Source organism: Sebastes fasciatus, chromosome 8 (genome assembly GCF_043250625.1).
Source record: "Sebastes fasciatus isolate fSebFas1 chromosome 8, fSebFas1.pri, whole genome shotgun sequence".
NCBI lineage: Eukaryota > Metazoa > Chordata > Actinopteri > Perciformes > Sebastidae > Sebastes > Sebastes fasciatus.
This window is the reverse complement of record NC_133802.1, coordinates 6,834,853-6,979,031: the sequence shown is the minus strand read 5'-3', so window position 1 is coordinate 6,979,031 and position 144,179 is coordinate 6,834,853. Positions and strand designations below refer to the sequence as shown.

General features: G+C 40.8%; 7 protein-coding genes and 1 long non-coding RNA gene across 15 annotated transcripts; 5 read left to right on the top strand and 3 right to left on the bottom strand.

Moving 5' to 3' along the window:
- Positions 1–496: 496 nt before the first annotated feature.
- Positions 497–8,815, bottom strand: efhd2 (EF-hand domain family, member D2). The gene is made up of 4 exons (XM_074643010.1): positions 8,257–8,815; positions 6,071–6,218; positions 5,836–5,970; positions 497–3,312 (listed from the first exon to the last, which is right to left on the bottom strand). The coding sequence occupies exons 1-4, from the start codon at positions 8,559–8,561 to the stop codon at positions 3,181–3,183; spliced, it is 720 nt and encodes a 239-aa protein (XP_074499111.1). The 5' UTR covers positions 8,562–8,815; the 3' UTR covers positions 497–3,180.
- A 4,010-nt stretch (positions 8,816–12,825) lies between these two features.
- On the top strand, positions 12,826–15,850 carry LOC141772229 (uncharacterized). The gene is made up of 3 exons (XM_074643003.1): positions 12,826–14,218; positions 14,285–14,729; positions 14,996–15,850. The coding sequence occupies exons 1-3, from the start codon at positions 12,888–12,890 to the stop codon at positions 15,131–15,133; spliced, it is 1,914 nt and encodes a 637-aa protein (XP_074499104.1). The 5' UTR covers positions 12,826–12,887; the 3' UTR covers positions 15,134–15,850.
- A 4,994-nt stretch (positions 15,851–20,844) lies between these two features.
- On the top strand, positions 20,845–23,869 carry LOC141772226 (uncharacterized). The gene is made up of 3 exons (XM_074643000.1): positions 20,845–22,237; positions 22,304–22,748; positions 23,015–23,869. The coding sequence occupies exons 1-3, from the start codon at positions 20,907–20,909 to the stop codon at positions 23,150–23,152; spliced, it is 1,914 nt and encodes a 637-aa protein (XP_074499101.1). The 5' UTR covers positions 20,845–20,906; the 3' UTR covers positions 23,153–23,869.
- LOC141772228 (uncharacterized) lies at positions 23,187–28,716 on the bottom strand. The gene is made up of 2 exons (XR_012594878.1): positions 28,408–28,716; positions 23,187–23,833 (listed from the first exon to the last, which is right to left on the bottom strand). It is a non-coding gene; the product is annotated as an uncharacterized LOC141772228 (long non-coding RNA).
- A 145-nt stretch (positions 28,717–28,861) lies between these two features.
- On the top strand, positions 28,862–31,708 carry LOC141772227 (uncharacterized). Its single transcript, XM_074643002.1, has 3 exons — positions 28,862–30,253; positions 30,320–30,767; positions 31,034–31,708. Exons 1-3 carry the CDS (start codon positions 28,926–28,928, stop codon positions 31,169–31,171), a joined length of 1,914 nt encoding a protein of 637 aa, XP_074499103.1. The 5' UTR covers positions 28,862–28,925; the 3' UTR covers positions 31,172–31,708.
- An 8,593-nt stretch (positions 31,709–40,301) lies between these two features.
- LOC141772225 (uncharacterized) lies at positions 40,302–43,321 on the top strand. The gene is made up of 3 exons (XM_074642999.1): positions 40,302–41,689; positions 41,756–42,200; positions 42,467–43,321. Exons 1-3 carry the CDS (start codon positions 40,359–40,361, stop codon positions 42,602–42,604), a joined length of 1,914 nt encoding a protein of 637 aa, XP_074499100.1. The 5' UTR covers positions 40,302–40,358; the 3' UTR covers positions 42,605–43,321.
- A 23,921-nt stretch (positions 43,322–67,242) lies between these two features.
- Positions 67,243–94,405, top strand: LOC141772224 (carbohydrate sulfotransferase 11-like). Of its 4 annotated transcripts, none has more exons than XR_012594877.1 (5): positions 67,243–67,828; positions 84,917–84,993; positions 86,702–86,863; positions 87,852–91,847; positions 92,073–94,405. XR_012594877.1 is itself a non-coding variant. In XM_074642998.1 (4 exons), the coding sequence occupies exons 1-4, from the start codon at positions 67,735–67,737 to the stop codon at positions 88,533–88,535; spliced, it is 1,017 nt and encodes a 338-aa protein (XP_074499099.1). In that variant the 5' UTR covers positions 67,243–67,734; the 3' UTR covers positions 88,536–94,405. The 4 variants fall into 4 exon arrangements, 2 of the variants coding, with proteins under 2 accessions (XP_074499099.1, XP_074499098.1); XR_012594876.1 differs by having other exon boundaries at positions 67,244–67,828; positions 86,699–86,863; XM_074642998.1 differs by having other exon boundaries at positions 87,852–94,405.
- Positions 94,406–95,612: 1,207 nt separating this feature from the next.
- On the bottom strand, positions 95,613–132,495 carry LOC141772230 (solute carrier family 41 member 1-like). Of its 5 annotated transcripts, none has more exons than XM_074643006.1 (11): positions 132,339–132,495; positions 127,283–127,632; positions 116,472–116,579; positions 114,982–115,053; positions 114,542–114,686; positions 113,259–113,405; positions 111,427–111,571; positions 111,158–111,237; positions 104,633–104,767; positions 102,629–102,777; positions 95,613–100,216 (listed from the first exon to the last, which is right to left on the bottom strand). In XM_074643006.1, exons 2-11 carry the CDS (start codon positions 127,586–127,588, stop codon positions 100,043–100,045), a joined length of 1,461 nt encoding a protein of 486 aa, XP_074499107.1. In that variant the 5' UTR covers positions 127,589–127,632; positions 132,339–132,495; the 3' UTR covers positions 95,613–100,042. The 5 variants fall into 5 exon arrangements, with proteins under 5 accessions (XP_074499107.1, XP_074499105.1, XP_074499106.1 ...); XM_074643004.1 differs by lacking the exon at positions 132,339–132,495 and adding an exon at positions 130,477–130,830; XM_074643005.1 differs by lacking the exon at positions 132,339–132,495 and adding an exon at positions 130,693–130,818.
- Between the last annotated feature and the right edge of the window lie 11,684 nt (positions 132,496–144,179).

Sequence of the window (144,179 nt, the reverse complement as noted above, 5' to 3'; positions counted from 1 at the left end):
GTAAGATGAATAGACCTTTTCAAGCTTGACAACATAAACATTTTAAATGGGCCCCTTTCTATTTCCTGTTTCAATGTTTGTTATGGCAGTAGCTGACAGGAAGTAACTCGGACCAAATCTCTTCCCCTAGCAACAGAATGGCAAAGAAAAGTCTGTCTAAATAACAATGTCAACATTATTTCCATTCACATTTACAGTATGTTGCTTTAGAGTGAAGCTCCACTGGATTGGGCGTAATGACAGTAGTTTAAACATTTGGCGGTATTCCGGTAACAATAAGGACATTAAGGAATGACGTGGGAGAAGAATTCAGTGGAGGGAAAACAAATCACGGAATCCACTATGTGTGCATCGGTAATTAGGCAATGTTTAATGGAGTGAAGTTTAAAATAAATTCAACTTTTGTTTCCCATTAGCCCTCCACTACAATACAGTGTTGGCATAATCCTGGACATAATCAATAGAGAATCAACCAAGGAGACACAAAAATGAAATATTTCTGTATATAATTGGGGCTCATGTTTTTTTTTTTTTATTCTTCCAAAAGGAAAGTAATGGTCTTTCTTTGAATATTTGGAGAAATCAGTACCAAAAAACCCCCACAAAAATCCAGATATTACAACTACCAGTGTCTTGTTTCAGCAGGAAACACAAAGTTTTTGATTGTGTGGGGACAGATCTCTGTGAAAGTCTGTTAAAAAACTTATAATAAATCTGACAAAACCCCACATCACAACTACTCACTGACCATCCTCCACTTTACACAAGAAATGTTTGAACCCTGACCCCTAACCAAACCCTGAAATCCCAAAATTTCCTCACAGCTCACTGCTGAAGTTGCAAAACCCGACAGTGCGTTCAACAATCAACAATGAACTGTGAGGAAATTTCAAAGAAACCCCGGCCTCACCCTAAAGAAAACAGTGTAAAAAAGGATTTTTCATATTGTGATGGAATGTCTGTTCAATTATTCATTAAGAGCGAGAATTTCAGTCACAATGTGCTGTGAAGAGCTGACACGCGTCAACATCCAGAGCTTGCATATTGTTTTACACAGTACAAACCAAAAGTTTCTCCCACAAAATGGCACCAGAGAAAACATTTAGGGATAACAAATCTGTCCAAAAAAAGATTTTTAAATTACGCACAAATTAAAGTCCCTGTTCAGACCTGGTATTAACATGCGTCCTCAGTGATCCGATCACAAGTGGACAGCTCTAAGTACAGGTGTGAACGCACTCCAGACGCATTGAGATCGGATCTTTCAGACCACATTCAGAGGTGGTCTGGGCCACATATGGCCACATTCTTTTAACAGTGTGTACGCGAATGTGCCCTGGGCCACATTAAGGACCGCCTACTCAACTGATGTCCCGCTGGGATCCGCGGGGTCGCCGCGCTCCTCAGGTGAACAGACAGGCGAGCACTCGGCTGCCTCGCAGCAAAGCGGCCTCTGTGCTCTACTGTATCCTGTCGATACATCTGTATTTTTTTTTTTTTTTTTTAAATATGCCTTATCTATAGCCTACATGTTTTCAGACTATCAGACTGGGAACAGGAAGTGCATTATTATCATATTGTCAGAGATTTGTCGGTGTTTTTGTTCCGCTGCTTTGTGCGAAGCGGACACCCGAAAATGTTCCCAAATTCACGATATTACTACAGACATTCCTGTAGTATTACGTCACAGCGTCTGCTGTATCAGCTGCGTGTTTACTGTGTGTTTATTTGCATACAGAGCGGGGAAGTGACATCGGATCACAAGTAGCCACTCGAGACGCATGTGGAGACGCATTCTAATGCCAGGTGTGAACAGACGTACTTGAAGCTGTCCACTTGTGATCCGATCACTGAGGACGCATGTTAATACCAGGTCTGAACAGGGCCAAAGATCTCAGATTGAGACTATTTAAAGTGATAATCCTAAAGATCATATACAAATGTGATATTTGGCTGGTGTGTTTGACAGGTTTTTATATTAGATATATATCTAGCATACAGTTGAATACACTGTGATATCATTCAAAAGAATATTTTTCTGATACATAAGATGACTTACAGTATGACAGGGTATGGCAAAGTGCTTCACTGACTTACAGTATATATATATCACATCAGTAAAAGTCTGTATTAATTCAGGTGCTCGGAATTAGAATTTAGTAAAATATACAACAATATGATCAATTAATTACAATACAATGCCACTCCTGAGTCAACAAACAGTCATGTTCAGTAATTGCCAATTCCAACACCAAAAAGACAGATTAATTGTGGTAAATGTTGAGGCTGTGAGCTGATAGGACAGTAATAATGACTAAAGCTGGAAAAGAAATGTTAAAATAAAAAAAATAAAAAATAATATTTTAAAGCTGCTTCAGAGCAGAGGGCCCGCGCAAAACACGGTGCAGAAAAATGACCACCACAAGCATCCCGAATCAATTAGCAAAATCTACTCACTACCCACCCCAAACCCTATTGTACAAAAATACAGAGCTTACAGTAAAAGTGTAGACCTCAGCTATTCATTTGTTCAACATTGAACACTTTTTGAAAATGTTTGCGTGACTGACGGCTTGCAATGTCTGCAAGGTGTCACTGTGGATTCTGTTCTGGAATGAGTAAAGTCACACACACACAGTAGCTCAAATAAAGCTGACGTACACAGTAGCCAAGACAGCGGGACAAGTGCATTCATCACGTCTACTTAAATACTAAGAGCTGGACCACTGGGTCGTTTTAGTTACAGTTTACAGATTTAAGTTCCAAACATACAACAGGTAATGGTTTTTCAGACTGAAAACCACCCGCACGCTATCATATACGATGTTTGAGAGTGTTCCTGAGCTGCACACCTAAATGAATAACTTCTAGACGGATGAATCGGTGATTCTTTATCTGTTATCCGCATACGAAGTGCTGATTTTCATAACGTACCCAGTGCTGTTTTATCATAGACTAATGACCAGCACGTGTCAGACTTTGAGCCTGCGTTTGACTACCACCGTCTCACATACATGGAACATTGAAACACACACATTGACTATACTGACAGCATTTAGTGTAGCACAGAGAGTGACGGGTCCTGAGAGGAGAGAGAGAGAGAGAGAGAGAGAGAGAGAGAGAGAGAGAGCGAGAGAGAGCGAGAGAGCGAGAGAGAGAGAGAGCGAGAGCGAGAGGCGGTCACTTGAAGGCTGACTGCAGATCTTTGAAAGCACTGCGTCTCTGTTTCTGCTCCTCGCCCTGCTTCTTCTTGACCTCCTGCTCTTGGCGGATTTCTGCCTCGAAACGGTTGGTATCGTTGATGGCCTGAACCTGTCCGACAGCAAAAAAAACACACAGCTGTCAGGTGATGGGAGTGGAGCTCCTGAACACCTGTGGCTACAACATTGTGTGCTGCACCCAGTATCAAAAACTGAAGTAGGCACACAGTGTAGAAGATATTTCCTACTTTAAATCAAGATTTTTTAAAACTGTTTAGGAAGTAAATGTGTTAAAGGTCCCATATCGTGCTCATTTTCAGGTTCATACTTGTATTTTGTGTTTCTACTAGAACATGTTTACATGCTGTAATGTTAAAAAAAAACTTAATTTTCCTCATACTGTCAGCCTAAATATGCCTGATTTACCCGTTGTCTTAAATGCTCCGTTCTAGCGCATTTTGACGGAATTGCAACGGAATTGCAACAGAATTGCGTTGCTAGGCAACAGCTTGGGTCCATGTTTACGTCCTGTCAGCTGATGACATTCACATACACTGCAACCTGGAATAAATTGGGACACGTTTAGAATGTTTACGTTTAAAATTGTGTCAAGGGTCTAAATATTGTATATTTGTGACATCGCAAATGGACAGAAATGCTGACAGTTTGTTTCAAATGCAGAGTTTCTAAATACGGGCTGTGTGTATTTCCATGTGGATTGAGTGTTTCGATACTTTCACAGTATTTATATAGGACTTAAGCCTACTTTATAATAAAAAAACATGAAAATCTCACTTTTTTATAATATGGGACCTTTAAAGTGCATTTTGACAGATAAAAAAAATGGACAATCATGCAATTAATCGCGATTAAATATTTTAATCAATTGACAGCCCTAATATCAAGTCATTCATTTGATTCCAATTTCACTAGCTTTACTAAAGTGAAATTGCATTTTAATCGATTTTACTTTTTTCCTTCACTCATAAATACACCAGGAATCACACTCTGTCACTAGACTGAGGGGTGAAACATAAGATATTAACAACACAACAACATATTAACCCTGAGTCTAAATTGCCCATAGGTGTGAAAATGTGTGTGAATGGTTGTAAGCTGTGATTGGCTCCAGCCCTGCCTGCGACGCTCAAGGATAATCGGCTATATAGCTAATGGATGGATACATATTAACCCTTCGCCAAAAGCCTGGAAAGAGTGAAGACCAGGCAACAACAGTCTAGGGTTCAGAGTCACTCCATGTCTTAATTAGGCAGGTCATATGTTGAGAGGTTTTTTTGCGTGTAGGTCCACAGGTTTTCAACATACAGTAAATCTCTATGGGAATGGACAGAAGAGAGTGTTGACGTCAGTTGTTGCCACATCTTGTCTCATTTTCAAAGAGATTGTAGATGAAATTAAGCCCATACATCTCCCAACAACCTTCACCGGTGTGAAGCGGTTTCTGAAACGATATCCCCGGCGTCAAATTCAGCCTCCGCTTTCCTCATACGCTCCGGATCACATTTGAGGGAGAGGAAGATTATTTTGTGGATCCTGAGCTGGGCAAGTCCCATGTACAGGAGAACATTCTGCCACAACTATGATTATTAACAGGTAATGGCTATTTAAGCCATGGCAATAACCTATTTTAATCTCTCTAATGCCCTAATATGCATGTGATATCTAATAAACTGCCAGTTTATTCTTCTTATTGACAATTCGTCTGGAGTTAACACTTAAATAGACGAAACATTACTTTGTTGATTGAGTATTTGCAAGCTCTGTTTTCATAAAGTGTGGTCCATGTGTAACAGCATCCAATAGGTGGAGCCAAAGACCTGTGTTTGTGTGTGTGTGTTGCAGGCCGTTTTCTAACAGCATGTCCTTATCTGTTCACAACACTTTTTATCGTTATTATAAAAGGGATGCAAATGGCATTACTCTTATCATTACAGTTTCCTATCTGGCCAAACAATATACAATGGAGGCCTTTTATTTGTTATGTGGAACGTCTAACTACGCCAGTTACGTCTTTCTAAAATTTTATTTTGTACATACAAACTACTTGAACTATGTGAACTGGTGGTTTTTCTGTTGTTTTTTTTTTCTTTTGCTATTTCGTTGTTGTCACTTTTTTTTTTTTTTTTTTTCTCCACTCATTATGTTTGTGTCATCCCTGTTTGTATCTGTACCCTGTATGTATGAAAAATTCAATGAAAACACAATGACAAAGAAAAAAAAGAAGGCCCAATTCCCAATGTCCTACTTTAAGGCGTGTTCCCGCCAAGTCCGTGAGGGTTTAGGGCTGTCCCACTGTCAAACCGTCAAGTCAGAGTGTTGTGACGTTAAACACAGGGTTACCACGGTTACCAGGGGAAGCCCAAACCCGGAGGCATAAAAAGAAAAAAGAAAATAAACAAGGAGGACGGCACATGGGTTCAAATAGATAGTAAAAAAGGTGAAAAATAAAAACCCACGATTGCCATCATCATGGTAATGTCGCAGCAAAGTGCTGTCCGATTTCATATTTATACCATTTCAAGCCCTTGCAGCCTTTCACAGAACCATTTACTAGGTGACATCAGTCAAGTCCCTGAGGGGACATAGGGATTGGGCCCGTGTCACTTGTACTTACTTTTGCTTCAAAGAAGCTCTTGGCTCCTTTGACCCCCTCTGTGGAGACATCGATTTCAGAAAGGTTAGCGAGGACACTGAGGCCGCTGCCCTCCGCCAGCTCTCCTGCTGCTGCCTTCCTGAAGATGAGCAGGAACTGAGAAGGACAGGAGAATAGAGAGACACTTGATGTAGACAGAAGGAAAAAATGACAGACATCCTATGACTGATTTCTAATCAGTTTTTTCTTGTTTCACCTCTCTGAAGCTAAGCTTGTTATCCAGGTCCTCGTCCACCTCCTTGATCATGTTCTTCAAAGCGAGGTGCGTCTGCGGTGCTTCGAGCTTCTCCATCATCAGCTTCAGCTCCATCAGGTCGATGTAGTTGTCTTTGCCAGCATCAAACCTTGACAGAATCAAGTAGAAAACTGGTTTGTTACAGCTCGGCTACCGCTCGGCTACAGAGCTGAAAGAAAATTCATCCAAACTATAATATTAGACAAATACAGAGCAGTCAAACACATAATCCAGATTAATAATAACATGGTTGAAGCTGCCAAATGCAGGAAGGACAGCTGGCAAAAGAAAAAATTACAGATGTGTGTGAATGCGTATTAACAGATGTAATTAACAGTCTTATTAATGTAAGGGAATACTCAAAAGTCAGATGGATACGTCCCGATGGGGCAGCGATACTATAAAACCCGTACAGAATATAATGGATGAAAAGATTACACTTCATCACACTCTGCAGTATTGTTACGGCGTGGGTGACTATTTCAGCCTTCTTTCAGCTGCGTCCCCGACTCCCCGCGGGGTCTTTGCACATTAGAATGACTTTAACTCCAGGATAAATGCCCAAACTGCACGTCTGAGCCCTTTTGAAGATGGCTGCACAAAGAGAGTATGTGTAAGCAGTGCATTTAAAATCCACGGACAGGCCTGGACGTGAAAGGAACCTGAAGAATCTGGGCTGAGCATGACACAGAAATAGCCAGAAGTCATGCTGATGCAAAAGCAGAACCTCAGTCAATCTTAGCAACAGTTTCCTGTTTATAAGACTAAAGCTCTTCAACTAAAAAAAGGCCAATGTCAAAAGCAACAGCAGAAGAAACAGAAGACTTTTTGTTGCAGGAAGATTTGTTACAAGATATGAGACTATATCTATAACTTAAAAACTATACCCTCCACACACAGTTTATTAGCTCCCAAACGCAACTCTTCAGTCAGATAGACCTCATCAGGCATTAACTACTTTCCTCTCTCCTTTAGCAGCTGAAACATTACTTTTGGCATTTTTATATGTATCACATATTCATAATAGTTTGCTCATCATCAGACAAAAAAAGCAATAAATAATCACTCTATACTAAAGGCATATAATAATTCCTGCACTTATTTATAGTCTTACTTTCAATATTTCTTTCTACAGCTTCTTACTCTATTCTTTATGTGATCATATTTCACCTAGTTGAATGTCTTTTTGCTGTCGCTATAACCACATTTTCCCACGGGAATGACCATTTAATATCCTGTCATATTGCGTTCTTCATTCATGGTTCTGATGATGTTGCTTTTAATCAAGCAACTTCCCCCTCTGTCATATGAACAAGCTCATAGCTGGATTACAAAACCCAGAGTTACAGAGCAAGGCGATGACCAGCTTTGTAATACCAAAGTGACACCAGGTAACATAAAGAGTACCAGGCCCCTTGTTTAACTAAGATTTCTACATTTCAAATAGCTGTATACATGTCTTTATTCTTTCACCATGTCTGATCTGAAAGGCAAAACTACTATAAGTGCCCATTTGTGTGAAATTACAATTAAAATATGTTACGTCCCAACTCTAGAATGAGGGTTAAAGGTCATCTGGCAAACTTGAAAAGGTCAAGTCACTGCATTTTTTCAGTGAATTGAGAACAATATACAATACTCAATGAGAGCCTGTTGTCAGATTTCCCTTATCACTGACTTGCACAATGTCCCCACCCTGCAATCACCCACGCTGCAGAAACCCATGGGGTGGGCCAACATTAGATTGAACATTAACTACAGCTCCCAAAACTGATTATTTACTTTCTTTCTTTCTTTTTCTTCAGTTCACTTGTCAATCTGTTATCAAATGAAGTGTAACGCCCATCATATCAAAAGCTCCAGCCTTACAGCCTTTATATGGTGTGACCAATATAACAACACTGATTCTCTCTGTTTAGTGTCACTCTGCGATGTAGGTGGAACTATTACTCTACAGTGGGCTAGTAAAAACCTGAAATCACCATGTGACCTAGAACAACCTGCCTACTCAACTTCCTTATATGAGTAATCTTAACGTGACTTCCCTGTTATAAGAAATTGAAAAGAGCAAACACCATTGGGCTGGAGTTTTAAGCTTTAACCTCCAACCTGTCAGAGGTATATATCAGTCTCTCTCACACACTCACGTCTTGAACATCTTCTCCATGTCCTTGATCTGCTGCCGTGAGAACTCCTTGAACTCGGTGTACGGGTTGAAGACCTTCATGCTGGGCTGCCGCTGCTCTCCCTGCCCGTCGTTCAGCTCTCCTCTCCGCAGCAGCTTGGCGCCCAGCTCAGAGTCCGCGTTGGCCGTGCTGGACTTCTCTTCTTCCGCCGACCCATCACCGTCCTCCTGGTGGTCTGGGACGAGGTCCACGGCGACGGGCTCCTCGGCTCCTTCCTCTATCTGGAGCCGACGGCTGAGCTTCGACGACAGCTCGTCTGAGGCCATTTTCACACTGGTGTAGATAACGATATCTAGCTGGAGGAACTACAGTAAGAGGAGGAGGAGGAGGAGCACAGACAACACACCCTCCTCCTCTTATACAGGATGTGGACGGCTATTTATGGCGAGAGCTGAAGCTAATTAGTCTAAACTATACTTCCTTATCTAACATTTTGTTTACATTTCCAGGGCTCGAGCTCCACGTATAGACTAATGCCTTCACTTCAGGATGTTGTAGCGGCTCATTAACTACGTAGCACTCTGGAGGCTTTAGGGATGTGTTGGTCGCGAACGAGTCGGCTCTTTGAGCCGGCTCTTTTAAGTGAACGATAAGAGCCGGCTCTCGTTTTTTTCTTTACTTAATTCCAGTGGTAAATGGTCTTGTATTTATATAGCGCTTTTCTAGTCTTTCGACCACTCAAAGCGCTTTTCACTACATGTCAGCATGCACCCATTCACACACTGATGGCAGAGGCTGCTAAGGTGTGAAAGAGAGAGAGAGGAGTGCGGTGCGCGAATAGCAGACAAGATGTCGGAAACAAAGCAGCATGTAAAATGATGGTATTCTGGAAATTATAAGGTTTAGTATAATTATATTGAATAATTTAAATGATTATATGTGCCCACATACTAATCATATGTCAAACAGCGCTAAATTTGGCTGAATTATAAAAGGCAGAAGTGGTAAAATGAAAAGCCGTTTAGGAGCCGAAAGAGCCGGATCTTCTTGGTGAGTTTAGCCAAATGATCTGGCTCATTAAAAAGAGCCGATATTCCCATCACCATTCTGTAGGCTTGTCTTCTTCTTCTTCAGTTGTATTTGCGGCAGACGCAGCAACGGCTGCCCTCCACCGAGCCTCCCAGGAACAGCACTGAACTTTGAAGCACATTTCCGTAGTGGCCAAACCATGATGGGTGTATAAAGAGAACAGCGTTGTAGGCAGGCTCTCGGTCATTCCTATGACAGTTCATGTGAAAGTTGCTCAGTTGGCGCATGAAACCAAAAATGGCTCGACTGCCGAGATTAAGTACCCGGATGTTCCGGCGATCTTCCGCATCCATTGGGCCCATGGAACATGCGCAGTAGCGTTTCCTTTAACCTCGCCTCTCAGCCCTCGCTCCAGCCGCCCAAAAGAAAAAGAAGATATACTAACAAAGATTGAGATATTACTCTCTTTTAACAATCCCAGTTTTTATTTACTTCTTGGAATACCTTGCTCATGTGGACAGATCTTTAAGAAAAGCACACACCATCACACAATACTTAATGCATACATAGCACTCACACACACTCTTTATGTGTCTGATTGGATGCTTGTATATTAGATTAGACCATGGTGCAGATGAATGTAGGAATATGTATTTGATTTGTATTTTTTGTATTTAATTTGTATATTAGGATTTTGTAAATATTTTTTTAAATGTTTTTTATTTATATTATATTTGTATTTATTTATTTATGTAGGATCATTTTTTATATTATTATTATTTTGCATATATGAGTTTGATTTGTGGACCAAAATGTGACAATGTTCATGTAAAAAATCAATAAAATACTAATAAAAAAAATAAATCCCAGTTTTTTGGCAGATGAAATTGACATAAAATGATATGGAATAAATGAATACCCTCCTTTTATACTTTTAAAGATTTTAAAACATATCTGACTGCGATTGAAAACTTAAAACAAAAAAATTCTAAAATGGCAAAAACCAGATAACAAAATTAGATTATTTAGACATTTCAAATTTATTCCAATTGTTTAACATACCCCAATTTTTTCTTTTCTTTTGTTTTCATACATCTTTTCCTTTCCTTTAATTTTATATTATTTTTATACGGTGAAATATATTTGCTGTTTTTTTTTGTTATAGAAAAATCTGAACATGTTTATGTAACTACTGTATTGAACTTTCGATATAAAGTAAGGGGGAAAAAAAGTCTGATTGCAGCCGCTGATGGGGCGGTCCTGTAGAGAGCACTGCTCTGATTGGTTCGTAGAGGACAGGAACGTCCACTTGTTCTTCTTCTGTAGTTGGCATCCTGTTTGTCCATCTAGTGAGACATCTAGTGGCCATTTTCCACTGAAACTACTTTTCTGCAGATGTATTTCTGTGCACAAGATAAATAAATTATTTAAATACTTTTTTTTTTTTTTTCAAAACTTGACAATTATCGTAATCTTATTTTTTTCATGTTTTATATATATTTATTTATAAAAATCAAGAAATATCGGTGGCTTTCTAATAAAAATGAAATAGAAAAACGCAAGAATGTTTATTTACACTGTACAACTAAGTTGAATGTTTACACGAGACAAAAGTTAATTTAATATTTTTACTTTAATTAGAAATCTTAATTGGTGGGGAACATACATTATACAAACACACAGAGCCTCGACCGTAAAATACATAGAAAGTGTTCAAATCTCACATTTTCCATGATGGAAGTTAGTTGATACTTACTACTACCAACAAACATGATCCAGGACTCATCTCACCCAGGCAACCACCTGTTCACTCTGCTGTCCTCTGGGAGGCGCTATAGGCCTATTAAGACCTTCACCGCCAGACTCCTGAACAGTTCTTATCCATGCACAATAAAAGAACTGAACTCTCAGTAGTAGTTATGCACTATCACTGTGACGTGCAATATTATATCCTGCAGGAATACACTGACTGTGCAATATTGTTTATCTATGCTGCTACCAGTTTATTTATTATATATGTGAGTTATTGGGTCTGTCTATTTTATCCTTTATCTATTTATCTTTTTATCTTGCACTTTATTCTGTTTTGTACCACTGAGAGGAGTTGCTCCAGAGATTCGTTGTAAAGCTGTGCAATGACACTAAAGGCATCCATTCAAAAATGCTCCACAAAATACAGTTTTGAATGCTATTAAGTCTGTAAAGGGTTAAATGAATGAGTTTTACCTGTAAGTGTTATCCTCAAACTGATGTGTTTGTTCACGCCGACTGTTTATATTTAGTATTCATTCCTTTGAGCATCACAGGATTCCATTTTTCGTTTTTGGTTTAAAACGAAAAAACAAGAAAACCACGTGACTCCTGTTCTTCAATTAAAAATGAATAATGATAAAAGGAATTCGCAAAAAACAAAACGGCCCAGATTGGATTTGTTTTTCGTTTTTTGATTCAGAAACCAAAAACGAGAAAACGGCCGTTTTTCAATTTTTGTTTAAAACGAGAAAAAAAAATGTGTTTTTGAATTCTAAAGGAGTTACGGATTATCCGATGATACCCAGACCACTTCACACACCATTATTTTGTATGCTTTGATCTGCATCAAGATAAACAGCCTTAACTCTACACTTGGACTCTGCATCTCTCTGTTTCTACACTCTCACCTGAACACAAAATAGTGTCCTGATCCGACACCCTGAAGTGATTGCCGCCATACCTATTGATCCATAAAAATACACATTCTCTCACACAGTAGGCTACCAAATACCTTCACATTCTACAACATCATCAAGCTAATGTTCAGTTTCATAGCTGTTGTTCATTGTTGACTACATTACGTGGCCGACACAACCTATGGAATTTGTCAGTCCTGTGACATTACATAGTCAACAAATCAATCTGCAAACGTGGTATTGATCAGATCATATTCAGGGTCCGTCAGCTTTTCAATTTAGTTTGGAGGGAGATTCGGTATCAGTGAAGTCAGTGCATTTTATGAGTAGGCCTTCTGTGACTACTGACTGTAGCCTTTATATTCAAAGGTGGGGCCATTACTTTCACTGACACTGGCATCATATGAAACTAGAAGTGCACTCGGGGAGCGCAGACCTTCGCCAAGGCAGGTTTCATGTACGTCGCTGCCTGCTGCTGCTGGAAAATAAAGTTGAGCGGTGAGATTGAACCAGAACACTATAGTTGCAGAGCTTGCTACAGAGTGCTACAGGAATGAGTCCTAAAATTGATGAGATTATAACTTTTATATTATATTTCTGCTGTTACTTTGTGTTGTGCAGCATTATGTGTCCACTCCCATGTTGATAAGAGTATTTAATACTTGACAAATCTCCCTAGTGTAAAGTGTACCTTCTTTGCTATATTTTAGGAATAATCAGAAATCATTACATTCATATTTTCAAACGTAATCAAACTGGTATCCATAGCAACGATAGAATCAAAGGAATGAAGGAATAGGAGTAGAAAGGAATACGGTCAGCCATCGCCCTTGACGCATCATCACTTCTAGAATGTTGGTAATCTACATATACCCCCCAGCACCAGAAGTTTGGATCAGATCGTTATTTGACTGTGGCAGAGTTGTTATCGAGAGGAGAAGAAAAACTGAGACAATGACGCAATACATTGATTTCGACTCCAATGAGTTTGAAACGAAGGATTTCTTCCTCACTACCCTGGAAGAAACATGCAGGGATCAGCTGAATGACAGCGAGGCGAAGATCACCCGCAGTACATCTGAGGGGAGAATCCTCCTGGACGTCCAGCAGGACGGTCTGGGCAATTTCTTCGATTGGCTTCATGATCAGAAGGACATCAATTGGGGCCAAGAGAAGGACCTGTTGCAGAGGGAGATATCTGGCCTGAAAGCCCAGCTCGATAAGGCTCATGCTAAACGTGACCACTCTCCGTCTAGGGATAAGTCCCTGAAATCAAATGCTCAAAAAGACCTGAGCAAGAAGGACCGCATCATCAAGGACCAGGACTTCCAGTTGAAGAAGGTTGGCTCGATGCTGAACGATGCTGAACAACACCTGAGCGAGAAGGACAGCATCATCAAGAACCGGGACTTCCAGTTGGAGAAGGTCTGCTCGATGCTGAACAATGCACAAAAAGACCTGAGCGAGAAGGACGGCATCATTAAGAGCCAGGACTTCCAGCTGAAGAAGGTTGGCTCGATGCCGAACAATGCTAAAAAAGACCGGAGCAAGAAGGACGGCATCATTCAGAACCAGGGCTACCGTTTGAAGCAGGTTGGCTCGATGCTGAACAATGCTCAAAAAGACCTGAGCGAGAAGGACGGCATCATTAAGAGCCAGGACCTCCAGTTGGAGAAGGTCGGCTCGATGCTGAACAGCGCTCAACAAGACCTGAGCGAAAAAGACGGCATCATCAAGAGCCAGGACTTCGAGTTGAAGAAGGTTAGATCGATGCTGAACAGTGCTAAACAATACCTGAGCGAGAAGGACGGCATCATCAAGAGCCAGTACTTACAGTTGGAGAAGTTCTGCTCGATGGTGAACAATGCACAAAAAGACCTGAACGAGAAGGACGGCATCATCAAGAACCAGTACTTCCAGTTGGAGAAGTTCTGCTCGATGCTGAACAATGCTAAAAAATACCTGAGCGAGAAGGACGGCATCATCAAGAACCAGTACTTAAAGTCGAAGAAGATGAAGGGGGAGAACGAGGCACTTCGAAAGGATTTGGAGGAAGAGAAGTCTGTGCTCCTCGCTGAAAGGAAGATGCTCGCTTTGGCTAAAACAAACATGGAGTGGGAGATGGAGTTCTTGCTCGAGACTGAGAGGAAAGAACTACAAGGACAGCTGAGCAAGACAAAGGAGGACCTCCAAAAGACGAAGGATGAGGCGAAGACCCATCAAGCCCAGCTGAACGAGCAGAGAGCAAAGACAGAGAAGCTCACAGCAGATCTGAAAAAGTCAGAAGATCTGCTGAAGTCTGAGAAAAACGTATTTTCGACGAGGATTGTCGCCATCCGGAAGGAGACAGACAAATTCATGTCCAACTGTCTTCCTGAAATGGAAGAACTCCGAGTCGATAAGAGTAAGATCATGGCTGCTCTAAAGTATGCTGAGGAGGAGCTGAAGTCTGCACATCACATGTGGCAGGAGGACAAGTCTTCCCACTTGGCAGAGCTGGAAAAATCCCATGACTCCCATCTTGTCCAGCTGGAGATGCAGGACAAGGTGCACAAGACCATCATGGCTGATCTGAAGACAAAGTTTGAAGATCAGCTAGCGAGTGACCGTCTCCTCTGGCAGCAGGAAAAAACCTCCCTTCTGGAGGAGACTGAGAAAACCAGCTTCTCCTTTGTTGCTCAGCTACACGAGCAAAAACAGAGCAACGACACCCTCGGGGACGCTCTGGAGAAGGCTGCGCAGCAGATACAGAGTCATCGCATCGAGTGCCACGAGTTATCTCTCCTTCAGGCCAAGGTAGGGATGCTAATTTTGAAAAATGTTCTTAACCGATAACCGACCCTCGTTATTAACCGACAAGATTTGTGGCTCGCAACTACGGTGCGCCAGCTTTTAAGGTTGGGCGTTGGGCTGTTAAGGTGGACCAGCTTTTCTCCTTAAACTGACGGGCTGCTCCTCTGAGTTTTTCTCAGCTTTTTCAGTAATTATTAACCGATACCGTTAATCGGTTAAAATGCTTAATGTTGGTTAACAATTAAACTGTTAGTTATTATCATCCCTAGGCCGCCGAAAGCGTCCAGCAGACTCTGCAGGAGGAAGAATATGAGTGGACGACCGACGAAAGCTCCCAGCTGGATGATCTTGAGAATCTGATCGGCAAAACAAAGAAGAGGACCAAGTGGTACCGGAAGCTCTTCTAATGCCACGCTAATGCCATGCTCAGGAGAAAGAAAATGCACATACATTGTTCTTGTATCTTGTAAAGTGAAGTGAGTTCACTTTTCTGGTGTGAAACCAGTCCTCACAAAGATATGATTACTAATGCGCACACATACACATGCATTTGTTCTTGTATACTTGTGAGGATCAATCAGTCTTGACCCCCTAAACAGCACTTGGAAAAGGGTTGTTTTGTGGGTTGACACTTTATTTTACTCTTGGGAAGTGAACTGAGTTCACTTTTCTGGTGTGAAACCAGTCCTCACAAAGATATGATTACTAATGCGCACACATACACATGCATTTGTTCTTGTATACTTGTGAGGATCAATCAGTCTTGACCCCCTAAACAGCACTTGGAAAAGGGTTGTTTTGTGGGTTGACACTTTATTTTACTCTTGGGAAGTGAACTGAGTTCACTTTTCTGGTGTGAAACTGGTCCTCACAAAGATATGATTACCCAGCCGTCTGAGGAGAGGGGATCTCTCTTTGAATTGCCTTTCCCGAGGTTTCTTCCCATGTCCTTTATGCTGTTCTAATGTTCATGGGGAGTTTTTCCTCGTCTTCTTAGAGAGCTGGGGCTGGGCATCTGTAGCTGATCTGGGTCTGTGAGGCCCACCTTCAGCTACCTTCTCCTGTTGTAAATATGTACCATTTATCTCCTGTTGGAAATAAAAATAAAAAAAATGATAATTGTAGACTGTACTCCTCTCATGTGTTGTATGAAATGCTTTGTTTGATGTATAAATCAGGGGACAAGCACTGATGAGTTCTCATTTTCTCCCTATAGCCTGACAATATACAGTAAGTTGGCTCAACTGATTTTATATGTTGATCCAAATATAGTTGTTTTTTGTCTGTGTTGGTCATCCAAAGAAAATGAACAAATGAAAAACACCTGAACTTTACGTTCAGCAACATTTTGCAGGTTTACTACGAGTCTGAAGTGGCTTAAGAACTTAAAGGGACTGTTTTTAACCTTTGAGTTTATTAAATGATTGTAGTCATCACACAGCAGCAGGACCGATAGCTTTATGCGTCTCCACATTGAAAGAGGCGCTGTGCGCATTTTACGCACGTTGGCACAGCATCTGAAACTTCATTAATGAGGCCTCTTTAAATCTCCCGACATGACAACAGGATCAGTGAGGGTCTAACGGTACCTTCAGACATTTCTACATTTCACTCGGTTTTGCTGTTTCACACAGATTTACAGGTTATTTAGTAAAAACATTTGGAACATAGTAGCCGTCCTCAGGATGAGTCCATCTCCATCACAGCTGTCGGGACATTTTTTATTAGAACTAAAAAAACAAACTGCATTTCCTAAAGAGGGTAAAATATTTATTTTTGTTCCATTAAGTTTATTATTACATTGAGTTTTTATGGTTGTTTTTTTCAATGCAAAGTATCATTGTGAGCATGGAAGCGCACCCTCTATATTCACCAAATCAACCTCTTATCACAATGAAGGTCTGTCTTTGACACAGGTTTATTACCTAATAAAGCAGGACTCACATTTAATATGTTTAGTATTATGTTTTAGTGCTGCATATTCATACAAGCAAATCACTTTAATTACCACAAACCACTGGTGGCCATACTGTACTGTATACTGGGAAATACTAAATTCAGGTAGGCCTATACTTCAGAGTTGAGATATACATTATTTTATTAGCTTCATAAAAAGATTAAATTATTATGATTGGTAGGCTAAGGAAGCTATTCAGATTTTTCATGTGCATTTTATACCTTTTTTAATGAATAGATTAATTAATCCCGTACAGGTTTCCCTACAATATATTTATAGATTATTAATAATAATGATAATTGATATCTGCATCAGTATATTTAGTGTAGGCCTACTATGTGACTCATGGGGTGGGGGCAGTGTTCATGGCAGAGTCGGTTAACAATGTATGATGAGGGCTCTGAAAGCACATGGGAGAAGTTTGTCTTAATGGCTTTCTGCCAGAAATCTCCTTAAGTTTAGGTATCAAACCCACTTAGTTATGTTTAGGAAAACTTCATGGTTTGGGTTAAAATAAACCCTTTCTGCCAGAAAGCCCTGAAGGCAAACTGTTTCTGTCCTGTCAAGTTTATTATTACGTTTTTAATGTTATTTCTTCAATGCAACGTATCCCAATGTTTGCAGCATTGCGCATGGAAGCGCACCCTCCATATTCACCATATCAACCTCTTATAATAATGAAGGTCTGTCTTTGACACAGGGTTGTCTTTTTCGGGACAGAGACAGAGCAGGACCGATATGTGAGGATCTAACGGTAAAAGTGAGCCTCAGACATTTCTACATATCACTCGGTTTTGCTGTTTTGCTGCTGCTCAAACTACATTATCATTTTTGTCCTGTCAAGTTTATTATTACATTGAGTTTTTAATGTTGTTTCTTAAATGTAAAGTATCCCAATCTTTGCAAGATCTAGATTATTACATGTAATAACACACACCTCTTTTACCATTAGATATATTGAATGGCATATCTAATGAACTTAACAGCAGACCAACCACAGAGTTGTCAGTACTGTTCTTTTAGACTGAACTTGAACACACTGATGTTGTTCTTCTACAGAGCATGTTTAGAGTGGTTTCATCAGACACAATTGCAATGTTTCCCTTCTCCCTCCCCCCCCCACCCCACCAAGTCTCTATTCTGAGATCTCACTTCTTAGAATATTTTAGTTACATACAGTTTAACTGAACTTCCATCCAGTTTTAGCAGAGTTAAGAATTTAGCAAAGTTATACTGCATTGTGGAGGATCCCTGTCAGTTAGCACAGTTAAAAATTGACTGCAGTTTGGTTTGAAAACCCTGAGTTCGATGTTAAAACAGGGGCCATGTTGCCCAGATCTATTTATGCAGTGCTTCCCATTTAGAACAAATAAGTCTTGTGCTTTAATTTTCTCCCTGAACTTCAGGATGCTGCAACACAGCAGGAGACCATGGCTCAATGGCTCAGCAGAGACCAAAGCACAAGGAGGGACGAGTGCTGGGAGGGAAACAGAGAGTCTATTTATGTACCCCCAAAACCCTCCTTTTATTCTTTTAAAGATTTTAAAACATATCTGACTGCGATTGAAAACTTAAAACAAAAAAATTCTAAAATGGCAAAAACTAGTTAACAAAATTAGATTATTTAGACATTTCAAATTTATTCCAATTCTTTAACAGACCTCAATTTTTTCTTTTCTTTTGTTTTCATTCATCTTTTCCTTTCCTTTAATTTTTATATAATTTTTATACTGTGAAATATATTTGCTGTTTTTTTTTGTTATAGAAAAATCTGAACATGTTTATGTAACTACTGTATTGAACTTTCGATATAAAGTAAGGGGGAAAAAAAGTCTGATTGCAGCCGCTGATGGGGCGGTCCTGTAGAGAGCACTGCTCTGATTGGTTCGTAGAGGACAGGAACGTCCACTTGTTCTTCTTCTGTAGTTGGCATCCTGTTTGTCCATCTAGTGAGACATCTAGTGGCCATTTTCCACTGAAACTACTTTTCTGCAGATGTATTTCTGTGCACAAGATAAATAAATTATTTAAATACTTTTTTGGGGTTTTTCAAAACTTGACAATTATCGTAATCTTATTTTTTTCATGTTTTATATATATTTATTTATAAAAATCAAGAAATATCGGTGGCTTTCTAATAAAAATGAAATAGAAAAACGCAAGAATGTTTATTTACACTGTACAACTAAGTTGAATGTTTACACGAGACAAAAGTTAATTTAATATTTTTACTTTAATTAGAAATCTTAATTGGTGGGGAACATACATTATACAAACACACAGAGCCTCGACCGTAAAATACATAGAAAGTGTTCAAATCTCACATTTTCCATGATGGAAGTTAGTTGATACTTACTACTACCAACAAACATGATCCAGGACTCATCTCACCCAGGCAACCACCTGTTCACTCTGCTGTCCTCTGGGAGGCGCTATAGGCCTATTAAGACCTTCACCCCCAGACTCCTGAACAGTTCTTATCCATGCACAATAAAAGAACTGAACTCTCAGTAGTAGTTATGCACTATCACTGTGACGTGCAATATTATATCCTGCAGGAATACACTGACTGTGCAATATTGTTTATCTATGCTGCTACCAGTTTATTTATTATATATGTGAGTTATTGGGTCTGTCTATTTTATCCTTTATCTATTTATCTTTTTATCTTGCACTTTATTCTGTTTTGTACCACTGAGAGGAGTTGCTCCAGAGATTCGTTGTAAAGCTGTGCAATGACACTAAAGGCATCCATTCAAAAATGCTCCACAAAATACAGTTTTGAATGCTATTAAGTCTGTAAAGGGTTAAATGAATGAGTTTTACCTGTAAGTGTTATCCTCAAACTGATGTGTTTGTTCACGCCGACTGTTTATATTTAGTATTCATTCCTTTGAGCATCACAGGATTCCATTTTTCGTTTTTGGTTTAAAACGAAAAAACAAGAAAACCACGTGACTCCTGTTCTTCAATTAAAAATGAATAATGATAAAAGGAATTCGCAAAAAACAAAACGGCCCAGATTGGATTTGTTTTTCGTTTTTTGATTCAGAAACCAAAAACGAGAAAACGACCGTTTTTCGATTTTTGTTTAAAACGAGAAAAAAAAATGTGTTTTTGAATTCTAAAGGAGTTACGGATTATCCGATGATACCCAGACCACTTCACACACCATTATTTTGTATGCTTTGATCTGCATCAAGATAAACAGCCTTAACTCTACACTTGGACTCTGCATCTCTCTGTTTCTACACTCTCACCTGAACACAAAATAGTGTCCTGATCCGACACCCTGAAGTGATTGCCGCCATACCTATTGATCCATAAAAATACACATTCTCTCACACAGTAGGCTACCAAATACCTTCACATTCTACAACATCATCAAGCTAATGTTCAGTTTCATAGCTGTTGTTCATTGTTGACTACATTACGTGGCCGACACAACCTATGGAATTTGTCAGTCCTGTGACATTACATAGTCAACAAATCAATCTGCAAACGTGGTATTGATCAGATCATATTCAGGGTCCGTCAGCTTTTCAATTTAGTTTGGAGGGAGATTCGGTATCAGTGAAGTCAGTGCATTTTATGAGTAGGCCTTCTGTGACTACTGACTGTAGCCTTTATATTCAAAGGTGGGGCCATTACTTTCACTGACACTGGCATCATATGAAACTAGAAGTGCACTCGGGGAGCGCAGACCTTCGCCAAGGCAGGTTTCATGTACGTCGCTGCCTGCTGCTGCTGGAAAATAAAGTTGAGCGGTGAGATTGAACCAGAACACTATAGTTGCAGAGCTTGCTACAGAGTGCTACAGGAATGAGTCCTAAAATTGATGAGATTATAACTTTTATATTATATTTCTGCTGTTACTTTGTGTTGTGCAGCATTATGTGTCCACTCCCATGTTGATAAGAGTATTTAATACTTGACAAATCTCCCTAGTGTAAAGTGTACCTTCTTTGCTATATTTTAGGAATAATCAGAAATCATTACATTCATATTTTCAAACGTAATCAAACTGGTATCCATAGCAACGATAGAATCAAAGGAATGAAGGAATAGGAGTAGAAAGGAATACGGTCAGCCATCGCCCTTGACGCATCATCACTTCTAGAATGTTGGTAATCTACATATACCCCCCAGCACCAGAAGTTTGGATCAGATCGTTATTTGACTGTGGCAGAGTTGTTATCGAGAGGAGAAGAAAAACTGAGACAATGACGCAATACATTGATTTCGACTCCAATGAGTTTGAAACGAAGGATTTCTTCCTCACTACCCTGGAAGAAACATGCAGGGATCAGCTGAATGACAGCGAGGCGAAGATCACCCGCAGTACATCTGAGGGGAGAATCCTCCTGGACGTCCAGCAGGACGGTCTGGGCAATTTCTTCGATTGGCTTCATGATCAGAAGGACATCAATTGGGGCCAAGAGAAGGACCTGTTGCAGAGGGAGATATCTGGCCTGAAAGCCCAGCTCGATAAGGCTCATGCTAAACGTGACCACTCTCCGTCTAGGGATAAGTCCCTGAAATCAAATGCTCAAAAAGACCTGAGCAAGAAGGACCGCATCATCAAGGACCAGGACTTCCAGTTGAAGAAGGTTGGCTCGATGCTGAACGATGCTGAACAACACCTGAGCGAGAAGGACAGCATCATCAAGAACCGGGACTTCCAGTTGGAGAAGGTCTGCTCGATGCTGAACAATGCACAAAAAGACCTGAGCGAGAAGGACGGCATCATTAAGAGCCAGGACTTCCAGCTGAAGAAGGTTGGCTCGATGCCGAACAATGCTAAAAAAGACCGGAGCAAGAAGGACGGCATCATTCAGAACCAGGACTACCGTTTGAAGCAGGTTGGCTCGATGCTGAACAATGCTCAAAAAGACCTGAGCGAGAAGGACGGCATCATTAAGAGCCAGGACCTCCAGTTGGAGAAGGTCGGCTCGATGCTGAACAGCGCTCAACAAGACCTGAGCGAAAAAGACGGCATCATCAAGAGCCAGGACTTCGAGTTGAAGAAGGTTATATCGATGCTGAACAGTGCTAAACAATACCTGAGCGAGAAGGACGGCATCATCAAGAGCCAGTACTTACAGTTGGAGAAGTTCTGCTCGATGGTGAACAATGCACAAAAAGACCTGAACGAGAAGGACGGCATCATCAAGAACCAGTACTTCCAGTTGGAGAAGTTCTGCTCGATGCTGAACAATGCTAAAAAATACCTGAGCGAGAAGGACGGCATCATCAAGAACCAGTACTTAAAGTCGAAGAAGATGAAGGGGGAGAACGAGGCACTTCGAAAGGATTTGGAGGAAGAGAAGTCTGTGCTCCTCGCTGAAAGGAAGATGCTCGCTTTGGCTAAAACAAACATGGAGTGGGAGATGGAGTTCTTGCTCGAGACTGAGAGGAAAGAACTACAAGGACAGCTGAGCAAGACAAAGGAGGACCTCCAAAAGACGAAGGATGAGGCGAAGACCCATCAAGCCCAGCTGAACGAGCAGAGAGCAAAGACAGAGAAGCTCACAGCAGATCTGAAAAAGTCAGAAGATCTGCTGAAGTCTGAGAAAAACGTATTTTCGACGAGGATTGTCGCCATCCGGAAGGAGACAGACAAATTCATGTCCAACTGTCTTCCTGAAATGGAAGAACTCCGAGTCGATAAGAGTAAGATCATGGCTGCTCTAAAGTATGCTGAGGAGGAGCTGAAGTCTGCACATCACATGTGGCAGGAGGACAAGTCTTCCCACTTGGCAGAGCTGGAAAAATCCCATGACTCCCATCTTGTCCAGCTGGAGATGCAGGACAAGGTGCACAAGACCATCATGGCTGATCTGAAGACAAAGTTTGAAGATCAGCTAGCGAGTGACCGTCTCCTCTGGCAGCAGGAAAAAACCTCCCTTCTGGAGGAGACTGAGAAAACCAGCTTCTCCTTTGTTGCTCAGCTACACGAGCAAAAACAGAGCAACGACACCCTCGGGGACGCTCTGGAGAAGGCTGCGCAGCAGATACAGAGTCATCGCATCGAGTGCCACGAGTTATCTCTCCTTCAGGCCAAGGTAGGGATGCTAATTTTGAAAAATGTTCTTAACCGATAACCGACCCTCGTTATTAACCGACAAGATTTGTGGCTCGCAACTACGGTGCGCCAGCTTTTAAGGTTGGGCGTTGGGCTGTTAAGGTGGACCAGCTTTTCTCCTTAAACTGACGGGCTGCTCCTCTGAGTTTTTCTCAGCTTTTTCAGTAATTATTAACCGATACCGTTAATCGGTTAAAATGCTTAATGTTGGTTAACAATTAAACTGTTAGTTATTATCATCCCTAGGCCGCCGAAAGCGTCCAGCAGACTCTGCAGGAGGAAGAATATGAGTGGACGACCGACGAAAGCTCCCAGCTGGATGATCTTGAGAATCTGATCGGCAAAACAAAGAAGAGGACCAAGTGGTACCGGAAGCTCTTCTAATGCCACGCTAATGCCATGCTCAGGAGAAAGAAAATGCACATACATTGTTCTTGTATCTTGTAAAGTGAAGTGAGTTCACTTTTCTGGTGTGAAACCAGTCCTCACAAAGATATGATTACTAATGCGCACACATACACATGCATTTGTTCTTGTATACTTGTGAGGATCAATCAGTCTTGACCCCCTAAACAGCACTTGGAAAAGGGTTGTTTTGTGGGTTGACACTTTATTTTACTCTTGGGAAGTGAACTGAGTTCACTTTTCTGGTGTGAAACCAGTCCTCACAAAGATATGATTACTAATGCGCACACATACACATGCATTTGTTCTTGTATACTTGTGAGGATCAATCAGTCTTGACCCCCTAAACAGCACTTGGAAAAGGGTTGTTTTGTGGGTTGACACTTTATTTTACTCTTGGGAAGTGAACTGAGTTCACTTTTCTGGTGTGAAACTGGTCCTCACAAAGATATGATTACCCAGCCGTCTGAGGAGAGGGGATCTCTCTTTGAATTGCCTTTCCCGAGGTTTCTTCCCATGTCCTTTATGCTGTTCTAATGTTCATGGGGAGTTTTTCCTCGTCTTCTTAGAGAGCTGGGGCTGGGCATCTGTAGCTGATCTGGGTCTGTGAGGCCCACCTTCAGCTACCTTCTCCTGTTGTAAATATGTACCATTTATCTCCTGTTGGAAATAAAAATAAAAAAAATGATAATTGTAGACTGTACTCCTCTCATGTGTTGTATGAAATGCTTTGTTTGATGTATAAATCAGGGGACAAGCACTGATGAGTTCTCATTTTCTCCCTATAGCCTGACAATATACAGTAAGTTGGCTCAACTGATTTTATATGTTGATCCAAATATAGTTGTTTTTTGTCTGTGTTGGTCATCCAAAGAAAATGAACAAATGAAAAACACCTGAACTTTACGTTCAGCAACATTTTGCAGGTTTACTACGAGTCTGAAGTGGCTTAAGAACTTAAAGGGACTGTTTTTAACCTTTGAGTTTATTAAATGATTGTAGTCATCACACAGCAGCAGGACCGATAGCTTTATGCGTCTCCACATTGAAAGAGGCGCTGTGCGCATTTTACGCACGTTGGCACAGCATCTGAAACTTCATTAATGAGGCCTCTTTAAATCTCCCGACATGACAACAGGATCAGTGAGGGTCTAACGGTACCTTCAGACATTTCTACATTTCACTCGGTTTTGCTGTTTCACACAGATTTACAGGTTATTTAGTAAAAACATTTGGAACATAGTAGCCGTCCTCAGGATGAGTCCATCTCCATCACAGCTGTCGGGACATTTTTTATTAGAACTAAAAAAACAAACTGCATTTCCTAAAGAGGGTAAAATATTTATTTTTGTTCCATTAAGTTTATTATTACATTGAGTTTTTATGGTTGTTTTTTTCAATGCAAAGTATCATTGTGAGCATGGAAGCGCACCCTCTATATTCACCAAATCAACCTCTTATCACAATGAAGGTCTGTCTTTGACACAGGTTTATTACCTAATAAAGCAGGACTCACATTTAATATGTTTAGTATTATGTTTTAGTGCTGCATATTCATACAAGCAAATCACTTTAATTACCACAAACCACTGGTGGCCATACTGTACTGTATACTGGGAAATACTAAATTCAGGTAGGCCTATACTTCAGAGTTGAGATATACATTATTTTATTAGCTTCATAAAAAGATTAAATTATTATGATTGGTAGGCTAAGGAAGCTATTCAGATTTTTCATGTGCATTTTATACCTTTTTTAATGAATAGATTAATTAATCCCGTACAGGTTTCCCTACAATATATTTATAGATTATTAATAATAATGATAATTGATATCTGCATCAGTATATTTAGTGTAGGCCTACTATGTGACTCATGGGGTGGGGGCAGTGTTCATGGCAGAGTCGGTTAACAATGTATGATGAGGGCTCTGAAAGCACATGGGAGAAGTTTGTCTTAATGGCTTTCTGCCAGAAATCTCCTTAAGTTTAGGTATCAAACCCACTTAGTTATGTTTAGGAAAACTTCATGGTTTGGGTTAAAATAAACCCTTTCTGCCAGAAAGCCCTGAAGGCAAACTGTTTCTGTCCTGTCAAGTTTATTATTACGTTTTTAATGTTATTTCTTCAATGCAACGTATCCCAATGTTTGCAGCATTGCGCATGGAAGCGCACCCTCCATATTCACCATATCAACCTCTTATAATAATGAAGGTCTGTCTTTGACACAGGGTTGTCTTTTTCGGGACAGAGACAGAGCAGGACCGATATGTGAGGATCTAACGGTAAAAGTGAGCCTCAGACATTTCTACATATCACTCGGTTTTGCTGTTTTGCTGCTGCTCAAACTACATTATCATTTTTGTCCTGTCAAGTTTATTATTACATTGAGTTTTTAATGTTGTTTCTTAAATGTAAAGTATCCCAATCTTTGCAAGATCTAGATTATTACATGTAATAACACACACCTCTTTTACCATTAGATATATTGAATGGCATATCTAATGAACTTAACAGCAGACCAACCACAGAGTTGTCAGTACTGTTCTTTTAGACTGAACTTGAACACACTGATGTTGTTCTTCTACAGAGCATGTTTAGAGTGGTTTCATCAGACACAATTGCAATGTTTCCCTTCTCCCTCCCCCCCCCACCCCACCAAGTCTCTATTCTGAGATCTCACTTCTTAGAATATTTTAGTTACATACAGTTTAACTGAACTTCCATCCAGTTTTAGCAGAGTTAAGAATTTAGCAAAGTTATACTGCATTGTGGAGGATCCCTGTCAGTTAGCACAGTTAAAAATTGACTGCAGTTTGGTTTGAAAACCCTGAGTTCGATGTTAAAACAGGGGCCATGTTGCCCAGATCTATTTATGCAGTGCTTCCCATTTAGAACAAATAAGTCTTGTGCTTTAATTTTCTCCCTGAACTTCAGGATGCTGCAACACAGCAGGAGACCATGGCTCAATGGCTCAGCAGAGACCAAAGCACAAGGAGGGACGAGTGCTGGGAGGGAAACAGAGAGTCTATTTATGTACCCCCAAAACCCTCCTTTTATTCTTTTAAAGATTTTAAAACATATCTGACTGCGATTGAAAACTTAAAACAAAAAAATTCTAAAATGGCAAAAACTAGTTAACAAAATTAGATTATTTAGACATTTCAAATTTATTCCAATTCTTTAACAGACCTCAATTTTTTCTTTTCTTTTGTTTTCATTCATCTTTTCCTTTCCTTTAATTTTTATATAATTTTTATACTGTGAAATATATTTGCTGTTTTTTTTTGTTATAGAAAAATCTGAACATGTTTATGTAACTACTGTATTGAACTTTCGATATAAAGTAAGGGGGAAAAAAAGTCTGATTGCAGCCGCTGATGGGGCGGTCCTGTAGAGAGCACTGCTCTGATTGGTTCGTAGAGGACAGGAACGTCCACTTGTTCTTCTTCTGTAGTTGGCATCCTGTTTGTCCATCTAGTGAGACATCTAGTGGCCATTTTCCACTGAAACTACTTTTCTGCAGATGTATTTCTGTGCACAAGATAAATAAATTATTTAAATACTTTTTTGGGGTTTTTCAAAACTTGACAATTATCGTAATCTTATTTTTTTCATGTTTTATATATATTTATTTATAAAAATCAAGAAATATCGGTGGCTTTCTAATAAAAATGAAATAGAAAAACGCAAGAATGTTTATTTACACTGTACAACTAAGTTGAATGTTTACACGAGACAAAAGTTAATTTAATATTTTTACTTTAATTAGAAATCTTAATTGGTGGGGAACATACATTATACAAACACACAGAGCCTCGACCGTAAAATACATAGAAAGTGTTCAAATCTCACATTTTCCATGATGGAAGTTAGTTGATACTTACTACTACCAACAAACATGATCCAGGACTCATCTCACCCAGGCAACCACCTGTTCACTCTGCTGTCCTCTGGGAGGCGCTATAGGCCTATTAAGACCTTCACCTCCAGACTCCTGAACAGTTCTTATCCATGCACAATAAAAGAACTGAACTCTCAGTAGTAGTTATGCACTATCACTGTGACGTGCAATATTATATCCTGCAGGAATACACTGACTGTGCAATATTGTTTATCTATGCTGCTACCAGTTTATTTATTATATATGTGAGTTATTGGGTCTGTCTATTTTATCCTTTATCTATTTATCTTTTTATCTTGCACTTTATTCTGTTTTGTACCACTGAGAGGAGTTGCTCCAGAGATTCGTTGTAAAGCTGTGCAATGACACTAAAGGCATCCATTCAAAAATGCTCCACAAAATACAGTTTTGAATGCTATTAAGTCTGTAAAGGGTTAAATGAATGAGTTTTACCTGTAAGTGTTATCCTCAAACTGATGTGTTTGTTCACGCCGACTGTTTATATTTAGTATTCATTCCTTTGAGCATCACAGGATTCCATTTTTCGTTTTTGGTTTAAAACGAAAAAACAAGAAAACCACGTGACTCCTGTTCTTCAATTAAAAATGAATAATGATAAAAGGAATTCGCAAAAAACAAAACGGCCCAGATTGGATTTGTTTTTCGTTTTTTGATTCAGAAACCAAAAACGAGAAAACGACCGTTTTTCGATTTTTGTTTAAAACGAGAAAAAAAAATGTGTTTTTGAATTCTAAAGGAGTTACGGATTATCCGATGATACCCAGACCACTTCACACACCATTATTTTGTATGCTTTGATCTGCATCAAGATAAACAGCCTTAACTCTACACTTGGACTCTGCATCTCTCTGTTTCTACACTCTCACCTGAACACAAAATAGTGTCCTGATCCGACACCCTGAAGTGATTGCCGCCATACCTATTGATCCATAAAAATACACATTCTCTCACACAGTAGGCTACCAAATACCTTCACATTCTACAACATCATCAAGCTAATGTTCAGTTTCATAGCTGTTGTTCATTGTTGACTACATTACGTGGCCGACACAACCTATGGAATTTGTCAGTCCTGTGACATTACATAGTCAACAAATCAATCTGCAAACGTGGTATTGATCAGATCATATTCAGGGTCCGTCAGCTTTTCAATTTAGTCTGGAGGGAGATTCGGTATCAGTGAAGTCAGTGCATTTTATGAGTAGGCCTTCTGTGACTACTGACTGTAGCCTTTATATTCAAAGGTGGGGCCATTACTTTCACTGACACTGGCATCATATGAAACTAGAAGTGCACTCGGGGAGCGCAGACCTTCGCCAAGGCAGGTTTCATGTACGTCGCTGCCTGCTGCTGCTGGAAAATAAAGTTGAGCGGTGAGATTGAACCAGAACACTATAGTTGCAGAGCTTGCTACAGAGTGCTACAGGAATGAGTCCTAACATTTATGAGATTATAACTTTTATATTATATTTCTGCTGTTACTTTGTGTTGTGCAGCATTATGTGTCCACTCCCATGTTGATAAGAGTATTTAATACTTGACAAATCTCCCTAGTGTAAAGTGTACCTTCTTTGCTATATTTTAGGAATAATCAGAAATCATTACATTCATATTTTCAAACGTAATCAAACTGGTATCCATAGCAACGATAGAATCAAAGGAATGAAGGAATAGGAGTAGAAAGGAATACGGTCAGCCATCGCCCTTGACGCATCATCACTTCTAGAATGTTGGTAATCTACATATACCCCCCAGCACCAGAAGTTTGGATCAGATCGTTATTTGACTGTGGCAGAGTTGTTATCGAGAGGAGAAGAAAAACTGAGACAATGACGCAATACATTGATTTCGACTCCAATGAGTTTGAAACGAAGGATTTCTTCCTCACTACCCTGGAAGAAACATGCAGGGATCAGCTGAATGACAGCGAGGCGAAGATCACCCGCAGTACATCTGAGGGGAGAATCCTCCTGGATGTCCAGCAGGACGGTCTGGGCAATTTCTTCGATTGGCTTCATGATCAGAAGGACATCAATTGGGGCCAAGAGAAGGACCTGTTGCAGAGGGAGATATCTGGCCTGAAAGCCCAGCTCGATAAGGCTCATGCTAAACGTGACCACTCTCCGTCTAGGGATAAGTCCCTGAAATCAAATGCTCAAAAAGACCTGAGCAAGAAGGACCGCATCATCAAGGACCAGGACTTCCAGTTGAAGAAGGTTGGCTCGATGCTGAACGATGCTGAACAACACCTGAGCGAGAAGGACAGCATCATCAAGAACCGGGACTTCCAGTTGGAGAAGGTCTGCTCGATGCTGAACAATGCACAAAAAGACCTGAGCGAGAAGGACGGCATCATTAAGAGCCAGGACTTCCAGCTGAAGAAGGTTGGCTCGATGCCGAACAATGCTAAAAAAGACCGGAGCAAGAAGGACGGCATCATTCAGAACCAGGACTACCATTTGAAGCAGGTTGGCTCGATGCTGAACAATGCTCAAAAAGACCTGAGCGAGAAGGACGGCATCATTAAGAGCCAGGACCTCCAGTTGGAGAAGGTCGGCTCGATGCTGAACAGCGCTCAACAAGACCTGAGCGAAAAAGACGGCATCATCAAGAGCCAGGACTTCGAGTTGAAGAAAGTTAGATCGATGCTGAACAGTGCTAAACAATACCTGAGCGAGAAGGACGGCATCATCAAGAGCCAGTACTTACAGTTGGAGAAGTTCTGCTCGATGGTGAACAATGCACAAAAAGACCTGAACGAGAAGGACGGCATCATCAAGAACCAGTACTTCCAGTTGGAGAAGTTCTGCTCGATGCTGAACAATGCTAAAAAATACCTGAGCGAGAAGGACGGCATCATCAAGAACCAGTACTTAAAGTCGAAGAAGATGAAGGGGGAGAACGAGGCACTTCGAAAGGATTTGGAGGAAGAGAAGTCTGTGCTCCTCGCTGAAAGGAAGATGCTCGCTTTGGCTAAAACAAACATGGAGTGGGAGATGGAGTTCTTGCTCGAGACTGAGAGGAAAGAACTACAAGGACAGCTGAGCAAGACAAAGGAGGACCTCCAAAAGACGAAGGATGAGGCGAAGACCCATCAAGCCCAGCTGAACGAGCAGAGAGCAAAGACAGAGAAGCTCACAGCAGATCTGAAAAAGTCTAAAGATCTGCTGAAGTCTGAGAAAAACGTATTTTCGACGAGGATTGTCGCCATCCGGAAGGAGACAGACAAATTCATGTCCAACTGTCTTCCTGAAATGGAAGAACTCCGAGTCGATAAGAGTAAGATCATGGCTGCTCTAAAGTATGCTGAGGAGGAGCTGAAGTCTGCACATCACATGTGGCAGGAGGACAAGTCTTCCCACTTGGCAGAGCTGGAAAAATCCCATGACTCTCATCTTGTCCAGCTGGAGATGCAGGACAAGGTGCACAAGACCATCATGGCTGATCTGAAGACAAAGTTTGAAGATCAGCTAGCGAGTGACCGTCTCCTCTGGCAGCAGGAAAAAACCTCCCTTCTGGAGGAGACTGAGAAAACCAGCTTCTCCTTTGTTGCTCAGCTACACGAGCAAAAACAGAGCAACGACACCCTCGGGGACGCTCTGGAGAAGGCTGCGCAGCAGATACAGAGTCATCGCATCGAGTGCCACGAGTTATCTCTCCTTCAGGCCAAGGTAGGGATGCTAATTTTGAAAAATGTTCTTAACCGATAACCGACCCTCGTTATTAACCGACAAGATTTGTGGCTCGCAACTACGGTGCGCCAGCTTTTAAGGTTGGGCGTTGGGCTGTTAAGGTGGACCAGCTTTTCTCCTTAAACTGACGGGCTGCTCCTCTGAGTTTTTCTCAGCTTTTTCAGTAATTATTAACCGATACCGTTAATCGGTTAAAATGCTTAATGTTGGTTAACAATTAAACTGTTAGTTATTATCATCCCTAGGCCGCCGAAAGCGTCCAGCAGACTCTGCAGGAGGAAGAATATGAGTGGACGACCGACGAAAGCTCCCAGCTGGATGATCTTGAGAATCTGATCGGCAAAACAAAGAAGAGGACCAAGTGGTACCGGAAGCTCTTCTAATGCCACGCTAATGCCATGCTCAGGAGAAAGAAAATGCACATACATTGTTCTTGTATCTTGTAAAGTGAAGTGAGTTCACTTTTCTGGTGTGAAACCAGTCCTCACAAAGATATGATTACTAATGCGCACACATACACATGCATTTGTTCTTGTATACTTGTGAGGATCAATCAGTCTTGACCCCCTAAACAGCACTTGGAAAAGGGTTGTTTTGTGGGTTGACACTTTATTTTACTCTTGGGAAGTGAACTGAGTTCACTTTTCTGGTGTGAAACTGGTCCTCACAAAGATATGATTACCCAGCCGTCTGAGGAGAGGGGATCTCTCTTTGAATTGCCTTTCCCGAGGTTTCTTCCCATGTCCTTTATGCTGTTCTAATGTTCATGGGGAGTTTTTCCTCGTCTTCTTAGAGAGCTGGGGCTGGGCATCTGTAGCTGATCTGGGTCTGTGAGGCCCACCTTCAGCTACCTTCTCCTGTTGTAAATATCTACCATTTATCTCCTGTTGGAAATAAAAATAAAAAAAATGATAATTGTAGACTGTACTCCTCTCATGTGTTGTATGAAATGCTTTGTTTGATGTATAAATCAGGGGACAAGCACTGATGAGTTCTCATTTTCTCCCTATAGCCTGACAATATACAGTAAGTTGGCTCAACTGATTTTATATGTTGATCCAAATATAGTTGTTTTTTGTCTGTGTTGGTCATCCAAAGAAAATGAACAAATGAAAAACACCTGAACTTTACGTTCAGCAACATTTTGCAGGTTTACTACGAGTCTAAAGTGGCTTAAGAACTTAAAGGGACTGTTTTTAACCTTTGAGTTTATTAAATGATTGTAGTCATCACACAGCAGCAGGACCGATAGCTTTATGCGTCTCCACATTGAAAGAGCCGCTGTGCGCATTTTACGCACGTTGGCACAGCATCTGAAACTTCATTAATGAGGCCTCTTTAAATCTCCCGACATGACAACAGGATCAGTGAGGGTCTAACGGTACCTTCAGACATTTCTACATTTCACTCGGTTTTTGCTGTTTCACACAGATTTACAGGTTATTTAGTAAAAACGTTTGGAACATAGTAGCCGTCCTCAGGATGAGTCCATCTCCATCACAGCTGTCGGGACATTTTTTATTAGAACTAAAAAAACAAACTGCATTTCCTAAAGAGGGTAAAATATTTATTTTTGTTCCATTAAGTTTATTATTACATTGAGTTTTTATGGTTGTTTTTTTCAATGCAAAGTATCATTGTGAGCAAGGAAGCGCACCCTCTATATTCACCAAATCAACCTCTTATCACAATGAAGGTCTGTCTTTGACACAGGTTTATTACCTAATAAAGCAGGACTCACATTTAATATGTTTAGTATTATGTTTTAGTGCTGCATATTCATACAAGCAAATCACTTTAATTACCACAAACCACTGGTGGCCATACTGTACTGTATACTGGGAAATACTAAATTCAGGTAGGCCTATACTTCAGAGTTGAGATATACATTATTTTATTAGCTTTATAAAAAGATTAAATTATTATGATTGGTAGGCTAAGGAAGCTATTCAGATTTTTCATGTGCATTTTATATCTTTTTTAATGAATAGATTAATTAATCCCGTACAGGTTTCCCTACAATATATTTATAGATTATTAATAATAATGATAATTGATATCTGCATCAGTATATTTATTGTAGGCCTACTATGTGACTCATGGGGTGGGGGCAGTGTTCATGGCAGAGTCGGTTAACAATGTATGATGAGGGCTCTGAAAGCACATGGGAGAAGTTTGTCTTAATGGCTTTCTGCCAGAAATCTCCTTAAGTTTAGGTATCAAACCCACTTAGTTATGTTTAAGATAAGATAAGATAAGATAAGATGGACCTTTATTAATCCCCGGAGGGAAATTCAGGTGTCAAAGCAGCAACATCAGCAAACAGAGTGAATCACAGGAGAGGTAAAGGTATACAAAAATTCTAAAGACAATAATAGAGATATAAAAGATACAGAGTGAATGGGTGAACATAGTGTGTACAGTCCGTCAATAAATAAATGTAGTATGTACAATAAATAAATAAATAAATAAATGTAATATGTACATATGTGCAGTCAGCAATACAGTGGTATATAGGATGTATAGTGTAAAGTGAGTGTAAAGTGCGCCAGATAGTGCATGTTTAAATTTCTTAAAAGTCCTAATAGTTGTCATAAGGGGGTCAGCCTTGGTTGTGGAGCCTGATGGCTACCAGCATGAAGGACTGACCCAGGCGCTTTGTGTTGTGCCGAGGAGGGATGAGTCTGTGGCTGAAGGTGCTCCTCATCTTGACTAGCTCATCATGGAGGGGGTGGGAGGGGTTTTCCAGGATAGCGTCCAGCTTCCTCCTCATCCTGCCCTCTGCCACCACCTCCAGACCGTCCAGCTCAGATCCAACCACAGAGCCAGCCTTCCTCACCAGCCTGTTCAGTCTGTTGGCATCCCTTGTGTTCATGTTACCCCCCCAACATACCACAGCAAAAAAGAGAACACTGGCTACTACAGACTGGTAAAACATCTGCAGCAGCCTATTGCATACATTAAAAGACCTGAGCCTCCTCAGGAAGAACAGTTTGCTCTGTCCCTTCCTGTAGAGGGCCTCAGTGTTATCAGTCCAGTCAAGTCTACTGTTCATATGTACTCCCAGGAACTTGTAGGTGTCCACCACCTCCACCTCCTCCCCTCGGATGGTGATGGGAGTTGGGGGCCTCGTGCTCCACCGGAAGTCCACCACCAGCTCCTTGGTCTTTCCAATGTTGAGCTGGAGGTGATTGTTATCACACCACCCTATGAAGTTCTCCACCAGGGCTCTGTACTCCTCCTCGTTGTCATCTGTGATGCAGCTGACGATGGAGGAGTCATCGGAGAACTTCTGTAGGTGGCATGTACCCGAGTGGAAGCGAAAGTCGGAGGTGTAGGTGGTGAACAGGAAGGGAGACAGCACAGTTCCTTGGGGGGCGCCGGTGTTGCTCACCAGCACATCTGACAGGCTGCCCTGCAGTCTGACATACTGTGGTCTGCTGGTGAGGTAGTCCGTAATCCAGGCCACCAGGCCATGATCTACCTGCATCACTGAGAGCTTCTCAGCTAGCCGGAGTGGCAGGATGGTGTTGAAGGCACTGGAGAAGTCAAAGAACAATATTCTTACAGAGCTGTGCGGCCTCTCCAGGTGAGTGTAGGCTCTGTGGAGCATGTAGGTGATGGCATCATCCACACCGATGTTTTCCTGGTATGCAAACTGCAGGGGGTCCCGGAAGTCGCTCACAAGGGGCTTGAGGTGCTGCAGAACCAGTCTCTCAAAGATCTTCATGACGTGTGACGTCAGAGCAACTGGCCTGTAGTCATTGGGGGTGCTGGGGTGTCCCTTCTTGGCCACCGGGACGATGCAGGAGGTCTTCCAGAGCTGGGGAACCTTCTTCAGCCTCAGGGAGAGGCTGAAGAGGTGCTGGAACGCTGCTGCCAGCTCCCCAGCACACGCCTTGAGCACCCTGGGGTTGATGTTGTCTGGTCCCCTGGCCTTGTTCACGCTGATCTTTGAGAGCTGCTTCCTCACCTGGCCCCTTGTGATGATCAGGGTGGATGTTGCAATGTCTCCAGGTGCAAAGGACATGCTGTGGATGTGCTCCTCAGGGTAGGTATGGGGGGGCAAGCTGCTGCTGCCTCCTGGGGATGGATGCTGGGGGGAGGAGGAGAGGTGTGGAAGGGGGTGCTGGGGGGAGGAGGAGAGGTGTGGAAGGGGGGGGAGGAGGGGAAGGAGAGGTGTGGAGGGGGGGCACTGGTGTTGGTGAGTGAGGACCCAGGCTGTCCTGCTGAGCTCATGGGGGTTGGTTGGTCAAACCTGTTGAAAAACAGGTTTAGCTCATTTGCATGTTCCTGGGTCCCCTCAACACCAGGGCTCGGCTGTTTGTAGCCAGTTATCTTCCTGAACCCCCCCCCCCACACCTCCCTGGAGCTGTCGGCCTGTAGTCTCCCCTCCAGTCTGTCTTTGTAGGTGTCCTTGGCCGCCCTCAGCTCCTTCTTCAGCTCCTTCTGGACAACCTTGGCCCCCTCAATGTCCCCGGCCATGAACGCCCTCTTCTTCCTGTTCAACAGGGCTTTAATGTCCCCATTGATCCAGGGCTTGTTGTTAGGAAAGCAGCGTACCTTTTTGGTGGGTACGATGCTCTTCTCACAGAACCTAATGTAGTCTGTGATGCAGTGGGAGAGTCCATCGATGTCCTCACCGTGGACCCTGTCAAACAACTCCCAGTCTGTTGACCTGTAACACTCCCTCAGCTCCTCCTCAACTTCCACTGACCACTGTTGAACAGTCCTGGTGGTGGCGGGCTGCCTCCTGACAACAGGCTTGTATGTTGGCACAAGCCTGATGAGGTTGTGGTCTGAACCGCCAAGGGGGAGGAGAACAGTGGCGCTGTATGCCTCCTTAATGTTGGCATACAGCAGGTCCAGGGTCTTATTGTGTCTGGTGTTACAGGTCACATACTGGGTGAAGTTCGACAGGGCTCTGGAGACCTTCACATGGTTAAAATCACCATTTACAATGATGAATGCGCTGGGGTGCCTCGTCTGTAATCCCGCGACGGTGGAGTGGATGACGTCACTCGCCTGCACCACCACAGCACTCGGTTGAATGTAAACAGTTACTATGATGCAGTGTGAGAACTCTCGAGGCAGATAATATGGCCTCAAACTCATAGCCAGCAGCTCGATGTCTGGGGTACAGATGCGCTCCTTTACGGTGATGTGTTTGGGATTACACCATCTGGAGTTCACAAAGACAGCAAGCCCTCCGCCTTTCTTTTTACCGCTCTGTTTGTCTCTGTCAGCTCGCACCACTGTGAAGCCGTCCGGTTCCACTAAGCAGTCTGGTATAATCCCCTTCAGCCATGTCTCCGTAAAGCACAGCACACTGGACTCTCGGTATTCCCGTTGGTCTTTCACCAGGGCTGCTAGCTCGTCCGTCTTGTTGGCCAGAGATCTCACATTGCCCATGATCACTGAAGGCAGGACGGGTTTAAATCTCCTCCTCTCCTTCTCCCTCCTCCCCCTCACGATCACACCGGCTCTTGATCCCCGTCTGTGTCGCCGTATCTCAGCAGGTAAATCCTTTGGTGGCGCTGCTACTCGGTCCCGAAAGGCGAGGAGCGCTTCAAATGAATACACCGTCCGTTGTCCGATCATGTCCGTTTGTCAGGCTAACTAAATATAATAACTAAATAAGACGGCTGTGAAAAAGGAAACTATTTACATAAAGTGTGCAGTATACTATCACTGACAAAAACTAAGCGCAGTAGAAAGTTAAAAGTAACGAAAAAGTAGCAAAAAAGAAGACAAAGAAAGTAGAAACACGGAGAGCTACTAAGACAGGCTGCCACTCGCGTCGGCGCCTAGCAACCCAATTAAAAAACCCAGTTTAGGAAAACTTCATGGTTTGGGTTAAAATAAACCCTTTCTGCCAGAAAGCCCTGAAGGCAAACTGTTTCTGTCCTGTCAAGTTTATTATTACGTTTTTAATGTTATTTCTTCAATGCAACGTATCCCAATGTTTGCAGCATTGCGCATGGAAGCGCACCCTCCATATTCACCATATCAACCTCTTATAATAATGAAGGTCTGTCTTTGACACAGGGTTGTCTTTTTCGGGACAGAGACAGAGCAGGACCGATATGTGAGGATCTAACGGTAAAAGTGAGCCTCAGACATTTCTACATATCACTCGGTTTTGCTGTTTTGCTGCTGCTCAAACTACATTATCATTTTTGTCCTGTCAAGTTTATTATTACATTGAGTTTTTAATGTTGTTTCTTAAATGTAAAGTATCCCAATCTTTGCAAGATCTAGATTATTACATGTAATAACACACACCTCTTTTACCATTAGATATATTGAATGGCATATCTAATGAACTTAACAGCAGACCAACCACAGAGTTGTCAGTACTGTTCTTTTAGACTGAACTTGAACACACTGATGTTGTTCTTCTACAGAGCATGTTTAGAGTGGTTTCATCAGACACAATTGCAATGTTTCCCTTCTCCCTCCCCCCCACCCCACCAAGTCTCTATTCTGAGATCTCACTTCTTAGAATATTTTAGTTACATACAGTTTAACTGAACTTCCATCCAGTTTTAGCAGAGTTAAGAATTTAGCAAAGTTATATACTGCATTGTGGAGGATCCCTGTCAGTTAGCACAGTTAAAAATTGACTGCAGTTTGGTTTGAAAACCCTGAGTTCGATGTTAAAACAGGGGCCATGTTGCCCAGATCTATTTATGCAGTGCTTCCCATTTAGAACAAATAAGTCTTGTGCTTTAATTTTCTCCCTGAACTTCAGGATGCTGCAACACAGCAGGAGACCATGGCTCAATGGCTCAGCAGAGACCAAAGCACAAGGAGGGACGAGTGCTGGGAGGGAAACAGAGAGTCTATTTATGTACCCCCAAAACCCTCCTTTTATTCTTTTAAAGATTTTAAAACATATCTGACTGCGATTGAAAACTTAAAACAAAAAAATTCTAAAATGGCAAAAACCAGATAACAAAATTAGATTATTTAGACATTTCAAATTTATTCCAATTGTTTAACATACCCCAATTTTTTCTTTTCTTTTGTTTTCATACATCTTTTCCTTTCCTTTAATTTTATATTATTTTTATACGGTGAAATATATTTGCTGTTTTTTTTTGTTATAGAAAAATCTGAACATGTTTATGTAACTACTGTATTGAACTTTCGAAATAAAGTAAGGGGGAAAAAAAGTCTGATTGTAGCCGCGGATGGGGCGGTCCTGTAGAGAGCACTGCTCTGATTGGTTCGTAGAGGACAGGAACGTCCACTTGTTCTTCTTCTGTAGTTGGCATCCTGTTTGTCCATCTAGTGAGACATCTAGTGGCCATTTTCCACTGAAACTACTTTTCTGCAGATGTATTTCTGTGCACAAGATAAATAAATTATTTAAATACTTTTTGTTTTTTTTTCAAAACTTGACAATTATCGTAATCTTATTTTTTTCATGTTTTATATATATTTATTTATAAAAATCAAGAAATATCGGTGGCTTTCTAATAAAAATGAAATAGAAAAACGCAAGAATGTTTATTTACACTGTACAACTAAGTTGAATGTTTACACGAGACAAAAGTTAATTTAATATTTTTACTTTAATTAGAAATCTTAATTGGTGGGGAACATACATTATACAAACACACAGAGCCTCGACCGTAAAATACATAGAAAGTGTTCAAATCTCACATTTTCCATGATGGAAGTTAGTTGATACTTACTACTACCAACAAACATGATCCAGGACTCATCTCACCCAGGCAACCACCTGTTCACTCTGCTGTCCTCTGGGAGGCGCTATAGGCCTATTAAGACCTTCACCTCCAGACTCCTGAACAGTTCTTATCCATGCACAATAAAAGAACTGAACTCTCAGTAGTAGTTATGCACTATCACTGTGACGTGCAATATTATATCCTGCAGGAATACACTGACTGTGCAATATTGTTTATCTATGCTGCTACCAGTTTATTTATTATATATGTGAGTTATTGGGTCTGTCTATTTTATACTTTATCTATTTATCTTTTTATCTTGCACTTTATTCTGTTTTGTACCACTGAGAGGAGTTGCTCCAGAGATTCGTTGTAAAGCTGTGCAATGACACTAAAGGCATCCATTCAAAAATGCTCCACAAAATACAGTTTTGAATGCTATTAAGTCTGTAAAGGGTTAAATGAATGAGTTTTACCTGTAAGTGTTATCCTCAAACTGATGTGTTTGTTCACGCCGACTGTTTATATTTAGTATTCATTCCTTTGAGCATCACAGGATTCCATTTTTCGTTTTTGGTTTAAAACGAAAAAACAAGAAAACCACGTGACTCCTGTTCTTCAATTAAAAATGAATAATGATAAAAGGAATTCGCAAAAAACAAAACGGCCCAGATTGGATTTGTTTTTCGTTTTTTGATTCAGAAACCAAAAACGAGAAAACGACCGTTTTTCGATTTTTGTTTAAAACGAGAAAAAAAAATGTGTTTTTGAATTCTAAAGGAGTTACGGATTATCCGATGATACCCAGACCACTTCACACACCATTATTTTGTATGCTTTGATCTGCATCAAGATAAACAGCCTTAACTCTACACTTGGACTCTGCATCTCTCTGTTTCTACACTCTCACCTGAACACAAAATAGTGTCCTGATCCGACACCCTGAAGTGATTGCCGCCATACCTATTGATCCATAAAAATACACATTCTCTCACACAGTAGGCTACCAAATACCTTCACATTCTACAACATCATCAAGCTAATGTTCAGTTTCATAGCTGTTGTTCATTGTTGACTACATTACGTGGCCGACACAACCTATGGAATTTGTCAGTCCTGTGACATTACATAGTCAACAAATCAATCTGCAAACGTGGTATTGATCAGATCATATTCAGGGTCCGTCAGCTTTTCAATTTAGTTTGGAGGGAGATTCGGTATCAGTGAAGTCAGTGCATTTTATGAGTAGGCCTTCTGTGACTACTGACTGTAGCCTTTATATTCAAAGGTGGGGCCATTACTTTCACTGACACTGGCATCATATGAAACTAGAAGTGCACTCGGGGAGCGCAGACCTTCGCCAAGGCAGGTTTCATGTACGTCGCTGCCTGCTGCTGCTGGAAAATAAAGTTGAGCGGTGAGATTGAACCAGAACACTATAGTTGCAGAGCTTGCTACAGAGTGCTACAGGAATGAGTCCTAAAATTGATGAGATTATAACTTTTATATTATATTTCTGCTGTTACTTTGTGTTGTGCAGCATTATGTGTCCACTCCCATGTTGATAAGAGTATTTAATACTTGACAAATCTCCCTAGTGTAAAGTGTACCTTCTTTGCTATATTTTAGGAATAATCAGAAATCATTACATTCATATTTTCAAACGTAATCAAACTGGTATCCATAGCAACGATAGAATCAAAGGAATGAAGGAATAGGAGTAGAAAGGAATACGGTCAGCCATCGCCCTTGACGCATCATCACTTCTAGAATGTTGGTAATCTACATATACCCCCCAGCACCAGAAGTTTGGATCAGATCGTTATTTGACTGTGGCAGAGTTGTTATCGAGAGGAGAAGAAAAACTGAGACAATGACGCAATACATTGATTTCGACTCCAATGAGTTTGAAACGAAGGATTTCTTCCTCACTACCCTGGAAGAAACATGCAGGGATCAGCTGAATGACAGCGAGGCGAAGATCACCCGCAGTACATCTGAGGGGAGAATCCTCCTGGACGTCCAGCAGGACGGTCTGGGCAATTTCTTCGATTGGTTTCATGATCAGAAGGACATCAATTGGGGCCAAGAGAAGGACCTGTTGCAGAGGGAGATATCTGGCCTGAAAGCCCAGCTCGATAAGGCTCATGCTAAACGTGACCACTCTCCGTCTAGGGATAAGTCCCTGAAATCAAATGCTCAAAAAGACCTGAGCAAGAAGGACCGCATCATCAAGGACCAGGACTTCCAGTTGAAGAAGGTTGGCTCGATGCTGAACGATGCTGAACAACACCTGAGCGAGAAGGACAGCATCATCAAGAACCGGGACTTCCAGTTGGAGAAGGTCTGCTCGATGCTGAACAATGCACAAAAAGACCTGAGCGAGAAGGACGGCATCATTAAGAGCCAGGACTTCCAGCTGAAGAAGGTTGGCTCGATGCCGAACAATGCTAAAAAAGACCGGAGCAAGAAGGACGGCATCATTCAGAACCAGGACTACCGTTTGAAGCAGGTTGGCTCGATGCTGAACAATGCTCAAAAAGACCTGAGCGAGAAGGACGGCATCATTAAGAGCCAGGACCTCCAGTTGGAGAAGGTCGGCTCGATGCTGAACAGCGCTCAACAAGACCTGAGCGAAAAAGACGGCATCATCAAGAGCCAGGACTTCGAGTTGAAGAAGGTTAGATCGATGCTGAACAGTGCTAAACAATACCTGAGCGAGAAGGACGGCATCATCAAGAGCCAGTACTTACAGTTGGAGAAGTTCTGCTCGATGGTGAACAATGCACAAAAAGACCTGAACGAGAAGGACGGCATCATCAAGAACCAGTACTTCCAGTTGGAGAAGTTCTGCTCGATGCTGAACAATGCTAAAAAATACCTGAGCGAGAAGGACGGCATCATCAAGAACCAGTACTTAAAGTCGAAGAAGATGAAGGGGGAGAACGAGGCACTTCGAAAGGATTTGGAGGAAGAGAAGTCTGTGCTCCTCGCTGAAAGGAAGATGCTCGCTTTGGCTAAAACAAACATGGAGTGGGAGATGGAGTTCTTGCTCGAGACTGAGAGGAAAGAACTACAAGGACAGCTGAGCAAGACAAAGGAGGACCTCCAAAAGACGAAGGATGAGGCGAAGACCCATCAAGCCCAGCTGAACGAGCAGAGAGCAAAGACAGAGAAGCTCACAGCAGATCTGAAAAAGTCAGAAGATCTGCTGAAGTCTGAGAAAAACGTATTTTCGACGAGGATTGTCGCCATCCGGAAGGAGACAGACAAATTCATGTCCAACTGTCTTCCTGAAATGGAAGAACTCCGAGTCGATAAGAGTAAGATCATGGCTGCTCTAAAGTATGCTGAGGAGGAGCTGAAGTCTGCACATCACATGTGGCAGGAGGACAAGTCTTCCCACTTGGCAGAGCTGGAAAAATCCCATGACTCCCATCTTGTCCAGCTGGAGATGCAGGACAAGGTGCACAAGACCATCATGGCTGATCTGAAGACAAAGTTTGAAGATCAGCTAGCGAGTGACCGTCTCCTCTGGCAGCAGGAAAAAACCTCCCTTCTGGAGGAGACTGAGAAAACCAGCTTCTCCTTTGTTGCTCAGCTACACGAGCAAAAACAGAGCAACGACACCCTCGGGGACGCTCTGGAGAAGGCTGCGCAGCAGATACAGAGTCATCGCATCGAGTGCCACGAGTTATCTCTCCTTCAGGCCAAGGTAGGGATGCTAATTTTGAAAAATGTTCTTAACCGATAACCGACCCTCGTTATTAACCGACAAGATTTGTGGCTCGCAACTACGGTGCGCCAGCTTTTAAGGTTGGGCGTTGGGCTGTTAAGGTGGACCAGCTTTTCTCCTTAAACTGACGGGCTGCTCCTCTGAGTTTTTCTCAGCTTTTTCAGTAATTATTAACCGATACCGTTAATCGGTTAAAATGCTTAATGTTGGTTAACAATTAAACTGTTAGTTATTATCATCCCTAGGCCGCCGAAAGCGTCCAGCAGACTCTGCAGGAGGAAGAATATGAGTGGACGACCGACGAAAGCTCCCAGCTGGATGATCTTGAGAATCTGATCGGCAAAACAAAGAAGAGGACCAAGTGGTACCGGAAGCTCTTCTAATGCCACGCTAATGCCATGCTCAGGAGAAAGAAAATGCACATACATTGTTCTTGTATCTTGTAAAGTGAAGTGAGTTCACTTTTCTGGTGTGAAACCAGTCCTCACAAAGATATGATTACTAATGCGCACACATACACATGCATTTGTTCTTGTATACTTGTGAGGATCAATCAGTCTTGACCCCCTAAACAGCACTTGGAAAAGGGTTGTTTTGTGGGTTGACACTTTATTTTACTCTTGGGAAGTGAACTGAGTTCACTTTTCTGGTGTGAAACCAGTCCTCACAAAGATATGATTACTAATGCGCACACATACACATGCATTTGTTCTTGTATACTTGTGAGGATCAATCAGTCTTGACCCCCTAAACAGCACTTGGAAAAGGGTTGTTTTGTGGGTTGACACTTTATTTTACTCTTGGGAAGTGAACTGAGTTCACTTTTCTGGTGTGAAACTGGTCCTCACAAAGATATGATTACCCAGCCGTCTGAGGAGAGGGGATCTCTCTTTGAATTGCCTTTCCCGAGGTTTCTTCCCATGTCCTTTATGCTGTTCTAATGTTCATGGGGAGTTTTTCCTCGTCTTCTTAGAGAGCTGGGGCTGGGCATCTGTAGCTGATCTGGGTCTGTGAGGCCCACCTTCAGCTACCTTCTCCTGTTGTAAATATCTACCATTTATCTCCTGTTGGAAATAAAAATAAAAAAAATGATAATTGTAGACTGTACTCCTCTCATGTGTTGTATGAAATGCTTTGTTTGATGTATAAATCAGGGGACAAGCACTGATGAGTTCTCATTTTCTCCCTATAGCCTGACAATATACAGTAAGTTGGCTCAACTGATTTTATATGTTGATCCAAATATAGTTGTTTTTTGTCTGTGTTGGTCATCCAAAGAAAATGAACAAATGAAAAACACCTGAACTTTACGTTCAGCAACATTTTGCAGGTTTACTACGAGTCTGAAGTGGCTTAAGAACTTAAAGGGACTGTTTTTAACCTTTGAGTTTATTAAATGATTGTAGTCATCACACAGCAGCAGGACTGATAGCTTTATGCGTCTCCACATTGAAAGAGCCGCTGTGCGCATTTTACGCACGTTGGCACAGCATCTGAAACTTCATTAATGAGGCCTCTTTAAATCTCCCGACATGACAACAGGATCAGTGAGGGTCTAACGGTACCTTCAGACATTTCTACATTTCACTCGGTTTTGCTGTTTCACACAGATTTACAGGTTATTTAGTAAAAACATTTGGAACATAGTAGCCGTCCTCAGGATGAGTCCATCTCCATCACAGCTGTCGGGACATTTTTTATTAGAACTAAAAAAACAAACTGCATTTCCTAAAGAGGGTAAAATATTTATTTTTGTTCCATTAAGTTTATTATTACATTGAGTTTTTATGGTTGTTTTTTTCAATGCAAAGTATCATTGTGAGCATGGAAGCGCACCCTCTACATTCACCAAATCAACCTCTTATCACAATGAAGGTCTGTCTTTGACACAGGTTTATTACCTAATAAAGCAGGACTCACATTTAATATGTTTAGTATTATGTTTTAGTGCTGCATATTCATACAAGCAAATCACTTTAATTACCACAAACCACTGGTGGCCATACTGTACTGTATACTGGGAAATACTAAATTCAGGTAGGCCTATACTTCAGAGTTGAGATATACATTATTTTATTAGCTTCATAAAAAGATTAAATTATTATGATTGGTAGGCTAAGGAAGCTATTCAGATTTTTCATGTGCATTTTATACCTTTTTTAATGAATAGATTAATTAATCCCGTACAGGTTTCCCTACAATATATTTATAGATTATTAATAATAATGATAATTGATATCTGCATCAGTATATTTAGTGTAGGCCTACTATGTGACTCATGGGGTGGGGGCAGTGTTCATGGCAGAGTCGGTTAACAATGTATGATGAGGGCTCTGAAAGCACATGGGAGAAGTTTGTCTTAATGGCTTTCTGCCAGAAATCTCCTTAAGTTTAGGTATCAAACCCACTTAGTTATGTTTAGGAAAACTTCATGGTTTGGGTTAAAATAAACCCTTTCTGCCAGAAAGCCCTGAAGGCAAACTGTTTCTGTCCTGTCAAGTTTATTATTACGTTTTTAATGTTATTTCTTCAATGCAACGTATCCCAATGTTTGCAGCATTGCGCATGGAAGCGCACCCTCCATATTCACCATATCAACCTCTTATAATAATGAAGGTCTGTCTTTGACACAGGGTTGTCTTTTTCGGGACAGAGACAGAGCAGGACCGATATGTGAGGATCTAACGGTAAAAGTGAGCCTCAGACATTTCTACATATCACTCGGTTTTGCTGTTTTGCTGCTGCTCAAACTACATTATCATTTTTGTCCTGTCAAGTTTATTATTACATTGAGTTTTTAATGTTGTTTCTTAAATGTAAAGTATCCCAATCTTTGCAAGATCTAGATTATTACATGTAATAACACACACCTGTTTTACCATTATGATATATTGAATGGTATATTCAATGAACATAGCATGCAGACCAACCACAGAGTTGTCAGTACTGTTCTTTTAGACTGAACTTGAACATACTGATGTTGTTCTTCTACAGGGGCATTCACACTGAGCATGTTTAGAGTGGTTTCATCAGACACTGCAGACAATTTTCCCCTTTTCCCCCCCAAGTCTCTATTCTGAGACCTCACCTCTTAGAACATTTTAGTTACATACAGTTTAACTGAACTTCCATCCAGTTTTAGCAAAGTAATACTGCAGTGTGGAGGATCCCTGTCAGTTAGCACAGTTAAAAATTCACTGCAGTTTGGTGTGAAAACCCTGAGTTCGATGTTAAAACAGGGGCCATGTTGCCCAGATCTATTTATGCAATGCTTCCTATTTAGAAACAAATAAGTCTTGTGCTTTAATTTCCTCCCTGAACTTCAGGATGCTGCAGCACAGCAGGAGACCATGGCTCAATGGCTCAGCAGAGACCAAAGCACAAGGAGGGACTAGTGTTGGGAGGGAAACAGACAGTCTATTTATGTAACCCCTCAACCCCTTCAAAATAAAAGCCCCATATAGTAACTGTTTCTGAACCGGAAGCTCAGGATGAGACTTTCTTTTCAAAATAAAAGCACCAAACTCTCATTGTATGTTAACAGGAAACTAGGGATGGACCTTGTCTTTCAAAATAAAATCCCCAGAGGGTAACTATCTTAACAGGGAACTCAGGACTAACTATTTATAATGCTTCAGTTGCTTTTTTTCATTGGTATTATTCAACTTTTGACATGACAATGACATTAATATGAATTAAACCCATTCCCACTTTTCCAGGTATTCCGACTATTTCACCTTCTTCCAGATAAAACCCAGCAATACAGTGTAGTGTCAGCTTTTCAACAAACTTTGAAATGTTCCACATCTTTCATACATTATTGGTATTATTTAACTTTTAAAGCCAGCAATGCAGTGTAGTATCAGCTATTAAAAAAAAAGTCCACATCTTTTATACATTATTGGTATTATTCAACTTTTCAATGACATGCAACTATTCGTACTACTTCACCTTCTTCTTACAGATTAAAGCCAGCGAAATAGTATACCGTCAGCTCTTCGACAAACCTTAACATTTTCCACATCTTTTATACATTATTGGTATTATTCAACTTTTAAAGCCAGCAATCCAGTGTAGCATCAGCCCTTCAACATCCATTATTCATACTGCAATTTCTTCAGGAACTGCATTCTCTACTTTTACATACTCCTCTGAGGTAGTTTTTCACTTTATTTTTTCAGTTTGTAATCAGTCCATCCTTTGTGGTCACTTCTTCCCTTTTAAAGAGAAATCAATATTTCTTCTATTCTAAGAGAGCTACCCATGGTGTTTGAAATGCCTCAACCTCAACTCAGATTACTTCGGCCTGAGTGCCACATGAGTGAAGTTGTATACTTTGGGAACTATTCAAGTGGTTTCACTGTGGTTTAGACAACCCATTTTGCAATATATTCACAGCACTTTTACCCACCAGTTGGACTGAAGCCGAAGAAGCTGAAGCTTTGTGGATGAAATGCAGAGGCATTCCACAGCCATGAGCTCCTCCAAACATTTGGAAAGGTAGAGCTCTACAATAATTTGCAGTGTCAGTGTGGATAATGGCCCAGTCACCATGGCACGCCTCGCTGCACAACTGCTACTTCACTCTGGATGCACAGAGACCACATGCAGCAGAAATCACAGACCTTGTCTGCATATTGTAATTTCTCCAAACTTGATTAGATCAATTTAATGACAAGCTCCGTGTCCCGCCATTGATGTGGCATCATAGAAAGTACCCAGGACATGCCGAGGCTTGGGCTCTCATGCTTCATGTGGAAGTACTCAGGTTTCTCCCCTCTCAACACCACCACAGCAATTACTGTAAAAGAGATATTCAAAGCTATGTGGGGTACGCAGGTTTATCTGTGCCCTTTGGTGTGGGTGTGAGGGTGTGTGTTTGTGTGTAAAATACCTAGTTTCATGAGGTCACAAATAGAGATACAGCACACAAGATAGAGACCACAGTAGATAGTGTATTCTCCCCTTTTCCCCTTACCATGGTATCATAAACAGGACTGGGCTATTTTCTTATGTCAAGGTATTTAAACTTCTTAAAGACAACCAACAAAAGCCTTTTAAAGAATAAGAGATGTTCTATTTTTTTTCTCACTGCCAACAAATCCTATTAAAAGACCAAAACCAACAATTAATAATTAATTCCAATCCCACTGTGCCATATAGAGCTCCATTGTTGTCCAAAAACTAAGTAAACCACACCGTTGCACTGGGTAATGTGTTCCTTCATTACTATCAAAAACAACCACTGTAGTACATTTTCAATCAATCCCACATACTATATCTTTCTGTGGCCTTAAATACTCACTAAATCACCAAATGTGTATTAATCCGCATCTGATAATTGTCTCCAACAAATGCGCTATTTACTAGGAAATTCTTTAGTCTATGAAACTGTATAGTTGTGAAAGTTTTTTTTTTTTCTTCAATAATTATAATCAATAATTACATCTTCAGTATGAATGAATGGGGTTGAGGATGAGAGCCACGGACAGGCATTTGTTGACAATAATACAGAAATTGTACAGCCTTATTCTTTAATTTGTAACTTCAGATTTAGACCTTTACTCTGAAAGGTCTGGAATTGTTTTCCCTTCCTTGCATTCTCTATAGCGATACAGACTATTGCAGTATTGGTCTTATTTTTTATTCTACTGGCATTAAAACGTTATTGGTACATACTCTGTCAATTTACAGTATTTCAAAATAAAACACAGATTGTCAGTGGCCTGAAATAATATTCTACTACTTTGGTGTATTACTGTTTCCAATGGTCTTAGTTGCCACCCAGTATCTGCTTTTCACTAGAGGTGTTGCTCCTGTGTCTGCGTTTATTTCATTGTCAGCATGGTGAAGAAGAAGTGTTGACAGTTTAATCTAGCATCATAGCAGTCTGCAGCGGAGACACGAGCCTGTAAAATGTTGAAGTCATATTTGGCAGATGCAAGTTGCCTGGTTTAAGAACTCTGTTAAATGCCAAAGACTTGGCCATTTTCTGTGGTAATATTTGTTGAAGTGAGGTACGACAGAAGCACAGGATCTGTGGAATATTACAGACTTTTGTAGTCATAAAATGAAATCATACTATGCATGATTGCATTAGTTTGTGTCCTTAAAGCCTTCTAAATATCTTACAAATCAGGAATTCTTATATTTAGGAATTACAAGTTTAACCCGACTTTTATGTGCAGCACATATAAAATAATATATTTTTACATCAGCGTTGCCACAGAAAATAAAGATTTTCCGGGCAACCTACAAAAAGCTATCATAGCTCGGAAAGTGTTTAATAATTTCCCTTTTATTAGGCACTGTCAACATTCTCTGATTCACAGGAAGATGAAGTAGTAGAATTTTTGAAGTGTGAATGCAATCGCCAGAAGTAAAAAGCTAACGTTAGGCTATAAACAAACTACACCATGAGCGCGATTATACACAACGAGACTGTACAGGTGGACGCGACGGCGTGATGATGTTTAGTAGTCTCACTTAGCCACATGTTAGGAACCGCCTTTTTTAAGACACATAAAGGCTTACAAATTCACAAGTAGGATATCTATTTATGTATTTATGTTGAAGAACAAAACTTTAAAATCTCTTCAGCTTGTGTTAACCACAGACTTTATTTCAGGCATCTAACTAAAAAGCCATTCAAAAAACCCATTGACTTCCAGACGAGGGAACAGGAAGTGCTTAAATGCTAACTCAATTCTGGGTTTTAGGACTCATTCCTGTAGCACTTTATTGTTGGCCAAGCAATAGTCCTAATGAGAGAGCAAGCCCTGATCCAAAGACATGATGTCCCTAAAATAAGACAGTTCAGAACCATTAGTGGAAATGTTCAAAATGTTGGCACAAACACTTGATTTCTTGCCAAGAGAAGCAATCAATAGCACTCTCATATCTGTCTGTTAAATGTGAAGCTATAGCCCAGGAGATGGTTAGCTTAAGTTAGCATAACATTGAACTAACAGTGATTAAAAAAATGTCAAACCATTTTTCAAAAACCAGATCAAGGAAGTAGCATCTGATACTGGACATATATACTGTAGAAAATGGTACAGCCTAGCTCAGATATGCAAAAGCCAATTATGCTCTTGTAACCTTTTCCAACAAGGTAGAATAGGCTTGTAGTGTTAATCAATTAAAATATTTAATATAATTAATCGCATGGTTGTCCATAGTTAATCATGATTAATCGCAAATTACTCGCACATTTTTTATCCATTCAAAATGTACCTTAAAGGGAGATTTGTCTAGTATTTAATACTCGTATCAACATGGGAGTGGGCAAATATGCTTGCTTTATGCAAATATGTATATATTTATTATTGAAAATCAATTAACAACACAAAAAAATGACAAATATTGTCCAGAAACCCTCACAGGTACTGCGTTTAGCATAAAAAATATGCTCAAATCATAACATGGCAAACTGCAGCCCAACAGGCAACAACAGCTGTCAGTGTATCAGTGTGCTGACTTGACTATGACTTGCCCCAAACTGCATGTGATTATCATAAAGTGGGCATGTCTGTAAAGGGGAGACTCGTGGGTACCCATAGAACCCATTTTCATTCACATATCTTGAGGTCAGAGGTCAAGGGACCCCTCTGAACAAGACCATGCCAGTTTTTCCTCGCCAAACTTTAGCGTAACTTTGTAGCGTTATTTAGCCATGATGCCAGTATATTAAGTTTTATAAATTTATTTAGCTTTAAAACTGAGCCCACTAAAACCTCCAAAAGATGCACTGCGTGAATGTGTTAAAGAAGTTAGTGGCGTTAAAATGTATTTGCGCTAACTTTGAACAGCTCTTGTTTATACATTTGAAACTGCAGTTGTATTGTTCTCTTGGCTTCTTATAAAATTGTTGTAAAAGTCAACAAATCATCTTGCTGTCTTCACCAGAGAACCAGTGCCAAAATCTAATAAATGGCATATGAGGAAATCATTTGGGAAAGCTCACAAAACAAGGGAGGAGTTGGTTTATATTCACCGCTCAATCCCAAGATAGCAATTCTTTACATCGCGGTTGATATTCAGTCTTGACGGCCAAGAATGCTCGTTTTGGCATTTGAACAGGCCAATAAAAACATCTATTGTATTTTCAGGCAAACATTGATTTATATGTAGTGTAACTTCTGCCTTTTGCCGTATTTGCCTTCTTAGTCTGTTTTTTTTTCTCGTGGTTTATCTGTCCAACTTGTTCTGCCCTTACTTAACTTACTATGTGGATCCACGTTCAGATTAATACCTAAATGTAATTTCAAATGGCATATATATTTTTTAAGTCAACACTGAAGGCCATGCAGGCTTTGAGGAGAACAAAGGAGAGCACTGTCTTTCGGATGGACGGATTGATGGTAAATGGTGCACACAGTCTTGGAAGAACCTTGTGCAGAAGAGACCACTGCTGAGAGAGCAGCTGGACAGCTGAAGTTTTTCATTGACATCACTTTAAGTGAATTGATTTGTCCATTTGCTGTTGTTGAATATACTGTGGTCAGCTTTGATTAATGTAGAATTTGTAATGCGAGTTTAATTCCAGACCCACTGTATAGCCAGACCACAAGACGCTGCAGGCTGCTGAAGAGGTTCAGAGGCCCAGCACAGCATACCCAGCCATCAGTCTATACCAGGACACATTGAGCCTCCTGGAAGAGGACGGCGGCTTTGGACACCAGCCCCATACCACATTAAAGGTGTGGCAAACAAAATCATCTTAACAGATGGGAACAACGATATAAATGACTATCATGCTGCCTTTGACGTACACAGCTGCAGAAAAGGTAGTTCAATATCCTCAGGAGTCATATTGGACGACTCCACACCTCAGGATTTACATTCCATGCAGTGTTCAGAGCCAATGCTGTAGTGTGCCCGTTTGTGGTGGAACTGAAAAGTAAGGGTTTGGAGGTTGGGGTGGTCGATGGGCGTGTTAATCCCAACAAAACAACTTCCTCAGATGTGACAAAACTTGACCCACCTATCTTCTGGAGCGTGCCGGGCTCGAGGCAACTAGAAAGGCACATATCAGCGGCCGGAACCCTGAAACACTTACCTCTGACAGACAATAAATCCCCGCACAGGATTACTCCGAAAATATATAAAGCAAGCGAAGAAGATCATCTCTGATCTCTCTCTCATCCTGCTCATCACCTCTTCCAGCTCCTTCCCTCAGGGAGGCGCTACAGGTCACTGTCCACTATGACCGAACACTTCACAAACAGCTTTTTTCCCTTAGCCATCAGGACTCTGAGCCCCTCCCCTCCTCACATACCACTGACATGCATTACCATGATTGTCTGATGTTTCCATTTATGTATTCGTACTGCAAAACAACAGTTTGTTGAATACAAATTCCACCGGCCTTGGTCGTGTGGCAAATTGAATGAAATTTTTCCCCTTTATTTCCTTTATTTGACTGCAGTGGAGCTACAGTAATAAGTCGGATCAGTATAGGGGAATAATTGCTGCAGTTTAGTTCATGTTGCGTATAGCACTGTGTGGGTTACACAATTAGCACGTCCCTCTAATCACGCACAGAATAACCACAGTAAATTGTCGACCTTTTGTCAGGTTGATGTCTTCTCTTCAACGACTTCTAAAGGATTACAAGTTACAAGCTGGATGGGCCCCTTGCCTGCATTTCAGACAGGATGGACCTATTGAACTCATTTCCTTACATCAAAAACTGTCTGTGAAACTCAAGACTGGCTTTCAGTAGCTGCCTCTGCTGCACGCTGCTTTTGCTGTGCTGGACTTCAGCTCACAGAAATCTACCAACTTTGAAAAACAGTTTCCCCTCAAAATAAATAGCAAGTTTTTTGAGAAAAATACTATAAAAAAAACTGAATTGTTAACAAATGTGCAATGCTGATTCTTGTATATGCAATGTACACCGATCAGCCATAACATTATGACCACCTGCCTAATATTGAGTAGGTCCCCCTTTTGCCACCAAAACAGCCCTGACCCGTTGAGGCATGGACTCCACTAGACCTCTGAAGGTCTGCTGTGGTATCTGGCACCAAGCCGTCAGTAGCAGATCCTTTAAGTCCTGTAAGTTGCGAGGTGGGGCCTCCATAGATCGGACTTGTTCGTCCAGCACATCCCACAGACGCCCGATTGGATTGAGATCTGGAGAATTTGGAGGCCGAGTCAACACCACCTTCACATGATATAAAAGAAAACGTGATTCATCAGACCGGGCCACCTTCTTCCATTGCTCCGTGGTCCAGTTCTGATGCTCACGTGCCCAATGTAGGCGCTATTGGGGTGGACACGGGTCAGCACGGGCACCCTGACCGGTCTGCGGCTACGCATCCCCATACGCAACAAACTGCGATGCACTGTGTGTTCTGACACCTTTCTATCAGAACCAGCATTACATTTTTCAGCAGTTTGAGCTACAGTAGCTCTTCTGTTGGATCGGACAACACGGGCCAGCCTTCGCTCTCCACATGCATCAATGAGCCTCGGGTCTGACCCTGTCGCCGGTTCACCGGTTCTCCTTCCTTGGACCACTTTTGGTAGGTCCTGACCACTGCAGACCGGGAACATCCCACAAGAGCTGCAGTTCTGGAGATGCTCTGACCCAGTCGTCTAGCCATCACAATTTGGCCCTTGTCAAAGTCGCTCACATCCTTACGCTTGCCCATTTTTTCTGCTTCCAACACAAAGTTCAAAGTTCAAAATATTCACTTGCTGCCTAATATATCCAACCCACTGCCAGGTGCCATTGTAACGAGATAATCAATGTTATTCACTTCACCTCTCAGTGGTCATAATGTTATGGCTGATCTAAATGTTTAGATTGTTATGTTTGACCCGGTGCCTTGGTTACTGTGACAGGAATGCTGTACCTTTGTGACTACTGTCCTCATAAAAGATGTTAAACCAAAGTTATGACACTTGCGTTGCTAAAGATTGCAGGGCGATTCCTGGTGCTCCTGGCTAAATATCCAATTAGATCTAACTAGAAGGGCAAAGAATCAGCCATCTCTATTAGCAGTCATTAAGAATGCACTGTCATACATTACATTACACATACATGTTGAACTTGTGTTCTTTAAATAAGTTTAAATATATATATATATCTTTTGTCCCTTCTGAATTTCATTGGAAAGAATAAATACAACCTTCTGTTGTAAAAAGTACTGCAGGCCTATGTGAGAAGAAAATGAGTGGTCATGTGGGAACTGTTTCCTCCTGAACATTACAGTATAACAAGCATGGGAAGCTAAAGAATACGGTTTAATTACATCTCATGTTTAATTTTTTTGTGCAATCACAAAAAAGAAAAAAAATAGATATATTGAGATTCTGGCTGTATTTTGAGTTGACAAAAAAATTATAATTCACAATCACAGGAAATATCAAGATCACCACAAATACAAAGAAAGGCTGCTTCTCTGTGATAGGGTAGGGTTAGGGTTGTGTGTAAATGATTTTTTTTAATTCTGTTATGTCAAAGAAACAAGCTTTTCAGCTGGAAAATTTAAAATAAAAAGAACAAGTGGAAATTTAACAAAATGTAATATTCCTGCTGTCCTCCTTTATTGTCTCTAATAAACCTTCATGAGTAACTTCTCGCATTTAATAAGGGACATTCGTCTCTGCCACCTTCATACACAAATGTTCACAATAAATATGTAGTCAGTTGGTCAGACATACTTTACCAAAATGCGACCAAATCATCCGTAAGTGCATATTCTCAGTTCTTCAGAGGACAAGGAAACACAGAGCCAGTCTTTCAATAAGCACCTTCAGTAGTTATTCAAGTCTTGATGGGAGTTGACACCCTGCCCCCTAATCAGCCGGGGCCACAAATGGTCACCAAATGTTTTGATGACCTTGAACACAAAACAAAAAAACATATGGCCCCTCAGATCTCAACCCAGCTGAACACTTCAGGGAGAGTCTGGCGTGTCCAGGGTTTCCGCCAGAAAAGGCCCAGTGGCAAGTAGGCCTAACTTTTGAAGAAGGCTGGTGGTCTGGTGAGGGCCTGCGGTCAACTGACTTTTTTTGACCTGGGGTCCGTGTGGGCCAGAATCAAACTGATTGCAGCATTAAGGGCCCTGGCGGTCAAAGTTAACACGATAACGCTAAATTGTTTTAACGTCTCTAATTTCTTTTAACGCAACTCGCGATTTTTAGGTTGTCGAGGGCTCAGTTTTAAAGCTAGAGGCTGGCAAAATACTGGAGGATACTGGCATCATATGAAACTAGACAACCTAAGGAATCTGTTCCAACCATGTCATACTAGCTTATCACAAGGGAGGCTAAATAACGCTCCAAACTTGCGCTAAATTTCGGCGAGAAAAAACTGGCCTGGCATCTGACCTCAAGATAAGTGAATGAAAACGGGTTCTCTGGGTACCCACGAATCTCCCCTTTACAGACAGTTGGGCTTGAGTTTGCCATGTTATGATTTGAGCATATTTTATATTTGTTATGCTAAATGCAGTGCCTGTGAAGGTTTCTGGACGATATTTGTCATTGATTTGTGTTGTTAATTGTTTTCCAATAATAAATATACATACATTTGCATAAAGCAGCATATTTGCCCACTGTTGATAAGAATATTAAATACTTGTAAAATCTCCCTTTAATTATAATATATTTTGAACAGATAAAAAGCGTGTGATTAATTTGCGATTTATCGCGATATATGGACAATCACGCGATTAATCGCGATTAAATATTTTAATCAACTGGCAGCCCTAGTGATAACAGATGGAATCACGGGATTGAGAATTTTAAAAAGCTCTAACACAGATTCAATATTGATTACTGACAGTTTGACTATAGCTAGCTAAGCTTGCGAGGTGTTGTGATAGTTGAATGAGTGAGGGTAAAGTTTTTTCCTATAGTGTGTTCATGTTTTAACCAACAGATGAGAGCTTTCCAACCATTCTATCTATGTTTCCAATCAAGCCGCCCGATTGTAACTAGTTTAAAAAACATCTTAAAAATAATTCTGAGATGCTCCGGACTGGCGGGGGGTCAACTCAGGCCCGCCAGTCCGCCGAGCTTCCCATGTGAGAGTTGGTATTTTCCACCATCATCAGACATCAGTTGATGTCATGGTCTGTGGAGGGATGGTGTTGCACCTCTCCAACTGAGTTTCAGACACATATTGAAGGTGTTTTGGCATCTGTTGAAAGTACAACACCCTATTAAGACATGTCGCGCTGGTCACTTTTATTTTGGCAATTATCTGTAAGTTATTAACACGCACACGTTTATGAGGCCTTCTCGAGAAAGTCTCCAAGCTTTCTTAGCAACAGCGTCCAGGATGCTTAATTTCTTCTTCTGCTGTGTTTAACATGTACCATTACGCTTAAAAGCTGAAAGGAAATTAGTGTCTGCACACGCTCACACACAGTGATTCATGCTTTCCATGGTGTGTAGTAATGGTTTAATAGAAGTGCTTTTACAGTCCAATAATCTCCTAAACAGCCTCATCAGATGGAACAGAGAGGGGGAGATCAAATGTTGCAGCAGTGTCAGCTAGAGCAAAGTGTTTCTTATAAGATGCTGTATAGCTTTACCTCTTTAGGCCTCTGAATTATACAAATCAAGCCACTGAGAAGTGAATTGGATTGATACTGACCTCATTGTGACCAATTCACGTTAAATACTTAAACATTTTCTGCTCTGCTCTGTTATTTTGCTGAAGTGAGCTAATTTTGATGAGTTGAGCTGCTGCTGTTACTTCCTGTCACTTCCTGCTTGTGCTTACCAATGAATACAACCCTGTCTCCTAGAAAATGACGTTCCCATATAACTAAACTGCATTCGAGGGAAACGTATTCTCTGCTCTCGCAGTTTTAAACAATTTTTAGGAGACAGGGCTGCACCTTAATGTGAAGTCAGTGTCCGGAGCTTTACTGTGTTTACTGTGCAAATGTTACCAAAGCTTCAAAAAAAAAATTCTAAAGCAGCATATATTTTCTGCAGTCATTTGGAGATATCGATTGGAAGAAGAAATATTATATTATATTTTATTTTTAATAAAGCACAATAAAGAAGAGTGACTCTGAAAACAAGGACTGATCTAATCTGACGTCTAGTATCATTAACAACACATTTTTAGCTACTGCAGTAAACCCCCCCCCCCCCCCCCCCCCAACAAAAAAAACCCATAGGGGAGCCAGCCGGTTCTCATTCCCAGGGCGTCAAATACCAATGCTTTGTCAAGACCCTCTGCGTTAGATACTGATGCTTAAGCCACCCTTTAGTGTTGGTATGAGACGCACAATGTAAACCCATCCATGTAAATATTAAACAGTCAGTGAAAGTACGCCGAGAGTGTGTTGACGTAGCTTAAAGAGCAAAAAGAAACACACAGGGCGGGCGAAAGGGGAGCTGGATGGGTCCAACAAACACACGGCTTTCATCCAGGAGACCGCTGTTCGGGTTCCGTGCGTCATATTACAATCAGCTGATTGTTCGTGTCCCGTGTTCAGTGTCACAGTGTTTTTTTACTATAGTGGTTTTGTTGCCTGAACATAAGCAAGTGGTTTTGTTTACGTCACAACATTAAGCATGTGTTTAATGGGACTGAAAAACCCTGGTTTGTAAGGACAAAAAAAAAGAGAAAAGACAGATCTTCCCACGGGTGAATTTGTTCCATAAAGAGCAGGAGAAGCATGTCATCTAGCTGAATGATGACTTTTCCCTCAGCTGCCCTGTTTGCCTGTACTGTGTTACATGTATTAGACAAGTTGAATGCCATAGTGTCTTCCCTAAAGGTCAGAATAAGGTAAAAAATATAACTGAGGTTGATATGTAATGGATAATGTACAGCGAGCCAGTCATTGTTGTGAAAGAAACCCAGACGGAAAGAGGATTCTTTCACAACAATGACCCGCTAGCTGTACATTATCCCGCTTATTACACGGCTACTTACTTAAGAAATCAATATTTTGACACAAAAATGGTCCACCAGAGTCCGACATCTGAACTGCGCCCATAGCAACGGTCTGTAATACAGAAATTACAGACCGCAAAATGCCATGATTGACCAATCAGGATCGAGTATTCAACACAGCCGTGTAATAAATTATAACAATGCAATTTCATAAACTGTCTCGATTAATGTAATTAAAATATGCAGATGCTTGAAAAGAACGTTGGTGTAGTACAAATATCTCCACTTGTATTAAATGCATTATGTGCTACAGTTACAGCCTCATGTTAACTTGCATTAGAATGACCCCAGTGAGTTCCATGCAAGAAGGAAACATTTAAGAGAGATTTTGAATTGTGGTAAAGGAGAGCACTGGTATCACATTGGTACTTAATATTGGTAGATACACAGAGTGCAGGCATGAGGAGAGAAAAAATCAACTCAGTGCATCCCTAGGAAAATTACTCTTCGATTGAACTGATGTATACATTATATAATTTTTTTTCATATTAATGCGTAACAATAAAAATGATTGGGAACCACTGAGCTAGACCAGTCTTAGTACATAAGGCCAGCTCTTTTAACAAAGCACCACGAAAACAGGAGAGTCAGCAGTCAATCCAGCCTAGTCGCACAGCAGTTTGTGAAATAGTCACAAAATTGAATGTATTGATTTTGAACACAAACTGCGATCTTTTCCTAAACCTAACTAAGTAGTTTTTGTCACGAAACATCCGTAATTAAGTTACAGCACTTCCAGAGTTATTTTAACCCAAACCGTGATCTTTTCCTAAACCTAACTAAGTAGTTTTTGTTACGTAACATCCATAATTAAGTTACATAACCCAAAACGTGATCTTTTCCTAAACCTAATTAAGTAGTTTGTTGCCTAAGCCTAAGCCTAACCAAGCCAATCTTTTCCTAAGCCTAACTAAGTAGTTTTATTTTGAAAAGACCAGAGCGGAAATTGACATGTGCGTCACGTGTTGCACGAAAAATACATTGTTGAAAGTTATGCTGAGCGCCATGAAAAAAAGTAATAGCTTAAATTTCGTGACTATTTCACGATCTATACAGTGACACTGTGTTGGTCCATCATGAAGTGAAAGAGTCCTCATTTTAGCAGTGATCATGATGTACCTACAGTTAAAAGCACATAAGCTAGATACAAATACAATGATTTATATGTGAAGCGTAGACCTACTGTATATTGACATGTTTTAGAGGGTTTTGGTAGGATTTTAACCCTTATTAAGACAGATTTAAGTACAGACAGGCAGATGACATACATGAAAGGTTCTGGTTGTGTTTGAACCCAGGTCACCATGATTACATGTGCAGCCCAGCACCCCTACATGTAACATGTTTACATAGGCAGAATCTTTTGGTTGCATTGATGTTGCCTAGATTAGTGGGTTGCATGCATCTAAAAGGCACGTACTCATTACACAGTGAACATTAAAGCACAAGCAAGGTTTTTCATGTCATGCGGTTTTTGTGGGAGATTTTTCTTGTTCTCACTTTGGGTCAGAGTATTAAAGGATTGATTGAAGGAGGGTCATTTTCAGTTACTGTTTTCATATGGGCAGAGACCAAAGATATGATTAAGGGCTATACAAAAACCTGATTTGGACCTGTTCTGTGTGCATCATCAAATGACATCACATGTCGAGAAGCAAGGTCAGCAGACAAATCTCCAGATTAGATTTTGTTTGCTTTTTTACATTAATGTGACCCGATGCAATTTATTCAACAAGGTTGTCTGAAACAAGCTGATATTATATAGTTGGTGTATTATAGGCCGGCCTCACAGGCTTATGATTAAATCTTTTCTAAGACTTAAAAACGGACTCAAGTTCATGTCCAGGAAAACGTCCCTTCGCGTTGTGCAGCATGTTTTAGGGCCCTATTATTGTCTTTCAGTTTTACAGGAGATGTCTCCGCACTAAGCCAGGCGTCCCGGCCCATCCCAGCACCACAAACAGAAAACCATATGAGATCAAAGGATGGTAATGAAGTAAACCGCTAACTGCAGGTCTTGCAGCACATGTTAGAAGGAAAACTGCCAACGTTTACTTCCCTGAAGTTCCATCAGTCACAAATTAAACTTTAAGACTGTGATTCTTTCCAGCTTGGATTCATTTACCTGCAATCGGTGCTCCTGAATGGCAATCGGCTGTGATTTGTTAATTTAAATTTTGGCCTTCCCCCTTTGTTTGATTGGTCATGTGTGTCGTAAAATGTTTTCATTTATCATGGTTTGTTAGATGGAAGTTATCACATTATAATTAATAGGGTGAATTAGAATATGTGGGACATTTTTTTGCATTTTGAACTTCTGGATTATATTGTGATATGAAGCCAATACATTAAATCCACACCCAGTACCACTCCGAAATCCCTAGGATGTGTTCTAATTACAACAAAAAACGAAAATGCAGATATCACACTCATAAAAGAAATGGTAGACATATCAGATGGATAGATAGATAGATAGATAGATAGATAGATAGATAGATAGATAGATAGATAGATAGATAGATAGATAGATAGTAACTTTATTGATCCTGAGGGAAATTCAAGTTTCCAGCATCACAGTTCCATAGTGCAAAACATGTTAGTAAAAAGGCACAAGTTAGTAGTACAAAGTACAAAGTATAAAAAATATACCAGATATAAAAATACCAGGAGATGAAGAAAACTGTTAACAATGAATATAATGCAGGGTAACAACTGAGATATAGGACTATTAAAAAAGTGAATTATTGTCCTTTATTTAACCAGGTTAGACCCATTGAGATCAAAGATCTCTTTTACAAGGGAGACCTGGCCAAGATAGCAGCAAGACAGTTATAGTAAAAGTAACAGACAACACATAAATTAACAACATTAAAACTTGCTCATACAAAACACTTGCACACAGACAACCTGGACCGCAGCGATTTCACCAGAGCCGTAAACTCATTCAAGGTAACTAAGTTTTGAAGTTGAAGATCAGATTGTACATTATTCCAAGCAGTAGGTGCCGAAAACCTAAAAGCTTTCTTTCCCAATTCAGTCCGTACTTTGGGAACAACAAATTGCAAAATGTCCATAGAACGAAGATTATGACTTCCAGTTTTCTTTTTTTTAAAAGAGAAGACAAGTAAGAAGGCACTAAACCCAGAATGCTTTTGTAGATAAACCTATACCAATGACTGAGGCGACGAGCGCATATGGATGACCAAGTCACTAGAGTAGAGTACACAATGGTGAGTAAAAGAACGACAGTTTGTAATGAATCTCAGTGACCCGTGATACACGCTATCAGCATGCAAAGACAATGAGCGGAAGCATTCATATACAACACATCTCCATAGTCAATAACAGGCAAAAAGGTAGATTCCACCAGTTTCTGTTTCACACGAAAAGAGAAGCAAGACGAAAAGAAAAGCAAGCAATAGTGCAATGAATATAGTGCAAAAAGTGATATAGTGCTGGATAATAAAATATAGGAGATATAGAGAACAGGGGACTAAGAAATCTCAAATATGGAATATAATGCGGAATAAGAACTGAGGTAGAGAGTTTTTTTAAAATAGACTAAAGTGCAGAATAAAGCAGTACTTTGTTTGTAGAATACATTAAAATCAGTCTATAAAGGTGCAGAGTAGAGCTGTTTGTGGTGTGCAGAATTAAAAAGTCTATTAAAGTGCACTGTGTGCATTATCCGTCCTGCAGACCGTAATCTTTTGTCCCCCTCCTCCCCAGAGAGGTGTTGCACTGTTTGATGGCTCGGGGCGAAAAAGGATTTCCTGAGTCTGTCTGTGGAGCACTTTGGGAGCAGCACCCTGCCGCTGAACAAGCTCCTCTGTTTGGTGATGACGACGTGCAGAGGATGGCTGGGATTATCCAGTATGGCCAGTTGAGTGTTCTTTCCTCTGCCATCATCACCAGAGAGTCAAGCTTCATGCCGACCACAGAGCCGGCCCGCCTGATCAGCTTGTCCAGTAATTTTAGTGCCAAGTTGTCTCAGACAAATTATTATTTCCTAAAATGGGACAGTCATGTCTGAAATGTGGGACACTGAAAAGTCTGTTAAAAGGCCTAAAAATCACCTTAATTAATGTATGAAACACTCAAGGCTAAATGTGTAATCCCCTGTTCAGCAAAAATCCAAGTGAAAAGAATGATGGGCTTTCTGTTGACAAAATCTTCCCAGAGGAACATATATTAATCACATCAACACTGCACTAAACACGTAGGCTATAATCATTGGTGTTGGTGTACATTTGAACAAGATAATTGCGAGCCAAGAAAACCTTGCTCCTTCACTGGACACTCACTATAGTTTTTTATATGTTCTGCAACATTTATGTTTTGTGGGTTGCTACACCCAAAAGGATCAGTTGCAGAAGGGTTGCTGATTACAGGCACCTTTGGGGACACTAATGGTACAGTATACAGCAGTGGTTCCTGACGTTTTTCTGTCATGTCTTCTGTTGGAAACCAAAAATAGATATTGCTAACCCTATATCTTGTTAGCTTGCCAACATCAACGTCCTCTTGTTTCTTTATCATTCCCAAATGATTCATATTATTGGCTCTTTTTCAAAACCAGCCAGTTCAAGATCCTTGAGAACAGTGGAGAACATTTGATGAACTGTTCAACTTCCACCACACTCAATCTCTTCTGTATCAGTCTGTTGGATTATGTAGCCTAAATGTATATAAAGACCATTGAGTTGATTGGCTTATCTTAGCATAACGATTGGAAGCAAAACAATGACTCACTCCAGAGTTGGACATTTGCCTACCAACACCTCTAAAGCTCAGTAATCACAAAACACATTTTACCTTTGGCAGAAACAAGCTAGCTCTTTCTCCCTTCATGCTAAGCTAAGCAAATCAACTCCCTGCTCTAGCTCAGTGTTGCCAGATCTTGCAAGAGAAACAAGCAACCAGGACTATAGAAACAAGCCCAAAAGAAGCAACTCTCCCCCCATAAAAAGCCCAAAAGAAGCAACTCTCCCCCCATAAAAAGCCCCAAAAAAGCAACCTAACCTACCTACTACAATATAAGAGATAGAGGCGGCCACTTCATCACTTCATTCATTATCTGTAACCGCTTATCCTAAGAAGGCGGGGTTACACCCTGGACAGGTCGCCAGACTATCACAGGGCTGACACATAGAGACAGATTCACGCTCACATTCACACCTACATACGGACAATTTAGAGTGAACAATTAACTTAACCTGTTGGTCTTTGAACTGTGGGAGGACGCTGGAGAATCCGGAGAAAACCCACGCTAACACGGGGAAAACATGCAAACTGGACACCAAGCCGGATTTGAACCTGCGACAGTGCTAACCACTGCACCACGCATCTTTGTATTTCATTTTTAGCTTGTAACTATACAGTAAATTTTTCGCATTTCGTTTCATTTTTGCATTTTGCAAATCAGCATTGGCATGACGTGCTCGTATATCACACACACACACACACACACTAAAACGTCAAACTGCCTTTGAATCGTCTCCCACTTGAGGACGAATCCAATCTTTAAGTCCACTCTCTTTTTCCCGGTCTTTGTTGTACTCTTTGCCATATTTCTCCCACTTAGTACCTGGCATTGTAAGCTAAACTCAATCAACCCCACGGAAATAAACTACACTTTAGAAACAAGCCCAAAAAAAAAAACGCAACCTGCAACTACCAATATTTGTAGGCGACTTTTCAGGAAAACAAGTCGCTTATAATAAGCGGACTTGGCAACTCTGGTCTAGCTCCATAGTTGTGTAAGACATAATATAAAACTAGTCCTTTAATTTGTGCATGAGTTTAGTTCACATCATTCACAACCAAAAGTGCAAACCTGCAGTGGTTTATATTGTCAAAAGACATGTAGCTCAGGTGAAATGAATGTAACATCCCCTGTTCACAAGCAGCAGCCATTGCCCACAGTGGACTGGTGATAATAATACTCCACCTCCTCAGTCTATGAAGAACTTGTCAGCGACAAGTAGGGAGCACACCAAGACCCCGTGGGTGGTCAGTAAACCATCTGCTGGTGAGAGTTGTGTGGTAAAAGCTAACATTGGCCCAAACAACCACATAACCAACCCTAACCAAGCCTCTCTCTCTTTCTCATGTCTGAGATCTCTGTTAAGTGTCTCCAAGAAACCCAGGAGGCATCGCACGCTGTAGGCATAATGATGGGCATGTGGATAATTACAGCATTATTTGGCAGCATGAATGGTCGCTCACACACTGACGTGGTACCTACCTACTCAGTGGCTCGGTTTCTGCCATGTCGTTAGATTTTGATCAGGTTAAATGCTGCCTCAGCAATATGCAATTTGGGCTTTTTTAGAGGGAGGAATCCAGTACTGACATTACAGTAGTCTGTTGGAGCACACTGTCATGACTTTGCTTGTATGAACTGGCACTTCATCATTATGTCATTGATGAAAATAACTCTAAAGGGAAGCTATAGATAAAAATTAAGGCTATCAATCGATTAAAAATATTTAATCGCAAATGAATTTCAATTTTTTTTATCTGTTTCAAAATTAACATTATAGGGAGATTGAAGTATTTAATACTCTTATCAACATGAGAGTGGACAAATATGCCTGTTTTATGCAAATGTATGTATATATTTATTATTGGAAATTAATTAACAACACAAAACAATGACAAATATTGTCCAGAAACCCTCACAGGTACTAAATTTAGCATAAAAAATATGCTCAAATCATAACATGGCAAACTGCAGCCCAACAGACAACAACAGCTGTCAGTGTGTCAGTGTGCTGACTTGACTATGACTTGCCCCAAACTGCATGTGATTATCATAAAGTGGGCATGACTGTAAAGGGGAGACTCGTGGGTACCCATAGAACCCATTTTCATTCACATATCTTGAGGACAGAGGTCAAGGGACCCCTTTGAAAATGTCCGTGCCAGTTTTTCCTCGCCAAAATTTAGCGCAAGTTTGGAGCGTTATTTAGCCTCATTCGCGACGATAATACCAATGTTTGGTACCAGTGGATTCATTAGATTTTCTAGTTTCATATAATACCAGCATCTTCACTCTGGATTTGAAACTTAGCCCGCTGCAACCTAAAAATCGCACGGTGCGTTAATGCGTTAAATAAATTGGTGGTGTTTTAATAAATTTGCGTTATTATCGCGTTAACTTTTACAGCCCAAATAAAAATTCTTCTTCAGCGGCCACAAGGCTGACATTGTTTCAATATCTTTTTAATTTATCATTTCCATCTTCTTTAATTTCCTCTGTGGGTGGATATCTTAGTCTAACTGCCTCTCTTTCCATCATTATACAACAATACCAACTACAGTTGAAATATACATGCATATTAATCAACAGTTGACTAGTTTACATGCTCAACATTTAAGTGTGTGAGAGAGTGACAGCAATCAACTAGAGCAATGTAATGTTTATGTTTATGGCGCTGTTGTTGTCATCAACTTCTACCGGTCCACTATAGAAAGCATCTTAACTGGAAGCATACTGGTATGGTTTGGCAACATTACATCATATGAACACAAACTCCTGATGAGGACAGTGAAAACAGCATCTAAAATTATTGGATCACCGTTACTACAGTTACAGGACATTTACACCACTCGCTGCAGGAAGAAAGTACTTTGTATTACAGCTTGGACCTCTCGCCTCAGAGACAGTTTTTACCCTCAGGCGGTCAGACTACTGAGCAGTAGCGCTAAATGAATGCAGAGCTGTGGATTTTTTTTTTATGGATTTTTTTTTAATGGTTTTAGGTTGTTTTATAATTTTCATTCTCAGGTATTGTCTTATTTATTGTAGTATTTATCGAGTGTACTTAAGGGCTGAGAGAGAGCCAGGGTAAAATGCATTTCATTGCATTTCATTGCATTTCATTGCATTTCATTGCATTTCATTGCATTTCATTGCATTTCACTGTACACTGTTCTTTTAAATGCATATGACAAACACACTTGAAACTTGAACTTAAAACTTGAAACTTGTTGTTTTTCATGTGAAGCATGCTGGGTCTGTCTGTATGTTGAAATATGCTATTTGCAGTAGCCAAATAAAACCTTGACATGATATAATGCTGTGAGCATATGGCATAAAACCTGTTTGGAGAGCATACAGTTGATTTTGTAAGGATAAGCAAACGAGACAATCTTTGATTTCCAACTCTCCGACAGATTTAATGTTATTGGATTCTTTTAGGCCACAACTATGTTTTCAGTCGCCCCGTTAACTTGATATATTTGTCATCATCTTCCATTGGTAATGTGCTACCATTAGTCAAAACGTTCCCTATAGTTAAGGCATGTGATTGAAAGCCTTGCTTGAGTTCAATGCTGCATTAACTTCTCTGAGACATGGAGTGCGTAGGAATGTGCTCTTGTTCAGAAGGGGATTTTGAATCTGGTAAGAAAACGACTGGGGGGGAAAGTGCAATTTATCTACAAAGTCTAGCAGAGTGGAATTTGATCATGTCCAGACGGTGAGGTTTAAGGATTTAATAAAAAAAAAAAAGGTCAAATAGTACTGTTCAGGAAAACACAGTTGTTCAGTCTTGCAGACATATAGATTCTAAAAGTTACACAATTGTAAATGTAACCTACTGTTACTTTATGATTTGTTTTGGAATTATAAATCTTCAGTACAAATTGAAATTGATAGATTGTGCTGTGTGATTGTGAGCATCTCATACGGCATGATGGTGCACAAATCAAGAAGAAACTGGGTCAGTACTGCAGCCATATTAAAGCAGCAGTGGGTATGATTGGAGCAAATATGATTAAAAAAGTAATTATAAAATAGTCAATATATCCTGACAGTAGTGCATGAGACAGGTAATCTGAAAAAAAATCATGTGCCTCTGTGTCCACCGATCACTCGCGAACTCTGATCAAACGGTCAAACTAGGCAGCGCTGATCAAATATGAATCAATATTCTGTTACTGTAATGCCTATTTCTCACCTCAAATGTTTTCAGAAACATATTTTAGTTTACTGTGAAAAAGTTTGGGAGATCAGTTTAGGAAATGCCAAGCACCGCCCACCAGCCGGAGCAAACTTTTTAGACATTTTTACATCTAAACAGTAAACTACAAGATGTTTCTGAAGACATTTTACGCGAGAAATAGGCATTAATGTAACAGAATATTAATACATATTTGATCAGCGCTGCCTAGTTTGACCGTTTGATCAGAGTTTGTGAGTGATTGACAGCTGACTCCGTTGATTGAACAGCCAATAGGAACGCTCTCTCTCTCTCTGAAATTACCTGTGATTGGCCAAAGTATAATAGATTTTTTAAAACCTGAAAACTGAGCCATGAGGTGATGCAGAAGTCTAGTTTTCTCTCAGAACACTTGAATTACAATATGCTGACAATTTTGCATATGCCCAATGATGACAAAAACATTCTGCCTACTCAAGCTTTAAGTTTCTAACAGTGACGCAACAGAAACCTACTGCTGTTCCCTGCAGCTTCTAGGTTTGCAATCAGCAAGTTCAAATGGAATTGAAAATAAAACGTGGACTACAGATATTTGACTAATGTTTCACAGCAGATAGGCTATTCAAATTTGTGTCCATATTGTGTGAGTTTATTTTCTTCATATTTTTTGTTAATGTTCATCAGTCAGGAAGTTTCAAGTGGCTGTATTTCTTTATTTCATAAAAACGTCTTATTGTCTTATTGCAATTAGCTGTCAGTTATTGCATGAGACAGGACATGATGTACTTAGTCAATGTTGAAATCTCTGCTGGGAGAACGACTGTAATGCTGCCTTAAAGTGCTGCTCGTAAAAGCCCATGCTGCTGAGCTCGACTGTAATGGAAATCCAGTGGGCGCATGGTAACTTTTCATCATTAGACCGAAAAAGTTGCCTGTATTTTTTTTTTTTAACCAGAAAGTGATGACACATCTCGTTTGTACTATACATGCTATATACATAACACCGAGCAGCTGAGCATACATCACTTGAAAAACTACACGACTCTCTCAGTCACTACATATAAAAATTTCCAACAGTACGCGAAGGCAGCATGCAGCAATCGTCGAGAGAGAGCACGCTTTGAGAGAGGGGGGCGTGACGTCATGGCATGGTGCCTCGTCCATGTCTGGCGAAGAAGAAAAAGTTTGTGTAGTTTCGACAAACTCAAGAAGACATCACCAACAACTAGAGATAGGAGACGCAAAACTGTCTATTCACACCGGTTTAATATCGCTTTAGGGCTTGTCATTATCAACGTGACATTATTAAATGTTTTATCTAAAGGTGGCTGTGCTTAATTGGTCATCATTTATCAAGTTATAGCCTTGTCTTAACAACCAAAACCGGCTCCGAGCAGAGAGCGCTTGAGCGGTTCTGGATGTTTCTTGCACTCAACGTTAAACATTAATTGCTGGGTCTTTCAATTATCCCGCTAAACGTTATTACTGGATGGGTTGTTGGGTTTTCTTTTTTTTCGTCTCCCGAAATCTTAATGAATAGTCTCGCATCCTCGTCCGCCGCCGGGTGGTCTCGTATGAACCGTCGGGGGCTCCGCCAGCAGAGCCAGCAGCAGAGCGGGGCTTCAGGATGAAGATGCCCAGAGGAGGACGCCTGTTCCTGGCGACGTGCCTCGGCTCGCTCTTCGTTATCGTGCTTTACTACCAGAGCATCACCAAGCCAGGTAAGTGAGGCCACACTCACACTCGGCTTCTTGACAACAACACCAACTGTATTGTCATGTTATTTGGCTGAAATAACGACAGTAATACTGCTCTAGATATAACGTACCATAGTGACTTACCATAGTACCATAAAGAAAGGAACACTATAGAGTTTATATAGCTATACAAGCTGCTCCTGTGTGCACATATAGGCTAGTGTCATGTCTGGTGTTGTGTTTAATAGACATTTAGTATCATGAATGGTGATAATTGCAGTGGAAATGGCACATTGGATTTGGGGTTATCAAAAAATAAGCTTCTATAGGAATAAATAGATAGATAGTAACTTTATTGATCCTGAGGGAAATTCAAGTTTCCTGCATCCCAGTTCCATAATGCAAAACATGTTAGTAAAAAGGCAGTAAAAAAGTTAGTAGTGCGAAGTACATAAAAAATATAATCCAGATATAAAAATACAAGGAGATGAAGAAAACTGTTAAAAGGGTAACAGCTGTGATACACGATTATTAAAACAAGTGAATATAGCACAGTAGGCTATATGAATGTCACAAGTAATATAACTAGTGTGGTGGTCTTTGTATGCACTTTCAATGCAGCATTCAGGCTTTTTAAATATGGCTGTGTTGTCTTCCAATAATTTGACACAATTAGCAACACAGTATGTTACTGTGTCAAATAGAGTGAAATGAAGAATGAATAAGCTGAACAGTGAACAGTGTAATGTTTTGAAAGCCCCCCTCCTACAGACCCCCTGCATTCCTCTGCTTTAACCCTTCTTACCTCTCCTCTCCCTTTGTTTCCTGGGTTGAGCCCATTCTATGCATTGAAAAGGCAAGATTGGCCCCCAGGGGACTGCAGACTCCCAGGGAGAGGAGTCAGAGGGAAAAAGGGGTATGATTGATTTGCGCAAAATGACACATGGTCATAGGAGGAGGAGAGGGTGGAAGAGGAACATAAATGTTTTCCATGTGGATAATAATAGAAGAGATTAGGAGGAGGAGGAGGAGGAGTAGAATGGTGCAGAGAAGAGAAACCAGTGCCCAGTTTTTAGTGACATTGTATGGCAAGAGGAGCTCGATCAATCATTTTTTTTTTTTTGCTGAAACAGAAAAGTATTGAGGTGAACTGGGTGATTTTTCACAGCTTTGGTGAGATACAGTATATGTGAAGGTATTTGTCAAATCATCTGTAGTTGTCATAATGTATCAACACAGTCTCGTGTCAGTTTGTGAAATCGTCACAAGATTTAATCTATTTGATTCGTGTACATTGACACGAATTCTCCTTTTTTTTCGTGACGCTCAGCACGACTTTCAACGACGTATTTTTAGTGCGTTTTCCTACGAATGTCCAGCAACACGTGACGCACGTGTCAATTTCCGCTCCAGTTTTTCAAAATAAAACAACTTAGTTAGGTTTAGGAATAGATCCACTTGGTTAGACTTAGGAAACAAACTACTTATTTAGCTTTAGGAAAAGATCACTGTTTGGGTTTAAATAACACCGGAAGTGCTGCAACGTAAGTACGGATGTTACGTGACAAATAAATCAACTTTGACTGGTTTCGCTCGGGACACCAACACTGGTCTCATGGGCGAAAGTCTTGTATTTTTTGATTCATACCGACCTCCTTCCTACGCGGTGTTCGTCGCTCTTTATACTTCCCGGATCACAATTACGTGGATTAAATACAAACTGATTTCATGCTGACCATCATGAAAAAAATGTGACATTCGTGTCTATGTACATGAATCAATACATTAAATTGACTATTTCACAAACTGCTGTGCCGCTGGGCTGAATATATAAAAGATAATGATTAGAAATAGTAGAACATTAAAAAGCATCATTACAACCATAACTTCACCTGGATTGTCTCCAGCACACACCCCAGTTTACAATCGCAGCAGTAAATCACCTTTTATAGACCACCACACCTGGTCTATATGCATAGATGTCAGTCACAGAAGATGCATGTAGCCAAACCTGCAGTACAAGCAACACACTAGCACTCCCATTGACCCCCTTCCGCCAGCTAGGTGTATATCATCCTTATAGCCTGACCTGTTCAGGCTCGTCTGCTGTACAATCCCACCAGTAGACACGCAGGCCACATGAAAAGCATGTTGGAGCCACACCAGAGAGGACTAATTCACAGGATGTCAACAAAGCACAGGGCTTCCTTAATTACTGTGTATCTTAGTCAGAGACAGTTTGAAAACCAACACCAAATATTTAGTTTAGTTCTGTACTATCCCGTTGATTTCCATTACCTTTCATTTCTCACTTCTACTCGTTTCCATCTGACTGGAGCACAGTGAAGTGAAACAGGACAGGAGGAACCAGCCAGTAGTCCTCAATCTTTGGAAAAAACATCAATTCACCTATGTATTTGTGATTTCATCCCAGCCCTGTTACTAGTGTATCAACTAAGGCTATTCTATCTGGTATAATGACTGTGATGAATGCAGTTTGAGAAGTAATTCTTCCTCATCTACATACAGTATACTTAAGTAACAAAACATTAAAACCCCAGGATGACTTTTGAAAGAGAACTTTTGGACTTGTGACCAGACACCAAAACCTATGATTCACACTTCATGGAAACAATCATGACCATGACATGATGTCACACCCCAAACTGGGTGATGATGTGTCATGAATCTGTTTCCTCTAGCTGTGTAACACTGGTAGTTTTTATGATGCAGTTTCATAATGTATTTATATGCCAACTCTGCATACAGTCGTATGGTGCTGCACAGCTGTGATCAGACAGCCTAATTTGGCATGGTGGAGGATTGATGTTCACAGAACACCAGAAAGAGGATGCGAGTTTCTTTCCAGTAATGTTGCCGGATTGACTGTTGATGGTTGCTTTGTTGAGATCAAACAGAGGAAAACAGTGCTGATGGTAACAAGATTAACTCTGTGGTTGGCGTTATATATTACCGTGGTACTGCAGTAACTGTACCAGTCTTATGAGTTACAAAATAATTATATACACTCTTACCTGTAAATATGATAAAAGCTTATTTTTTTTTCACGAGTCTCCTCTGATCTGTTTTTTGCCAATTTCATTGCTATCATAAAACCCTCATGTAACACCGAGCTCCCCTTCCCCAAAAGGACAATAATACTTGCCACTGGTGCAAAGACAAATAATTTTAAAATACCCTCACGTTTCCAGTTCACTTGTCTTCTAAACCAAATCTCCTAATTAAACGTACTGTTAAATATCGGACAGGAAGCACAGTGCATATTATTGTTGTGCTTCTATTGTCTGACTTCCTGTGCCAACACCCTGGGTATTAGCACTCAGGAAAACATGAGTCCTGTCCAAGGCGCTATTATAAAGTCATTAGTCGTGTCATGGCAGATTTGTTGCTCTATTAACTGTTATTCTTTTTAAGGAATTTTATGTTGGTTAGGTTCAGATATGTCCGCTTATTTTGAGCTTAAGTTGTAGGCGAGAATTTTAAACACTGGTGTTTGGCAGTGGGCAACTAAATAAATGATGTGTAGCATGGTGCTTTTGGCTAAACCAAAGCAAGACTTTAGCACACTGTGGCTCAGTTACAGCCAGGTGTATGTCATTGAGTGCACACGGTTTAGCAATATGGCTGGACAAGCTTTTTGACTTTAAAAGGACCCTTTGTAAGAACCGAAATTGCTTGTTAACAGTGACACTTGTGGCCGTTAAGTCAACAACAGTCAGCTCACACTTGTTCTCACACTGAACTTGATTGACAGGCATCATGTTGATTAACGTTAGCAACGTTAGCCAGCTAAAACCACAATATCACTCTATATTTCACATGCTTGGCAGTGATGTTAGCTTACCAAACAAAGGTCCCCCCATGAATCGAAGGCCCGGCCGAGTGTTAACTTTTCCTACTTCACTTTGCTCCTGAGTTAACCCCCGTCACTTCACTCAGTAGCAGGGAAACAAGACAAAGGAAAACTCTGTTGGTCTTGAAGAGCTGCAGCATTTATTTCTGCACAAACTGCAACTTCCACTGTACATTTCCCTGATATTCTCAAAGCTAAACTAACTCTTCTGCTCCGCCGCTCGCTCGTTTTCTCACACATTCGCCGCCTCTCTCTCTTGCTTCACCACTCACTTCTTACGCGCACACACATTCTTCGCACTGGGTCTGCTTAACTCCCACAACACTAGTTTTTGCCAGGCGTTGGTCACATTCCTGTTTTGCCAGATGGGCTTCACTAGATATAACTTAGTTTTTTTTGTGCTTCCGTGGAGATTGTGTTGGATTCTGAGTTGTCGTGGGGGCTGGTTGTTTGTTGGCGTTGGCAGACTCTTTCTTACCAAACCTTAGCTACGGCAAAGACACTCGCGAGTGCGCATGACGTCACATCCGTTGGATTTTCCCAGAAAAACGGGCCCGCGTTCTTCACATTAAAAGCAGTCTACAGGCTGATAGAGGAAACCCAGGAAGTCGCGGAAGGTCTCATTTTTTAGGGTAGGTTATAACCTGTTCACACATTGGCAATAAAAAGCGATTTATACATGTAAAGAGTTACATACAGTCCCTTTTAATGGACATTTTGTCTGATTTTTGTCTGCACAAAATTACCAACACTTATGCAACTTACGGTGTATGGTGAACGTGAAAGTCCGGGTGTGTGTACCAGAATCATTGGCTAACTACCATACCACATGTAACATTATGTAATGTTATTATTATGTAATTTATTTAAAAAATGTGGTTTGCGTTGTTGAGAGCCACAGACTGCCAAGAGTATAAGCCGATGTCAAAATTTGATAGATAATTTATGTATCCATTTACTGCTGTGTGTTGAAAGCTTCATATTGAATACTAACAATGGCAGCAGCTGTATTTGATTGTCGAATGAAGGAGTTGAAACGATTAGTGGCATTAATTTATGAGTATCTTCAGAAAAATAATCAGCAACTGTTTTTATAACTGATTTATCATTTAAGTAATTTTTTAGGCAAACTTTTTCTGACAACTCAAATGTAAATATTTGATGGTTTTCTTATTCCTCTATGAAACTACAAAATAAGACATTTGAAGACGTCATCTTGAACTTGGAAGAGTTTAGTTTGTTTTGAGTTTTTAGACGGATTCAGGCTGTATCAGTCATATTGGCAAGCATATCACCCAGGAGGATCAGTCCAAAGATCGGTCAGCACCTCAGCAGGATCATGTTCATGCATGGATTTAAAGTCATGAATATAGATCCTAACTGTGCTTTGCGCTGTGGGCTTTTTGACAAAGCCACAGCCGATGGGCAAGGGGAAATCAACCCCGTAATCACTCCCCCCTCTATCCAAACTTGGGCATTGAAACAGAACTTTGGGATCTTTCTTTACTGGAAAAGTGATTCCCTCCCTTTGTCCCTGTTAAGATATTTTACATGTCTTGCTTTCATTAAGCTTTTACAAGAGTTTTCTTTTTTTTTTTATCAACAATAAAATGCAAATATGGTGCATATCCATCAGCTGCATTTTGGCAAATGGGCCTGTTAAGTGATTCCACAAACATGTTCCCATCACTACTTAATTGTTTGACTCCCCACCAAAAAAAAAATCTTCCCTCAAGGCAGTGTAAAGACGCTTTTGACATACTGAGGAAAATCCTCTAACGTGCTATTTCCAGTCAGCCTCTCTTATTAGATACATCATAATTTGAACAGAAATAGAGCTGAACACCCAGTTTCTATTTCCTCTCAGACTCTCTTTTATGTGGCTGCATTGACTCAGCAGTGTCATTCTATGTCGTTTGAGCGTGTGTGTTACGATGCCAAGTATCTTAGCCCAGCATGGAAGGGTGGGGCGCCAGAGTGTGCACTTGTCAAAGGTGGAGTGAGCTTGTCAGCATTTGACGGGAAATCCACACTTGTGCTAATAGTGCTAATTCTAAAGTGTTCAGCCCTGCTGTTTGACACAGAAAACCATTTTCTATCATCACCCCCGAGCACCAAAACCACACTTACTCTTTCCATCAACTTTCACATTTTGATAAAAACTAGAGAGATAGTACCGCTCAATTGAAGGAGTACAACGTGTAATCTACCTGCACTCTCAGCGTATGGTTATACTTGTCATAAAATCACTAGACAGGTTTCTGTGCAACGTCATCACAGAGATGCGCGCGCACCGAGGGGGCAGAAAGCACGGCATGTCTAGCAGAGCCAAGCTCTAAAGCAGAGATGACAAGGAGTTGTTGTGCAGTAAACTGCAGTAAACTGCACAACCGCAGAAAAGATGGATGGAAAATGTTTAATATTCCGGGGGGATCACATTCCTTTGCTAAAAACAGAAGGAGATTATGGATCCAGGCCTGGTGGACAAAAGCATTGTAGTCACACAGCGCTAGCAAAGCAGCGGGTGGTTATGGCGAGCTGTCACGCTCCACAGATCGATAAAAATGAACTGATCAGCAACAGGGTGATCGACCCACACTTTAAGGAAATATTTATATATACATTAAGCGACTATGCCTTAAGGCTTAAAAGTGATGCAAGACTCCGTTACGGCTCTAAAATGCTGTAACGTTACGCGACTACGACGGGGGGAAAGCTCACTGCGGTATCCCGTGGTGTTACATTTGACGCCTGGTAGTCTACCGGGGCAGCCTGCTCTTCCTCCCCCGCGGTCACAACAACAAGCAGCTGTGGAAGCTAACGTTAGCTAACATTCATTTAAATTTGAATTAGAGATATCAGTTATACTGTATTGACTTTTGGCGTTACGTTTCCAACTGAGGGCTAATCGCTAACGTTAGCGATCAAAACCCGTCTATAAGATTTAATGATATCACATGGCTGTATGTCATGTTTTGTTTGCATCATTGCTTGGAAACTGAACTGTTATTCTTGAGCTGGACCAGGACTTTAACTGTATGTCTGAGGTTTACTCTTGGTAGATTCACAATTTCTGAATGAACATATTCTCTGTTCATGGTGCTGTTTGCTCTACATTCACCCTCTCCAACATTTCCACTTCAGTTGCTGGGCATGGCTTCGTGGCTTCACATAGTAGAGGGTGGGAACCCTCTTCTCTCTCTTTCCCAGCTATAGGAGACAATAGTGAATTCGAGCTGATCGAGCTGAAATGCCCACGGGCATCTGAATAACACATTTTTGAAGCAGCGGTTCTCCTTTACGCCATGCCACTGTTTTAGGTTTCGAGTGTTCTGTCACAACTCTTGTCACACTGATCAAATCTGGGCTGAATTAAAAAAATAAACTGCCACAGATGGATGACAGTTGTTTGAAGATTGCTTTTTGCCAGATATCACTGATGCTCTACACTCTAGTTCACAAAAGCAGAAGCCACTCGGCTGGTTCTTCTGACAGTGATGGATTCCACCTCACAACTAGACAGCATCAAGGCATGCTCTGATGTGTCTTAACCACACAGAGTACAAGTCACCTTGTCATTTTTTTACCTAAACCTGCTGCAGACACACACACACACACACACACACACACACGCACACGCACACGCACACTATAAGCTTTGTCATTGAACACATGTATTTACCGACAAACATGCTCGTTCACCCACACACACACACACACCCCCATTCATACACACTATGTGTAATCTTGTAACTGAACAGCGCTACTTTATGCGCATGCATGCATGTTGCCACTTGTCATCTGACTTTGGCATCACTGTCTGCTGCTGTAGCGAAACAAAGAATGTCGTGATGCCTTTAAGGTCCCCCCACAATGCTGACAGCTCTTTAGAGAGCGCCGTACACCACATGCTACACCTGCTGGCTATTTGTTCTGCCATACTCTTGTGTGGTGTATCAAAAGTCTATTTATTGATATCCCTAACCTGTTCTATCTTGTAAATCTTTAAGGCTTCTGGCTGCCTGTTTTTTTAAAACCGTTAACATTAAAGTCTGTGTAAAGTAAAATCAGAGACTTGTTTCTCAACACATTACACATGTTAGAAAATAATTTCTGAAAACATGAAAAGACTCTAAACTACAGTATATACTGTAGTATATACTGTATATATATATATATATATATATATACAGTATATACTGTAGTACTGAATTGTGGAGTTGGAACGTTAAACTGTTTTTCTCCATTTTTGTGTACAGGACTTTTGTGTGGACCTGAAATCATGGCTCGATGGTGCACTGGAGCCATCCCTATCATAACCCCCTCCCCCAACACTATATAAAAAGTAGAGCACATAGCATCAGTGGTTCTCCCGTTCAATCTCGAGTTACAACTAGGGCTGTCTAAGTTAACGCTTGAACGCAAATTTCTTTTAACCCCACTAATTTCTTGAGCGCATTAACACAACCTGCATTTTTAGGTTGTAGCTTTAGTTGTAGTTTTAAAGCTAGAGCTATACTGGCATCATATGAAACTAGAAAACATAAGGAATCCATTGGCACCATGTCATACTAGTTTGTCGTGATGGAAGTTAAATAACGCTCCAAACTTACGCTGGATTTTGGTGAAACTGGCATAGCCATTTTCAAAGAGGTCCCTTGACCTCTGACCTCAAGATATATGAATGAAAATGGGTTCTATGGGTACCCACGAGTCTCCCCTTTAGAGACATGCCCACTTTATGGTAATCACATGCAGTTTGGGGCAAGTCATAGTCAAGTCAGCACACTGACACACTGACAGCTGTTGTAGCCTGTTGGGCTGCAGTTTGCCATGTTATGATTTGAGCATATTTTTTATGCTAAATGCAGTACCTGTGAGGGTTTCTGGACAATATTTGTCATTGTTTTGTGTTGTTAATTGATTTCCAATAATAACTGTACAGATACATTTGCATAAAAGAAGTGCATTTTGTTGTTCTGTTATTCTGTCTTTCTGAGGTTGTAGCGGGCTCAGTTTGTAAGATTGAATGAAGGTAGCTTGTCGGGAAGAATGCAAAATAACGCGGTGTAGTAGCGCTAAATTTTGGCGTTATGGACATTTTCAAAGGGGTCCCTTGACGTCTGACCTCAAGATATGTGAATGAAAATGGGTCCTATGGGTAATCACAAGTCTCCCCTTTACAGAGATATTCACTCGATGTAACTCACATTGTACATACTGTTTTTTTTTCTCTTTTTTGATGAGAAAAGGTTGATTTTAACTGCTTAACACAACTGACCCAAGATACTCCCTCCCAGGCTGTAAACATTTATACTGACATTTATTCTGACATTGAAGATTTTTATTTATTTCTTGTATAATTTGTTTATTTAAATTGATTTTCCTGTCTCTTTCACTTTTCTGGTTCTGAATCTACTACTGTGGAATTTTAAAGCTTAAGGGGATTTTTGAGCTCAACCGAAAAAGTGCCTTGATTTATACTGCTTTAGTATTGGCTGATACAAAAAAAAAAGTATCATAACAAAATGTTTTGCCATATCTCCCAGCTCTAAGTCTAAAAGCATTATGTACTTGGGTCACTTAATCCCCTTTTGGCTTCTGTCATCCTGGCCCCTCACATGCAAATCTGTTGCAGGAATGTTTCTGTTGGCTTTTTTTATTTGAAAGAACTGAGAGTGAACATAAGGAGGGTACGAGTGAGATAAAAATGAACTGCCTGCCCCAGTAGAAAGGATATCACTGATCGTAAAATCACCTCATGTTGTTGCTCTAATTACCTCCATGTGCAGCTCTTGGCGTGTGGATGGTGTAACACCTTTGAATCGAGCTACGCTCAAAACAAACACAGAAAGTCTGACGGCCTGATAACCCCTTCGTCTCTTCCTTTCTTCGGTTGTTTTCATTTGTGACATCCTTTTTCCTCTTTCTGTCACTTTCAGTTGTACGGTAAAACAGACTTTTATATACCTCGATCAAAGCAAAATACATGGTGGTTTTCTTACAGCTCATGGAAACTTCCATTACGTGGCCCTCATAAAGACAAAGCCTTCCTTTCAAGTGCAATTAAGCGTAATGTTACCTCTTTAATGTAAATGTAAACTGAAATCAACTTTTATTGTCACACATTGTACATTACACAGCACACAGTGAAATTTAGCTTTTTGCATTTAACCCATCCTAGTATATTAGGAGCAGTTGGCAGCTACAGCGCCCAGGGAGCAGATTGGGGAGTTGGTGCCTTGCTCAAGGGCACCTCTGCAGTGCCCAGGAGGCGAACTGGCATCTCTCTAGCCACTAGTCCAAACTCCGTACATGGTCCGTGCCGGGACTTGAACCAACGATGGGCCTGCGCGATATGAGGAACATCTGCAATGTGCGATAACATTGTTCAATATTGCGATTACGATATGACTTGCGATAAATAAACAAATATTGAAGTGTGCATATTAGCTATAAACATGTCAGCCTGGTTGTCTTTATATTCAGAACCGGATTAAAATTAAATATTTAAAATATAATAATAGGGCTAAATGTTGTTTCTAGAGCAGCAACAGTTAATGTATGATCTCTATAAAATCTCACGGGACACAATCTAAAATGTTGATAGAATAAATAATATTCCTGAGTGAAGTTTATAAAGAATGAGGAACACAGACATCAGTCAGTATCAGTCCTTCTTCCTCCTGTCCTCTGTCCTCCTCCCTCTGCTGATGTGACTCACTGCCTGCAGGTGACGTTACCGCTGGTAGAGGGAGGAGGGGCTGCTTTGTCTCAGCCAGCAGAGACAGATTCAGTTTACAAGAAAGTTTAGATATGTGGGAAACTAAGCTAAACAGTTACACAACAGAGACAGCTTTTTTTTTTTTTTAGCACATGTAGCTGAGGGTTACGTTGCACCTATATACTTCCATCCATTCATCCATTATCTGTAACCGCTTATCCTATTCAGGATCACGATGAGGGGGGGGCTTGAGCCGATCCCAGCTGACATTGAGCGAAGGCGGGGTACACCCTCAACAGGTCGCCAGACTATCACAGGGCTGACACATAGAGACAGACAACCATTGACGCTCACATTCACACCTACTGGCAATTTACAGTCAACAATTAACCTAACCTGCATGTCTTTGGACTGTGGGAGGAAACCGGAAAACCCGTAGAAAACCCACGCTAACACGGGGAGACATGCAAACTCCACACAGAAGGGGCCCCACCTATACTTTATGAAGGTGATAAAATAATAACACGGAGGCTCCGTAGTCTGCATCAAGACGGCCTCCAACCTTGTCAACAACAGCGCATCACCGCTTCACTCCTTCTGTTCCACCCTTCACAATAAACTCCCCGGACACTTACACTGTTAACACTGTTTACTAGACGGAACTAAAGTCTACAGTAACTCAACAAAATAGCTTACACTGTTTTCAATTAGCCGCTGAGCTAACGCGCTGTGCTTGTGTAAACACAGCGGTGGTGAATGAGAGACTGCGGACAGAGCAGATTAAAGTATTGGTTTTCTACATGTTTACATCATAGCTCTGCTTGTTGAACAGATGTATTAATAAAGTATTGGCTTGCGTAGTATATACTTGAGACCCGTTTAATATCAGGTTCTGAATAAAATAATTTTTCTTAATCATCGCATTTCAGTCTTTTGTGATGTGTTTTTCGTCGCGATGACAATAAAAATGCGATTTATCATCAGTACTAGCCGGCGCCCCTCCGGTTCCCAAACCAAGCCCCTACGGACTGAGCTATTGCCGCCCCCAATATTCATATTATTGATGCCACAGAGTCATACGTGCTATTTAAGTCGAGTCAATTTTATTTATTTACAATCTATACATGATACAACACTTTCTGTCCTTCACTGTACGACCCTCGCATCAGATGAACTTCCTATTATCAAGTTTCCTATTTATCATGATCACAGAGGGGAAGAGGTTTTAAAAAAAGAGAAAGCTAGTCTGCAGAGGGCAGAGATTTCTCTTGATAAAAAAAAAAAAAGATTATATAATATTAACAATGTTGAATGGGCCCCACGCACAGTGAAAGCATTTTATTATACTTCTTAACAAACTTTGTCACTAACTTTATGTGAACTGATTGGTCATAAGTGCAGTTTGTTTATAACGATCCAGACCGGTATACAGGCTTAATGGAACCTTGTTTGTCTGTGAATATAACATCAGTACTGCTTCACACGCCTGTCAGGCTGTTAAACGAGACAGATCCAAGTTCAACATGGGCCTGTTTGTGTGTGTAGTAATGTTGGAGCCTCTTCTGCTCTGTCTGCTTCAACTGCCAGCATAGTATCACTTCCTGTGTCTGAGAGGAAGTGGGTGGTTTTCTGGTACGTACGTGATAGGACGCACTACAGAAAAAAAAAAAAGATGTGGTTTATGAGAGTGAAGTGGGCTCTGAATGTACTTTTTTCCATTGAACAGAGACAACATTGACCGTATGAGTGCGAGTGAAAGCGTTCGTGCATTATAAGAGATAAGAAAAGCATTCCTGAGTTTAACTTCTGATACACAACAAAAGATAGCACTGCTAATGGAAGAGAACATCTTGTTCTGGCTGGCTGGTGTCTTGTGGCGTCAGTAGACACAGGGACCTTTATAGTCTCTTGAGAATGGGTCAGTAGAATGATTATAGATGGATAGTATTGTAACAACAATAAAAAAAAAAAAAACAGAGCAAGACACAAAGTCCTTGTGGAAAAAAACGTTGTGACATGTTCTGGTTAAACCCACCAGTTACTTCATCTTTGTTATGTTTTTTTTTGCAGCCCCACAGGGAATTAAAAAGCCAATAAAATTCACAAATGATGAGTTTTGAAGCATAAGCATGAAGAAAATCAAGTAGCAGTGGTTGCATTCTTCCAACATCATCAGCACTGTTTGCCTCTTCAGTATTGTGCTATGCTAAGTCGTTAAAAAAAAACTTAAATTAAACACGCTACAGAGGAATATCAGTTAATTGTCAAGAGCATAGGCACAAAAGCTTAGACACTTTGTGGCGGTGTAATGATGTGGAGTGACGCAGAGAACTGGCTGATGCTGTGCCACTCTTGTTCTAGTGGCATGTGTCAATTCTGAGTGATATGTCGCTGACGTTCCACTGTCATGTATCACTTTTCACCAGCAGCATCATACCAATTATTATTAACATGCTGCTTATAATGATAAGCAGTGGCAAGCTATGTTATTCCTTTTTTTTTTTAGCTGTTAGCAAATTACCTTTACCCTACCTTTTTAGGGCACATAAAAATAGAAGGTCTAATTTATTAAATGAAGTAAACGACAGTTTTTTCTGACAAGTTATAACAGTATATTCAGGTTTTAGGACTTGAAGCATTTTAGTTGACAAATTATCACTATATATACTTTGCCCTTTTCCTGTCTTCCCCTCGAGATATCAGTATAGATGAATCACTTAAATGTTTCCCCCTTCATCGTGCAGTGTTTATACTTGAAAACCTACAATAAACCATTAATATGAGGAGAGCCTCTAAGTGTCTCTTGACCTACTTTCCAGCTTCCTGAGGAAGCGTCCTGAGTGTGTGTGGAAGGCTTAGTTGCTTAAGATGTGAACTGCAGTGCTGTTGACTTCAGAGCTTAGACACCTCACCCATTATATTCAGTTCTACCTGTCCTGCAACTTACACCGTCTGATTTCTGTGCATGATGAGGTTTTATGTTTAAAACCTCTAAGATGCCAGGTGGAGTTTCTGTGACCTCTCTAAACCATTCCTCTTCCTTTATGCTCAGCAATACATCCTAAAGGTCTTTTCAGACGGTAAGCGATACTGTCCTGAAAACAGTTGTATATTTCAGGGAACTCGCTCGATGATCAGTCTCTTCATCCCTTGATTTGCACTGTGCGAAATATCAAAAACAGGGATCAAGCACTTGTCAGTGCCAACTTGGCAATATCTGAATCTGCAGTGACAGGATGCCTGAATGCAGAAGTGTAGTGGAGTATATACGCAGGCACAGTATATGGGGTATACCCACCACTTTTTCTGGCAGTTCACAGTATACCTATCAGCCAAAAAGCCATTGGAATTAGGAGAGAATACCCACTTCCTCTTCGGTAACCTACTACCCATCTATCTAGTAGTACACCCACCTCAACAACGACCACTAAACCACGGCCTGAGCGCTCTGGGGGGAAGGACTCGCCGTCCAGTCTATTTTTGTTTCGTTCTGCTAATTGACACATTTCGGGTGATGCTATCATACATTCAATGTTTGAAGTGTATCCGCAGATATACCCGACTTCAGCTGAAGAGAGTCGGCATAAAGTTTGACACAAGTCGTCCATTGAGCTCGATTAAAGCAGCAGGGCGCAAAGATTGGAGCAAATATGATTAAAAATAAGTTATTTTTATAAAACGCTCACTATATCCTGACAGTGGTGCATGAGACAGGTAATCTGAAAAAAAAATCATGTGCCTCTATGTCCTCCTAATGGCATCTGCAAGATTTCACAAACCGGAGGAAAATAACCAATCAGAGCCGAGCTGGAGCCTTGCCGTCTCTGAGCAGCTGTCAATCACTCGCAAACTCTGATCAAACGGTCAAACGGCAGCGCTGATCAAATATGAATTTGGCTGGATCAGCATCTCTAAATCTGAGGCCATGGTTTTCAACAGGAAACCGATGGATTGCCTACTCCGGGTAGGGAATGAGTCCTTACCCCAAGTGAAGGCGTTCAAGTACCTCGGGGTCTTGTTCGCGGGTGAGGGGACTATGGAACGTGAGATTGGCCGGAGAATTGGTGCAGCAGGGGCGGTATTGCATTCGCTTTACCGCACCGTTGTGACGAGAAGAGAGCTGAGCCGGAAGGCAAAGGTCTCGATCTACCGGTCAATCTTCGTTCCAACTCTCACCTATGGTCATGAGGGCTGAGTCATGACCCCAAGAACTAGATCGTGGGTACAAGCGGCCGAAATGGGTTTTCTCAGGAGGGTGGCTGGTGTCTCCCTTAGAGATACGGTGAGAAGCTCAGTCATCCGTGAGGGACTCGGAGTAGAGCCGTTACTCCTTTGCGTTGAAAGGAGCCAGCTGAGGTGGTTAGGGCATCTGGTAAGGATTCCCCCTGGGCGCCTCCCTTGGGAGGTGTTCCAGGCACGACCAACTGGAAGGAGACCACGGGGAAGACCCAGGACTAGGTGGAGAGATTATATCTCCACACTGGCCTGGGAACGCCTCGGGATCCCCCAATCAGAGCTGGTCAATGTGGCCCGGGAAAGGGAAGTTTGGGGTCTCCTGCTGGAGCTGTTGCCCCTGCGACCCGACCCCGGATAAGCGGTTGAAGATGAGTGATGCCTGGTTTGACCGTTTGATCGGAGTTTGCATGTGATTGACAGCTGCCTCCGTTGAATGAACAGCCAATAGGAATGCTCTCTTTCTCTGAAATTACTGAAAGTACTTTCAGGGTAACTCGTGCTCTAGAATTTCTGTTCAGCATGTGGCAGTTGTAGATTCACATTAATACACTTTTTTGACAGTTTGGGTTACAGGGCATACCGAAACGTTGTCGCATTCTGAACCGAACATCCTTCACAGAACGGTTAGGGATGAACACGCGTACCCTTCTACTCCTAACATCCAGTAAAGCTTTCAACATGGTCCAGCAAGACTTAGATGTCTATCTCTGTGTGATCAGATGATGTGGCACAGATTTGCCCAGAGGAAGTCGAGGATTTTGGTGATTCATGTGAGCTCAGACAGTAGAGGAGGGACAGGGAGGGGCTGCATCGAGGCAGTCTGTGTCTTATCTATCTCACATCCTCTTATACTAAACTATATTTGCACCAATCACCAGTTCAGCTGCTGTTCTCCTTTTTGTTTGTTTTCTGCTTCCTCAAAATGGCAGGAAGCAGATATGATTTAGAGTTTGATTTTTATCTTGAACTTGCATTTGTAAACAATAGTGGTTTATGTGGTTTTTTATGATACAGGAGACCTTAGCTGACACAGAGACTTGGTACATTCGGGTGCCATTTCAAAACGGTGAAAATTCAGTTTTACTTGCTTAATGTGAACTCGGCAGAAAGAAGAGAAGCAGTGGGAGAGAATAAGGCTCTGTCTCTTTCTGGATTCCATACACAGCATAGCCCTTCAACTTTCCATCTGATGGTGTGGCATTTTACCAATCAATCCACTGGCCTTCTTTCAAGTAGATTCCCTCATGCTAACATACATGAAGCACATTCTCCTCCTCCATCTCATTCCAGCTTTGTGAAAGATGTGAAGCAACCCTATGCACATTGTTGAGCCACATGTGCAAAACAAATTCTCTGTCAGTACCATTACAGCTGCAGACCCAAGCAGGGACTGCCATCAGGACTGGGTGGGAGCAAGAGAGGAGGGGGGATGGGAGTGGGGGATGGAAGGGGGAAGACAGATGTGTTTATAGAGGCTGGAGGAGGGAGGAGAGACGATAACAAGGTCTCCAAGCAGATATGCCAACTTCCTCAACTTAGCAGAGCCTCCAGCAGCTCCATCATTACAAATGCCTGTTATGCAACCAGGCGTTAATAACTGATGCATATTTATCATTGTTAGGTTGTGTAATGTAAAGACTTCTGTAGTGGCTGTTCTCCAAATTTGTTTTGTCTGTCACTGTCTTCTCCAGCTAAGTTTACTCCTGGTTAACAGTCAAATTAAAAAAGTATAGCTTGAGTTAAAGAAGTTACAGCTGGGGCAAAGAGAGACCTACAAGGGAGAGAGATGTAACTTATGTAAGAGTTACACAGAGAGAGAGCTTGGAAGGAACACACTGTTCCTATGGATCTATAAACGAGAGGAGGGAGGAACACGTCATGACAAAAGCAGAAGCAGAGGAGGCCTGGAAAGTTGGCTCTGACTGACCTTCCCCATAACTCAGTGGACATCTTTAAAGTGTAATTTAAACCTCCGTGCTAATGCATGACACGTTGTAAAAAAAAAAAAGTGTTTCTCATTACACTGCATGCACGTTTATAACACAGAGCACCCCTGCAGTGAAAATTCAGCAGACTTGTTCTTTTGTTTGACGTACAACAGAACCATACGTTTCACATTTGCACATAAATCCTGTGAAAAAGTGAGAAATGAATGGGAGCGATGGAAAGATAATAGAAGCAGAACTCAACTATTAAATGGTGATTTTTTTGCTACATAGGCAATCGATAAATGTGGCGAGCAGCCGTCATCACATGGATTTTTGTTTTCTAACTGCAGAACCTGGTGTGAAGACGGACAGCAGACCAGGAAAAAGCAGGAGAAGTCCACTGCAGACCCTCTACAATGGAGACCAGGTAAGAACACACACATATACTACACTAGGTCTGTCAAAATGTGTCGATCGAATATTCGTTTTAAAAAAACACACAGGCTGTATTCAAAACTACCTACTACATACTAATGACGAACGCAGTATGTACTGTATACTGCATACTGCGTTCCTCAGTAGTATGTAGTATGAAACGGTTAAAAGTGATGTATTTGCAGTATGCCAGATGAGGCTTTAGCCTTTAAACCAGCTCTTAAAGCACTGGACAATTTTCTTTTACCACTATTACATTATTACACTGTTTATGTTTTGTTTGTTTACTTTATTAGATACTGCAGGTTTACACTATTTATTCTAACAGCTCATAGTGAGTGAGACAAACAGGCTTATCAACGAGGGGAGACGGGAAATATAAAACATTGCTCGACAACATTTACTTTACTCAAACTGCTTTTTCAGTTACAGAAACAAAACAGTGGACTGATCTCCCTACAGATATTAGAGTCATGTTAAAAAGGGTCATGTTGTCTCAGCAGGTATCTCTCTGCCCACTCAGAGGCTGCTCTTTCCCTCGCCTCTTCCCTCTCCAGTCTGCTGCTCTGTAGCCGATCTGTGAGCGTCACTGGCCGGCTCTCCAGCGAGCTACCCCCGTGGGCGCTTGTGGAGCTTTTCAACTCCAAAAATGCAGATAAACACATGTTCCTGTTAATTTATAATGGACATGTGTGTTGTGATATTTAAACAAACTATCCATCAACAAGGAAATAAAAGCCCCTCGTCTACGAGACCGGTCTCCAGAGAGAGCTCCAGCCAGCTCATAGCGGTCTGTGAGAGTGACTGCCTGGCTGGCGAGGTAGCGACCACTAGCTAGCTGTGACGGTTTGTGGAGCTTCTAAACTTCGACAACGGTGGAGCAAATGTTCGATTCACCATCTAATATCGTAAAACTGTCAATATTCTAAATCTACACAGTTGATTTCTCGCCTCAAAATTTTTCCCAAGTGAATTTAGTGATGAAATAGCTACGAAAAATGTAAAAAACTAGCCTATTTTGGCTGCTGTTGTTGTAACGTAGCCTGTAGCGGTCCAGCGCTTTGCATTGTGGGATACAGTAGGCGAGGTGGACTGGTCTGATGCAAACTGGAGATTTTTTCCGAATCAGTACGACATCCGGATACTTTTGGCATACTGTAGATTTTGCTTTTGTTCGCAAACTGCATACTATTACTATTTTTGCGCATTATGTCCATGACACCATTTCCCAACTGGCCATGAGCAACGCCGCACTGCGCTCAGCAGCGTACTATTCGTGTTCTATGTGAACTACTCGTGACAAAAATAACAGTTTGAAATAATATATTGATGCCCGAATTAATCTCACGAAAAAAGCGCTGCCGGTGTGTAAAGGCCGTAACATACGCCAAGTGGTCAGAAACACGGCTCAAAATGAATGATAATGTAATAACTGCTGTTTTTTTGTAAAGTATTTTTAGATAAAGGAGAAATCTACTTGTCTCAAAATATTAAAACTCCCCTGAATCTGTCTTGTGATAACCAAACTGTTGTTTCACTCTTGTAAAATTACACTGGTTGTATGAGTTGCTCTGGACACACGATTTACTTGCAACAATTCTTAAAAGTTTTTTTCTGTTTCTGCTTCTTCCTCTCTCAATCGTCCATTTGGGTCCTCTTTCATTGGTCCTGCATTGCCCTGATCACATCCCTACAAGCAGCTGGAGCTGTTGGCAGCTCAGAGGTCCCTCCAAGGTCGCAGGGAGCTGTTGGAGCAGGCCTGTCTGAGCCACACAAGGAAGCGCCAAGTGCTTTCGTCTGAGGATCTCAAACACCTCATTGTGGATGACAAACACAGCCTTATTTACTGCTACGTACCCAAGGTTGGTTAAAATGACATTAAGTAGTGCAGTTGAAATTCTAGACCAGAGGTTTTCAAACTGTGAAGTGCGCCTCCTCCAGGGTGAGAGTTTAAGAAGGGACGTGAAGGCCGAGTTTTACGAGTTTGGCCAGCTTATTTGGCTTGCAATTTGCGTCAAAAAAAGCACTCCCTCTGAGTCGTCAAATCTGAACACACAGACATGATGCACATATTTTTAGACTTTACACTTTCTGGGACTAGAAATCATAGAAAAAATAAGCTCCTTATAATTCCTGAATTTACCTGAGAATCATCACGTTTGAAGTTTTATTCAATGTCAAAGTAATCCAGTAATTGTTGTCATGGGACAAATGCAAACAAGAACTGCTAATTTGGCATACTTTTAATGGCGCCAACTTGTCAAAATGTAAAACAAATATAAGCTAAACACAAACAGGGCTCAAGTTATAGCCCACAGCGCAAGTCACTGGATCCCTGGCAACATTATACTACCCGTTGACAAGGAGGGGAGTGGGGGAGCAGTTGGCTTCTATTTTGTCAGACAGTCTCAGACTTTGAAAACTTCTGTTACCCCTAGACTTCAAAACATTCTTCTGCTATAAGTAGTTATTAAAATCTTATTCAGTTGATGTATTTATAGACAACTGTTGAGATGCAAGTTTCTTGCAATGTGTAAAAACACATGTTATGATTTGAGCATATTTCTTATGCTAAATGCAGTACCTGTGAGGGTTTCTGGACAATATTTGCCATTGTTTTGTGTTGTTATTTGATTTCCAATAATAAATATATACATACATTTGCATGAAGCAAGCATTTGCCCACTCCCATATTGATAAGAATATTAAATACTTGACAAATCTCCCTTTTAAGGTACTTTTTTAACAGATAAAAAATGTGCGATTAATTTGCGATTCAATATTTGAATTGATTGACAGCCCTAGTATTATGGCTTGAAAGAGAATCTTGCTCTCTTTTATCACTTCCAGGTAGCCTGCACCAATTGGAAGCGTGTCCTTATGGTCCTCACCAGCGACGGCCGCTACACCGACCCCCTCGCCATCCCTGCAAATGAGGCCCATGTGGCGGGTAACCTCCGCACGCTCTCTGAGTTCTCGGTACCTGAGATCAACCAACGCCTTCGCAGCTACCTCAAGTTCATCTTCGTGCGGGAGCCCTTTGAGCGCCTTGTGTCCGCCTACCGTAACAAGTTCACCCGTAGCTACAACACCGCTTTCCACAAGCGCTACGGAACCAAGATCATCCGCCGGTACCGGCCCGACCCGGAGCACGAAGCGCTGGAGAAAGGGAATGACGTATCTTTCCCCGAGTTTGTCCAGTACCTCGTGGACCCTCGGACCCAACGGGAGGAACCTTTTAACGAGCACTGGGAGCGGGTACACTCCCTCTGCCACCCTTGCCTGATCCACTATGACGTAGTGGGGAAGTACGAGACTCTGGAACCCGATGCTCAGGCTGTGCTCAGGTTGGCTGGAGTGGAGGCGATGCTTCAATTTCCAACGTCTGGTAAAAGCACAAGGACGGACGGCAACATGGCCGCACGCTTCTTTAAGCATATCAGTCCTTTCTACCAGAAGAAACTGTTCAACCTGTATCGAATGGACTTCCTGCTCTTCAACTACTCCACACCAGAGTACCTCAGGACTAGATGAGGGGCAGAGAATAGAGGACTGACATCAGTGCCGTGGACTTTTGGTTAGTGATGATCATTTTGCACTTTCTGGTTGCCACGGAAAATTTTCATCCCTGCGAAGAGTGGTACATCACAAGCATTGACTTGTCAATATGACCCTCCAACCAAAACAGCTGTGGAGAAAGACTTGACTTTCGGTTTCAGTGAACAGAACCAAATTCTTCCTGAGAAGAAGAGACAGACTGACAGCTATATTCTACCGATCATCCGTCTGGTCATATTTGTCGGTATGCTTTCTAGCGTGAAAATGAAGCGGCATATTGTTTTGACGTTTGGCAGAACAGAATGCAGACAGGTTGTTCCCAAAATGTGTTTGAAAATGCAGGTGACACATTAACTGTGTTCACAAACAGGTCCTTTAGGTTAGAATTCATTACAGTGGAAACTGTTTATAGTGATCATGGTGACAGTGATCAACCGCTTATATGGATCAAAAAGCTTGGGACAGAATCATTCCTATACAAATGCTGTTTAAATAATTCACTGAAAGTAATCAAGTAGTCCGCTTACAGTGTTCACTTCCATACATGATAAGATATGGAAAAACAGTTTAAAACGTTAGACTAACGTTGATTGAGTTTTTGATTTATTTTTTAACTTTACTCCCTTGACACTTTGCCTCGCGGACCGTCTGCTTTCCGGCTGGATACCTGAGGCTGATACTACGTGCACATTGATATTGTGACGGGAAAAGGAAAGTAATTTTCTCTGAATGAAAAAGGAATGCACACGGGGGTAAGCACCTGTGGTTGCAGCCGCCCTCATCAAGTGGATTGCTAATGCCTCGTCACGTAACGCCCCGCAAATTGAAACTTTTTCAGATCCTCAACCGGCTCACATGCAGACCGGTGCCCCGTCTCCCTTCATGCCGCTACGTGGCCATAAAACTGCAATGCCTCTCCCTCGATGAGGGAAAAGGCAGAAGAAGGGAGCCAGTAAATAGTGAAGCGGTCCGTTTTGTTACCTTGTATTCATATAATGAATATACTGTATAAGTGTCAATTACATTGTGATTAGGGATGCTAATTTTTAAACATTTTCTTAACCGATAACCGACCCTCATTAACCGATTATTCACCGTTAACCGACAAGATTTGTGCCTCGCATGGGTGCGCCAGCTGCAGTGTATGAGCACAGACGTGATCTCTGTAAGCGGTTTCCACTGTGTTTATTTTTTATTCACTTGATTGCCATGTCTCAACTGGAAATTACTTTGTCAAATTCAACAAACCTTTCTTTGACTTTTAGTTTGTTGAATGATACATGTAGGCATTGAGTAACATGCCGTAACATGCCTTAACAGCATCACTGCGGTGCCCGCTACAGTAAAAGTTCTCCCACGGCTTGTTCTTCTGAGAACTGATGAGCCATAAATTGAAGTCACACTTCCGAGGAGCAGGTTCTCCTCGTGCATGGGTGAGTATGGGTATGGGTGAATGTGCTGACTGTGAAACTGAACACAGCAGATTCATTCAAAGCACCTACAGTAGAATATCTCTGGGCGGCATTTATTTATGTATGTCAGTGCATAAAGTATTTATTGTATGGAAACGTGCGTGTTCGTAAGGATTTGGGCTCATGATTTTGTGAAAATTAATTTTATATGAAAGGGAGGGGTTTCTCTTTTTCAGAGTGATTTCCTTTTTTTTCTTTGCATGGAAAGTTATTTGTCTTGACTTTTGCACATAAACTCATGCCAAATAGAAATATTCTAAACAATTCAAATTCAATTCTTTTTTTCTTTCCACTTCTCTGATCAAACCCGAGCTCAAAAACCATTGCCTGGTCTTGTCTTACAGAACTTGTCACAGCACTATCTTAAATGCATTTCTGAGAGTCATTTCCAGAAAAACTTGCATCTCGCTCCTTAATTCCAGTAAAAGTTTGTTGCCATCCCTCCTCTATCACTGTCTGTATTTAGCTCTGGGCAGGTAGGCTGAACAAACAACCACATAGCTGTGGTCGGGGTTGGGTCCAGCCCAGCGCTACCTCTGGTCAGAGCTCCCCTTGTTAACGTGAATGCAGGCACATGAAGGGGTTAATCCACCTACAGGCATCTCCACTGCAGAGCCTTGTTCAGCAAATGTGACGGAATGTACATTAACACAGAGGTTGATGTTGGAAAAATGTTTATTAATGGCCTGTACTGCGAAAATATCAGTTTTAACAAATGTCTTCATAGAGTCTTTAAAAGGGAATTCCACCCATTTTACACATCAAAGTCTGTTTACAGGTCTTGGAAGTATTACTACTGCATATATCGGGGGGAAAAAAAAGCTTTATTAAGCCTTTTGTTGCTCCACAGGGTAGCTGCACAAAGTCTGATAAACTGTACTTGAGTCAGTGTAGGTTGTGTCTGAAGACTACAAGTTAGAAAGATGTGAGCTTACCAGATCTCTGTAGCCCCCCCAGCTCATCTCTGGTTAAAGCTAATGGCTCGAGGCTACATTATCCGCTACGAGCATAAACACACCTGGATCTTTGTCCAAACTCTTTGCAGTTGAGTTAAATAGAGCGGTGCCGGGATGATGTATTTTTTTGTAGGCCAACCAAGAAGTTAGCATTGCCCTGGGTTCCCTCGTCAAAAAGCCAATGGGATTTTTCCATTGGGTTTTGGGATTATTGAAGAAAATAAACTCTGTGGCAAACACACGTTTATGATACTTACACATTTTGTTCAGCAAGATAATCTTCACAGCTGAACACCACTTCTATGAATTCTGAAGTGTGAATGCAATGGGCAGAAGTAAAAAGCTGACATTAGGCTCTAAACAAACTATACCACGGTCCCATGAGTGTGAGTACAAACAATGAGGATGTTAACAACCGGCAATTTTAAGACACATAAAGGCTTCAAAATTCATGAGTGGGGTATTTATTGATGTATTTTACGTCGTAGAACAAAATGTTAAAATCTCTTCAGCTTGTTTTAACCACAGATCTTATTTCAGGCATCTAATTAAAAACCCACTGACTTCCAGACAAGGGGACCGTATATAGCGCCTTTCTAGTCTTCCGACTACTCAACGCGCTTTACACTACATGTCAGCATTCACCCATTGTTTCACCCATTTATTCATTCACTGATGTCAGAGGCTGCCATGCAAGGTACCACCCTGCCCATCAGGATCTAATCTAAATACTCATTCACACACTGACGACTCAGCCTTCGGAAGTAATTTGGGGTTAAGTGTGTTGCCCAAGGACACTTCGACACGTGACCGGAGGAGCCAGGGATCGAACTGCCGACCTTCCAATAGGTGGACGACCCGCTCTACTCTCTGAGCCGCAGCCGCCCCATTTAAACTGCCCATTGTGAGTCCAACAACATTATAGTAGTGCTAAATCGAGTCCATTATATATTGAAAGTAGGGGTAAAATCATCCATTAGGTTTCGGTTAGGTGAGCGTACAATTCAACTTATAGGAAGAATAAAGTTTGCAATAATACAGTAAATGAATGATGAATGAATATTAACTTGGGTTTAAAAGAACAGTCTACAACTACTGCTTTTGAACTCAACTGACTGAACTCTTACTAAAATAATAGTCTCAGAATTTAGCTTCCATTTTCCCTATGATTAATACTAGGACTGTCACAATATCAGATTTTCACTACACGATAATCATGGCCAAAAGAATTAATATCTATAGGAAATTAGGAAAAACAAATTATAATGCTATCAGTCAAATTCATTTTTAAACTTTGTTTATTGTGCGTTTTGTCTCTTTTTGGCAAATGAATTACACTCAAAATATAGAATCTGTACCCATAACCGTCTATATAAATTATATAAGAGAAGAACATCTAACTGTATAGCAAGGAATATCTGTGTCTGTGGGTATGTCCTTTGCGTATCTCGAGAACCGTTTATCTAATTTAGTTCACACATGGCGGGCTAATTGCCGGGGAATTTGGACACGCAACACGTTCAGTATTAATAAACTTTAAATAAACAAGGAAACAACGCTTATACTGCAGATACCGCTGATACCGCAGTCCCGAACCACGGCGTCGTCGCGGAAACGTAATGGCCATTCTCTGGTTAACACTTTTAGCTCTGTTGGTGATGTTAGCACCGTTGGCTGAGCCAGCGGCTGGCAGCTGTTGCCATGTTGAGATCCACGAGTGGAGGCAATTCCAGCCGAGACTGACTGAATCATAGATATGCTTTTAGCTTATATAATATTAAAGCTATTAACAATTAATAGTTATTCCATTAATACTGCAATACGGCAATGTAAAAGTCCTGCATTCCAATTATTATTTCAAGTGCCGAGTGAAAGAGGCTTTATCAGCAGCACAATGTACTTCCATTTACTCTAGCTAAATACATTTGAATTGTAACTAGTAACATCTCTCGCAGCAGATGTAAAATGAGAAAGTTTGTGACCCGGCAGCCATGTTGACATCTCATCAGAGAATACCAAGCACCGCTCACATGACCGGAGCACAGCCAATAGGAACGCTCTCTCTGAAATGACCTGTGATTGGTCAAAGTCTCCCGTCACGGGCTAGATTTTCTAAAGCCTGAAAACAGAGCCATGAGGAGGTGCAGAAGTCTAATTTTCTCTCAGAACACTTAAATTACAATATGCTGAAAGGTTATTATGGGATTTTTGTCCAATGACGTCAAAAATGAAACTGCCTACTGCCACTTTAAGATGGACCAGCGCTATTGTTATTATGACAAGCCTCTCTTCTGAATCCTCTGAGTCCGCCACCGGTCCTAACAACACTTCAGGTGAAAACCCCGGTCTGCCCCTTTCAAGTGTATTTCACTGAAGTTTCTGACCGCGAGTAGCCGGACTTGTGTGTGTTTTTTCCTGTGAATCAGACTGTATTTCACCAGTGTTTCTGAGTAGCTACGTGTGTGATGCAACTATGTCATGGCAGATGTATTGCTCAGGACCCAAGGAAGAGCAGTGGAAGCGAGCACTGCACTAGTTTCTATTAAAAAAGATATGACCCCCAGTCAGGATATTAGTTCTAGTTTTGCTCAAAAAGTGTACACAATTGAGCTAGTGCATGTCAAGACAAGTTGGCATTGAACTAGCAGGAAACTGTTTATTTTCATCTCTTTGTCTTCCATATTTGTTTTGTAAAATATTTCATCTTGCTGAAGAATATTGTCAGACAGGCCCAGGCAGGCCTACTCTGGAGGCATTGCTTTTTTTGTGCCTGTACTAATGCTTTGAAAAGTGCAATATCTGTGTGTGAGTATCTGTAATGTGCTAAAAGCTGTCTTCATAAGTGACTTCCTCTGTTATTGAAGCCTTACATTTGTGCCTTCATACTTATGCCACATTTATTTTGTTCTGTTTGCTATGAATGCAGCCATGGATTACAGGGTTTTCATTTTAATGCTCCCCTTTGAAGCAGTCCTGTGATTTAAGCCATCATTTTCATGTGACTCGACAACACTCAATCACACCCTTCATGTTTCTTCCTACTGGCTTAATGACATGCTGCACAAAATATGTTTCACCTTTTTTAATTTTTAATTTTTTTTTTCCTAAGTAGCTCGTTCTTTTGAAGGGATAAAACATAGTGTATATCCATCTCAATCAAATGCCAAGACGCTGCTGTGAATAAGCACAGCTAGTCAGAAATCTCCAGCCATTCTTGTAGAAATGCTCCTTTAGACAGACCTGTGACTTGGTGAGTCATTGTGATATAGTGAACAAAGCACAATCTGAAAGAGTCTCTCATGCACCAGTTTACTAGTGTCACAAAACTTTGATTGTGATAACTGAAGCACACTTGCGGGTGTGATGATTCACTGGTTGATTGCCTTGAAGTTTCTACAAATACAATCCCTTAACAGCAGCACTGTGTGTGGTAATTTTTTATTTTTGTTTGTCATCACAAAGTTAAAATCACACTCGGATATTTTCCCAAAGGCAGTTTTTGGCAGGACCGCAGAGGGCCCAAAAGTCTGTCTGTCATTGAGTATGACTTTTTTATGGATTTTTTTATGTCATATATATGTATGACTTGTTTTGACTTACTATACTATGATGTTTATACTATGATTTTTCTTGACATACTATCACTTTTTTCGACGTACTATGCTATATCTTTTAAATTATTTTTTTCGACATACTGTACTACAACTTTTTTTATAACTTTTTCCAACATCCTTTCTATGACTTTTTTCAACATACTATACTTTTTATGACTCCTTTCCGACTTACTATACAATATATATAGATATTTTTTTCAACATACATACTATACTACGACTTTATGACTTTTTTCGACATAATATACAATGACGTTTTTATGAGCTTTTTCAACATACTATACTATGACTTTTTGTTCGACATACTATACTAAGGCTTTTTTTCGACGTACTATATATATTGACTTTTTGACATACCATACTATGACTTTTTCATGACTTTTTCGACATACTATATTATGACATTTTTTTCAACATACTATACCATGACTTTTTGTTCGAAATACTATACTAAGGCTTTTTTTTGACAAACTATACTAAAACTTTTTGTTCCAACATACTATAATATGACTTTTTGATATAACTTTTTGATAACTTTTTTTCGACATACTATACAATGCCTTTTTTCTCGCCATACTAAACTATGACTTTTTTTGACATACTATACTATGACTTTTTTTTCAATGTACTATACTATGACTTTTTTATGACTTTTTCGACATACTATACTATGACTTTTTTTTCAATGTACTATACTATGACTTTTTCGACATACTATACTACAACATCTTTTTTGACATGCTACTGTATACTAGGACTTTTTTCGACATACTATACTATGACATTTCTTTCGACCTAATTTACTGTGACTTTTTTTTCAAAAAAATGGAGATACCCGAGGTGTGTGAGGTGATGATCTTTACGCATTTCCCAGATCTGTGGTTAAAATGTGTGTTAATTTAGATGGACACCTGGCTGGTGTCATTATTGATACTTCCATCTGATGGCACAGAAGTAAGAAATCATCTGATTCTTTGGTTGATTTAGGCGAGGATGCCAAAGTAACTCGTCTTTCATTACACTGTTGGTTTTTATTAAAATATAACTGTTCATAGCCACAAAATCACATAAACACTCACCAAACATTTGTAACATTTTTGATTCCACACTTCATCGTTGCGCACACACATAAGACATAACAGGTGTGGAAGCTCAGGTGAAAGTGAACACAGCAGGATTACAAAATAAAGGCATTTTAAAAGCCCCTAAAGTCATAATGTGGCAGTGTCAACATTGAAGTACGGTACAAAGTTTTGCCAACAGACAGCAAAAGAGAAAAGACTGTTGCAACATTTAAATAAAGCTACTATTTTTGGACACCGATATGGTTGTAGATGAGGATATTTTACACAAGACACAGTTGACATTAACTTTGTTTTCAAGGCAACCTTAGACTACTATTAAAAGAAAAGTGCAAGTTTACAATCAGGTATTTTGCCATCACTCTTTTACATACTTATTAACAGGGCTGGATGATAAACCACATTTTGGTATATATGTTTATTCACTGTCTTGCCAAGAGTTAGATGAGAGGATTCTCAATTAAGTCTTGGAAATAAAGTGAATCAACATATTTCCAAAAACAGTGAACTATTCCTTTAAATTACTTTTTTTATTATTATTATTATTATTATTTATGTTATTCTTTTTTTTATTTAGAATAAAAAAAAAAAAATACAGTTATTATTGCCAACCTAAATTTAGTCATCAAAAATTCATATAAACTTTCCAACTTCAATATATTTACTTTAAGAAAAGCCACAGCAACTAATGACATCTAGCCATACATTAAACCAACCAATAATGCTACAATCTTTCACTTGTCAGACTGCAATTAATTATAATAACAGTAAAATAACAATGAATAACAATAACAGGGAACAGTTATAATCATAAAGATGAACTGATATATCTTCCAGCCCTACTGATTAAGACACACTTATGTGCTGGTACAACACAACTTTAGCTGTGGTCTAATTCTCACAGTATCACAGTTAACACATATTTCAGTAAGCTTGAGTGATTCAAATAGTACATATCTATATTTCATCATTTCCAAGTGTAGAAAGTACTGTGTAACAGTGTCACAATAAAAGCTTTTACCAAAGCACTATTAACACTGAAATACCTCACATAGAATATGAATTGTTGACAAGACAATGCCTCAGATTTCAGTGTTTATGAGGTTTGTCTCTAAAATGAGCTATTAAGAGATAAATTTATCACATGTGACTTCATGAGTGCATTTACACACGTTTGTATTTCTGTTATTTTGAGAAATCTCATTTGAGATTAAGCTCATATACACATTAAGATATGATAGCAAGAGAGATAGCCAGAGTACTTCAGACTATAATCTCTAAATACTGCGTTTTTTTTCAAGTTTTTTTTATCCGTACTAATTGTAATCTATGTGTGTTCACGTCAACTGAAATAATGCGTAACTGGATGAATTGAAGATGCTTAAATCTGACTTTAAATTAAGTGTAACTGTGTGTTCAGACAGAATGTGAATACAATTTTAGATGTGGAATTGAAAATGTCTAACCCTGTCTCTTACAAAAATGGCATTCCCATACAACTAAACTACATTACGGTTGCAGTTTTAAACACGGGGTCAAAATTGTAAACTGAAACAAAACAAAACAAAAATGCAACAACTACTTGGTTAGGATTATTAAAAAAAGCATCACGGTTTGGCTTAAAATTACTATGTTTGTTATGTTATTAAGCTACAGATGTAAATTAATTATTAATTTGACTTTTAGTTTCACACGGGACACGAACAGCGGTCTCCTCTATACGTGGACTTCCGCGGACTATCATGACCTCCGCCAAGGCCGAAGTCATGTTTTCACTGGCGTTGGTTTATTTGTTGGTTTGTTTGTTTGTTTGTCTGTTAGCAGGATTACTCCAAAAGTTCACCGTGAATTTGAATGACATTTTTTGGAGGGCTGGGGTGTGGAACAATGAACAATCCATTCGATTTTGGTGGCGATCCGGATCATGAATTTTTTTAAGAATTCCGATCAGCCTGAGCATTAAGATCACAGGATATAACACATGCACAGTGTAACTGATGACGCGTTGATGATGCATGATCCCACCTCTTTCCTTCTTCGAGCAGAGAGATACGTGTGTGCGGGGGCTGCTGGCCGTCCACGGTGAGAAAGAAAAAAGTGGTAGATGACGGGATGACAGACAACGTAGTGTAACGTTATACAGACATAACAAGGCTACTGAATGAGGGAGGCATCCGTCGATACGTTAACACGGAAACACACCGTGTTAATAATAAGCCGACCACCTCACGGTACCGCCAGCTGTGAGCTGTGATCTGTTTTTAAAGTTGTTGTATGGGAACGTAACTTTTAGAAGACAGGGCTGAAATATGAGCGCATCGCAGGACTTTATGAATTTGCTTTATCAACATGGAAACAAGAAGGAAAAACAGTGAGACTGTGGAGGGAAAATAACAAAGAACTGGAGTTAAAGGTGAGTCACATTCGGGTGAATGGTGCAAAAAATTGGCTTTGCCGTCTGTCTGAACACACCTGAGAGTCACGTGTGCATGTATTATGCATTCACCGCTGTAATGATGAGGTTTTATGGTTCTGTCAACGTCATAATGAACAGTAAGGCTTTGTGGACCTTCCATTAAAGGGACCGTTAGTATCAAGTTGTGAGGGAATACCCAAAATCCTCTGCAGCTACACAATCCATGTCAACACATAAACGTGGGCTGGCGGGTGAAAACAAAAACTTCTAGAAATCTTCTGCATCAGTTCACTGATGTTTGTTGTTTTTACATTGAATGGCGGCACAAAATTCACAATAATACTGATAATAAATAAAATAATGTAAAATGTTTTTTTGAATACTGAGATTGTTTGCACATAGTGAGAGGTGTCGATATGTTTTCAGGGCTTCACAGTGCTTTGGAACATGATTGTTCGGGCCTTTGAACAACTTTTAGTATGATGTAGAATCTGAAATCAATCTCATACATTATTGTATAATGCAGTAACTTCATATTCAGTCAACATTGAGTTAGAATCTGTATGTGAATTTCTGGAATCTGTTTTATTATATAAAAAAATAGTATGCCAGAGAAATGTCTCATTTCAGTGAAAACAGCTTTTTAAATTTGCATTGACGACAAAGCCGGACCTAAAAAGCAAGCCACAACACAGAATCTGCACTTTGGGTTTATAGTTGCTGCATTCTGGATATGTACTACTGCCCAGGCTCCAGTTACTGAACTCTGGTTTGGTTAATCTGTATGCTGTTGAACTCTTCACCGCACTTGCTTCTGTAAGCTATGGACTGCAAATAATAATCAAATTAAAGTTAATTTGCTATAACAAACTACAATTAATTTTTTTTTGGGGGGGGTAAAATAGTCTGTCTAAAAAGTCATAACATTAAAGGTGCAGTATGTAGGATTTGGCTTCATCTAGCGGTGAGGTGCCGTGAGGTGGATCTGCTTTGCACTGTTCTTCATGACTGACACAAACTCCCAACACACCTACTGATAGTATCTTCCTCCTTATCATACTGTTTTCACCTAGCAGCCATGCTATGTACCTTTGGCCATGAAAATACTGATTACTCCATTCTGTCTGTTTGCCTCCGTTACGCTACCTAAAAAATGAATTTGCAGAAAACGTTAAGAAAAGATAGTACATAAAGTACATTATATGGATGATAACGGAGATTTGTTCACGCGATGACGAAACATTCCCCGTATGTTACAGTACAGCTACGTGACCTGATTGCGTAAAAACTAAATCTGTCCCATTTGCCCATACGTCCATTAAAATTCCAGTTAGTGTACTACATATAGTACGTCAACCCCCACAACCTCTAGCATTAATGCATAGTACACAGCCCATCCAAACATGGACTGCTTTAAGTCTGTTTGATCTATCCACATTCAAACAGATGTCCATAAACGGGCCAATTGTTCAGTCTCGCTGCTTAGAAGTCGCTACTTATTCCTCTGATGAAGCCAAAGAGATGAGCTGAGAGACGAGGCGAGCACAGAGCCACCAAAACTCACATTTAGTTCATGCATGAAAACTAAAAGACAGATAAAGAGGAATGATTACACAATAAAGTCAAACATTCTTGCGGACAGAGAACTAAAACTTCTACTATTAAAGTCTTTCGCCCTCAAATAAAATAATTAGATTTGCTGGACGTGTTCCTTCACCCAAATGGATGGGTTATTAATGGACGGGTGTTACCTGTGCCGCCTCTCCATCACTGTAAAGGTTGGAATTTGTGACAAAGACAGATTCCTCGGTATGAACTGGCCCGGTGATAACCATCAGAAAATGCTTTATTGTCCAATCAAAAGCATCTCTGGGTAGATTTAACAACATTGGTGCAACGAGACAGTGGCTGGCTGAGAGTTCAGGGGTTAAAGGGGGGAACATTCAGAGACCCAGGCTCTGAGCCATCGAGACGCCGCGGAAGCAGAGGGCCAGGAAGCCGGTGCCCAGCAGGTCGCCCAGGGCGGTCAGGTAGGGGATGGAGAAGTTGTCGGGATCCAGACTGCGTCTCCACATCACACGGATGATGAGGTCGGCAAAGTAAAGGAGGATGGCCACCTAAAGGGAGAAGAAAACGGAGCTGAAAAAGGCTGCGATTAGAGGGAAAATACATTAAAACAAAACATGGATACATCAGACGGGAAGTATGTCATCCAGAGTAGGCTCTAATGACCACGCCCCCCTTTTGGGGGAAAACAATCCCGTGTCCCTCATAGACGGTAACAGAGTAAACAGAAGAAGTTGAAACATGTCTCCAAACTTCTACTTTAAAGGTCCCCTATTATGCCTATTTTCAGGTCCATACTTGTATTTTACGTTTCTACTAGAACATGTTTGCGTGCTATAATGTAAAAAAAAACAGCTTTATTTTCCTCATAGCGTCTGCCTCAATATGCCTGTATTTACCCTTCGTCTGAAACGCTCCGTTTTAGCACATTTCAGTCGGATTGCAATGGAATTGTAATAGAATTGTAATGGAATTGCGTTGCTAGGCAACAGCTTGGGTCCATGTTTACTTCCTGTCAGCTGATGTCATTCACATACAGTGCAACAGAAAATAAACTGGGACACATTTAGGATGTTTACATTAAAAACAGTGAAATTATCTAAATATTGTACATTTGTGACATCACAAATGTACAGAAATCCCGACAGCTTGTTTCAAAGGCACAGTTTCTGAATACGGCTGTGTGTATTTCTCCATGGATTGATTGAGCGTTTCCATACTTTCACAGTATTTATATATCACCTAGAGCTGCTTTATAATAAAAAGACATGATAATCTCACTTTTTACAACACGGGACCTTTAAACAAACCGCTAATAGTAATAACGCTATGCTGAAGAGTTGCTGTTTAGTTGGTTGCACCAACAATGAATCCAAAAACGCTGATCTCTGATTTGTTCCCCTGCCGTGTCCTAAAAAATATATAATAGAGGAGCTTTATGGCTCCAAGCTATAGACCAGACCAGCATGGCTTCATCGCCGAGGCTGTGCTCCCTTTTGGGGGAAAGAAACTTGCCGTCATAGGAGAGAAAATGCTGAAAAGCTTTTGTGTAGCGGGTTAACTGAGGCTTTCACACTGAGATTTGAGGCACATACGATACGTGAATATTCACTGTCAGTGTGGTAAACGGCTGAATGATGCTGGTGACAGTGACTAGCATGGCTAGCTAACGTTAGCTTGAGTGGGAGGCTGCTGCAGTAATACAGTCATACATTAACGTTATAGCAGCATCAGACTGTCGTTTCCAACTAAATCTCAACCTACAGATCAAACCGTTGGTTATTAACACGTTGGTTATTTACAGACAACACTTAGTCTAATGTGATTCAATCAAATATGTATAGAAGTCTGGATAAGCAATATCCTGCCACTGTGTTGGATGGGGGAAGACTGATGGGACATGGCGGTGATCAAAATCACAATCCAAACATACGTTAAATTGCATTGAAGTCTTTGGGATCTTCTGTTTTCTATCCCCCAAAAGGGGGCGCGACCTTGACTTTTTGCGAAGTACCCGTATGTGCCGGTCTGATGTATATAATGGGGGGAAAATGTGATTAAAGTTACAATCCCCAGCATTCTGACTAACATACACTTTACTAACATAAATAGTGCCGTCAATTCTATGAAAAATGTATTGTAACAATAACCACTTCTGTATATTCAACAATGTTTAATAACATCAGGTTAGTTCCAAAAGAGCATAATTAGAACATGATGGATCGATCAAGGGTACTTCAGTTCATCTGATAGGGCTGTGAGGGTGCGTCCACTGGATTAATGCACCTCAGCTGCTCAAGTGTCTTTCTCTCTGTACCTGCGTACTGCATGTTTTGTGTGTTTTTTTTAATCAGCCAAGCGAGTGATCTCAATTGAAGCTTCCGAGTAGTGAAATCAGCTTTTCTGGACTCTGGCATATACTGTATGAAATCTGAGATTTATTAGAACCTGCAAGAGATCATGGAGATCGCCAGACAATCATTGACTTGGTACCAAGCATTTCATTTCGTACAAATAACACTAACAATACGGACAAACACTGCATGTTTAATGAGTGTCAGGTTTGTACAAACACTGAACAGATGAGGTTGACGTTATGTTGATTCGAGCAGGTCAGTAAGGTGACCGTGGCAGGAGTGCGGTGTACTTTCGGTTCTGTCTTCTTTATCTCACCGAGCTGCTGAAGCACCAACACCTGGCGCGGCTCATTTCACAGTTAGGTAACAGGTGGAAGCAGCCCATTTTTTATCAGACTGTAGGAAGTCTTACTTTTGGTTTGCACAGTCAGTTTGTGTCAGAGTGTCATGTGAAACTTCAGGGCCAACTGAGGGCCAACGAGTTCATACGAAACCTTTCGGTCATAATTGACAGGAATATAAAAAAATGATTCTCTATTTCTTGTAGTAAATAAGGGGACGTGGAGACATCTCACAGAGTGTGTGTATGGAACTGCATCAGTTTACCTGTAGCGTAGCGGCACACAGATAGCAGACGGTGAAGGCTACAGAGATCGGCACCTCGTCTCCCTGCAGCAGAGAGATGGCGTAGAGGAAGACCATGTGACCGGGGATCACCAGCATCAGAAGCACTCGTGCTGACTTGGAATTCACCCCTGAGAGAGACAGAGAAAGTGAGTACTTTATTTTAGTAATATGATCACTTTTGTGTGTGGATTTTCCCTCGCTGTTAACTCAGTCATGTCTGCTGTGTTTTGGTGTTTAAATGAGAAGCTCCTCAGGATGTTCTGCTCTGGTTCAAATCCATTCAGTTCCCTGAAAAAGGACATTTACTCCAGAAAAAGGGTCCCTTTAGTTCAGAAATCCACTGTTCTTTAATCACTAGACTCCCAACAGAGGAATTTATATGCTATCTTCAAGGGATGATTAAACCATGATACTGAAAATGGATATGTGTTCTCCAGACTATCATATAATCAGAGATAATAACAGTATATCTGCATTCTTTTTGTTTTTGGTAACTTGGAGGGCAGCAGAACAAGCTGGAATCACATATGTTTATAGCAAATCTGTTGCCTATTTACACCTCCAGCAGATGTGGACCAACATTAGCATTTATTTGTGTTTTTGTTCCGCCTGACGAATATAAGTTTGTGAGCTTGCTTTTGAAAGTCAAATTTCAACATCTGCGACTCAGGAATTCCAATTTGTTCGACAGTTGCCTCTTATTGTAAGGCACGCTGGGTAAACACTTTGGTTAACCTCTTAACAATCCGACGGCCCGGCCGCTATTCTGTCTTTCAGAGATTGTTGTGGGCTGAGTTTTAAAGCTGGAGTGAAGATGCTGGTATCATATGAAACTAGAAAACTAAATAACGCTACGGAGTTACACTAAATTTTGGCGAGGAAAAACTAGCTTGGCCATTTTCAAAGGGGTCCCTTGACCTCTGACCTCAAGATATGGGAATGAAAATGGGTTCTACGGGTACCCACGAGACTCCCCTTTACAGACATGCCCACTTTATGATAATCACATGCAGTTTGGGGCAAAAACCATGCAGTTGTTTACGTGCCTTAGAAAAGTGTTATTTTCTCCTATTCTAAAATGATGTTTGAATATTTCTGCATACTAGGATCCCCAAACAGTCGCGGAATTACATAAATTGGGTATCGCTGTAAAGCTGAGACTCTTGTGGATCTAATGAGCCCAATTATATTCATGTGTGATGATGTTAGTCCCCATAGTAGCCATTTTATTGTAGTGAGATCATTTTTTGAAACGTGACCTCACTGTATAAAATGACCTGTGGTGACCTCTAGGATAATCACAGCCTCATGAAACTTTACAACCACAAACTAGAGACCTAGAGCATTTGGAGGATGGATGGCTAGATTGACAATAAGGGGTTTTCTAAGCAGTTTCCAAAACAGAAGTGCTCGCCACCCAATTACCGAAAAATGCAGTTCTTGCAGAAATCTTCAAATGTCAAAAGTTTTTGATACCAAATCACAGCATGGCTTTTTCTGTGATGTTCCTCGAGGTCTTGGTGTCTTAATGTGGTATTTTGGAGGGATTATTAATCATTTTTATCAATTCTCGAGTGCTAAAAAAAGGTTCAATTTAGCACCAAATCTGTGTAACAAATGGTATCAACCCATCATCATCATATATCCGACCTCATATACTTACATCATTATGTTCTACGCGCTTATACACTTTCACAACTTATTTTAATTAATGAATTCATTTATTCATATTTTTTATTTCTCATTAATGACTAGAAGAACTTGACACACAACGCTGAGCTGCATCTTTCAATAACCACCTCTTCCAGCTTTCATATGATGTACAACACTTCTATGTGGCATCTACTGCTGAATTTGTATCTACCCATGAACATCCCCTGTCCCTCTAAAAAAAAAGGGCAGAATGGTAGGGACTTAAATAGATTTCAGACAAGATTTTATGTATTCAGACACCCAGGTATGCATTCAGCATGGCGGTGTTACCTGAGGAGAAGAAGGTGATGCAGGGATTGGGCCAGTGCTGCCTCATCTTGTAGGGCAACACCCCCGGGATGCTCCAGAAGTGCAGGTAGGTTGAGATCCTACTGGCCTGGATGGCCACCAAGTTACCACCCACTCCTACACAGGAGAAGGAAAGACAAGAGGGCAGACGGACTGAGCAATGAATATATGAATGAAGAAGCAATCACTTGAATCTATTGGTTTGAACTTTCATTTCATGTCGGACAAAGACTTATTGTTTTCCCACACAGATTCATTTAAAGAGCCGATATTGATTTTTGTATCCTCATAATCAAGTGAAACAGAAAGGTCTCTCCCACAAGGGACGGTAAACAGCTTCAGAATCCGTAACACTTAATCTCTGTTTCATCGTAGCCTTGCACGCATAATTAAGCCAAGAAATGACACAAGCTTGATCCAGCCGGGGTTTATAGAGTCCATCTTAATAAGCCAAGCTACACAGGCCAGAGCACAGCGAAAATCTGGCCAGTGGAGTCACAAACAAAAGCTCCACCCGATATTTCAGAGAGCAGCAACGTGTCCGTGTGGAAAAGAAAATCAACGGCATGCAGCCGTATGGTTCCGACAGTGAAATGTGACTCTGGTTGTACAAAAAAGCACTATGTGCCTTTTCTGAAACTCTGATAGATAACTTGTTTCTGACTGACTTTGTGTCAAGAGGTCTGATCTTGTCTGAACCGGTCCCAGATGTGACGTGCTTCAAAGCAACAACAAAAAAGCTCACCAGTGTTAAACAATGAGAGATCTGAGATAAGATTTTATGAGGGATGTCAAAGTCAACGCGATAATAACACGTCAATGCAAATTTGTTTTAACGCCACTAATTTCTCAAACGTATTAACGCAACTTGTGATTTTAAGGTTGTAGCGGGCTTTTAAAGCTAGAGTGAAGATACTGGTATCATATGAAAACTAAAAAACCTAAGGAATCCATTGGTACCAACCACGTCATAGTAGCTTGTCGCGAAGGAGGTTAAATAACGCTCCAGACTTATGCAAAATTTTGATGAGGAAAAACTGTCATGGCCATTTTCAAAGGGTTCCCTTGACCTCTGACCTCAAGATATGTGAATGAAAATGGGTTCTATGGGTACCCACGAGTCTCTCCTTTACAGACATGCCCACTTTATGATAATCCCATGCAGTTTGGGGCAAGTCATAGTCAAGTCAGCACACTGACACACTGACAGCTGTTGTTGCCTGTTGGGCTGCAGTTTGCCATGTTATGATTTGAGCATATTTTTTTATGATAATGCAGTACCTGTGAGGGTTTCTGGACAATATCTGTCATTGTTTTGTGTTGTTAATTGATTTCCTGTAATAAATATATACATAAATTTGCATAAAGCAAGCATATTTGCCCACTCCCATGTTGATAAAAATATTACATATTTGACAAATAGGTAGGTAGGCATTAATCTCCGAGGGGAAATTTCTGAGTTAGAGTAGCAAAAGATAGATCAAGCACACAACAAGAATAAGAATAGAAAGAGAATAAATAAGATTAAAAATAGGCATTAACAATAAATACTCTTAAAAGCTAGTTAGCAAGTACTAATGTCCAATTCTGATGCATGTCTGACTGCACTGGTGGATGGATGAGTAACAGTGTGTGTGTGTGTGTGTGTGTGTGTGTGTGTGTGTGTGTGTGTGTGTGTGTGTGTGTGTGTGTGTGTGCGTGCGTGCGTGCGTGCGTGCGTGCGTGTGTGTGTGTGTGTGTGTGTATACGTTTTTTTTTTATTCAGTTAGTCTAGAGATGAGTTGTACAGTCTGATGGCAGTGGGTAGGAAGGACCTTCTGTGCCGCTCTGTGGTACACCGAGGTAGGATAAGTCTTTTGCTGAATGTGCTCCTCTGTCTGGCCAAAGTGTGGTGAAGTGGGTGGGTGGTGTTGTCCATAATAGCCAGCAGCTTAGCCAGCACTCTCTTCTCAGCCACCCGGTCCAGGTTGGCTCCAAGGACAGACCCCGCCTTCTTTAACAGCTTGTCTATTCTGCCGGCATCTGGGGCTTTAATGCCGCTGCCCCGGCATACAACAGCAAAGAAGAGGGCACTTCCCACCACTGACTGATGGAACACACTCAGCATTGTCCTGTATACACCAAAGGACCTGAGCCTCCTAAGGAAGTGGAGTCGGCTCTGGCCCTTCTTGTATATTGCCTCAGTATTCACACTCGAGTCCAGCTTGCTGTCCAGGTGCACTCCTAGGTATTTATAGGACTGCACCAGTTCCCCCCCCCCCGGTGTGAGTTGAGCCTTCTAATTCACGTCTTCAAAGCCGTGTTAATGCTCAATGCAAAACAACATTTACAGATCCCACCGGCTGTCAAAGTCCATTTAAATGTTGATGTTCACGAGGGTATCTGTGCCTAAATCAGTTACATCAGACACCTTTCCAAGTATTTACCCGCCAAAAGACGGCGCAGATGTTCTTTTGTAAATTGGAAAAGACTTGAGGGAACTTTTAAAGTAAAACATGATACTGGTTTATATGCAAGCCAGTGAGGGGAAAAATGGGGAAATTCAAACCAGACGAGAAGAATTTAGCAGAGAGCGGTGCAAAGAGAGAGAACGAGAGGGAGATTGAGAAACAGTGGGAAGACCAGCAGAGACAAAATGAGAAACAGTGACAGTGGTTATTAAAGGCCCTGTCAGCTGTGCCAGGACACTCGGGGTAGAGCATTAGTGGTTTATATCGACTTCTCTCCGATACTCGGTGGATCACTGCACGCATCACCTCACAGCCAAACCACTCATTCTGAACGCTGCTTCTTTTTTGCCTCCGCTCCTCCACTATGTCTCAGTGCATTTGTCATCATTCTAAAACAGCATTATGGGGTTTAAAATCTGGTTTTCTATGTGCATGAAGTAACAATAAAGCTTCAGAAGTAGTTTAATTCTCTGCTCTCCGCAGTCGATTGGGTCTCTCTCATGGAGGAAAAGAGCTGGATGCAAATCCAAAAAGTCAAATTAAACTGTTAGGGATTGCTCGTGGGTCAGTTTACAAAATCAATGCACACTGAAAAAAAAAGTTTTTTTCTCTTCTCTTTCTCCTTCCCTCTGCTCCATCTAGCCATCCATTTAGGGTCTTGTTTCTCTGGCATCCTTCTGTCTCGGAAGACAATGGAGTTTGCGCCCAGGCTTAATCTATGAGTTGCAGTGCCTGCTGTGGCCGTGCAATCTGATTCTGGAACGACAGACTCGGTTACAGTTGCTGCAGGTATATTCTACGCTTGGCTCTGTGGGTACTGTTGTTGTTGCCCTCTGCGGAGCCTCCAGCTGTTGCGTTCTGCAGCTGCAGCTTCCCGTCCTGCTGGGTCGATGTTGGCCGCCTTCAGGTCACGTTTGCAGACGTCTTTGTAGCGAAGGACAAGTCTACCTGCAGGTCTGGAGCCGGCGGCGAGGTCGCCGTACAGCATGTCCCTGGGAACTCGGCCGTCCTGCATGCAGGCTCACGTGGCCAAGCCAGCGCAGGCGCCTTTGGGTGAGCGGGGCGAACATGCTTGTTATCCCCGCCTGAGCCAGGACTTTTTTTTGTTTGGGACGCGGTCTTGCCAGTTGATATCCAAAATCCGTCTGAGGCAGCGCAGATGGAAGGCATCGAGTCTGCGCTCTTGGCGGGGGGGTACAGGGTCCATGTTTCGCTGCCATAAAGCATGCAGGCTTGATACACCTTCATCTTGGTGTTGGTGGTCAGCATGGAATTATCCCAGACCCTCTTGGCTAGGCGAGCCATTGCTGTAGATGATTTTCCAATTCAGCATCCAGGGAGAGGTCCTCCACCACCTCAAGGGTGTGCTCACCGATGAAGACGGTAGGGATGCTGCTGATGTCTTGGCCCATGATGTTGGTCTTCTTGAGACTGATGCTAAGGCCAGACGATCTGTCTTCTTTTACTTAATGCACTTAATGTGACTTTTGACACGCATCATTTGACATTCTACGGTGCACCTCAGGCAGAGCACCATGCGTTACCACCACAGTATCATAGCTGCATTTGCACCACTGTGATGGGTAATGAATTTGATGCAATGAATTAAACTGCTTGCTATGCTTCACCACTCAAATTTTTTTTTTAAACAATGGGCCTCATGCAGGAAGCAATATAAGAACACATTTCCAATTATTTTTGTTTGTATCCACAGATCCATTTGTTTCTTGGATTAACCAATGTTTACTTATTGTTGCTCTCCTCTTGGGTAAGAGAACATTTTACGAGTGGTTGAGATTACTCAGGGCCGGCTTAAGGCATAGGCCATATGGGCTGGTCGCCCCCTAAAAAAGAATCAAATTAAAAAAGAAGTTAGCAGGGCCTGCTAACGTTTGCAGCTAACACATCGCTCTTCCTAAAGCCCCACATACACCGCTTACTGTAGGTATGTGGAGAAATCAAAAGCTTGACATATCTGCTGTACAATCACTGTTCAGGGGAAGAGCTTAGCAGTCAATGAAGTCCTTGAACTGGCAAGTATATCAAATTGGCTCTGTTGGTGAGCTGCAAAGGGTGTATTTGCACGTCAAAGCTTCAGTAGGCAGTATATTTTTGGCATCATTGGACAAAAAATCCATAACAACCTTTCAGCATATTATAATTCAAGTGTTCTGAGAGATAACTAGACTTCTGCACCTCCTCATGGCTCTGTTTTCAGGCTTTAGAAAATCTAGCCGGTGACGGGAGACTTTAACCAATCACAGGTCATTTTAGAGAGAGAGCGCTCCTATTGGCTGTTCATTCAACGGAGGCAGCTGTCAATTACTCACGAACTCTGATCAAACTAGGCAGCACTGATCAAATATGAATTAATATCCTGTTACTGTAGTGCCTATTTCTCGCCTCAAATGTTTTCAGAAGCATCTTGTAGTGTACTGTTTAGCTGTAAAATGAGAAAATTTGCTCCGGCTGGTGTGCGGTGCTTGATATTTCCTCAACTGATCTCAACATGGCGGCATTTTACAGCTAAACAGTACACTAAAATACGTTTCTGAAAACATTTTATGCAAGACACAGAAGAACATGATTTTTTTTCAGATTACCTGTCTCATGCACTACTGTCAGGATATAGTGACCGTTTCATAAAAATAACTTTTTTTAAATCATATTTCAATCTGCCTACTGCTGCTTTAATGCAACTCATACATTTGTGAAGAATCTATGTATAACTGTTGTGAAGGTCTTCTGTTGAGACTGTAAAAATGGAACATCAGAGAGATGCATCAAAGCGGTTTGACGCTCCACATGATGGCCTGAATGCACTTTTGACCGCAGTTGGAGCATGTGAAATAGCTGCTGCTTGTGAAGCTGGTGCTCCAGTGGTTTTAAGGCATCATTTACTGGAAACGTTGGCAGTTTCGCATGTTTTAGCCCATTAACTGTAAATCATGTACACTAAAAGCATCCCATTTGCTTTTAGACTGGTCTCCTGGCCTTCCAGACTGGTTTCAGTTCATTTCATCAAAATGGCAATAAAATGAGCTTGAAAGAAATGAAAATTGCTTGACATAGGTAACCATGCATGGTAATTAGTTTTGAGCTAAGACTGTTCTCTTCACTCACTTGTTGGTAAGGATGAATGTATCATACATCCATACTTTTGTGGTACAAACTGAAATGTGTCTTTAGTATCAAGAAAAGCACACATATGTATCTGTTCAAAATGTACCTTAAAGGGAGATCTGTCAAGTATTTATTACTCTTATCAACATGGGAGTGGGCAAATATGCTTGTTTTATGCATATTTATTATTGGAAATCAATTAACAACAGAAAACAATGACAAATATTGTCCAGAAACCCTCACATGTACTGTATTCAGCATAACAAAATATATGCTCAAATCATAACATGGCAAACTCAAGCCCAACGTAGGTACCCATAGAACCCATTTTGTGACATAAATTGATATTTCTGATTTAATTTGCTTCTTTATTTATTTATCTTTGTATTAATTCCCTAATTTATTTACACTTCTGTTTAATATTTGCTTTTATTTATTTTTGTTAATTATTTGTATTCATTTTTAAATTTATTTATTTAGTTTTGCATTTGTTTTTTAAATTTTTTTTATTTTATTTTATTATTTATCAATTTTGTAATATTATTTTTGCTGCATTTAATGACATTTATTCATCGAGTCATTTATCTATTTATTCATTTATATTTGATTTTGGCAGGTTCCATCCTCAATAAGGTTTTAGTTCAATATTATGTCACTATCAATGGGATTGTGTTGGCACCTCACTATATTCATGATGTACCATCAATGATATGTGTTTGTTTGGATTCACCAGTGCTCACTAACAGTAGAAGCTGCACTGCCAAACACCACCGTATAAACATGTGTGCAGTAAATGGTTTAATCTTTATAATGCGTTAATGTTTCTGAATTGTCACTCTGGACAACAATCAATAAACTGCTAAAATGCTAATTTATCTCTCAGTTTGATTTCTCCCTGTGGAATCATTTTCTCTTTGAAGACCTATCAGCTTACCGTTGATGACGGGCGTGAAGACAGCCATGCCCTTAAAGTTGGGATCACTCACTGTCTTGTCCAGTATAAGGCCTCCGAAACTGGGAAACACAAACACAGAGGGGATCAGAGCAGTCACTGCCAGCCAGGGCTTCCCAGCCTGATGTCAGAACAAGAAACCATTCAGAGAAAAGGTAGTTCACTGTACAAAAAAGTTATAAATTGTGCTAAATACAATTATGTATTAATGAACAGTTTAATAAAATAATGAAAAGTGTGTGTGTGTATACCTGCTAATGGACATGGCTACTATAACAGGCTGCCACCCTGAGCGGAGAACCTCCCTGATCTGAGGGCTCTGTCGGGCCACCACCACCCACACTGGGATCAGAGCCAGGAAGACCAGACACACCAGGGGGGACAGGTACCATATATCTGTGGGATAGGAACAGACGCCTTCTCATATCCCACTTCTATTGATGGTCAGCAAGAAATTAAGATAAATAAAAAAATAGCTATACATTCAGAGAAGCCATGAATTATGCAATAATCAGTATCAATAGTTAACATTTACCTACACAGTAAGAGACAAGATGCTGTATATGTGTAGTATGTCAAGTCATCAATATTTATGTCGAGTTAAAAAAAAAAAGGTGATGATCTGGGTTTAGGTCAAGTTCTATCCTACGCCCGAATATAAAGTGTACATACAAGATAAAGATTTATAAATCACCCACATGAAGAAACACTTTCACAAATTAGAGCCTCCTACACATTTACACACACACACCCTGGAACAGATGAGGGAAAGGCCACGTACATAAAGCAGCTTGAAAAAAATTAAACAAAAGGAGGTAATGTGAATACCTACATAGCAACACTGCTATACTTCAGTGTACACACACACTCGCACACACACACACACACACACACACACACACACACACACACACACACACACACACACACACACACACACACACACACACACACACACACACACACACACACACACACACACACACACACACACACACACACACACACACACACACACACACCATGACGAGCAGTCTGAGAAAATAAACCTGACTTTTGCTGCCATCTTGTGTTCTGGTCAACAGCATGACAAACTCAAAAAAGGGACATTGTGCATTGGTCAAAATGTTCCTTCTCATTTGACTTAATACTAGGGCTGTCAATCGATTAAAATATTTAATCGCAATTAATCGCATGATTGTCCAAAGTTAATCGCGATAAATCATTTTTTATCTGTTCAAAATGTACCTTAAAGGGAGATTTGTCAAGTATTTAATACTCTTATCAACATGGGAGTGGGCAAATATGCTTGCTTTATGCAAATGTATCTATATATGTATTATTGGAAATCAATTAACAACACAAAACAATGACAAATATTGATCCAAAAACCCTCACAGGTACTGCATTTAGCATAAAAGATATGCTCAAATCATAACATGGCAAACTGCAGCCCAACAGGCAACAACAGCTGTCAGTGTGTCAGTGTGCTGACTTGACTATGACTTGCCCCAAACTGCATGTGATTATCATAAAGTGGGCATGTCTGTAAAGGGGAGACTCGTGGGTACCCATAGAACCCATTTACATTCACATATCTTGAGGTCAGATGTCAAGGGACCCCTTTCGAAAATGGCCATGCCAGTTTTTCCTCGCCAAAATTTAGTGTAAATGTGGAGCGATATTTAACCTCCTTCGTGACGGTAGTACCAATGGTTGGTACCAATGGATTCCTTCAGCTGTCTTGTTTCATATGATGCCAGTCTCTTCACTCTGGATTTAAAACTGAGCCCGCTACAACCTCCGATTAATACTTATAAAGAAATTAGCGGTGTTAAAATGAATTTGCTTTAACGCGTTATTATCGCTTTAACTTTGACAGCCCTACTTAATATCGATAATAAAGTCACATTCTAATATTTTTTTTATTACTACAAAACAAAGACATTCAATATTTCACTTATTAGGAGAGAATGTATGAATCCAGATGTGAGTGAAGATACCACAGCAGCACTGAGCCATAAATCAGAGCTGAGGTTTATCTCATCTCCCTCATGACTCCATGTTACTGTGTTTTCCTCACCTTTATATTCATAGAGTGTGCTGCTGACCCCGGCCAGCAGGGACAGGGTGATCAGATCACCCAGACTGGCAGCGATGGGGGTGGCCACATTGTCCGGGTTGATCCCCACCTTCCTGGAGCCGATGATCACTCCGATCATCACCAGGCCTACGGGGGGGGGGAGGAGTCGAGAGTGAAGACAGAAAGACAGAAAGAGGAGAGTTAGTACAGGAACAGAAACAGAAAATAGGATGATGGAGAAAAAAGCAAAGTGGTCATCACTTTGAACCGAGGTGAACAAAAAGGCAAAATGTATAAATAAATAAATACATTTAGTGTGCTCTGAGAGAGAGAGTTTTTATTAGTTGTTACAAGATCACTGACGAAAGCTTTCGACTGAAACATCGATACGTTTCCAAAGCGTCGACCAGCCTCACACAGTGACGGCTGGCTGGAAAAGAGAAACAACAATTTAAACGAGCTGCATTTTAGAGCTGAGCAAAATAAGAAATCTAAGGAAACTGAATCATAGAGAAATATTAAAAATTCCCCGCCGAGACATGACTCAAGCAATTACTTTAACACAACTAAGGGAAACTGAGTTCCCTCACTCATCAAGGCTGCTAAACATTAGAGCATTTATGATGAGGAGGATACATTAGGGATTATGCAGTGATCATATGAGGGGAATCACCCTTTCCCCTCATATGATCACTGCATAATGTGAATGCATAATCTGGTATGTGTACCTGCTGCTAGATGAAAAACCTGTTGGGTCTGTATGCTGAACTGGACTGAGCGATGCTGTTTAACATTGTGAGTTAAAAAAAAGCCATACTCTGGTTCAACATTTTGGAAAGTATATATTTGCTTTCTTGCTGAGAGTTAGATGAGAAGATTGATACCACATTTGTCTGTTAAATATGAAGCTGGAGCCGTGTGATTAATATTGTGTGTTTTATATTTTTTTTATGATCCTTGTTTTATGACCTTTTTATCTGTGTAAAGTGTCTTTGAGTTTTTAGAAAAGTGCTATATAAATAAAATGCATTATTATTATTAAGGGACCCCTTTGAAAATGGCCATACCAGTTTTTCCTCGACAAGATTTTTACGTAATTTTGTAGCATTATTTAACCTCCTTTGTGACTAGCTAGTATGACGGGGGTTGGTACCAATGGATTCCTTAGGTTTTTTTAATTTAATATGATGCCAGTATCCTCACTCTAGCTCTACAACTGAGCCTGATATAACCTAAAATACAACTTCAGATGCAGAACGATGAAAGCATCCCAGGTTACTTACCTAAGGAAAGAGCAGCGACAAAGGCGGTGGTGATGCTGCTAGCACAGAGAACGGCTGCCTGGTCCAGTTCAACCCCCCCTCTAGAAAACGACCCTAAACACACGGCTGCCACTGCTGCGAGGAAGCCCACCACCGTCGCCTGAACCTGCACAAAATTAAGAAACGGGATGTTATCATAAGATTCAACAAGAGTACAACAATAATAATAATGTGGCGGTACAGTGCGGTGACATTTACATACAGTAGGGCTGCAACTAACACTTTATTTTCATTACTGATTAATCTGCTGATTATCTGCTTGATTAAACAGTTCATCGTTTGACCACAGAGTACCACACGTATCTAAACAAAGTATCTCAATGGTTATTTGGATTCTTCTCTTTGCCTTAACTATTGAAAACAGTACAGTAGGCTATGTGAGTATACAATAAGTATGTTACCTGTATCAGTGCCAGGTTGCTGCACACCATGGTCCATTGTTTAGCAGGGTCGTCCATTTGGCCTGTGTTGGCCTAAAAACAAGGAGATACCACTGGTCATTTTAATGAGAATGTGGGGGGGAAAAGGCCATTTCAATCATTCAAGTTATATATTTTTATCAAAATTGAGTGTTTGTGTGGAATATTATAGCTCATTGACTCAAAAAGTCATCCAAAGGGGCAGACAAGCAGCCAGTAGATCCAAGTTGGGAGTTAAGAGTTGACTTTTTCAGGGGGTTGGGTAACGCTTCAGATAACAGCCCACAAATTGTAATGCAATTATTTTGTACCAGCCTAGTCGCACAGAAGTTCGTGAAATAGTCACGAAATTTAATGTAGTGATTCGTTTACAAAAATATGAATTTCACATTTTTTTTCGTGATTGTCAGCACGAAATCAATTCATATGTGATCCACGTAATAGTGAACCGGAAAGTATAGAGAGCGGCGAACATAGGGAGGAGGTCCAGGTGGATGGCTGGGTCAAGAAACACAGGACTTTTGCAGTAAACAACTGCAAGATTATGTTCCATCTGCACAGAACCAAGTGCTAAAACAAGACCGCAATATCATTCTGAATAATTTAACATGTTGCATTATCATGGCTAATGGTACTTCAAGAAACCATTTAAGAGTTGAAAGCAGGTTACTCCACTCTACTTGTAGCAATATAACGTACATATACTGTATAACCAATATATCTGGTGGTTCTCAGTCAGAGCTGAAAAACAAGCAAACCCTATTGGTATTAAATTATACATTTCTACCTTATACTGCTGAATCAGCATGATGAATTATATGTCCGCTGGTAAAATTAAGTCTTAGGGAGTAGTTACAGTGTTATCTTAAAGTAGCAGTAGGCAGTATATTTTTTGGCATCATTGGGCAACAATTCCATAATAACCTTTCAGCATATTGTAATTCAAGTGTTCTGAGAGAAAACTAAACTTCTGCACCTCCTCATGGCTCTGTTTTCAGGCTTTAGAAAATCTATGACCAATCACAGGTCATTTCAGAGAGAGCGTTCCTTTTGGCTGTTTATTCTACAGAGGCAGCTGTACTCGCGAACTCTGATCAAACAGTCAAACTAGGCAGCGCTGATCAAATATGAATCAATATTCTGTTACTGTAATGCCTATTCGTCGAGTAAAATGTTTTCAGAAACAGCTTGTAGTGTACTGTTTAGCTGTAAAATGACAGAGTTTGCTCGGGCTGGTGGGCGGTGCTTGGTATTTCCTCAACTGATCTCAACATGGCGGCCGGGTCACCAACTTTCTCATCAGGATATAGCGACCATTTTATAAAAACAACTTTTTTTAATCATATTTGCTCCATTTCTACTCACTGCTGCTTTAAATAATAACACATACTGTATATAAGGCTTGAAGAAAGTTGTCAAGTTATTAATCGAAAGTGAGTTTGTGTGAGGACCTAAAGTACTTAGCGTCTTACAGCGGTGGAGAGGCGAGCAGCCAGGGTCATCTCCAGGTTTCCTTTAAGTCCAACCAGCGCAGGCACCAGGATGAACACCTCTGTTATCACCTTGAACACCTTCCAGTGCTGGAACAAACACACACATCGGAAATTAAATATTGCATAAACACTTACAAAGCATTGCAAACAAATACAAATTCTCTAAAAATAAATAATCTCCACCCCCACGGATGGACCCTCTGAACGTTGTCCGTTACTGATGCGGTTAAACAAGCACATCACATATTCTAGGCTAACCCAGTAGCCTACTTTTTCTGTTTCCACATCTCTGAGCATCGTCTGACGCCATACTGCAGAGGTTCAGTGGGTTTAGAAGATGCACAGTTCACAGAGTCTGCCTCATATTTTCTCACTACAACTCCGGTTGGCAGGTCCAAGACAGTTTAGATCTTTAAATAGATGCACATATAAAAGAACAGCCACAGCTGCCAAGACCAGAGGGATGTGGAGCAGAGGCAGGGAGGGGAGGGGAGGAGAATTAAAGATGAGAGGAGGAACTGACAGAGCAGGCCGGAAATAGAGGAAGGAAAAAGCGAAAAGAAAAGGAAAAAGTGTCAGATAAGAAGTTTTGTTATTAAAACTTTTCTCGGGGGAAAAACATGTCCCAGAATCACAAATATGATCAGTGATTCAGTCAAACTTAAATGGGTATAACGATTAAGTTTAAGGGGGCTAAAGAAGGCCATGATGCAGGACAGAGGGAGGAATAAGAGAATAGTGAACGTTGAGGTGTGCTTTTTGTGTGCTCGTGTGTGTGTGTCTATGTATACACATTGCTCTCAGGTTCTGGCTGCCATGTCGGGAGGCTATCTTGGGACATGGCCTGCTTCTGCCAGAATACTGCTGCTGCTGCTGCTGCTGCTGCTGCTGCTGCTGCTGCTGCTGCTTGTGCGATGGGCAAGAAGCCAAGATAACTAAAAACCACAGTACTCTAGATTTCTCAGGAGAAAAAAAAAATATGTATTTATAATATTTTTGCTGTTATTGTAATTATATTTACTGATATTAAAGGGACTCTATCTAAGTTTTTACATGTATAAATGTGTTTTACTTGTTTTTTTATTGCCAATGTGTGAACAGGTTGTAACCTAACCTAAAAATGAGACCTTCCGCGACTTCCTGGGTTTCCTCTATCAATCTGTAGACTGCTTTTAATGTGAAAAACCCGGGCCCGTTTTTCTGGAAAAAAATCCAACAGCTGTGACATCACGCGCGCTCTCGAGTGCCTTTACTATCTTCAGCTCTGCTTACAGGGCTAACAGTGTGCAACCGCAGCTAACGTTTGGTTAGAAATGGAGTCCGCTAATGCCAACAAACGACCAGCCCCATAACACAACTCAAGACTCCCAACGGGCAAAAATAGTGTTGTGGGAGAATAGCAGAGCCAGTGCGAAGAGTGTGTGTATATGTGGGAGGTGAGTGGTGAAGCAAGAGAGAGAGAGCAGCGGCAAGTGTGTGAGAAAACGAGCGAGTGGCGGAGCAGAAGAGTTAGTTCAGCTTTGAGAATATCAAGGGAATGTACGTGATATTGTGGATTTAACTGGCTAATGTTGCTAACGTTAATCAACATGATGCCTGTCAATCGCATTCAGTCTCCTGCGTGTCGCCTCACTGTTTTGACCGATGCTCGCTCGCATCTAACGTTACATAGTGCGAGCACAAGCAACAGGACGGTAACTGTTGTTGACTTTAACGGCAACAGGTGTCGCTGTTAACAAACAATTTCTGATTCTTACAGAGGCTCCCTTCAATACTTATCATCATGTACACTTAGTTATGTTCAGAACAGTTCAAGCAAAATATGAGGCTTACACTAATGGAAGAAATGTTGGCTTTCTTTGACTGCATTTCTCTGTAATACAGAATACTTTGATTCTAAGATATCAAAGTTTCTACTCCCTCTCTCTCTCTGGCCTCTGTTCTTTCATCCTCCTACCATTTATTAAATTAATTGTCCGCTTTTATCCCGAGGCTCTCCGCTCCCTCCCCACAGCTAAATCTGATTTGGAGAGCTCAGAAAGGTGGACGGTACACAAGGTTCTTGCTGAACAGCGAGCAGCCCCGTCAGTTGGGAAGCAGGACTGTTAAAACTACTGTGCATGCAGAAGCTGCTTCCATCCAGCTGCATCGATCCATCCACTTATCTGTCTGTTTGTAAGGAAACACTGCCCTCCATCTTCCCTCCACCTGTGCATTTATTCCAAAATGATTCCGTCCACCAATTTAATCAACCATTTTTAGGGTCCGAGCGCCGACAACATCGGTCCAAGGAGACAGCTGATGCAGTAGCAAGCAGCTAACGTTGCTAACGTTGCCTGTTCAAGGCGGGAATGTTGCTCCCACGATGCCGGCGTGCTATCACACACCGGGGCAGCATTATGTTGCCGTTGTCTCGTTCAGTGTGAAAACGCAAAACTGCCGTAACGGCGCATCTTTTTTACGACAGTATTGTGGAATATCTGAGTGAAAGGGGCTAATGGCAACAGTGCTGACAAAGCCAACAGTGTTTACCTTGGGGGGTGGGGGAACCTGAGGATAGGGCGCTACACTTCCGCAACGACGCCGTCGGTCGGGATGGTGTTATCAGCTGTAACCGCTCTATGAGCGCAGAGCAATTAACGACCCTAACCTTAAGCAAGTGTTTTAGTTGCTTAGCCATAACAATGCCTTAGCCGTGGCAAATTTGCCATAACCATAACCTTTCCTTAACTTTAACATACTGTATTTGCCACGCGCAGATATTGTAGAGAGCAAGCTTTAAAAAAACGTTTGCATTGGAGAAAAAAAAAAGTCCCTGAACTAGTTTGGGGTTTTGCATAATCATCCAAGATCTACGTTTTTGTCTGATTTGAGGTGATTGAAGTTTGTGACAGCATTTAACATTTGAAAACTCTGACATCTTTTGTTTAATGAAAAAAATGGATTTCGTAGAAAACTAGTTCGTAGTTGTAGTAGGGCCATCGAAAAGTTAATGCGACAGTAACGCGGTAACGCAAAATAGTTTTAGCGCCACTAATTTCTTTAACGCAACTTGCGATTTTTAGGCTGCAGCGGGCTCAGTTTTGAAGCTAAAGTGAAGATACTGGCATCATATGAGACTAGAAAATCTAAAGAATCCATTGGTACCAACCATATCAGAACTTGCGGAGAAGGAGGCTAAATATCGCTCCAAACTTATGCTACATTATGGCGAGAAAAACTGGCATGGACATTTTCAAAAGGGGTCCCTTGACCTCTGACCTCAAGATATGAGAATGAAAATGGAGTCTATGGGTACTCACGAGGGTTTCTGGACAATATCTGTCATTGTTTTGGGTTGTTAACTGATTTCTAATAATAAATATATACATACATTTGAATAAACTAAGCATATTTTCCCACTCTAAAACTTTCTAAACTTTATCCCATGTTAATAAGAGTATTAAATACTTGACAAATCTCCCTTTAAGATACATTTTGAACAGATACAAAATGTGTAATTAATCACGATTAAATATTTGAATCGATTGACAGCCCTACACTGAACGTAATCTGGGGTTGCATTTAACATTTGAAAACTCCGGCTTACTTTTGTTTAATGAAAAAAATGGATTTCGTAGAAAACTAGTTTGTATTTGTAGGTATCAGGTATGAAAAAAAATATTGTTTTGGATACTCGGTTATTGTATTAGCACTAGCATCGAGACATTTCAGATGGTACCCAACTCTATTCATCCATCTATCAATCAAGCTCTCAAAAATAATTCCACAAATGCTTTTTCTTAGATTTTCATACTTGTATAAGGTCCATAACAATACCGGCGGAGACCAGTCCGAGCCCCGACACCAGGTACGGCACTATAACCTGGGCGGCGATGAGCCAGGAGCTCTCTGGTAGGAAACCATGTTCTGATCGAGTCAACTTCCACGTCACGCCACGTAACTTCTTGCCCTGGTAGCGTAGCTCCAGCTCCAGACGAGTCACCACCATGTTGAACGAGGGGGTTACTTCAGCACTTCAGTTCAACGTATAGTTATCCCATGATGAGTGTAACTGCAATCAAAGCGTGAATGCTTCTGATGTGTCCAAATAAACTTGGTTTGAGTTTCACCTGTCCTACGAAGTGAGCAGAGCGAGTGCTGAAGAGGAAACCAATCAATGCTGTTGTCCTTGATGTTTAAAAAAGGGCACGGGCAAAATGTTTGAAGAACAGAGACACAGGATTTGTGAACGCACGGTTGATACAGTCTCGAAGGATTACGAGGAAATGACTTTTCTTCAATCTTTCTCGACAATGAACGAGTAAAACGACCAGCCTTTTACCTCTGAGCAAAATTTAAAAAAAAGGTCATCAGCTACTGCCGTGTCTTCAGATGTTCAGATGTTCAGAAGTGAAAATCAAGTGAGACAAGTTAAGAGACTGTCACTTCCATTTGTTCCGATTGATTATCTGTTTTCCCAGACAAAATCAAAGCTAAAGGCTTTATCACCAACGTGAGGGCAATGGAGCGTGCCATCTTTGGCCCAGTGGTGAGTCAGCAGTGATGAGGTATCCATTTGTCACCCCCACTAGGGAACACAGTCATTAACACCACTTCTTACTCATCGGTCACAACGTGACGAATATTGTGATCGTACGAGCTCAGATGCTCCACATCTGCAGTCAAAGTCTGTCTGTCTTCTTAAGTAAAGGTTAGTAAGATGGCTTTGACATCCACGCAGGTTAGAGGGAATGAACCTGACAATGGAGAGTTCAGATTTCAAAGTAGTAGTGGTTGAGTCCGGTTTCTCTGATCTACTCCAGAATCCATTTGATGTAGTTCAAAGTCTTTTTTAATGGAGTTTTAGTGTTTGTTGGATCTGGTCCTCTGTCCATTTGATCCAGTCTGAAATCCGCTTGACCTCCAGTGTAAAAGGCACAGCTGTGTCCAGAAAACGATAGATGACAGCTGAATGATTGACAGCGGTAAGAAGATGAAGAATAGTCCAAAAGGTCTCAAGAGTTACAAAGCAGCAGGATTCCTTTATATCCTCCTCTGTTTTAGCAGGCTCACAACGAGGGTGAAGTGGAAAACAAAAAGAGCTTCGTGATTGTCAATAAGATTTTCAAGAGGTCCACTGACAAGATGCAGCAGCCGGCTTCTGGCAGGCTGGAGTGCTCCTTTCCTCCTGTCAGCGTCAGGGTAGTCCTGCTCCCTCCGCTCTGCTCTGCTGTGACGTAGCAGAGAAAGAGGAAGGGCCGTCTGCGCTGCTGCCCGACATGCAAACTCATGAGGGAAACAGCCGGCTCACCGCCTCCCCTCTCCCTCTATTTCTTGCTGCGTGTCTGCCTCTCATCCCACCTCGCTCTTTCCATGTGACATCCCTCTTTTCTACGTCGGCCGGTCTCGCTGCGTTACTCCCTCTCATCCTCTCTCTCTCCACATCGTGACTCATTCTTTCTCTCAGTCCGTTCATCTCAAGCTCGGGTCCACCTGCTATATTTGCATGTTTTGCACTGTGATCCTGTCACAGGCCCCGGTACACTTTGTAGGTCACCAGAATCTACAAATCACTTTAAATACTTGACAAAATCCCCTCTAAGGTATATTTTAACAGATTAAAAAAATGGACAATCATGCAATAAATCGCAATTAAATATTTGAATCAATTGACAGCCCTAATATCAAGTCATTAATTTGATTCCAATTTCACTAGCTTTATGAAAGTGAAATTGCTTTTTAATTGATTTTACTTTTTTCCTTCACTCATGACGCACCAGGAATCAAACTCCGTCACTAGACTGTTAGGGGTGAAACATTTGACTAATTTATTTCTGTAAACTATCAATATGGTATAGTTTCCATTTGAAAAAGAATATTTACTCCAAATAACGTTTGTGTTTATCAAATCAATGCATGGAGATGAAAATGAAGTTGTATTATAGTAAACTATTTAACCATAAAAAATATACTTCACAATGTATCTTGTCAGCTTCAAATATGGTACAAATATCCTACTTTTTCTTTCTCCAGCAATTTGGTATTGCACTTTCACAAAGTCTGGGGACTCACAGGAGACAGGTTAAAACAAGATTCGGTCAAAATCGAGTACATGGCTGGACCGTGTATGGTCAGTCTGTGAATTTGTGGCCAAATTGTTACACATATAGTCAGTGGTCATGTCTACAATGTTAAATCCAGTAATGGTACATGCCCACAGCCTACGTCCTTTCCACACTTCCCATTCACTGTGTAAGCAACCGTGCTGTACACTTTTCCAATTTCATGCGTTTCAAATTTGTATCAAATGGTGTGTTTAATCTGATAACAATGCAATAAATCATGGATTGGAAAAGCTAGCAGGTAATACCAGCTGGGTCTAATTGCTACACAGAACTTTCACATCCAGCCTTTAAACTGCAGAAAGAGCGCCAGTGTTCATGTGAGACTGATATTAGCAGTTAATCTTCCTATTGGCTGTTTATTCCATACAAGCAACCACACCATCTGATTGGATACAAGAAGAGCCGTATGTCATCAGCATGGATGCACCGTTGAACGCTCATATCTAGAAGGGAGCCCGCAAATTTCAGAAACTGATCTGAAATCTGCAAAAAACTCTCGCGCGACTTGCTGAACGACAAACTATCCTGACCTTAACTATTGGAGATCAATGGCAAACCATAACCAATCAAGGTCAATGCCTAACCTTAACTATTAGAGATCAATGTCTAACCTTAACTATTGGAGGTCAATGCCTAACCTTACCCACTCAAGGTCAATGCCTAACCTTAACCATTGGAGGTCCATGCCTAACTTTAACCATTGGAGGTCAATGCCTAACCTTAACTATTCAAGGTCAATGCCTAACCTTAACCATTGAAGGTCAATGCCTAACCTTAACCACTCAAGGTCAATGTCTAACCTTAACCATTGGAGGTCAATGCCTAACTTTAACCATTGGAGGTCAATGCATAACCTTAACTATTCAAGATCAATGCCTAACCTTAACTATTCAAGGTCAATGCCTAACCTTAACCATTGGAGGTCAATGCCTAACCTTAACCACTCAAGGTCAATGTCTAACCTTAACCATTGGAGGTCAATGCCTAACTTTAACCATTGGAGGTCAATGCATAACCTTAACTATTCAAGATCAATGCCTAACCTTAACTATTCAAGGTCAATGCCTAACCTTAACCATTGGAGGTCAATGCATAACCTTAACCATTGGAGGTCAATGCCTAACCTTAACCATTGGAGGTCAATACCTAACCTTAACCATTGGAGGTCAATGCCTAACCTTAACCATTGGAGGTCAATGCCTAACCTTAACTATTAGAGATCAATGTCTAACCTTAGCTATTGGAGGTCAATGCCTAACCTTAACCACTCAAGGTCAATGTCTAACCTTAACCACTCAAGGTCAATGCCTAACCTTAACCATTGGAGGTCAATACCTAACCTTAACTATTAGAGATCAATGTCTAACCTTAGCTATTGGAGGTCAATGCCTAACCTTAACCACTCAAGGTCAATGTCTAACCTTAACCACTCAAGGTCAATGCCTAACCTTAACCATTGGAGGTCAATACCTAACCTTAACCATTGGAGGTCAATGCCTAACCTTAACCATTGGAGGTCAATGCCTAACTTTAACCATTGGAGATCAATGCCTAACCTTAACCATTGGAAGTCAATGCCTAACCTTAACCATTGGAGGCCAATCCTAACTTTAACCATTGGAGATCAATGCCTAACCTTAACCATAGGAGGTCAATGCCTAACCTTAACCATTGGAGGTCAATGCCTAACCTTAACCATTGGAAGTCAATGCCTAACCTTAACCATTGGAGATCAATGCCTAACCTTAACCATTGGAGATCAATGCCTAACCTTAACCATTGGAGGTCAATGCCTAACCTTAACCATTGGAGGTCAATGCCTAACTTTAACCATTGGAGGTCAATGCCTAACCTTAACCATTGGAGATCAATGCCTAACCTTAACCATTGGAGGTCAATGCCTAACTTTAACCATTGGAGGTCAATGCCTAACCTTAACCATTGGAGGTCAATGCCTAACCTTAACCATTGGAGGCCAATGCCTAACCTTAACCATTGGAGGTCAATGCCTAACTTTAACCATTGGAGATCAATGCCTAACCTTAACCATTGGCGGTCAATGCCTAACCTTAACCATTGTAGGTCAATGCCTAACCTTAACAATCTCGCAAGAGTTTCCCCAGTTTGTGGGCTCCCTTCTAGCCACTACCCTGTTGAACTGCACAAACTGTGTTTTTTTGTCTCTCTTTCACCGACAAAGCCTTCTCCTTTATCACTTGTATGCAATAAATTAAACATAATAAACATAGTCTTTGGCCCTCCCACAGTCTTGGTCTGTGTTGTAACAGATTGGCATAAAAAAAATTTGTCACAACATTTACAGCATAGAACGCCCCGGCTTCTGGGAGACTGACAAAGTATGGACACAACACATTCATAAATCTACCACTAAACCCCATTTTACAGAAGACATCAAGGGTGCAACATTTTGCTTCTTATGATGATGATCAACATTTCAATGGTGATTTCGGGCTACAGTGTCCATTTCAAGTAATGTTATGGAGGCGTCAGAAATCCATTTGCATAACTGTGTGATGCAGCCCAAGCTTAGCAAAGCTGAATGAGCCATAACTTGGAAAGCAATGGTGTAGGGTGTAGGATGTAACGTGGGGTATAAGTTGAAGCTATGACAACAGGAAGTGGCTATTTAGACAAGATCCACATCCATCCCAGGCTACAGGAACAATCCTAATTGCTGATAGCGAAGTGCTCTTGTCTTTATCTCCTCTCCATTCAGATATGCTACTCTACATGTCCTTCTACGTCCCCTGTGCTTTGAGACACAGCACTCATGACTAATTGTCTTCCATCAGACACAGGACGGTAACAGATACTGTAGAGGACGGGTGGAAGAAATACTGATGAGCAATAGATGGAGCAAAGAGAATAAGTCACGTCAGGATGGATGTGTGTCTGTCAGCGGAGGACAGAAAGAGGTACCATCTAATCATAAAGCAGACAGCAGTGTGTCTGATTTCCCTCAGCCCAGCCTCCCTACAGACCAATACCAGGGACGCCTGGTACAGAATAAAGACACAACGGGACCACACACAAATAGAGAGGGCTGTCTGGTGGCACAGAACAGAGAACCTTTTGATAGCTTTAACAACAGCTGAGCTACGGTGTTTTTCGAAATGTGCAACTTGAAAAGATATTATCCAAATACTGTATATGACCTGATACAAATGATCCTGCCTGGTATTGTGATTGAATGAATTTCTCAAATCACACTCAGACCACAATGCCTTATTTACCTTTATAGTAGGGCTGTAAAAGTTAACGCGATAATAACGCGTTAACGCAAATGCATTTAAACGCCACTAATTTCTTTAACGCATTTTACGTCGTATTGTTAATTGATTTCAAATAATAAATATATACATATATTTGCATAAAGCAAGCATATTTGCCCACTCCCATGTTGATAAGAGTATTAAATACTTGACAAATCTCCCTTTAAGGTACATTTTGAACTGATAAAAACTGTGTGATTACTTTGAGATTAATCACGATTAACTATGGACAATCATGCGATTAATCGCTATTAAATATTTTAATTGATTGATCTATTACTATCCATCTATACCATCCATCTATCCATCTTACTGTTCGTTTCCCAGCAACACGGAAGCGCTCATAACCAATCTCTCCATACTTGAAGTGGGAATGTGTCCCGACATCTGCTGCTTGTGACCAACTTGTGCCTGCATTTTAGCAAATATTTGATCAATTTTACAAACTAACGTATCGCATTAAGGACGGCAATGCGCTGGGATCAGATAGTCAAGCGAAATAGTTAATACTATATATATTTATATATATATATATAAATGAAACAGTGGCTGTGCATACTTCACATATACAGTATTACACTGCACAGAAGGCTCATTTCATGTCTGCATGAGGTTCAATAAATTGGGAATAAATACAATCACTCCAGTTTTCCATGATTAATGGACTTGCATTCATACCACTCGAAGCGCTCTGAATGAACTCATCAGTAAGGCCAGCTCTGTTCTGGGAAACACCTTGGAGCCGTTAGAGGTGGTGGAGAAGAGTATGATGCACAAACTGTTGTGCGTCATAGAAAAACACCATCACATCCTCTTAACGACCTCCTGGTCAAACAGCAAAGCACTTTACGTAAAAGACTGATCCAGCTCCGCTGTGACGAGGACCGCTACAGGAAGTCCTTCCTACTTGCTCCCATCTCACTGTACAACCAGTCCCCTCTGGTGAAGCTCTACCTATCTATCTATCTTTATCTTATATTTTTGATGTTTATGAATCAGTTTCACATCACATCGTTGTACTGATGAGTTAACCATCAGTGTTTTTGAAAATTGTCATGATAACATCAAGCTACTGCTACGAAACCGATCAGGACAGAGACCTTTGACTTGTGTTTAGCCAATGATGAAGACAGGTAATCAAGGACGAGACAATAGCAGAAATTGAATGGGCCAAAAAATGGGCACATAATGTCAATAAACTAGTAACTTATTAATGGCAGTTAAATGCAACACCCTAAAAGCATCATTACTGGTTGAGAATGAATTATAACAGCTTTGACACACAAGTTATTGAAGAATGTAACAAATATCTACATATCAAACTGTCACTATTCGGGTGTGTTGCAGACACTGTGAGTTCACTATCTCAAAACCATCCTCGTGCACTCACCTGTACACCGTCCAGCACCATGCCAGCCATCACCATGCCCATCCCAGCCAGCAGGTATGGGAAAACCACCTGAAGACAGATAGCAATGGACGACTCCTCCTCCACTTTGGGAACGGACACTTTCGGCTTCTCCGCCGGCTTTTTAGGAGGCTGGAGCACCGGGGGTAAGATGAGGTCATCTTGGCCGTCTATGGTGCCTCCCAGGAGGGCACTCGGACTCTCACCCGGGCTCTTCCCCTTTGAGCGGGACTTTTTGCTCTTTTTCCTCTGGCGGGTCTGTTGTGGTGGTTTATCCTCGCCGGGCATGATGGCGGTGATGGCTGTGACGAGTGGGGCGGTGTTGGCTTAATCTGGGGATACAGAATAAAATGGGATATTTGGTGGGTCAGGTGTTGTATTAAGCCCATAAACTGACAAATAGCAGTAAAAGGTTATCTTACCAGTCAAAAACATGAATAAATAGTAGAGCTGTCAATCAATTAAAATATGTAATCGTGATTAATCACATGATTGTCCATAGTTAATCACGATTAATCGCCAATTAATCACACAATTTTGATTTGTTCAAAATGTACCTTAAAGGGTGATTTGACAAGTATTTAATACTTTTATCAACATGGCAGTGGGCAAATATGCTGCTTTATGCAAATGTATGTATTTATTACTGGAAATCAATTAACAACACAATACAATGACAAATATTGTCCAGAAACTCTCACAGGTACTGAGTTTAGCATAAAAAATATGCTCAAATCATAACATGGCAAACTGCAGCCCAACAGGCAACAACAGCTGTCAGTGTGTCAGTGTACTGACTTAACTATGACTTGCCCCAAAACGGCATGTGATTATTATAAAGTGGGCATGTCTGTAAAGGGGAGACTCGTGGGTACCCATAGAACCCATTCACATTTACATATCTTGAGGTCAGAGGTCAAGGGACCCCTTTGAAAGTGGCTATGCCAGTTTTTCTTTGCCAAAATTTACTGTAAATTTGTAGCATTATTTAACCTCCTTTGTGAGTAGATGGCATGGTTGGTACCAATGGATTCCTTAGGTTTTCTAGTTTCCAATTAGTGGCGTTAAAACGAATTTGCATTAACGTGTTCTTATCATGTTAACTTTGAAATAGTAAAGTCAGTTATACAGTTAAAATGGAGTGTAAAAAGAAATACAAAACATTGTAGTTTTCCTTTAACCTCCAATGAGTTGGTAAAAAATCCATTTTTATTATTTCCTTTACTTACAATCAGTTGATCAACTACATAAAAACCTATTTTACTCTTATATTTAGCTACCTAATTGCAGCTTAGGAAGCTAGCATTAGCCTTCCATAAAAAACCCTTTAGCTACTGCTACAAGAGTTTATACAGTGAAGCTTCAGCAGTGCACTGTATATGAATGATTAACATTACATTACATTGTTGTTTGATGATGAAAGTCAGCTAGGTAGCTGGTTGAAAGGGCTGGTGCTCAGTGTTTAGCTACATGCTTCACTGCACATCAGACGTTTAACATACACACAGTGTTGTGTACAAATAGGAAAACTAAGGATCAATTGACCGGAGGTTTAGGGAAAAGTATAACATTATTACTATTTAGATTCCATGTTAATTATTTACCTGCATTACTTAATGTTTTATTCAGTTTCATTTTCAACTGTCTGAAAGCCTTTTACTGCATTTTGTCAGTTGCAGGTCTCCATACATGAGAGGTCAAATGTACAGTAGCTTCAAATGAAAGCTTAGAAAGATTTGCCTATAAGTCTCCCCAGCACACGACCCAAAAGTAAACCATTCACATCAATCACATTTTCAAATAATGCGACCATTTATCATTCTTCTTTTCCATTTATTAGTCTGGTAACTTATGGAGGACCGGACCTGCCAAAATAAAAAAATATAAGAATAAATAAATAAACGACTCAAAATAAATAAATGTCATTAAATGTAGCAAAAATATTAAAAAATAAATGAAGCCATTCATTTTTATGATTAAATGTGACATAAATTGATATATCTGTTTTAATTTGCATCTCTATTCATCTATCTTTGTATTAATTCCCTTATTTATTTACTCTTCTGTTTTATTTTTTAAATAAATAAGATAATTAATACAAAGATAGATAAATAAAGAAGTCAGTTAAAACATAAATATCAATTAACGTCACATTTGTATCAATTAATTAATATTTTGCTACATTTAATGACATATTTATTCATTTACCTAGTAATTTATTTATTTATGTATTTATTTTGGCAGGTTCCGTCCTCCATAGTAACTGTCCAACATACAGTAGGAGATCTATTCTTTTCTGTATTTCCATAAAAAAAAATCCAGTGGTGTCACTGGTTCTCATACAATATAGGCTACAGTTATGTGCCGTCACCTTTCCCACAGGTAGATCTAATTATCCTGTTGTCTACATTACTGCTTCATTAAATTACACTATTTTACAATTGCTTTGACTCAGTTTTCACAAAACTCTTAAAGGTCCCATATTGTAAAAAGTGAGATGTTCATGTCCTTTATATTATAAAGCAGGTTTAAGTGATATATAAATACTGTGAAAATATCAAAACACTCAATCCATGGAGAAATACACACAGCCTGTATTCAGAAACTGTGCGTTTGAAACAAGCCGTTAGGATTTCTGTCCATTTGTGATGTCACAAATATACAATATTTAGACCATTACACGGTTTTAAACATAAACATACTAAATGTGTCCCAGTTTATTTCCTGTTGCAGTGTATGTTAATGACATCAGCCGACAGGATGTAAATATGGACCCAAGACGTTGCCTAGCAACGCAATTCCGTTGAAATGCGCTAAAACGGAGCGTTTCAGACAGAGGGTGAATACAGGTATATTCAGACAGACGGTATCAGAAAAATTATGTGTTTTTTTAACATTAAAGCCTGTAGACATGTTCTAGTAGAAACACAAAATACAAGCATGAACCTGAAAATGAGCATGATATGGGACCTTTAATGCAAAAATCCTTGCTAAATTATTTAATGCCATCCTTACATACAAAAATGCTCATTTACAAATACCACAACATTTTAGCAGTGATCAAATGCAAATTATTAGAAACACTGGGCCACCATCTGTGACTGTTTTGTGTTTAATAGCATTTCAAATGCAAGTTGCAAGAATGAACCGTTTAGTCTAATAAAGCTGATAATTACCTCATGCGATAGCTGCTTTTATCCTGCATGCGAAGGAAGGACTTCTGCACACTGAGTGTATACGAGGCTGTAAAACCCGTTAGATGACTGACAGCAGCCCATTCATCTGTTTACATGATGGGTGTGTTGATGAACCAGCAGATCCATCCGATCCACAGAGACTACATTAACGACAGGATGCTGCTTAAAACCACAAATATAGATATTTATACGCACAATATAGACGGCAGACTCCCGGAAATCCCGGTGAAATGTCCGACTAGATACTCATCAGAACAACAAAATCAACAATCCTCTGTTGACATGCACGCCTCCACTGCAGGCTGCCATGTCTACAGACCATAATGCCACTGCCTGCCCCCGGTAACCACGGTTACACCACTAGGCGCTTTCTGATTGGATGAACACTGAACTGTGTTGCCCCGCCCCCCGGTGGAGAGAGTGAGCAGCTGCAGAGATCTGAGAAATACTGGGAATGAATGTTAAATCAAGTATTGTGTTTTATTATTAAGTAGTGCAAGATATATGCACGTTTTTCACTGAATAATATAAACTCCAAGGGGTCCAAACTTTTTCATGTCAAGGACCCCCCCAGACAGAACTGATCATATTAACTGTTAGATAGCTGAATTATGGATTGTGTGACAATCACAATGAGTGGGACGGAATCAGAACATGTGAAAAACAATCATGATGAATTATTTTGCTGGGGACCCCACCTCAATATATTGATATATTGATCGTCAGCACCCAGCAGCAGAGCTACGCCTCCACAATTTTGGACTGAAAGCGAGTACCGGACGCCAGTAAAACGTCTTGTAATTGTCATATATTTAATGTCTCTATCGAAATGGCCTGTGTTGAACAATACAATTACTATAAATGCTTACTATTTACTTACTTATTTATTTATTTTTTAAACTTTTTGCCCGGCCGCTTCCCAGAGGAGCATTAAGTGAGCGATGGACGTAAATGGAAGAAAAAATCCAGCACACAGATTTTGAGAGTAATCTCAAACCTTTTCATGACAAAGACCTCCAAAATAGATGTCTAATAGACCACAGAACATGGATGTATAAGAGGCTGTGTCCTGTGCTTTTGTCATGCTACTAGCGCTACTAGCTACTGGCCGATAGCCGGTTGTTTGGGAACAGAGACGTTAATACATCCACCACGGTACAGGCTTACAGCATACAGCCCATGGGTGTATTATAAGATGATAAAAGTGATGAATTACAGCCAGTATATCCATTATTACAGCCGCTTACAGCTAGCAGGAAGCTGGCAGAAACAGATATGTCATTTAAGCGTCCAGGGCGGTGCAGTCCCGAGGGTCTGATGCATGTTCATTATGCCGAGGAAAACAAGTTGATTTACTTAAAAAAAAGAGATCCTCTGATTTACAAACGTCTTTTTATACATCCATGGCCACAGACTCATTGGCGTTTTCAGTCCAAAATGGCAGCAGCGCTACCGCAGCCATCTAGAGGCTAGTTATTTGCTTCTATACTCTTTGCCCCCCCCCCCCCCCCTAGTAGTCCACAGACCCCACTAGGGAAACCATTGTATGTATTACTGAAAGCAAAGTGAAATCAGCTGACTGGCCCACTTTTAAGTCTAAGACATCTATAATTAAAGCTGCCTACACTGCATAGCCATGGTTGCTGCTCTGTTACTGCAATTAAAAAAGAAAATCTGTGACAGGCATTGCTGACAATGAAGACACGAGCTCAGTCAACAGACACTCATTAACTTAGAGTTGAAAAGAACATTACTGCTAGGCTTCCTTGGGCTACCGAAACTGAATTAAGACTATAATGCACAACAGTGGAGACAATTTTCTGTATTTGTATCGTCCTTACCTTTGTCTCCAGGGCTTGTAAGGGTGAAGTACTCAGCTGAGGTGAATGCAAACTCCCAAGAATAACCGCGTGTACGCTTGCTATGCTGTGTGTAAGTGTTTGAGTGTAAATGGGTGTCTATATTAAGGCTGTGTGTATGTTCCGCTTTCCGTTTGCCCGTGCATTTTTGTACATATGTTTGTGCGTTAAGCGCACTGTGTGTGCGTGTGTGTGTGTGTGTGTGTAGTGTGTGAGCCAGTGCGCATGCTTCATGGGGCACCGTCTTGAATTTCATGGCATTGGCAGATAACGATATCCCCCTCCTGTCTCTTTCCATCTCTGGTGGACTGGTGACAGCAGCAGGCAGAGACAACACTTGCACGTCTTCATTCATGAAAGGAATGAATTTTATGACAGTACGCTTTTGTTATAGACCTTTTCTGTTGCTAGGGCAGCAGCTTTGGTCCAAGTTTACTTCCTGTCAGCTACAGCATTAACAAACATTGCAACAGGAAATGCAAAGGGGCCCATTTAGATTGTTTATGTGGTCTCATTTGAAAAGGTCTATAAAGAGTAGACAGGCTAACTGAAGTTGATGGTTGAAGTCAAACCTTGTTTGGATATTTTCTGTTGAGTCAACTAGTAACTGACTAACTTAATAAAAGTAGAATTTCAATATCTATTATCAAAAAATGTCTATTGGATTCATGGCATGTCTGATTTGTTGTCGTCCACTAACCGGCATGTGTAACACAGAACAGTGTGATGATCTTTGTAGAAGCTCACTGTTGCTTGCGATATGACACCACTCCGTGCACATGCTGTGACATTTCATGGTTATGTCACAGTGATGTTGTTTCTTTTGTGGTCTCTGTCTGGATACAATCCCCCACAGAGTGAGAATGTCTCCTTTTACTCCTACAGTGAAAACATATCAGATATCTAGCTGCTCTAACTGCTGGTTGTAACTCATAACTCAGCTAGTAATGTGTAATGTATTGTATAGCTATATTATGCCTCGCTATTCTTAAGATATTCAGTACAAAAGGACATTTTCCCTCTTGTTATGTAGGTAAGCAATAATAAGCAAGGTGTTCGGTCCATTCATTTCTATACCTTGGTGGATAGAGTGCTACAGGAATGAGTCCCAAAACCTGGAAATCAGTTAGTATTTTAGCATTTCCGGTTCCCTCGTCTCGAAGTCAATGGGTTTTCTGAATGGGTTTTTGGGTAGATGCCTGAAATAAGGTCTGTGGTTAACATAAGCTGAAACTATACTGTATATATATCACTGGAAAGCTGAGACTCTTGTGGATCCAATAAGTCCAATTGTATTCATGTGTGATGATGTTAGTAGTAACCCATAGTAGCCCTTTCATTGTAATGAGACCATTTTTTAAAACTTGACCTCACTGTATAAAATGACCTCTGGTGACCTCTAGAATAATCACAGCCTCATGAAACTTCACAACCACAAACTAGAGACCTAGAGCATTCAGAGGATGGATGGCTTTCCTAGGTAGATTGACAATAAGGGGGTTTCGGAAGTGCTCGCCATCCAATTGCTGAAAAATGCAATTCTTGCAGAAATCTCCAAATGTCAAAAGTTTTTGATACCAAATCACAGCATGGCTTTTTCTATGGTGTTCCTCAAGGTCTTGGTGTCTTAATGTGGTATTTTTGGAGGGATTATTGATCTTTTTTTCTTTTTATCAAATCTGGAATGGTAAAAAATGGTTAAATTTAGCACTAAATTTGTGTACCAAATGGTATCTACCCAAAAATTGCTGCAACAACTTATGAGACATAATAGAGCATAGGAATGACCATCATATATGTCTATCATAATATTCTAATGCCTTATACACCATTACAATTTATTTTAAATACATAATTAATTAATTAATTAATTAATGTTTATTTCTGATTTATGACTAGAACAATGACACACGGTGCTGAGCAGCATCTCAAATGAATCTTCAGGTTCCCAGCTTTCAGATGGTGTACACCACTTCTATATCACATCTACTGTTGACTTGCTATCTCCCCCTAAAGACCCCCTGTACCCCCCCTAAAAAAGACAAAAACTGGTCTATTGTGGGTCTCAGAGGGTTAATAGGAAACCAACTATACATTCCGCTTTTTCTGTTGAGGCTGCAGGACCTTCGGGTGTTTATACAAAAGATCTACTTAACAAGTGAATTCACGCTGCTGAGGCATCTGGTTGGTGTGTAGCTAATGCTGATATAGTTGACAGTACTGTACATTACTTCACTACATAGTGACAGTTCACAAACACTCCACTAGATGGTAGCATGGATTAAAGAGACAGAACCAAAAAGGTCCAGTTATGTCTTTATTACTTTAAGGACTTTTTTCTAAAATAGGCAAAATTCTCATCAACTTGCAACATTATACTGAAGCTCAAAACAGACCCCAGTGGAGAGACTTGTTTTTATAAGAACACTTGACAGTTTAGACGTCCTCCTAACTGCTGCAATCAAAACAAAGAGGCTTGTAAAAATGTTCAAGATATTAGAGTTGACAAGTATGAAGAGCAATTTTCCAAGATCTTAAAGTAGGAAAGTAGAGGTGCAGTTGGTGGTATCAACAACACGGTGGTCTGTTAGGACAATCTGTTTGTAACAGGCTTTAAGTCCTGGTCTTTAAAGTTTATAGTAACACGATCCATGTCATAGTTATGGATTCCTTTATCCTTCTATTCAGAGTTCGAAAGCCCCAGGAGGTTATGGAAATCTGGTTTACAGGCCCTCACTGTTTATTTTCAGCTCATATTAACTATAATCAAGACCAGGAAAGACTAAGATTGCCTTTCCTTATGTTTCCTATACATTTCGGTCTTTTGTGTTTTTTTATGTGTAGCTACAGTATGCGTTTTGTGGTGTTCTTTGGCTTCAGATCACCATGGCTGTGCGAGCCCTGGCATTTCCAGCACCTCATTAACGCCTCCATGCAGACATTGTGGACACACGTGCACCGACTATACAGTATATATATATATATATACAGTATATACTGTATATAGTCTGCACACACGGAAGTGCAGAATTTAAAAGGGCATTTCTTTCAAATATAGCATCACAGGCAGGGAACACCAGCTCATGTGGCAGTGTTTCTATAGCTATTTTGCAACATAATCTCTTTCCAAATTTCTTGGCTGGACCATGGTCACATGTGTCAGTTTATGTAGAAAAAGACATGACATGTATAACCTCTCACTAATGCATGTGCTTGGCTGAGATAATGTCCACAAAACATGACACCGTTGCACTAGGTGGCATGTTCCACCATGGGCACTGTAGTTTATTTTGAGTCAAACAATACATACACCATCTTGGTGCTATAAACAATCTTTACACACTTTAGAGATTGCCTCCACATGGTTCTCAACATGGCGATGGCTGAGCCGGCGGCTAGCAGCTAACGGTGCTAACAGCATGAACAGTGCGAACAACAGTGGCAACAGAGCTACCTGGAGGGGAACCGGAGGAGGGGCGTCACGATTCTGTGGCATCGGGACGGCGTTATCAGCGGTCACCAGCCTTCATTTAAATGTATTTATTTATTTATTCATTTAAGTTTCTAAAGATACCATATATGTCAATATATATATGTTGAATTTGGGGGAAATGTGTTCAATGGATGGAATTGTGCAGCCTTAAACAAACATGGAGTCTTAAGTTTGAATATTTCACTCTGCTTAAACATCATATAGTGTCTATGAAGAGCTGGAACAAGCTGATAAAGAATAGATAGTGCGTTATGAAGAAATATTTTTCCAAGTTTAGTTACTTTAAAAGGAAATGAAAGGTAAGTGGATGTAAAGAGCGGGACACACCAAACCGACATCAAAGAACTAGCGGCTTCGAAGGCCGACAGTTGCGTCGCGTCACAAAAGGTCAAAAAGCTGCACTCGAACACTCTGCAAAGACTACAGTCGACGGCGTACGTTCTGCCCCTGCCTGAAAGGAAATAAGTCTGTATTCTTCATTCAAAAAAGGAAACCAGAAGAACGAGAACTATTATCTCTCACCGACGAGCTCTGCCGCCAATTCAACGTACCGAAAAGCCTCCGACATGGGCAGACTAGAGCCGACGATGCGGGTCACACCGCAAGAACTAGGGTGACGGACGTTCAACGACGGCTCGAAATATGGTGTGGTGTGTCAGGGCCTTTCAGGGGTCAGGGGGTTTACTCTTCACGAGAAGCACTACTCCGACTCTGAAACCAGTTGTTTAATGTCTTCTGTAGCTCTGAAGGGAGCTTTGTCAAGTTTGATTAAATAACACTGATGATGTCATCAGGGTGATCTCAGCTTGGACTCGGAGACGAAAGATTTTTTAAAAGAAAGTCTGCCTTACAAACTGGGAGTGTGGAGTTTGAAAGTTTGAAACCAAAAGTCAAGATATCTCAGCCTAATGTTAGAAATATCTCACTAACAACTTTACAAAATATTAAATCCCTTATGGGATTCAACTCCATAATCATATACGTATCAATGGTGGATCGTTGGCTCCAGCGTTCCATACCAGCACTTTATATATTATACTGAGTTACACTTTAGGCTCCATGTCAATGCTATGGCATGCCATGGGAGTAATAGTGGGCTCCACAACTGACGCAGCATCAGGAACACAGAAGCAGTTGATGATTGATTGAGCTATTGGGGAATATCGAAGATTTTGATGTCTTTATTCTCATTAATTTAAAGGGACTAACTGTAAGAACCAGAAATTGCTTGTTAACAGTGACACCCGTGGCCGTTAAGTCAACGACAGTCAGCGTCCTTTTGCTCTCGCTTGTGCTCGCACTACAAAGACACGAGCGAGTATCGGTCAAAACAGTGAGGCGACACACACACGAGACTGAACGTGATTGACAGGCATCATGTTGATTAACGCTACCAACATTAGCCAGCTAACATTCCCTTGATATTCACAAAGCTAAACTAACTCCCTTCTGCTCTGCTCGTCACTCATTTTTCTCACACACTCGCCGCCGTTCTCTCCCTCTTGCTTCACCACTCACTTCCCAGGTACACACACACACTCCTACAACATTGATGTTTTGCCCAACGTTCTTGTTTTGCAAGACAGGCTTTGCTAGATATAACTTTGTTTGTGATTCCATGGAATTTGTGTTTGTGTTTGTGTTTGGAGCGTTAGCCATGAAAGTTGCACAATGTTAGCCCTGAAGGCACTCGCGAGCGCGCTTGAAGTCACATCTGTTGCATTTTCCCTGAAAAACGGGCCCGGGCAGTCTACAGGCTGATAGAGGAAACCCAGAAAGCTGCGGAAGGTCTCGTTTTTTTAGATCAGGTTACAACCTGTTCACACATTGGCCATAGAAAACATGATTAAAACACGATTAAAAATGTACCTACAGTCCCTTTAACTGTACATCATATACATTGCATGATCTCCCTAAAGGTTGTTGACTTTGTATTCAGAATGAAGAATAAGGTAAGCACTCTATATACTTTTGCATATCCCAGACCGCACAGCTGATTCCATCTACTAGGAAAAAGAAATGAATGAAGCGTGATTGGGGACAGTGAGAGTCTTGGTCCACGCAGTGTTTTATAAGCTGCTACAGACAGAGTAGCTTAGGTACTTGTGTGATGATAAGCGCAGTGGTTGATAGCTGTGATTGATGTGTTTCCAGGGTCTCTGGCCTGCATGGTGGAAACTATTATGGAAACTTGTAATGTTGCTATAAATAAATGTCCCTGTCGCCCTGTTGCCAGCCACGCTATCATGGCAGTCCTTCCAGTCAGTCTTTCTATGTGTCTGTCTTTCCATCTGACAGCCTACGTGTGAAACATCTGTCGCGTCATTCTGATCACTAGTTTTGACAACTCATTTGTCTTTCTGCATACTTGCCAGGGTTTAATTGTTTTAATGCACCATATCCGTCAACTAGCTTTACAGACCACCACCCAGAACTAACTTTATCGCTGTAGTATTTGTTTTGGAGAGACCTATGCTATATCTGAAGTGGGCAGATATGGCATGTGAAGGTATCAGCAAAGAGATATTTGACTAAATGCGTCTCTCTCTCTCTGATGGCCTGCGTGTCTTTAAGGGTGTACCTCTGGTTTACCTTGGAGCACCTGTTGCCGGTCACACCAGCAGCTGTTGGCCTTGTGATACTCCCACTTCACGCACTCTATCGCCCTGTCTCTGGCTGTTACACACACACACACACACACACGCACACGCACACACACACGCACACGCACACGCACACGCACACGCACACGCACACGCACACACACACACACACACACACACACACACACAGACACTACTCTATTTCACCCACTCTTGCAACACCTCCTTGTGTCATTGCAGCTACTATGAGATCCGTCTCTTGTTACCCTTAGTGTGTGTGTGTTTGTGCATGCACTGTGAAAAAGAAAAAGTTAAGAAAACAAATGTCATAGCAACAAACTAATAATATTTTGAGTTAGGCTAATGAACTTAAGATTTGTGTTTGAGTTTGCTGACTTCAGCTGGACATACACTGTACGATTTTAGAAATGTTGTTTTATTCCTACTCCTATTGTACGAGTAGATCGTTTGCGATGTAAAGCCCAAAATTTCTGTCGTCAGAAATTCATCCGACTGTCTGACGGCCGGTCGGGAGGAGTTAATGGTCCTCGCCCCCCCCTGTACACTACACAGCAAATGACGACCGACGAAGCTGAAACTCGATCTGACTATAAATTGAGTCTTGCGGCTCAAAATTTGGGCTAAGATCGGGGTAAAATCGTACAGTGTATCCCCAGCTTTACCGGACTATATAGTTTATTTTACATTGTCACAAATTTTTACCACTGTTAATTTGCTCTAAGTCAAAGTGACTCAAATCTGTACATCACATCGACCAGACCATGAGCGGTTTCTGATCATCATCTCACTCTTTACCAACTTCATTTGATGAGTTAAGTGAACAATCTTTTACGTTGAGTTCACACCAATTAGCGGCGAAGTGCAGCTAGCTGCAATAATTGAATTTTTTTGTGGCTGGGAGGCATATTCATGTGTTTCTAGAAGAAGTTCTTTGTAGGCGAGAAGAAATTCTTTAACATATAGGTCAACATTTCACAGGAGTGACAGGATCTGTGATCATGCGGGTGGCACGGTGGTGCAGTGGTTAACACCGTCACCTAACAGAAAAAAAAGGTCCCAGGTTTGACCCCCCGGGGGATCATGTATCACATATCCTTCTTCTTTAGCTCCAGCAGCTCATCCTCTCTCTCTTTCTCTGTCTCTGACGTGGCCCTGGCCCCTGCTGGCTTTACTAGTCCTCTTCCTCTTCCTCCTCCTCCTCCTGGTCATCAAGCAGGGATGGAAGCAATTAGGACAGGAGGGATTGTAGAATGCCTCTGCACCAGAACCTCATTCATGAGGACAAACCACCAAGTTGCAGCAGTGGGTTTCCCACTCACGGCCATTAAAAAAGGGAAACCGGAAGACAGAGGACTGCGGGTATGCAAGTCGTTGTTATGATGCGTACATGAAACAAAGCAACATTTGCAGACCGTTTTCACACCACTCTCACTCACCACTTAGCTTCATTCCAGATGACCATGTCGTTGTGAAAATATCTGTGTATTGGAATAATCAGATGAGATGAAGATGAAAAATGAGAAGAGCCATCTCTGTGTGCCCTCTTGATTTTTGATTTGCACACCCCCTTGCAGGCCAATTTTGTCCTAATCACAGAGATAAAACAAAATAAACAATTATCAACTAGCGAGCCATTTTGCCACGCCCATGTGTAAGACCCTTATCACAGGTCATGGTCCTGGGTTTTCACTATATCACTATATGACTCTCAAGCCATGCTGTATATTTACACAAACACTGAGTCTTCCCTGTGAGTTGGCGCCTCTGACAAATGTGCATTAGAGGGAAAAACCGACGAGACTCACCTACAACAGTACAACTTTTTGGCAGCCATGACCGGATGTTATCGGTGAATGCAGGCATGCCGATTGGGTGAGACGAGCGGCCCCGCTTAGCAATTCAGACATAAGTTTAGTCGGCCCTCTCAGGCAGCCCAACACAAAAATAGGAATAAAAACTCTCAGATTTTTTATTATATTCCACAAATAGAAAATTAGAAAAACTCCAAAAACTTTAATTATACATTGACCTGACAAACGAAAAATACAATTTCAGAAAATTGTATTAAATTTTCCAATTTTTTATTTTTAAAATTTTTTTTAGATAGAAAATTTAACTGATAAGCGTTACACGGACCAATAGCATTTTATTTCTCTGATTCACTGTTTTGTTCTCACTAACACCGCTCCCTCTCTTCATTCACTCTAGAGCTCCCTCGACCTAGTAAAAATAAATTACTTGAAGCTGGACATTTTTTGCCATGATAAAATCAATATAATATTATTTGAGTTTGAATGAGCTAATAGCAATATTATAGATAACAATCTACCCCCTGCAAGTGCAAGGGGGTTCATGTGATGTGATTCTGCAGTTCGAGGTTGTTGGGTTCAAAGGTTTGGGGTCAAAGAGTCTTGTGCTCTGCATTTCGGAAACTTGTTAAAGGGGACGGGGGTCTCAGGGTGCTCCATGCACCAGCATCTGTGGAGACGCTCAACGTGTCGGGGGCAGCTGGGTCATGTCAAGAGGGTCAACTGACGTCTCCAGTCTGCAGAGAAGCAGTCAGTAAGGGTAGTAGGCTGACAGACTGCTTTCCTTTGCTTCCTCTTTTTCCACAAATTTGATTTTAATTATTTTTCCAGTATTCTCCTCTACAGAAGATGAACATAACAGCAGTAGCTGTTGCTTTTCTTGTCACACTAAATGTCTGATAAATATTACATGGGACTGGAAATGAGGATTACTCAGCTGGATTTATTGTTGAGTCAAATGTAATATTGTGTGACATTATACGCTATTAAAATTTCACAATTTCATCACTTAAATAAAGAGGATTTTCCACAGAAGGATTTTTATCTTAAACAACCCTATATCACAGTGAGATCACGCTTTCGCAGTAATGCGTGTGTGATTTATTTCTACACACTGTCACTGTATATCTCAGTGGCTCGAGCAGTTGCTAACTCTGTCACGAGCACACAGGTGCAGGGAACACCAGCTCATGTTGCTCACATGTCACCCTGAGGTTCCTGTCATTTCACTCTGTAGTGCCATTACTACTGCTGCTGTTACCAATGCTACTATACCACAGCTATTAGTACTGCTACTCTTACAATTGGTATTACTAGTACAAAGACTACAGCTGCTGTTTGTGACTATTACTATTTGTGTTTGTGGTAATTTTGATTAATTAAATTAAAATGAATTAATTTAGATGAAGTTTTTGTCTCAGGGTTTTGATATATATATATATACATATATATGTGTGTGTATATATGTCAGATTTAGTTGTTTAATCATTGTTAGTTTTAGTCAACAAAAACTAAAGACATTTTAATCTATTTTTAGTGAAGGTTTCATCTTGTTTTTGTCATGCATTTTTACATTTAATGCCTTCAAGATGTTTTTAATAACTCTAAAACTTGCCTTTTCTTTCACACAGTGTTTGTTATATTTATTACAGTGGATCTTTCTGCCATGGGCTGCCTAAGAAATACTAACATCATTAAATCTCAGTGGTAAAGGGGTTTCCAACTTGCCAAACTATTCTAAATAATAAATTTAGAGTGTCTGAATGTAAATAGAAGTATTTAGTAAACAGGACAACATGGTGGCTATGTCCTCCATTTATAGCCTACATGTGTTCCATTACTGCTAGACTCCTTTTTTTCATCTGTGTGATCATTATATTTAGCTTGTATATTTCACAGGAGTAGGTCAGTCACTTTGCAAGTATGCCCTGGTGATGAGAAAATATAAATGTGGTCGGGAACAGCTGTGATGAAGCGATGTGTTGCTCAATACTATTTCATCCATTCAGCAACTGAAGAGCTTTGCAAAAAGCAAAAATCAAAAAGGCCAAGGCATCATTCATTATGGTTGTATAGAGCAGCATCCCTTGCTTCCTCCTTTTTTTCAGCCTGCTTTTTGAGGAAGGCCAACATGCCCCCACCCCTCCTTTGGGCCTTTTAATGGGTGGCTGGGAGCAGGTGGAGGGAATGGATTCCTCCTCACTACATGTGCCAGGCAGGAGGGACATTTGTAAAGGCTCTTCACATCCAGAGAGGACGAGGCTTCAGCAGCAGTCTGGCCATGGTTGTGCACCGAGCATGAGGCAATGAGGCTGGGAGGCTGAATGGACGGCCTTTCCCCAAGTGCCTCCAGCATAGCATCAAACCACGGCCAAGCAGCTGCTGTTTCCTCACCACTGTCCGTGCCTGTGCCTGGTGGGGGGGATTCTTCAACTCCTGTTAACACCATTGATAACAGAATGTCACTGAAAGGGCAGTTGGGGCAGAATGCACAGTGGCCAATAATAGAATAGTCTAATTGTTACTAGCCATTCGACTTTGTGGCGACTCATAATTGCTTTCGCCTCAAATGTTAATCAAATGGGTGATAACTAATTAATAGGCACATTACATTTCCTTACTGAAGGCTGAGGTAGCCAATGTAAGCCTGTTTTAATTGTACAACATAATATCCACAAACACTAGCCCAACCATGTGTTTTGCTTTACCTTAGCCATTTCTCATCTTCCAGTTTGTTCATCCTCGACTCATTTCCTTGTGCCTGGCACAACTATTTTGTTGTACCCTTACAGTATGACTTTTGACTGTGTAGGGCCCACTAAACCTTGCCTGGAACGGTGAACTAACGATAGGCAACAAGGCCAAAACTTGATCCCCTGGCTCAAATAGTTGGGTTTCCATCTTGCGATCATAAAGTTGGTTGGGCTTTCCAGTTAATTTTTACAATACATTTCTACATCCCTCTTCATAGGAGGCCAGAAGAAATGGCGGCGCACTCTGTCAAATGTTTTCTTTACCCCTACCTTAGATGACCTGCCACTCCATCATGTGATGTTCTCAACACAAGGTCTCTAAACTTTGAGGGCAACCTTGTCTACCTGCACATCGTTCACTACCCGGGCCCACTGCCTCAAAAGCAACCCATCCTCCAGAAAATAGGCACTAGGAGCACTCTTGAGCTCACTTTCAGTACCAACTAACTTAAACAAAGATGTCAGTGTGGGATCTAAAGCTTGTTCCTTTATACACTCCTCTCTTGACAGTGATGGTAACGGGATGGAAAACAATTCTACCTGCTCCTTTCCTCAGCCAAGTCTTCTCTCCGAGAAGGCCGACTCTGGTCAGACAACTCGGACTGCTCTGACTTAGCTTTTCTCATTGCTTATGTAGGAAGAACAAACTTTGGGATGCTGTTTAGCACACTCATCCAGTTCCTCAAGCCCCTGTTAGGGTGAACTCACATGCAATGGTGGAACGTCTTTCCAAAACTCCAACTCGGCAGCGCTACCGCAGCGCCATCGAGCTGCTGTTGTCAAAAAAAACATCAGAGTTTCGTCCCTTCGCTTCTATACTCTTTGGTGCTAGCCTGTCTGTTTTCATGGTTCGTGCCAGCTGTTTTGTTGCTGTTTGTTGTTTAATTTTCAGTGGGATTGTATGTGCTAATCCGTTGCTGTTTTCCTGTAACGTTAGCTGACATTACAAGCAGAGACATAATGTTGCTGAAAATACAAGGGGCTTATTAGAGCAACAGGTCAAGCAGCTAAATCTACTACATAAGAAGAGCTTTGAATGGAGGAGGACACATTTGACCAATCAGCAATCAGTTCATGAAAAAGTTCACCATTTGTGCATTATTTTTCAATATTTTTCATCATAGTTTTGGTTGACAAAATTAACT

What these genes read in the sequence shown, in the direction of transcription:
- efhd2 (XM_074643010.1), bottom strand. Translation starts at nt 8,561, where the DNA reads ATGGCCTCAGACGAGCTGTCGTCGAAGCTCAGCCGTCGGCTCCAGATA. An exon ending in ATGGAGAAGATGTTCAAGAC is followed by an intron (nt 6,219 to 8,256) that starts GTGAGTGTGTGA and finishes GATTCTGTCAAG; the next exon opens with GTTTGATGCTGGCAAAGACA. An exon ending in ACAAGCTTAGCTTCAGAGAG is followed by an intron (nt 5,971 to 6,070) that starts GTGAAACAAGAA and finishes TGTCCTTCTCAG; the next exon opens with TTCCTGCTCATCTTCAGGAA.
- LOC141772229 (XM_074643003.1), top strand. Translation starts at nt 12,888, where the DNA reads ATGACGCAATACATTGATTTCGACTCCAATGAGTTTGAAACGAAGGAT. An exon ending in GCAGATCTGAAAAAGTCAGA is followed by an intron (nt 14,219 to 14,284) that starts AGATCTGCTGAA and finishes GAAGGAGACAGA; the next exon opens with CAAATTCATGTCCAACTGTC. An exon ending in TATCTCTCCTTCAGGCCAAG is followed by an intron (nt 14,730 to 14,995) that starts GTAGGGATGCTA and finishes TATCATCCCTAG; the next exon opens with GCCGCCGAAAGCGTCCAGCA.
- LOC141772226 (XM_074643000.1), top strand. Translation starts at nt 20,907, where the DNA reads ATGACGCAATACATTGATTTCGACTCCAATGAGTTTGAAACGAAGGAT. An exon ending in GCAGATCTGAAAAAGTCAGA is followed by an intron (nt 22,238 to 22,303) that starts AGATCTGCTGAA and finishes GAAGGAGACAGA; the next exon opens with CAAATTCATGTCCAACTGTC. An exon ending in TATCTCTCCTTCAGGCCAAG is followed by an intron (nt 22,749 to 23,014) that starts GTAGGGATGCTA and finishes TATCATCCCTAG; the next exon opens with GCCGCCGAAAGCGTCCAGCA.
- LOC141772227 (XM_074643002.1), top strand. Translation starts at nt 28,926, where the DNA reads ATGACGCAATACATTGATTTCGACTCCAATGAGTTTGAAACGAAGGAT. An exon ending in ACAGCAGATCTGAAAAAGTC is followed by an intron (nt 30,254 to 30,319) that starts TAAAGATCTGCT and finishes CCGGAAGGAGAC; the next exon opens with AGACAAATTCATGTCCAACT. An exon ending in TATCTCTCCTTCAGGCCAAG is followed by an intron (nt 30,768 to 31,033) that starts GTAGGGATGCTA and finishes TATCATCCCTAG; the next exon opens with GCCGCCGAAAGCGTCCAGCA.
- LOC141772225 (XM_074642999.1), top strand. Translation starts at nt 40,359, where the DNA reads ATGACGCAATACATTGATTTCGACTCCAATGAGTTTGAAACGAAGGAT. An exon ending in GCAGATCTGAAAAAGTCAGA is followed by an intron (nt 41,690 to 41,755) that starts AGATCTGCTGAA and finishes GAAGGAGACAGA; the next exon opens with CAAATTCATGTCCAACTGTC. An exon ending in TATCTCTCCTTCAGGCCAAG is followed by an intron (nt 42,201 to 42,466) that starts GTAGGGATGCTA and finishes TATCATCCCTAG; the next exon opens with GCCGCCGAAAGCGTCCAGCA.
- LOC141772224 (XM_074642997.1), top strand. Translation starts at nt 67,735, where the DNA reads ATGAAGATGCCCAGAGGAGGACGCCTGTTCCTGGCGACGTGCCTCGGC. An exon ending in CCCTCTACAATGGAGACCAG is followed by an intron (nt 84,994 to 86,698) that starts GTAAGAACACAC and finishes CATCCCTACAAG; the next exon opens with CAGCTGGAGCTGTTGGCAGC. An exon ending in TTTACTGCTACGTACCCAAG is followed by an intron (nt 86,864 to 87,851) that starts GTTGGTTAAAAT and finishes TATCACTTCCAG; the next exon opens with GTAGCCTGCACCAATTGGAA.
- LOC141772230 (XM_074643006.1), bottom strand. Translation starts at nt 127,588, where the DNA reads ATGCCCGGCGAGGATAAACCACCACAACAGACCCGCCAGAGGAAAAAG. An exon ending in CATCACCTTCTTCTCCTCAG is followed by an intron (nt 102,778 to 104,632) that starts GTAACACCGCCA and finishes TGTCTCTCTCAG; the next exon opens with GGGTGAATTCCAAGTCAGCA. An exon ending in TGTGTGCCGCTACGCTACAG is followed by an intron (nt 100,217 to 102,628) that starts GTAAACTGATGC and finishes TTCTCCCTTTAG; the next exon opens with GTGGCCATCCTCCTTTACTT.